The 144,179-nt window shown below is 41.7% G+C and overlaps 1 protein-coding gene across 1 annotated transcript; it reads right to left on the bottom strand.

Moving 5' to 3' along the window:
* Positions 1 to 864: 864 nt before the first annotated feature.
* Positions 865 to 115,791, bottom strand: LOC131592409 (fatty acyl-CoA reductase 1-like). Its single transcript, XM_058863900.1, has 12 exons — positions 115,706 to 115,791; positions 59,632 to 59,857; positions 25,111 to 25,286; positions 22,059 to 22,238; positions 17,285 to 17,462; positions 16,120 to 16,164; positions 12,094 to 12,212; positions 10,981 to 11,048; positions 7,527 to 7,698; positions 3,464 to 3,593; positions 2,500 to 2,627; positions 865 to 1,498 (listed from the first exon to the last, which is right to left on the bottom strand). Exons 2-12 carry the CDS (start codon positions 59,818 to 59,820, stop codon positions 1,336 to 1,338), a joined length of 1,548 nt encoding a protein of 515 aa, XP_058719883.1. The 5' UTR covers positions 59,821 to 59,857; positions 115,706 to 115,791; the 3' UTR covers positions 865 to 1,335.
* Between the last annotated feature and the right edge of the window lie 28,388 nt (positions 115,792 to 144,179).

Raw genomic sequence — 144,179 nt, forward strand, 5'->3', positions numbered from 1 at the left:
CTGCCCCCACAGGAATTTACAATTCACTACAAGAAATAAGGATCTCCAACAGCCATGAGCATTGGGAAGGTCCTTGGTGTCCTTTCTAAATTACAATTTAATTCTAAAACTCTGAAAAATCAAATTCTGAAAATTGTAAACTCCAGGACAAAGTACATTACCTTCACAGTTGCATGACTGTTCTTATAGAGAAGTCAAAGAATCAAAGAGCTGCTTAGGTCAGAAAAGACCTTTAAGATCATTAAATCCAACATTTAAACTATTCTCAAAAAAAACAAGTTTCAGACTTTTAATGCCTCCTGACAGGAGTGGCAGCAGAACAGGCCCAATGATGTTTCCTCCATGTGTGTCTTTACATTTCTTTGCCAGTGGAAATGATCAACTGCAAAGTTATTTAGCTGTAATGAAAGCCTAGTATCAGGCTGGTTTTGAGCTGCAGGGAGAGAGGTTTCCTGCAGAGGAAAAAAAGACCTATACTTCAAAAATAATGATGGGTTTCTGTATTCTTCTGATTTTAATGAAGTCTTCTCTTCATTCTCAGGGTTAATAAAGCATTTTTCAAGACCCCAAAAATGTTCCAAGCAAATGTGATAGATGCAAGACCAGGAATTTTTTAATACCTTAACTACAGGGAGAAAAGAACACCTTCCTGTAAGAAAGCAGCTTATGAGTTAACACAGGTGCATGAATTTTATGTGTGTCTTCAGGTATGGCTTGAAAGCATCAGTCCTCAGCAGCAATAAAAGACAAGATCTGAAAATTGCTCCCTGTGTTCACTGGCCTCATATGACTGATCTTTCCCCTTCCTAAAGTTTAGAAGAACTGAGAAGGTGCAATTTTTTTTTTTTTTCAATAAGATAGTATTTCACTGAATGAGAATGAAGGAACAGCTGCTTTAGGAAGACCTCTTACAGGTTAACTTCCTTGGCTGGGTCTTCTCTGGTGGCATCCTTGTCTTCCAAGGTCATGCTTTACATTTGATTCTTTTGAGGAAGATAGAATTAAGATAGCCTAGGGAGTAGTACATGGGAAGACAATGACTTTGGTTAATCCTTACTCTTGCACATCAGATTCTAGATGAAGGGTCCCAGCTTGACCTGTTCCTAAAGCTTCAGTTATGGCTTTAAAAATTGGCCTGGTCCTATGGAAGAAAGACCACCATGTATTAAAGCATTAGTTAAAATTAAAAAGGTGAGCATGTAACAGTGCACAATAAATGCCAGCTGCTGTTCGACGGAGTGGATTTTTCTGCTACTTTCAGACCCCGATGCCCACAGTTTCTGATTAGAGGAGATGGAGGTCCTTCTGGAAGAGGCTGGTTGCTGATGGATGGCTTCAGTGCCTGAGGGTGCTGGATGCCCTGAAGTAGGACAGGAACTTGTAGCAGAGGCTCACCACAAAGTACCAGATGTTTCGAGCCATCTGTGACCTTGCAATGAAGATGCGCCAGATGATCACAAGGAGGGTGGTGTTGAATGCGTATCGAATGTTCCTCAGCCTGGGAAAGAGGCATCTTATCAAGAACCACACAACAACAAGAAGCTCACCAGCCCCCTGCATTTTCTATAGGTAATTCAGGAATAGATCCTATTTACAAGTGGGCCTCGGGCTTTTTGCCGTTCCTGTTCTATTGGAGATGCTGTGCTGGAGTCCTTGGTCTTTCCAAGGACTATGCTGAAGCTGGAGCACAGTGAATAGTTCATGGTGTAGGTGGAATGGCTGTAGTGGAATTCTCTCTTGTTCTGTAATCTCATTTCAAACCAGAGCAGCCATATAGAGAGGTTTTTCTTTAGGACAGTCTGTGTCCAATACTTTCTGCATCGGTTTCATATATTGGCTGTCTCTCACTTTGCAGGGTTTGGGGCAGGCTAGAGAACCTTCACAGGAGTTGACAAGCAAAGTTTTCTTAATTGGGTGAAACCCCATCTTTAGAATTGTGAAATTATGTAATGATCATAAATGGTCTTCACTGTTGCAATACTGCAGCACTGGGATTTTTTATTTTTGGGGGGAGTGGGTTAGTTTACAGCATCAGTTTCAATGTTATTGAATTTACAGATCTAATGATCCTGTCTTCTTTCTGTCAAGCAAAAGTTTCTACAGTTCTAATTCTCAATTTCCCAGTGCTTGATCAAAGGAAAAAAACCACCTAAAGACCTCAAGACTTGTTTCGTTTTTATAAGAGCCCTTTTATTTTAAGGTAAACTTTATCACTGCACCACAGCCCATGGTCTGAGGCAGTCAGTAGTCCATTCCTGAGGTCCTTAAAAAACCTCCTAAAAACAATCCATGAGTGATGAACTTGTTTAGGATTCCTAGCTATGGCGAACTATTCCCTTATTCTATGTTTGTAAATACTGACAAACCACTGTGATAAGTGGTAAGTTATTTATCTCCATTTTAATAAATAATATTTTTTTTTTTTTTTGCATCATAGCTAGGCTTATTTTCCCCAAAGGTAGTCAGGAGCTTTTATCTTTGTCCCTGGGTGTGACTTACTTGCGTAGATGCTGCTTTGCTGCTGGAATGCCAGCCATGTCCTCATTTAGCAAATACTTCTTAGCACCTATGCAGTAGCTCTCGATGTACTCTGACCAGTGCAGCTGGCGAACATCAAAGTTGTATAACTGGGATTTAAAGACAAAGTGTGAAAGCTAAACACCAGAGTTCAAAACCAGTTCACTTGAAGCATCAACTTCTCATTGATCTCTGTTCCTGAGAAGGTCCTGTCTCTGAAATTGTCAAAGCCACCAAGCAGTGCCAGACTGTGTTTCACAGGTACTGATTAATGTCCCACCCAGCTGGGAATCTGGGAAAAGCAAGCAGAAGTGTAGTGCTAGCTGGCAGAAAATAAAGGTGTTTATCTTTCAGGTGGCAACTTTTCCATAAATACATGTTTTGTACACACACACACACACACAATCATGGAAGAAAAATGACATTCCACACAGGCAAACAGATTCAAATGAAAACCTCCACGCAGTTTTAATGTGTCACTAGAATTATGTGTAAATAAACGGGACATTGAGTCAACAGGTGCCTCTGCATCAGTGTTACTCTCAGCTGTGCTGCATTCTCTTTTGGCAGCTAGATCAACAGAAGTCCTGGAAATGGGTCACTTTGGTGTTTGGCATAAACAAGATCTCATTGCAGAGCCAACTACCCCAGTTCATTCTAGGTGCTCATACCAGACAAACTGTTAGTAAGTTCTCAGGCAGCTGTCTGTCTCTTAGAGCAAAGAAAGGCTTTGTAGAGAGGAAGAAGTTTTCACAAAATAGGTTGGGTTGTAAAGGACCTGAAAACATTCTCCAGTAATAAATGGAAAGCTCCTGAAATAAATATTTCAAACTGAAATAAATTTCAATCATCTAGATATCATTTAAAAACTCAAGAACACACCAAAACTAATTGCTGCAGATGAACAGAATCTGAGATTAGCAACCCATATTCAAGACATATTTACCTTTTTGTCCTCTGTGTTAAGGTGACTCATTAACATATTCATATTATCCGAAGACCAGTTCCAGGACTGGGTGGAGAAATACTGCAGGAGTGTCATAGACTTGTGCAGCCGATTGATGATCTTCATCATTCTGAAACAAAGGGGGAGTATCAGAGGTGAGCAGGAAGTCTGACCTTATGTAGAAGCTGCTGGTTTGTGTTTCCACCAATCCAGGTGAATAAACATTGCAATTCCTCCTGAGCACTGCCCTGCTACTCACTAGGCTGAGAACTTGCTCAACAAGTCCAAACTGTTCCAGCTGAGCTCTTGAGCCTAGAGCTACTCAGCTTTTACTGTTGGCTCAAACATGGCAGCAAATGTGTTTGCCACTGATGTCCAACTCACTGGTCTGGCCTAAGCAAGGGTTGGAAGCTGCATCTACCTAATGAACCACTGTGTAGGGAAGAGTCCATCTGAGCCAGCATGAAGTCTGCACCACAAAGGTACAGTGCTTCTGTTCCCAAGGCAGATACTTCTTTTTCTGCTACAGGAATTCTCTTCTGCTCCTAAGCCTGAATTGTGTACTGAAGCAAGGCTCTGATTTTTGGCATTAGCTCCAGTATTTGGTGACCACATCTGCAGTATGGACACTGAGCTCAGAAGTCATTTGCTCAACTTCAGTTTTCAGACAGAACCAAAGAATCAGAGTGGTTCGAGTTGGAAGGGACCTTAAAGATCATCTTGTTCCAACCCTCTGCCATGTGCAGGGCCACCTTCCACTATCCCAGGTTGCTCCAAGCCCTATCGAACTTGGCCTTGGACACTGCCAGGGATGGGGCAGCCACAGCTTCTCTGGGCAACCTGTGCCAGGGCCTCACCACCCTCACAGGGAAGATTTCCTCCTATGTAGTCTAAATGTACCTTCTTTCTGTTTGAAACCATTGCCCCCATCCTATGATTATGCTCCACGGTAAGAGTCCCTCACCTTCTTTCCCACTGGTTTGCTTAAAGTATTGAAAAACTGTTACCAGGTTTCCCATGTGCCTTCTCCAGCCTCAACAGTCCTGGCTCTCTCAACCTGTCCTCATAGGAGAGGTGCTCCAGCCCTCTGACAATCTGTACGGCCCTCCTCTGGACCCACTCCAACAGCTCCATGTCATTGTCGTCTTGCTTCAGAGGCATAACTGCTTAAGGACTTGGGAAATGTAGGTTCAGGTCCTCTCGTGTGTCTTGGCCTTTTCTTACTAATTCTTTTAATATAAAAGTGGATGACAATAATGCTGTCCCCTACCCTGAAGGATTATTTTAATTGTCCCAGTCATGAGTGAAAAAGGCCTCTGGCAGTTGTTTTGAAGTGTGATGTACAGGGCTTGATCAATTCCGAGAGGACACCACGTCCTCTCAGACTGGATAAGGGCAAAAGAAAGTATTAAAAGGCTGATTTTCGTGGAAAACAGAGCTATTTTCATGCAAAATATTGAGCTGCCCCAGAGGGAAACACAGTTCCTGTGACAAATAAAAGGTGGCAGTCTGGAGGAGAATGGTGCCAGGCTGGCCTCTCCCCATACAGACATGACTGCCACGACGATAAGCACTCAGCACAGTACAGAAAGACACACAATGAATCCATCAGCTCAGACCAGAACTGTGCAGCTCACCCAAACCAACTAGAAAGAGCACTAAAACCTTAGACAGGCACTCCTTCTTAAAGTGGCTTTCATTTTAGAGGCAAAGCAGACTATCAGATTAAAGGAACCTTCATTCTGAATAATTATGTGCACGTTGACTGAATGCAGTTTATCTGAACTGCTTTACAATTCTTTCAGATTAATCTTCTTGTGTAGGGCAAGCACCATGGGGCAAAGCTTTGTGAATATTTTAATACATTTTGGGAACTTGGGAAAAAAAAAAAGAAGTATGCAGTTAGATTGGAAAGATCTGAAGCTGCCCCTCAAACTGACTCCCCAACATCTTTAAAGTGCTTAGGACTAATGGAAACTGCCAGAAAAAAAAAGAAAGGATAAAAGAATCAACTCTTTAGTATATGGAAAAAATTCTTCCCTTTGAGAAGAGTGTGAGAAAGAACCTGGCACAGGTTGCCCAGAGAAGCTGTGGCTGCCCCATCCCTGGAAGTATCCAAGGCCAGGCTGGACAGGGCTCTGAGCAACCTTAGTGGAAAGTGTCCCTGCCCACGGAAAGGGTAGAACTGAATGATGTTTAAGGTCCCTTTCAACCTAAACCAGTCTGATTCTATGATCTGAAGAGATATGTGTGAAAACTGTGCTTCATGTCAACTGCCTGAGCTCAATTGTTGTGATCACATTCAAAACACTGACTAATAATTTGTATGAAGGAAAGGTCTTCTGAAAAACATCAACTGAGTAGAAACATGCAAAGATTTCTTGCAGGAAGTCTCATCTTCCACTGGGGAGGAATTGACGGGAATAAATCAAGTATTAGCTCTCACTGTAGCCACACTTCAGACATGCTTTTTGTCTTCTAGAAAACTGTTTCCAGCAATGATAAAGATTCTTTAATTGCTCCCACACAGAGCCTTGCACGAGCAGATGCTCAACTGAGACAGGACTGCCCCAAGAGACTGCTAAGGGTATAGCACATTATGCCCTCAGTCATGGATGGATGTGCAGCACTCACAGGAAACTATTTACGGCATGATAATTCCAGATGATATCTGGAAGTTTATGTGAAATAAGCTTACACCTAAAAAGGCTTTTTTTAAAAAAAAAAAGATTATTTTATTTTATTTATTTATTTATTTGAATTGGTTTACTGCCCTTAGACCATAAAGGTCTGATATTCAGGTAGCTGGAAAAGAAGAAACAATGAGCTGCTACCTACAAGAAACAATGAATGCTTTCTACCATACTGCAGCAATACCTGGATGTGGTAGCTGAAGGAGTGTGTCAAAAGAAAAGGAGTATTAAAAAAAACCAAAAACAAACAAACAAAAAAGACTTGGAAAACTCCCAACTTCATTGGTGAGCTGTCTTTGCTGTGGCTGCAAATCTTAAAGTTCAGAAGATCAGGCTGAGGTCTGTCCGACATTTAACTACAGCATTGCAGGCAGTGTCCACTGGTTAATTATGCCAATCAGTTTCATAAAAAGAAATGTCAATTGTAATGGCAGTGCCAAGATCCTACTGCTGCACATTTCAACAAAGCTTAAAAATTCCATCCTCATTTTCAGTTTGCCTGTATTTCCACGGTAATTCTTTCCTCCTGGATAACTGGAAGTCTTTACAGACCAATCTGCCTCTGAAGCAGAATGTCAGGGTGTAGTCATTTTAAAGCACTAGCTAAAATCTATCACACAGGGATAAATCAAAGCAATGCCAGTGATTTCCTTGGAAACATCTGAAGCCAGCTTTCTCACTAGCAGAGGAGAACAAGAGCAGCTGAGATCAACACAACACTGTCATCCTGTTCTCACATTGCACAGTAAATCCTCCTCTGTGGTGGCAGGGAGTAAAGGAGGACAATGTCTGGAGTAACGTTACTTACAAGAGGATTCCTTCCACATGGGACATGCATATTGCTGTTCCTCCAAGCCATACCACTGCCAGGGCTCAAATACCACCTGAAATGGTGAACAGCCCTCCTAAACACAATTAGAATTTAATCATACTCAGAGATAACTACTTCCTAGATTTTAGGCCAGTGCTGCAACCAGCTACTTAGGCATCTGATTTATGGGGAAAAAAAATGTATTAGCTGGTATGTTCTAAACCTTGGCTGTCTCAGGTCCTTATGCAAGCTCATGTCAGACAGAGGTGATCCCATTGGAAAGTTGAAGTGGTAGAGATCTGGATATAGAGAAGACAGAAGACTACCAGTCCTCCTCTGCCTTGGGAAACTCTGAAGTGTGTAAAACTGAGTTCAAGAGATGTGCTGTTCTCCAGGTGCTGGGAAGGGTGCAAGCCCTAGGCAGTGCCTAGCTATGTATTTTCCTCATTTTCCTCAAGAGAAGGAAACAGGAAGAAGCTCAAGGGCTCCAGTTCTCCAGTTCTCATCAGTGGCTTGAGCTCTGCCTTCTACAGGAGTGACTGAGAGCACCATTCCTTACCTGGGCTTTCTCCCTGTGAGCCTCATGTACAGGTCATAGAGGATGGCAGGTGCCTTGTGGCTGACAGTGATCCAGTACTGGTTTATCAAGTAGCTGGAGGTCATGTGAGCATTGGGTGTTCGAAAGGCCTGCTCCAGGGGGTTCCTTTTGAACGTGGACATGACGTACTGCCCTGCAACGGAAGAGGCATTTTTAACTGGCAATCACTCACTTCCAGCTGGGCTGGAACCACAGTGCAGCACAGCCCAAGTTATTATGCTTCTCACCTCCAGCCCACAGCTCTCTGAACTGTGTCACAAGAGCTTGGACCAGGTTGTCCCTTCTGCCATGAAAATTGATGACTCCATCTATTGCCCATTTGAAACCTAATCCTGCCTGACACTGACAGACTGGCAGACAAAAACCTCCTTGTCAAAGCACCAAAACATAAAGGAGGAAAAGCAGGCAGCCCTAAGAGCTTCAAGAAGCTACAGCTCTGCTTTCACCTACAGCAAATGTGAAAGAAATTGGTAAGTCCTGTCATTTCTTTAGATCACTGAAAGCAAACTTTGATCTGCTAGCATAAAATAAAAATTACATTTCTAATTTTCAATCAGATTTTCCAAAGGGCTGATGTCCAAGTTAGTCTGTTCCTTACACAGGATGATAGCTTTAAAAAGACTTCATTATATGCTTTCAAACCACATCTGACCCACACCACCAAATGTCTGCCTGTTTTCAGACCTCTGCTGCTCTAAGGCAGCAAACTCTCTTGCATTCTTAACTTCAAAACAAATGATAGCATGGGAATATTCCCTTTCCTTCCCTTTGTACGTTAAGGCATAAAATAGGCTGGGTCTGATTCTGAGCTCTGGCAATGGCACAGTGCCACAAAGTGGCATCTAGATGTGCATATCTGGGACATTTGCATATTGCAGAGGCTTAATACAACAGCAGTAGTTGAGTGTAAGACTATCATCCTAGGGACTGATAAACAGATGGTGCTCCTATTCCTGAGCACCAGCAAGCTCAAGAAAGAAGAATATGTGGGCTTTTTTCACTTTCTAAAAAACTGATTTGAAAGTTAACAACATCAGTCTGTGCTTATATTATAGTTTAGTCTCTAAGCTTATGTTACAAATAGAAAATCAGATGAGAATTTGCAAGCCACAAGAAACATCCAGATCATCCTCAGATAAGCAGATTCCAGTCATAACATTCAGACAGAACTCTCCAGTGTCTGTGGTCAGCTCATTACTGCACTTCAAGTAGTGACTTTTGCTGTACTTCTTCTAAGAACCCCAAACCACCTTTTTGTCACCTCTAGGAGCTACTGCAATGACTCGTAGGTTGGTGGTCCTTCCCCCCCAACCTGAAGACAAAAATGCAGCAGCAAATCCTACAGCTCAAAGGCAAGTTCTGCAGAAGGAGAATCAGACAAAGGTCTCACCCTGGTAGACTATCAAGAATAAACTGAACTTAATTTATGCCTTGCTGAACATAATTTTCCAGCCTGTTTTAAGGTTTAGTTTTGAGGAGAAACTGCTAAATGTATGTCACAAAGTCAGACTAACCAGATTCACACTGCAGCAAAGCCCAGTATGCTTCTTCAGATAAAAATTTAGTTATTTAACCACATCTTTGTAAGAGCATGAAAAGTAATGAGAAAGTAAAAGGGAAAAGAAAAAACCCCAAGGCATAGCATTATTTGGAAAAGAAAGAAATCAGTTAAGGTGCCTTTTAACACTAAGAGGTTTTGTCTATGTCTGAGGAGCTTCAAAATGAACTGCTTTGCAATGAATGTTTAAGCATAAACTCTCTTCTAGATCTCTTTCTCCTCCCTCCCTCCCTCCAAGCTCATCACTCAAAGCGTACTCAAAGTGTCAGTCACCATCTCAGTCACTTCTGTTCCCAACCCTCAGTTTCCTCAGCCTAATCCAGCCTCAATTTCTCTATTTGATCTTTCTCCCCTTGAAAAATCCATACTCCATTGTGTCCACCTGTCACTCCTACAGCAGGTCCTGGTGTCATCTGACCTAACCAGGTAGTCCAGGCCCTCTCCTCTGCAAACTCCACGTTTTGCTTTGCACTGAAATGTTCAGTCCCATGCCAGGTGACTCCCATTCCCCTCCCCGGTTCTTCAGCAGCTTCCAGACACTCAGAACCCTCCACTCTGATGACCAGTCACACACCCTGACTCCTTGAACAGAATTATGTCTATTTCCTAAAATTAAATTGGTAGGAGACTGAATTGAGGATTCAGACTGGATGCAGTTTTAACACTGTGATGCAATGAATCTTTCCCAAACTCATTTATTTAGCCATGCAACATCTTTAAAGACAAAATTTTGCACTTTAATACTCCATCCTAATTCTCTGCAGTATGCTGCTCTCAGGAAAACTGTGGCTGCAACATGTGGTAGAAAAAGCTTTCATAGTGTCACCCAAGGAGAAAACTTTGCCTTCAGTACCACCACACAGCTAAGCTGCTGCTGCTACACCCAGATGATTTCATGGCTATATCCACAGCTATAAGCAGAGGAACAGAATAAAATCAATGATAATGCACTAATACATTGCTGTTTTCTGAAAAAGGGTTAAGAAAGGCAAACCTCAGAAAGTGGTGCTATGGTGGCTTTTGCTGAAGCAGCAGCCTGTGAAGAGCTTTGCACTCACTCCTATGAAAAAGTCACAAAAGATTTGTGACTGAAAAGCCAATTGCTGGAACCTCTTCTCTTCCCTGCTAGGCCACATGATCAAGTATCATGGTTAAGACATTTATTCTGTAAATGCAATTGTCTCATTCTCTGTAAATGTCTCATTCTCTGCTGACTTAATTTGCCATGTAAATAATGGAAGGAGAAAAGCAAAGCAAAGAGATGAGAGATGGAGTAGCCAGCCTCCTGTATTTAAAGCACGAAGATATGAATGCAGGGGTAACAGAAAGTAAACCAGGCACATCTGTCCATGAATGTACTAACTGTACACAGTATTTCACAGTACACAGCTGAGACAAATTCTGCTTCTTGGCTTCAGCATATATTTTTCTCAGTAAGGGTGTCAGGATCTGTCTCCCTTTCTTTCACCCCTGCCTTGGAAGTACATTCACTTGAAGAAAAATCAGCCATGAAAATAATTTGATTTTTTTTTTCCCACAAAACTCATGATCAAAATACAAACTCTTCTTGAAGCTCATGTGTCATCTCAATGTTCTCCTCCTCAAGTGCACACCTGTTATTTCTGTTCAGAATTTTCTGATGGGCAAGAAAGACCACTTCACTTCCATAATGTCACAGAATCCTACAATGGTTTGGTTTGGAAGTACCCTTTGCCTCACAGGACCTTCACCTACTGCAGCTGGGTCCCCAAAATGCAGTATGAATGGCAGACAATGAATGCCACCTAAATTGAGGAAATGAACTCTTCAAAGTGTAAGGAACACTAATGGATGTTCTCCATTTAAATGAGACCTTACCCATTTCTCCCCAGAAGAAAGGGTTAATTCCCCCTGTTGTACAGTTGTACACCAACAAGTTTTTTGGCCTGGAAAACAGAAAGAAGTATTATTTTGTGATGTGAAGAAAAACTACATTTTTTAGGGAAGGGATTACAAAATCAATCAATTTCAAGAAAATTCCTGGTTTAAAACCAAATAAATTTTGCATTTGCTGTTGTGGAACTAAACATGGATCACACTGGTTTTATTTCTTCCTTCAGCATAAGTCAAGAATTAATGGAAAAGTTTTCTTAACCTAAGCCTGCCTTGCCAAGGGTGTCAAGTGATGTCATCAATACAGATTTCGTCTTACTGCATACTTGAAAACTGGACAGTTTTAATTTGGTGGATTTCTTAAAAATGCTTTGAGGGGAAAGCTGGCGAGCTGCTCTTCAAGGTCCTTTTAGGCTGTTTATTTAGCTTACTGGATGTAGCTCTACCCTCAGCTCAGAGGGCTTATTCTGTCTTTCAAAGTAAAACACCTCTTTTATTTGCCTGGGTTTGATTTCTCAGAGTTGCATAAACCTCCAGAATAGTTCATGTAGTTTATTCTTTGTACTCCTACCTAATGATTAAAGGCCAGGCCAGAGGTTCACAGGAAAAGACCTTAAATCTTTAATATCACTTCTACATACTCTTCTCAGCAATGCAAAGAAGGGAGATTTTTTAGATCATATAATATATAAGCCCATAATATATTTACATTGTGCAGTGTTTCGCAATGAAAACTCGCAGGGCTTTTTTACCAAGAAAACTCCGGAAGACACTTGAAAAGCAACTCAATCAAAAGGAGGCTCAAAAAACCACTGCTGTAAAGCTCTTGGCCTTCAGAAGAGTGACTTCTGAGAGGCAAGAAACAGGTCTCACCTGCAGCTGTAGAGATTTCCTAACTCTAAACCCTGCCTTTATTGCGTCTACACTTTCAGTCCTTGCCCACCCACAGGGAGAAAACACCAACCAGAAAATCCATCAGCCAGCCTCTTGCACTGGTTTTTAATCAGCTTCTCATTCCCTTTAAAGTGCTGGTGCAGGAAGCAAATATTCCAGGTGTGTGGCCAAAGAGGAATGCTACGAACAGGGATGTCCTCCCACCTGTGCACAGCTGTGTACCACCCAGCTGCCAGAGTCAGGTTGATGGCAACGTCAACAGGAATCATGTCTGCCACCGCTTCGTTGTTGGCAATGACGGTCCGCAGGATCCCTTTGCCTGCCTGTGGGACACAGGGAGACAGGGAAACAGTCACCCACTTCAGACTGGGCTGAAATTTAACTGGCAGGACTCCAGCAGCGTGCACTGGGCACAGGCCAGCACCAAAGCGAATTTTTTCTGCTGCAGATTATTTGGTTTCTGTGACAGCAAAGATGCATCTCCTGTGGAGCCCACTATCCTGCATTTTCAGAGGATGCCTGCAAACATGATGATGTCTGTGCTGTGTACAAGAAAAGCTGGGACTCTTAATTTAACTCAAAATGAAAGAAAGACCTGAGGAAAGAAATGTATCTGAATTTGCTGCTGTAAAATTCCCAGTGATGGCTGGAAGTTACATTTTTCTTAAATGACACAGGCAGACACAGGTCTGAGTGTCCCTCAGAGACTGCCGTCACTTTGCACATGACACCAGTAGGATTTTTGAAAAGTTGACTACATTTCCTTTGGATGTATTCACACTCTCCTCTTTTCCAAAGCTGTCTGTTAAGCACAAAGATATAAAGGATGGTCCCTGCCTTGAAAAACACATCACCCACCAAAACTCAGTAAAAGGAATCAGTACAAATATGAAATACTGACAACCAAATAGAAGAAATAGGCAAGAACAAAAAATGTTCACCTTGCTTTGGTTGGAAGTGCATTCTCAGGGGATCAGGCACCGCAAATTATATACATGTAACCTGAATGTTTATCAAAGGATTTCCATGATGACCAATCAGGCTTTGGAGGTTCCACAGGAGAGACATGGCAACAGCATGGCAGACTTCATCAGAGAGGACAAGGCAAAATGCAGAAACGTGGGGGTGAAATGGGGTGAAGGCACTTTACTTGGTGCATCAAACGTGAGAGCTGAACAGAGCACATAAGAGAAGAAGCCCCACACGGCAGAATCAAGGTTGTATTCAAGTTATTTCTCATGTGGGAAACAATGAAGTGAAGCTGAGGAGCCAGGGTAAACGCTGAGAGGATAAAAGTGAAGCAAGGAAGGATAAAAGCTCTTGTAATCTAGATCTGTGCAAAAGCAGAGGGAAGGATTTAGTGAAGGAGCAAAAGAACATCTGCTACAGATCCATCAATATTTAAAAGTTAGGGCAAAGGAAACATTATAGCTTTTCTTATTTGATTTTCATACAATCTGTAACTCCAATTTCATTATAAAATAGATTAATATTTTCTACAGCAACTAAACAGGAAGTGCCTAGTTGTGGAAAACCCCTTGCCTGAAGTCTGAGAAGAGAAAAAAAATCATTAAAGAAGCATTTAAGACTTGCAAAGCACATGCCATTGTCTAATGGTCACTGGTGGATTTTAAGGGACACTGTATTCCCTCTCTGGGAGGTATTTATCTTTTGGGGTCTTTTTGGTGGCTGTTCTCATACTCCTTTCCCCTTCTGCAATGAGATGTGTTTGTTGCATTTCACAGCTTGCAAGTAAGGGAATACCACTTCTGACTGATTTAATTTTCAGGAACTAGGACTTCTGAGCAGTCCTATCTCATCCTCGGTGCATCTGGCAGAGGGATCACATACTCTGCCATAGACAAGAGTGCAAGATTCCCCACATGGCTCACTCCATCCTCCTCAAACCTGTGTCACACATCGAATTCTGCTGCCCTAAGCTGAACTATGGTTAGGCTCAGACACTAAAACTACAACTTTAAACACCACTATGATTTTCTTTGGGTTCTTACTACTGGCTTTATTCAACGGGAAAAAAAGGCAGAAAGAAACAAAGGAAGCAACCAAGCTCAGCTCTGAATTTTCCACTGCTATGAACATGTGCCCACTAGAGACCACTGTGTGATCAACTATCACATCTTCACACTAAAGACCTTTCTGAGCTCTTCAAAATAAGGATGTTTGACGGGTCTGCTGCAAAATGTGTTCAGAGCAGCATGTGATGGTCATACACACATGAATGATTTCAAGATTTCTTACATTTTGTATTTAACAAAGGTTGGGGTTTAAGTGTTTTAGGTTACTTTTTACACTGAAAATGGTTCAGTGGTACTTCCATCAGGTATGGCTTGGTTTCTACTTATACATGCTGACATTCTTCTCTTTAGTGAAATAGAAGCTACTGCAAAGTGATGCCTCCAAAATAATTTCCTGGTCAGACTCTGATGTTTCTGGACAGCCTCTCAGCTGAGGTGCTTGGGGGCCAGCCACTGTCCAGACCACAAATTAAACCAGTTGTGCCCTACAGCTTCACTGCCTTGCAGGGAGGAAGGTCACTGCATGTAATAGGGAACAGTGAGACAAAATGCCTTAATTACACTCCAGCAGAAATGTAATTAATTTAATTTTGTTCCTCAATCAACAAACACAGCTCCCCACAACAGCTGGAGCAACTGTAGGCGAAAGGAACATAATTAGATTATCAAAAATATCTTGGACTCCCATATTTCATGAATATTTAAAATAAATGTGTCTATTTATGGAATGAAATGATCAGACTCAAACACTGCAACTGAGGAAAAAAGTCTTTGCAAGATTTGGAGTGCAGATTCTGCCCAAGTGACATCAAAGATCATCTGAACCAAATCTGAATCTGGGAGATGTTCTCCCTATAAGATGAGTTTGCCTTGAAGTTGAAAGTGAGTATTTTGATACTTCAAATTCACAAAACCAAACCACCAACACCACCTCCCTTTTGCTTTTTTCAACACTTCATTAAAGCAAATAAAGCTACTCATCTAATAATCCCAGGTTAAAATACATTTGGCCAGGAGAGCTGGTTGTACTGACACAACTTTCAGGTAATCAAAAACACTCAGATGTTTAAGGGTTCATTTTCAAACAACTCACCACATTCAAGCACATTAATTAATGTAATTATTAATTCCCCTCCTTCCGAAGGAAAAAGTCAGTAATTTGTGAACAAAAATTGAATGCCTCTGAAATGCATAGATGGGGTTCAGATGAAAGCATTATTTGTCCTGTGCATTCCCTAACTGTAACAGTTTCTATTTATGCTCTGCTTCAGATATAAATGAGTTTTTTTTACAAGATCATATCTGAATTTTATTCTGCTCTCCTATGATTGCAGACCACTAATCCTTTTATACACTGCACCAGGCTGATTAGAACATAGTTTTGACAAAGTAATGAAGTTGGACAACTCATACATAAACATACATATCTGCCAAGAGCTATACAGTGTTATGGACTGACAGAGAGACCTAAGGCAGTGATTTTAGCTCAGAAAAAAAAGAAATTGTAAGGCAGGAGAAAAGGTATGCAACTTTACTCTTTTCAGGTATTAATAGTAATGATTATTTTCATCTTACAGGGAATATTTTATCAAGTTAGGAAAAAATATAATGAATCATCAATGTGACTGGCAGAGTCTGAATCAATCATACTATAGGTGTAGTCTGTACAGGGAAAAATCTTGCACAAAGCAGTGGGAGCCAGAATCTTTGGTATTGTGGAGGGATAACAAGGTATAGCAGTGGATTTGGAAACAATACACATAGAGACAAATGGAACTGCTGCCTTGTATTGACACTGTGGTAACCTGTCCTAGAAAATAAAGTTGTGTTAAAAGACTCAAGCTGTGATACCCATGCATTACCCTCATGTCAAGGATACATCTTTTGCCTTTTCTTTGAAAATCTGGCTAAATGTGACCAAACCTTTAGATTTTTTGGAGTTTTTAGGAACTGCAATTCACATTTTAGTGAACCAGCAACATGAATAGTCTCTCAATGTCCTTTTTTTGACCTCAACACAAACAGACCATCCTCCGGCTGACAAACCCGTGGCAAGTGTGGGACATCTTTCTCCCAGACTCAGAAAACTCCTGTGGTCCTTGACTGCACACAGTTTCTAAGTGAATAGCAATCAGAATTTCTATTTTAGTAACAAACTCTGCTTTAAGGGAGATAAAATAGTAACCAGACATACCGCAATAAATATTCCACTGGTCCCATTGAAGTTGTCAATCCAACCCTGTGGAAAAGGAGAATGATTAGTGTTCCCTTCAATGATATGTTGCTTACACAGGCTTCTAAATGATGACAGTAGTATGGTGTAGACAAAGAAGCAAGAAGACACCAGTTTAGATGGATGCCAGCTCATCTGGGACAGCTGCCAGCATGCCAACCAGTACCAGGGGATGCATTGCCTGCAATTTACACATCAACAGAATCTAAGTTTATTCTTAGAAACCACTTCTTTCCTACTCCCTGGCCTCAGGAATAAAATCTGGCTTTAAACACCACAGTGTCTTGGTGCTGCCACATTTGCTGAAAACAGCTGGAGTGATATTTACCTTTGACAAATAACATGAAGCTGTCACCAAGAGTGATTTGGTCACAGCAGCTAATTTCTAAAGCAAGGAAATAAAAAACCCCCAAAACCAAACCAAACCATACCACTCATTTTGAAACCCATCCTACTTCAGGTCAGGTAAGCTGCCACCTGTGGGAGCTGGAGATCAGAGCAGTGATGAGCTGTTTGACCTGGAACAGGTTGTGACAGCAAACAGAACTCTCTGTCTCTCCAAGATGGGGAGCTTGGCCCAGAGCCTTGGCTGTATCTCAGCCATCTCTGGCACACTTCAGGCTGCATGAAAGTCAAAGGTGACTTTGTGCTGCCTTTCCAATTTGGCTGCAATGTTAGGGCACATAATTCCTATCAGTATATTCAGCTTAATGAATTATCTCATTCCAAAGTACAGCTGCATTTAATTACTGAGTGTCTGGCATTTGTACCTCAACCAGAATGCACCAGGAGTACAACCAACCCTCAGATCCTATGTTTTGAGCACAGAAACCCCTGGTGTGCCTGAATGGACAATCCAGTTGCAAGCCCAGCATTCTGCACCATAACTATCCCAGCTCTTGTTATTGTTTAAATGTGGTCTTCTCACAGGAGTTCTTCCTCAAGATGCTGAAGAAGGCTTGCTGTTCTACTCCAGCACAGGATCTTCACCTTTTCCATACATTTCCCTATGAACTTGACACCTGTTTCTCAAGACACTGCTACAAGGAGAGACAGATTCCTGACAGTACCACAGTTCCAGCTGCATCCAAAGACTCTCAGTAGGGAATTGGATATTCAGGCTTACTGGGAAAGGCTCATGCCAGCTGGCTCCCACAATGGACGGCCTGATGATAGCAACGTTCAAGTTTCCTTTCTCTTGCTGAATCAGGTACTCTGACAAGGCTTTGGTGTAGGTGTAAGTGTTGGGCCACTCCCCAAGGAGCTTGGGTGTGATGTCTTGAATGATAGATTCATCCAGCCACCTACAGGAAACAAGGAGAACACCATCATCCACCGTGCAGGGAGAGAAAAATATTTGGGCAAAGCAGACCAGTGAGACAGGAATCCTCACGTGAAACAGAGGACAAAACAGCCAAAGCTATTTAAGGTTTGGATTTAAAATAGTTCTGTGGGAGAAGGCTACTTTCTTCATGATGCAAAATAAACCCTGAGCTTCATGCTACAGTGTCCAGCTCCAATAAAGGTACCTCTACAAACTTCCTTCAGAGCAATCTCTTGCTTAATTAATGTTTCACTGGAATCTGTAACATAAATATTGCCAGGGTCTACAGCCTGATGGAGCTTTCCAGCCTAGGAATTCAGCAGTGTTCATCCTTAGCCAACACAGTCCCTGTACACTCCCAAATATATTTCTGGATATTCCGGGTAACCTAGAGTTAAGGCAAGTTGTGTAACAAGACAAAGGTCTCAAAAGCTGGAACAATGTCCTACAGAGATATTATTCCAACAGTGGATTTCCACCATTAGCAGTGTTAGATGTTCCTTCTACCAGGCTTTCCACAGGTTTGTTCACACAGGAAACTGCTGGTGCTTAAAAAAAAACAACCAAAACCAAATCACCAGAAAAACCCAAAAGAACTCTTCCAAGTTGTTTTTTTATTTTTTGAAGATATTCAAGTACCTAATCCATCAGAAGCAGTTCTGCAGATAGCTTTTAAAAAGCAGCCCTTATCACAATGGAGCTGCAGGAAGGGCCTAATGCCCAAAGGCTCTTCCCTGGCATAGCACCAGGACCTCACAGGTCCTGCCAGCACCTGGGTCTAAAGGACAAGAACTGGCTGTGCTTCCAAAGCCCTCACTGCCAGTCCCTGACAGGCTCCCAGCAGCCTGGTGTTACACCACAGAATCAAGGATTAGCTCCTATAATCCAATTTGTAATTAAGTCAACGGACTTAGAGTTCAGTCTGAAGAGGTGGACTCTTCCCAGGGGCACTGCAAGGATACTGCTTCCGGCAGATCCTCACTTCACCCCTCCTTGTCTTGAATTTCAGAAAAAGGCAGAGGTCAAGGGGAGAGAAATACAATGCTGGCTGTCACACCTGAAAAACTCCTTGATTCTGTCAACCCTTCAAAGACATGGTGGCTCAGGTGGCCCAGCACTTTTCAGATGGCTCTAATTTGGCACAGATGGGAAATTGCTGTATGAGAGAGCACTGATTCACAGGGGAGCGCTGGATGCAGCAAATCTCTAAGTTTTGGAATGTGTTAAAAATCTGAAAAATTTTAGTATATAGGATTTTTTCTTTAAATAAAAAAGCCCTATAGCGGCATAAATGCCTTCCTTTGCAAGCCTGGCCCTGCGCTGCAGAAACAAGGCAGAAGAAAGCATTTAAACGTAAAATATGAACTACACAGAGGTTACAAGAAGCACATAATATTGACATGATTTGCAAAGCCGCTTAGGCAGCCATTGAACCTCAGGCTCTCAGCTAAACTGCTATTGTTTGAATCAGTGGAGTAGCTAATTACCAACCTACCAAACGGAGATGGCTATTTTTGCAGAGCCTGGAGGAACACTAAGTTCATTTGGGAATTCATTAAGCTGTGTGCAAGTCTTTTTCCCCTTTTCTTTTTTTCTTAATTTTCATAATAGAGGGTTGCAGGATTGCATTCTCACAAAGCAGACAGGTGCAGAAGTACAAGCAGAAGCAATTTCCCTTCACCCTCATCCTTCCAGAGAGCTACTGCATCACCTGAGGCCCTGTCCCAAGGGTACCAGCTTGCCGGGTGATTTGATTGACCAAAATTCCCATAAGGGAAGCTGAGCTGACACTTCAGCAAGGAGAACTGCTCTGTGACCTACTTGGAAGATTCTGGAATGCTCACTCACAAAAGCTGCTGCTTCGGCTCACTGATGCATTTGTCCCTTCCTAGCAAATGATGCAAATTAAACTATTAATAACTTCTCCATTATATGCACCAAATTACTCTGCCACAGGAAAACACAACTTTCTGTGTTGATGGCTTTGCATTAATAAGACTCTTTCTTGTAAGCAATGATGGATTTATATTTTCTGCAATAACCAACCCACATCTTCAGCCGAGACTTTGCTGTGTTCCTTACCTCAGCACACCCTTCAGCACAAAGCTGATTTCCCTCAGCTTTAGATTAAGGCAAACCATGCTTGATCCAGCAGATTATATGTTTCCCCCATTGGCCTGGCAGCACTTAGAAGTGTGACTTTTGGTTTACACAGCTTAAGCCTCAGGGTTTACGTGCAGGTTAAATATCAGAATACTGAAACAGCAAGATGTAACAGGAAGATAAAAGCTGAAAAATAAACAACTGGGAGTCCTCCTTGAGATTTCAAGTGAATAAGCATCTATCAAGTGCATGGCCAAAAGCACTGTTAAATGGATCTCTTATTGCATCCAGTTGTTCAATTATCCCTCTCAAAGCACTTGCAGAGCAGCACCTTAAGACAAGGCTTGTGATTGGAATCATCCACAGCTGGCTGATGCAAAACATAATCTGTATTTCTCCCCATTTTTGAAGGTAGTTTATATTTCTTTGTCTACTTTCCCTCCCTCCCTTTTGAAGGTAAAATTCTGATACTTGTTACTCCCCTCTCTGAAACCTTCTGCACCCAGATATCCACACACTACTTCTTTCACTTAAATGGCAAATATTAAAGGCGCATCTCAAACATCATCCTCTCTGCAGTATTTTCAAGCTAAGATACTTAAATTCTTAGTGTTTTATATGAAGCAGATCAAGTAAGAACCTCTGAGGTAGCCATGCCCTTCTCCACACTTCTGACTATCAGTCAGACCTGTGCTGCAGTCTTTTTTTGAATCTGAGCCATCAACACTAATTGTTTTCAGAGCTGCAAGTGATGGTAAGCTTTTTGGGACTATGAAATAGAGTACTAACAGTGATGAACATCAAAGGACAAAAAACTGAGTCAGTGGGCAAAAAGATGACAGAGCAGCTTCACTTTTACGGAAAAGCAGTCTATCAGAACTGGTGTTAGAGGTGGCTGAGCTCAGAACTGGCAACTGTAGCTCAGCAAAGGCTTTTGAATCACAGCTGACAGCTCTGAAACCTCCATGTCAGTAAGCCGAAGCAGACAAAAAATCAGTGAAATGCTGGCCATCATCAGAGAATCATGAGAATGAGATCAATGATGTGATTTTGAAGCTGAGTGACCACACCTTGACTGCATGAAGTTCTGTCTGACCCCCACACCTCAGGGAGGGAGTAGAGTTAAAGAACAGGTAGAGAGGAAGGACAACTAACATCAGCACAAAGACAGAGCCATCAGCACATGAGGAGACATTAAAAAGGTTGAGACTCTTCTGTGAGTGGAACAGAAAAGAGTATTCAGGCTGGTGTAGTTACCCTAAATAGCATCTCTCAGTGACACTCCTGAGGTAAAGACACTGAGCCAGGGAGCCCCATTGCTCTAAAGCACTAAGACATTTCTCAAGTTTTTATCATGCTCCACTTACTGAATAAATGATAAATGATTGATGACTACTAGCTGGAAGTAAACATATCCAAGAATATGGGCTACTAGAGAAATTCAAATAGGAAAAATAGTTTGTACTAACTTTCCTGGAGTAATGCTTAGACAGTTAAAGTATTTCTTAAGTCAAACTTTTTTTATAAAAAAAAAAATATATTTAAAAAAGGCAGCAGTTCTCTTAGTGGTCATTAATCAATTTCATCTTCCATTACCCTAAATCAAGAAGAATAAAGATTTTATACCAGCTCTTTGGGTTAATAGATGACAGATCAGCTGCTTATATCACCCCTAAAAAATTAATGAAAACACAATAACAGTTGTGGGAAAATTATTTTAAGGAGAATGTCTCCTGGGACCGTTATCATCTGATTTTGTTATTCTTTCTAATTATTCTTTATTTTGGTAAATTCAGCTAATCAAGCTTTTTTTGTTGTTTCATCAAAGCCCTGTATTCCTGTCCAGGTTGAGAGGACATAGCCTCATGCTATGCCAGGAGAGGTGGAAATCAGGAAGATTTTCTTCACTGAAAGGGTGGCCAGGCATCGGAAGGGGTTGCCCAAGGACGTGGTGGAGTCACCAATCCTGTAAATGTTCAAAACCCCACTGTATGTTGCGTTCTGTGCTCTGTTTTTGTTGACAAGGTGATGATCAGTCAAACCTTGTACTTGGTGATCTTAGAGGTCTTTTCCAACCTAAATGATTCACACTGAACTGTCTAAAATAGCCTATTTCTTACTCATCCCCACATAACTCCAGTTAAATACCACAGGATTTCTGAAAGAAGTGGAAACAACACTGGGAAGCTGAAAAGATAAAAGAAATAAGGTTTACGAAAAAAATCAGTTCTTACTAAGGCAGCAGCAGAGCTGAGTGTTACAGAAAGCAGCAACTTCACTCCTGGCAGAAAATACCTTCCTGCAGAACTTAATACTGGACGCTCATAAAATCACAGTCTTTAAATAAACACAAAGAAACAGCAGTAACAGCACCTCTGAACAGAAATCCCACCCAATTCTGTGAACAGCTTCCAGGTCTGCTGCAGGATGAAGGGAAGCCAGCACTGGAAGGGGCAATGCAACTCCTACTTACTCTACTAAATCAAAGAGCTTCTGGGGCTCGGCTGGGGGTGGGTAAATGATCTCCTCGATGCACTTCCGGACGCAGTTTGCATAGGCAGTGGAGATGTGGATGAAGGCCTCGAGATTCTGCATCTGCCGGGCCAGCTCGAGGAGCCGCTGTGTGCCCATCACGTTCAGCTGCAGGGCATGTCTAACGAACACAGGGGAAACAAGCAAAAGGCATTTCACTGCAAAGAACGTATGAAGGCTGAGCCTTACCCAAACCTCATCACGGAAAGGGAAGTCAGGGAGGAGCAGGGGACATGGTGGAGCAGAAAATGTCAGTGAAATGCAAGTGTGAAACCAGCTTTGAAAGCAATGCTGTTGGATTCGCTGTTCTGAACACTGAATGTCTCTCAAGTATTTTTACTCAATTTGAAAGGGTGACAAGTAAGACTTTACTAACATCTCTAAATGTGACATGTTGGCCACCTGTCCCTGGAACATGTATTTCTAACCCCTATTGGTTAGAAATGGCACTACGGTTCCTATGGCACACATTCAGTGCTCTCTGGAGGGACCACTGCTAAACCAGATGAACACATGGTTTCAGAAAGCAGAAAAGGGTCCTTGGGCCCAAAAAAGCCCAGATTCATAGCATTATAGATATAGAATGACCTGGCTTGGAAGGGACTTCAAAGATCATCCAGTTCCACTCCCTGCCATGGGCAGGGACACCTTCCACTATCCCAGTTTGCTCAGAGCCCCATCCAGCCTGGCCTTGGACACTTCCAAGGGTGGGGCACCCACAACTGCTCTGGGAAACCTGTGCCAAGGCCTCAGGACCCTTACAGCAAGGAATCTCCTCCTAATATCTAATATAAACACACTCTCATTTAGTTTAAAGCTACTCATAATCAAAGAAGACAGAATTAGAAATAACAGCTTAAGTTCCTAAGCAATGGAGACAAGAACTGATAAGCGTAAGAGAAAGAATGTCCTGGTTAGCAAGGCTGACCTTCAAGCACTCAGCATAGCTAGAAGTTGTCCTAGAGACAATCTGCAACAGACCAGCCAGCAGACTCTGTTGCATGCTTTGTACTGGAATAGAGACACTTTGCCTCCCAGAAGGGAGAAACCTCAGGAATATGCAATCTGCTCAGCCCAGGAGTAGAAGCTTTCAAAGACATATACAATGTTAGGAATTATGCCATCAAGCACAGTGTATGCTAAAAAAACTTAATTATGTTGAAGAGAAAATGTGAATAGTCCAAAGGAATGAAAACATCAGCTGAAGAGTACAATCAATATTTGGACCACTGTATCTAAAGCTAGAGATACTTTTCCTTTTACACACTGTTATTAAAGGAAAGCATTTTCTGTAGATTTCTATTTTCTCCTGCCCTTCTAGCAGGACCAATATTTCTACTTGAATAACCCTTCAGACAAAAGTTACTTTTCCATGCACATTTCTGTTTGACTGCATCCCTTCAGAGGAGAACAGAACTGTGCTCATAATATGGGCCTAGGACAGATTACTGCTGAATTGTTCAGAGCTCCTTTAGCCTTCAAAGGGAGTATCATCTAACCCTAGTGATTTGCTATTTGTTTTGTCATTATTTTTGTCATTATGTCTTTATTTTTTTTTCTATTTCTGTTAAAACAGCATCTATTAATATTTTAATATAGCACAATTTCTGAGATTTCTGCCCTCAAGAATTCCATCTGGAGAATTCCCTAAATATACTGCATGTTGATGCCAATAATTAATTTAGTGTCTCCACTGCTACTTTTCCAGTATTTTCACAGCAATGCTTTTGCTCCTTCCTTATCTAGTGATTTTATATATTCTGTTGTAATCTTGGAGCTTATGCCATGTTGAAAAAATAATTTTATTTGTGTCATCATCAAGTTGCTGCTTGAAATTCTTAACTGAGCAGCAATATTGTACTTTCATACTTGCTAAAACTTTTATCCATCTGATATATTTTATTATTCAGTCAGGAATAATTTGAGCTGAAGAACTTCTTATACTTTGCCTTCTAATCATCATTTTCCTTGTTAGAGAGGTTTTGACAGATCACATACAAGCAGTCTTTAAATAGTATCTACACTGCCTGCAAGCTGATGACCTTTTAAACTTTTAACTTCTTTCTAGCTATCCTCCCTATTAAAAATATGGTTTCCTTGTGATGTTTCACGCCACTAACACTTATTTTTAAAGTGGGTTTATTTGTCCATTGATTTAAATACATTTATGGCTACCTACATACTGGCTCAAGATTACGTCAAGAGCTGCTTCCTTTCTGGTGTTTCTCCAATCAGTTGTTCTAAAACGCAAATATTTATGGTGGACACAGTAGATATCTCCTTAGCCCATGTGCAAATAAAGATTGATATTACAAATTGTGTTTTCTACTATCACAGCTTTAGTGTTTTTCAAAAGAAATATGAGGATCTGGCAACGCAGATCATCCATCTCTGCTTAACTGGACAATGGGCACTTACACATTTAAGCTTGTTTCAGTGGCATATTTCTGCTGTTTTTTCTCAATGGAAAAGCCTGCCTGGACAGGCACTCCCAAGGGAACTCCTTCAGAAACCTAGAAACCTAGCACTTATTGTAAACAGTTAATCACTGTGAGAGCTGGGTATTTTAAAGGTTGTGATGGGCTGTTTTTTCAAACCAGCTCATTTCCCTCTCCATCTACTCAATGACAAAGAAAGGCCATTAACAACACCAGCTTTAGAGATAGACAAAACACCATTTCACTTCAAGCTGTCTCCAGCTCTGGCAAAACATCTCCCTGATGGCCTAAACCACCTATTTCCCCACTCCAGTTTTAGGTCATACTTAACTCCCTTACAGTATTACAACCCAATCCTGTAGTTCTTCCTTCTGTTCCCATGGGACTGTGCCAAGACAGCTCCCAGAGCACACCCCCTGTATATTCAGCACAGAACCACAGGGAGCACGAACATGGAAGTGGGGAATTAGCAGTGCAGCCATGCAAGGGATGCTCTGGACAGTGCCATGGTGCACCCTGGATCACACTCAGCAAACACAGAAAAGCAGGACGTACTTGAGGGGTTCGTCAAAGCGAACTGTGGCTGCACAGTGGAAGACAACATTGACCCGGGTCAGAAGCTCCTCCTCGTCTTCAGCACTGATGGCCAGCTTGGGCTGAGTGAGTTCAGCATTAATAGGCTTAATCTTCTCATGGAAATTAGGGCAATCTTCTCGGACCCTGTCAAAGACCTTGAAGCACAAACAGAGAGAGATCAGGTACAGAATTAGGCTGCTGAGATCACTTTGATTAGCAGCCAGTCCAATTACATCAATCAATGCAACTGGCACAAAAGAGAATTCCTGTTTGGGGGGACACAGGTGAGATGATAAAATAGTCCATTCACTTGTTCCCTCCCAAGGGAAACAGAACAAAAATATGGGGGTAATGCACTGCTCTGAAGAGATTAATGAATCTTCTCTGCCACCACTCATTTCCTCAGACAGCCACCAAAATTCCTCTACATCCACATCTCCTGCAACCACTTGCTACTTGACCTCAAGGGCTGCCCATAGGGCCAAAACAGGAGCTGAAGAGCAGGAGGGCAGAGTATGGAGTGGGAAAACCTGTGCAGCTTTAGACTCAGGCTAGATGGTTCTACAAAGGACTTGCAGAGAGGAGAGGAACTGGGCACAGTCCTGATCCTCCTCCTCCTCTCTTCCTTTGCTGCTCCTTGTCTACTGTCACTCTTCGTTCATGTCAGAGGAGTCCAGGATCTGCTTTTTGGGATGGATGGGGCATCTTAATAATCCCCACTGCTGAAGCTGCTGAGTGCCACCAGCACTTTTGCAAAACTGAACATGTGTGCAGCTGTTTGGCCTCTCAAGCTGTCTTCCAGCCCTTTTTTTCCTACAAGTATAATCCATAGATCATATGACTCCAAGACACATTTCTGCATAATTATATTTGAGCCATTTCAACTGAATTAATAGAAACTGTTAAGTACAAAAAGATTCTTCCTTTTTTCTTTTTTTTTGGGGGGGGGGGGGGGGTGGGGAGAGATCTGGGGGTTTGAGTGAAGTGGCATGTCATTTCTACCAAGAAAGGTAGAAAGAATCAGTATAATGGAACGGCTGTGGGATCTGAAGCAGTATAATCTAGATTCTAAAGGATAATCACACCTCCAAGGTAACAAGTCTACTGACAGGAACACCTAATACTGAGAGAGATTACTGAGGGATGCAAAGGACAAATCACACCACCTCTGGACACCTTTAAGAGCTGTCTAGGTAAGTAGTGCCAGGAAAGGGAGGGAACAGCTGAACCTGCCTTGGGGCAGGAGGATGGACCAGCTGACTTTTCAGTAGCTCTGTGTTTTAGGGCTGTCTCCCCTTCTCTGTAGCCTACACACCAGTAACACCGAGTTTGGAAATATCTTCACTACCATGGCCTCTATTTTTCTTAGAGTTTCTTCTACCTTTGATATGCCCAGTGCTTATGTATGAGCAGAAATTGTGTGACATAAATTAAACATACTAAGAGACATGTGAAATATTAAATTGATCCTAATAGCAGTATTTTTTTGTCTGTTTGTTTGACTAAAGGATTATCATCTTTCTGCTTATCTGACAAGCAAATCTAGGTAAACCTTGAGGTTCCTACGGATAAAGAGGTGATAAAAGAATCATTAGCCTTCCCCATTATGCACTACACTCTGTACTTATTTTAAATTCCCACACAGCTGCACATCCTTTATAAACACGAAACTTTAGCCCAAGTTAGGACAATACAAAGCCATTTCACTGTTCTCAGCTGCACTTGAGTGCACACATCTTTCATCAGTGTGGCTAGGCCAGAAAATAGATCTCTAGAGAGAGTTATTCATGGGCAAAGGTGTTGGTGAGAGCTGGCTGGACTGTAGGAACTGAATTCCCAGGCACCAACAGTCCTAATGTCTGCATGTTCTCTAATACGGTGCTACGCTGGCTCTCCAAATATGCATCATCTCCTGAGAGATGCCAGCAAACCCTGATGGGACACAAAATGCAAAGGTTTCTCAGAGAACACACACGAGACCAAGTCTATCTTGTGTGACTATCAGGAATATTATTTTTAATTTGTTTGTTCTGTTGCAAAGAGGGTGCAAAACACTACAAAATCAGAGTTATTTTCCACTTGTTTAGCATAAATAATGCAAAGGCAGAGAAAGAATGAATCAGCCCTTTCTCCATTTCAGTCACGGCATATAAAGTAAGAGTAATATTTCTGCAGTGCCAACCACTGACAGCTAAATTCTTCTTACATCTCCTCCTGACATTCCTGCTGCAGATAATCTCCCCTGCGGCTTCTGTGCCTGCTGCTACCACGTGCCACTCAGCTGCTGCAGTTTTTCATCCCCTCCAATGATTCACTGCATTCCTCTGAAGGATGAAGGCAATTTCCAAATGCAAGCATACAAGTCAGCACACTGCTTTGGAAACCTTCTGCACCACAGGAACATTCAGTACATTGTCACCATTAAATCAGATAATGGGAGCAGATGTTTATTCAAAGTCTCCTGCTTCTTTTATGGAAGCTGAAGGGTTCAGACTTGTCAGTGCTTTACAGGGAAATGAGGGAAGATTTAACGGCAAAACAAATGCAGCTTATTTTATACTGCTTCCTGAAGTTCAAGGAGTACTTAACATAAAGATGATGCTTAGTCTGAAGGTAAACTGTAATTGCATCTCTAAATTCTGATGAACTCACAAAGAACATAAATAATAAATCCCCAGTAACTGTGTGAGGCCTAAGGATTGTTCTGTCTTTCCTTTTTAGAAGCCATCAGGCAATATAAAATAGTCAGTGGACTGGCTTGATGTACTGTTGAAATTACATGAAAAGACTGGCCAGGTCAGCAGCACTTCTGAAGGGATACAGAAATTGCCACAAAATTACAGTGAAGAGAAAGGAAAGGCCTTTGACTTCAAGTTGTCCAATATGAATGAAACTGAGAGTGAAATGAGTTATAACTTTACCCTGATTTCATTGTCTTTTTGAGCATCCTAATGCTGCTGTCCTCATTTTTAACCTCAAAACAGGATGTAAGTTCAGCATGGGCTGTGCTGCCCCTCAACAGAAGGGAAAATTTCTTATTTCTGATTTTGTAATCAGGCAATTCCCCTTTATAGTACTAATCAGATCTCTGTGTTTTCACTGTACATTGTCAAAAATGTGGAAACAGGACATCAGGAATTTCTCCCAACATTCTAGCTGAGTGTGTCTGATGGACACTTTCCCTATTCCTGCCCTCCTAAGCTCTGACCTCCCATTCCAAAGGATATCCGCAGTTCTTGGTGTTCTCTGCTCTTGCCTTAAAGCATGTAATAATTCAGAAAAGTTTCTGCCTACCAATCCTTCAACCAGAATTTTTTCCATGCCACAAAGATACAAAAACGTCAAAGAAAGGGCAAATTGCACATCTCTGGAACAGCTGAAAAATAAAGGAATCACTGAACACTGCAAAATGCCAAAGGCTTCACATCTTAAGAGGCATTTTCAGTGAAGCAAATACAAACTAATGAAAAGTAGAGTGCCTAAGCCATGGTCCACTTTAAAAAAAGAGCTTGCATGAGTTTAGCCTTTTCAAAGCCTTCTCAAAGGCTTGGGTAGTCCTTTCTTTTTTGTACAGCACTCCTGGATCTCCCTCTACCCCATCAGGCACTGGTGACTGACCCAGAAAGCATCAAGTTTTTAAGTGTGGCCAAGATAGGCAACCTTTTTTCCTCAGGTGTGTTTAATAGGTGCCAGGAAATCAGGCTTCTTTTGGAGGATTGGTAACTTACATTACAACATGAACATTTCAAGGCATTACTGTAAGACAACCTTTAAAATGGAGAAAATCCAGAGAATTTCCACAAAATGGAACTCATATACAATGAACCAAGAGAACACTAAGATTGATAGAGCTCAATTAAAAAAAAAAAAAAGAGAAAAGAGAAAAAAAACCCCAAAACAGGTAAAAAGCTTCCATCTCTCAGATAAAGAAATGGAAGGGATTGCTTAGCATGATGCAGGAAAATATAGGCAAGACTTGCTCCTTGTAAAGGAAATATATAATTTATCCTAAGAGAGACACAGACCAAGGGCAAGAATGAGGGCAAAGAATTTCTTCAAAGAAAAAGGTGTCCACTGGGTATGTGGAACAATTTTAAACCCAGGGTGTTTGAAATCCCTCTTATGAAAAGAGCATTGGTGCACAAATGCAGGGGAACAGCCTATATATAAATACACAAAATAACATCCCCCAGGGTGTGCATCCATCCTTCGGTGATTTCAATGACAGCATCATAAATACACAAGTGATCATCAGAAATTTAAACTACTGAAAGTCATGGAAAAAACTCTTAAAAAAAACACCGAATGCCTGCAGTTTAGTCTTGCTGAAAGAGTTTATCACTTGTGTTTGCTATTGATAAAATCCTCCAATACATTTAAGGAAGGAAGGTACACAACTATTTCTGAATTGCCATTGTAACAAATTTGAGATAGAACTTGTCAGCTTCAAAGTAATTATCCAGCAATTAATCTTTCGCCTGGTAGATTTCCAGCAATAAACACCAGGATTATTCAGTCAAGAAATGTGTGAAAATGCAGATCAGGAAGCTTTAATTGGGATAGAGCCTTTTTTTCTCCCCCTTTTTGCACTCTCTGCCTCATTTCCTCTTCAGAAAATTGCTTTTAAGTACAGTGCTTCTCAAGGCAAATAAAGCATAATTCATCTCTTCAGCTGGAAAGCAGGCAGCAAAGCATTCCTCATTACAGAAAAACAATTGGCTTATGCTTCAATCCAGAGCTATTATTCTCCCCTGAGTAGAGCTAATGTAGTGGAAATACAGGACTCACAACCAAAATCTAGTAAACAAAACAGCTGATTATTTAAAGATGAAGACTACAGAAAGAAAGAGAGGGACAGAAAGTTCCAATAAAGGTCAGCTAAGTATATATATATGTATATCCAGCTATTTGGGATGAGGTTTTGAATAGCCAGTTTCCTTGAAAATTGGCTGCTGACCAAGCCTGATGTTTTCTAGAAAGAATACTTGAATTACACAGCAGTGAATCTGGAACACTTTCCAAGTCAGATGCTGTGGACAGGAGCGTGAGGGATTTGAGACACATGGAAAAGCTTTCCATTGTCTCTAGTGACATCTTATAGGTGTGTGTGGACAAGTCATGGATAGAACAAGAAGTTTTCTGATGTTTATCACAGATCTTCCCGGTGCCCCTAGGTGATACTTTGAGATCAGCATCAATGTTTGATGGGGGAGAATGTAAGTGCAGGGAAGGAGAATGGCAACACTTGGAGCTTTTCCTACAGGAACCACTGAAAACGTTTCTTCCCACACATTTCCTAGGACTGTTTTCTTTCTCAACCTTCTCTGTAACTATGCCCCAATGAGGCCATGGGTCAACAGGAGTCAATTGCCAAAGGATGTCAGCAGTCACAACTGGAGTCAGATCCCTGTGCCCTTCCTCAGTTCCTGCCTTGCAGAATTGATTACCACAGGGTTTCAGAATCACTGTATGGACTTGGAAATACCAGTAAATATAAAGGTATCCAGACACAGGATCTTTATCTCCTTTTCCATACACATTGCCTTTAATCACAGATCTTCCAAGCTCCACTGTCAGATTTGCTTGGACACCAGGGAACTTCAGGAGTGTTTGCTGAGTTCCTGAGGACAACCAGCTGGGACTAAGGACTGTGTCAAACTTCTTGGGGATGTCAGAAATTACCAAAAAATACTTGGAAAGATATTTAAAGACATTACAAAAATTACTTTCCCATTTGAGAGCATATTGGCTGTCACACAGACACACAGAGGAGGCAGCACTGTACAAAACAGTTCTGGGATGCAATTTCAAATTTTGCTTCAAGGACAAAAACATCTGGGCCATTGAGCTCCTAGGAGTGTATCTGGGCAAGTCTTGAGATGCAGTCTTCTGAACTTTGGTCCTTCCAAAAAGCTCTTCCAAAGGAATGGCAGCCTAGGGTGGGTGTCCTGCACTTCCTCACCCTGCCCTCCTTCTGAGCCAGAAAACAGAGAACATCACCATGAAGAGGATCAGGGGTAATGTGGGCACCAAACTGCACCTTAACTGAAATGGTAAATGGAGGTAAAAATCCTTTGATGTCACACACAGCAGAAGCTGAACAGATCAAGGCAAATGCATCAAATATTTAAAGCTACTCAAATCAGAGCCAGAGATTCTTCAAGCATTGCAGTGAGAGGGCACTCAAGTGTAGAGAGCTGAACAGCTGGGAAATGAGTACAGTAGAACAGTAATTCACTCTTCTAGAATGAACTCTGCTAGAAGATTACCGGAAAAAAGAACAAGTCACTGGTCACAAGTGAGGAGTTAGCCCGGTCAGGAGCTAGCCCAGAACCAGGGCTTTTCCCAAACAGATATCCTACCTGTGGCCGTGATGTCTTGGAAGGTACAAAAGGTTTCTGGCATGAGTGCGAGCCATTTCTTGCCAGGTGGTCTCAATGACTGAAAGTCATGCCAAGACTACTGAATTTATAGATGTGTCAAACGGTACAATTGATTAAAGATGGAAGTTTTGCAGGAGGTTCCTGGAATGCATTGATGAAAACTTCCTTCTCCAAGTGATAGAGGAGTCAGTGAGGAGAGGTGCTGTGCAGGACCTCTTGCTCTCATCAACAGGTTCAGATGGGATATTCTTGGAAATTCCCCCCTGTGAGGGTGGGAGGCCCTGGCACAAGTTGTACAGAGCAGCTGTGGCTGCCCCATGCCTGGAAATGTTCCAGGCTAGGTTGGACAGTGCTTGGAGTAACCTGGTATATTGGAAGGTGTCCCTGCCTATGGCCACCTACTGGGATGATTTTTATAGTCCCTTCCAACCAAAACCATTGGATGATTTTGTGATTTACCTAGAATAATTTCTCATTTCAGCATTTTTCTTTAGTGCTCACATCTGACACAAATATTTTGGCTGCCTTATGTCATCCCACATATATTTTTGTTAGCTTCATCATGAAAACAGAATTTCTTGAGTGGTGCTTAAGAGAAAATCCCTAAGTTGGGGTACCCCAGCCTGTTAAATACCTGTCTTTTTTCTTTCCTATCACTTAACTAGGACCATATTCCAACAGTCAGGCTACAGGCAGCACACACAGTGAGAAAACAAATGGGGAAATCCCTGAGAGATTATTGGAAGCTAATGCAATTTAGAAGACTGATAGGAAGAACAGGGACACTACTAGAAGTGAGGGCCTTTGTGAAAAAGAGATCAACCCAGTGAAGAAGAAAACAGTTGATATTCTAAGAAAACATCTAAGAAAGGATCTCTTAATCATCATAAACCGATTTTCTGTAGTGTCACTATTCCAAGCAAGCAAGGAAGTAAAAGAGTTACAAGTAATCCTTGATTTCCACCCAAGGAGCCTTCAGCTTAAGGAAATTAAAACTTCTTTAAGAAGATAGAACCATCTGTCCAAATAGAGTCAGCTACTTACAGCACAGTCTGGCTCTGCAAGTACCCCTGCTACTGGAGACAAGCTGTAACCTATGCCTCTGATTGTGGCCAGTTCTCTCAAGAATCCATAGAAACCTTTTGGATATGGTTGCAGAAGCCCCTCTGGAAACACAGCTCAAACCTTCTCTCTGAATCCAGCCTCTTTGTTTGCTATTCAAAAGATGGACTTCTTTTTAATAACGTTTGGCTCAATTAGTTCTACCCATAGTGAACATTCTTAAAATTCACCAATTCCTGGCCATGGGTTGAAACAAAACCAAAAAAAAGTTATTAAAAAATCAATTCCACTGAACTTTGTCAAGTTATCTGGATGTAAGGAAAAGGCAGAATTGCCCCGGGAAGTCTGTAGCAGCCTTTTGGCATGCAGACTCCCTTTTCCAATTGCTCGGGTCTCATCAAGCAGGAGGTGTTGTCTTGTTTCACAACAAAGATACCTGTTGTCAGGAGGGCCATTTCCCGTCAGCCTGCAATAGTAACACGTCTGCCAGGAGCAGATGTCGCTCACTTCCCCATACAAAGATCAGAGCGTTGCCACAGATGGCTCAGCTACACCCTCTGAAGTGTTTCTCCCTCTCCTGCCATTGCAGTTGCAACCCACTAGAATGTTCTGACAGGCCTGATGGTAAAAGACAAGTCAGATGATGTTTTACACACCCAGCAAGATTGTTCCTCTTTAAGGCAGAGAAAGATGAGTTTTGTCTGCAGTCAGGTAGGACTTAGTCTGTGTTTTGTTGTTTTGTTTTGGTTGGGTGTTTTTTTGTTTGTTTTTTTTTCTTGTTTTTGGTTTGTTTTGTTTTTGTTTTTGTTTTTGCTTGGTTTGGGGTTTTTTTTAACAGTAGAGAAATCCAAATATTTTAGTATGGAAAGAAACACATACACATTTTAAACAGGATTGAGAAAGCCATATCAAGTGTCCTTAAACCAGGATCAGGTTTTAGCTTGCTCTGGCACCTCAGAGACTACTGAATCAATAAGCCAAACTTATCATCTCTGGCACTCTACTAATTTTTCCAGCTAAAGCCAGAATGTTAAAACTTTCTGAGCACAGGACTTCTGGCTTGAGACATCCTTCACACTGACATGCACTTTTCAATACATTTATCAAGTGAAATGTTACTTTTCTCTGCAAGTTTATTTTCAACTCATACTGCTTCCAAGGGAGGCCAAAGAGGATAATCCATGTAAACTGAACTGGAATTCATGCTCGCTGCCTTTAGCTTCCAGCTCTAGATTGCACATGGATTTTATGTTAGCCAGTCCATACAAGGCAGAAAAGTGAACACTCAGGCTAATTATGCTTCAGGTGTAACAAATCACTTGACCACGTATCACCAGAATGAGCAACATTTCCAACCAGGTTGAACTGTGCAGGGCCAGGAGTTAAATTTGATGATCCTTGCAGGCCCTTTCCATCTTGGGGTATTCTATGAACAACAAAAAGCTGTTTGTACACAAAGCTTCCCCATCCGTCTGAGCAGGGATTACCAGTAATGAGCCTGTGTCCTTGGCTGTGGTCCCACGAGGTTATAAATTCCTTTAATGCTTTAATCTACCAGTGAAAAAAATATTGATGTACAAAACACTCGCTCACGGTGAGAGACTTCTCCTGGGTCAAACTGTTCAGGTATAAGCAATTTATTATAAGGGTAAAGAGAGGGAGAGACCCGTGTCCGCCGCCAGCCTCGGCGTCCACGTGGTCCCAGGGGGAGGGGAGAGAGAGCAGGGAGAGCAGGAGAGGTGAGGTTAAAGATGGGGAGGGAAGAAACAAGAGCAACAGAGGGAGAGCAGGGAGAACCAGGGAGGCTTAGGAGAGAGGGGGAGAACAAAAGAGGGGTAAGAGGGAAAAACTAAGAGGGTAAGATAGGGAGAGAGGGAGAAAGAAGAGGCAAGAGAGCAGGGAAAACCAGAGGGTAAGAGTAGGGAAAAACTAAGAGAGCGAAGTTCCTGTTACAATCCACTATATGCTTTCCTATAGTGAATATTCTAATTCCCAGTAACCAATCACTACGAGATACACCCACTAAAGAATTTACATACAGCCTATGAGAATTAATACATTAACATACAGTGTTGCATTTCAAACTCTAAAAGCTTTACAAATTCTTCCCTTGCTTCTTGACCTTTGGATTCTCTATCAGCAGAAGGACATTGTTTCATCATCAGGGACTCTCCTTTAGCTGGCTAGGCTATTGTTCTTTGGTCACATAGTAACTAGTACTCAGTATCTTATGACTCAAAGCAGGCTTTCATTTCTACTTCGATTCTAGGCTACACATTTTCAGAATCTTCTGCCAAATAATCACATTCATAAGGTTTCCCTGTTTCATTCTCCCCAACAAAAAACCCTGGTGGAAGGAGTGGAGGAGAAACAAACAGAACATGCCCCATCCAACCATCCTGAGGTACTGAAATGCACCTGCCACCCCACACAAGTAAGAAATACACAATGTTTGCAAATACTACTTGCATGAGGCTATACTATATATCCTAATGACGTATTTAACTGAGAGTACAGGTCATTTCTCCACCAGTCCTGCTGCAGTTGGTAGAGGCAGCCTATTGGTTTTCCAGTTTCCTGGGGAGAAAAAAACCCAACCCAATACTGAAAGATCTGCCCCGAAATATGTGGTTCTAAAGTTAGGATCTCTAGGGCATACAGTACAACTAACTACCACAGTATGATAAGGTGTATGCAGGAGGTCGTGATGGAGCACCAAGAAATGCATCTCCTGAGAATGAGCAAAGTGATTAAAACAGCTCAAGGACAAGCTGCAGGAGCACAAAACCAGAGTGTGACAAATTGGTTACTCTGGTGCTGTGTTATGCAGGCTATACACAAGAGGAGAAACTGCTTGTGCTTAATTAGACCTGGGTAGAAGAGTCAAGACTAAAATAAAATTGTCTTAGTGAGTAAATATGGTAAACAATATGATGCCAGCATGAACTGGATGCTGGCAGGGGAGTTTTGTGGTGCAAAGACTTCAAAGTCACCTGTACCCAGGCAAGCATGTAAGTAAAACTATACAAATCAAGACTGCCTGAATAAAAGCACTGAAAAAATCCACCAAACTTGAGTATGAATACAGCAGTAATGGGACCAACTAGGAGAAGTAACTGGGGACAGACTGTCTGTTTCAAAGGAGTTTGAACAGAGAAAGGGAAATGCAAGTGTGGTCCAAAAACCAAACACCCAAAAATAGAAAACAGGAAATAGGAATATGTAAAATCAGGGACAAAATAAAAGAGGACGGGGAGCTTTTTTTTTTTTCTGGAGTGGGGGCACCTACAAATGGTGATGAATCCCAGCCCACAGTGATGTTGAAAAGACCCATACTGGATAAGCTGCTGGAGCTTCCATCATGTCTTCATCTGAAAAGACCTGGTGTGAGACAGTGGAGAAAGGGGGGGAGAGACTTGAAGGGGTTAGGGAAGTAGAGTTATAACTCAACAGAAGTTGGATGTAATTCATAATAATTATAATGATAATTAGTAGCTTTACAGTTGTGTGTGCTTTTAGATTAGTTATCATTTAATAGCTTTATTACTCTCTCAGCAGTGTATTGCTTAATTTAATATTATCATAATCTCTTAATTCAGGTTATGTCTCAAGCCTGGACCCTGAAGGGGAGAGCCAGGCTCGTAAGGTAACCTATGGCTATCAGCTTTGGCTCACCAGCCTGAAAGACCAGCTCTATCCTTCAATCAACAGGGACAGCCTTTAACCCACCTCCAGCTGGATGCTCAGCCTCACACCCAACCAGGCTCTGTCTCCATCTTTCCACCAAATCACACCTGTAATTCCAAAGCATTTGTAACAGAATGAGAAAACACTAATCTTGGTGTTCTTGGATTTTCTGTGCTCAGCTCACGACATTTCTGCTTCTCACACGTGTACCAGAAAATGACAAGCCCACTGGTGTGTTTTGATCTAAGAGAGATTCTGTAATCGTTTCATGGTGTCAGCCCTGTCAGCCTGAGGGAACCACAACAGCACAAAAAGATCTTCACCACTTAAGTTTTAATTGTGATGGGGGGACTTCTGTACTCTACTGGCACTCCACCTTCCTCTGTGCTTTTGCAGAACCCTTTTTTGGTGCTGCCATACCACTGAATCTCCACCTGTCTGGGACCCTTTGTACCACCCACAAGTCAGGGTCTCCTGAGCAGCTGTACAGGGTGCCCAAGCAGGAAAGGAGAAATACTGCTGTGGTGCAGCTGCAGAAAATGACCTCTGAAGAGGCACGTGCCCCAGTGGTAAATGTGTGCTTTGTATTCTCCAGAAGTATTCGAGTTAATGGCCAAGTATCTCACGTAGATTGTTCTAACTGCAGAGATATGCTGCTTTCAGACTTATTTTCAGAGCAAAAAGGTTTTAGCTCACCAGATCAGCAGAACTATGAGGAAAGGACAAGAAAAATCCTAGTCCATGCAATTTTCCTTATGTGGAATGTTTTATGGCAACTCATCCCTTTCAAACGAAAGGCATTCCGTTTTGGCATCTTCTCTCCGGGGATAATAGCACAGCTATTATCTCCCCATCATTTGCCCAATTCATCACTCAGAGCATTTCAATTTTGTCTAATTCAGAGAGTAAAAATGTACTAAACCAAGAATATCTTCTTCCCTTTTACACTGGAAGAGATGACTCTCCAAAACACTCTGTTTCCTTCCCTCCCACATGCCTAAAAGCATCTCCTGAAAAGGTTCAATTTATATAATAATACCTGCTCATAACTCTGAATCAAGAGAAATAACTAATATACAACACTGACAATTCTGAAGTTATTTGTGTCCTATAGGGTATGAAGATCAGTGATGCACCACCACAGGAACAGCAGCTCAGGAGATTATCTCCAAGATTAAAGTCCGATTCCAAAAGGATGCTAATCTCCATTCAGCACTGCAGTCATGGAAATCTGCATTTCCTTGCATGTTGCTCAAAAGACCTTGCCAGTTTAGGTATGATTTTACTAGGACAGATTCCATTTCTGAAACACTACTTCGCCCTGAAGTTTAATATCAGTTATTGTAGCTAAGAATGGTTTAGAGCATGCACAGTCATTTATTTTAAAAATGGACATTTTTACTGTAATGCCGAGGGGAAGGAGAATTTAAGTCTCAGATTGCTTAGCACTGCTTCTATGAAACTCAAGTGAAACTCTGCCTTGTCTGCTACATTTTTAGTAGCAGCAGCAGAGTATCCCAGACTACTAGTTAACATAAGAGGTTGGGAATTCCCTGCAACATTGCAGTCAGTCCTAAACTGAGAAGTGTCCCATAGATATGGACTTCTAAATAATCTCTGCTGTGCTGGGTCTGCAGGCCAAACAGGCCTAAAATTGTATTTCAATCAATATAGCAACCAAAGAAGTCCTGAAAAAATAGTGCCATATCAGAAAGGGCTTTGAACCACTTTCAGATGTCATGCTGGTAAAATTGAGATGCTAACTCCCAGTTGGTGGGATTGCTAAACACCCTGAAAATGAAACATCAGCATATCAAATGGCTGACAAAGAGCTCTTAAGAGATTATTTAGGACTAGCCCACAGTCCTGGATACTTCTTTTGTAAAGGAAAACCTGTTTCATGGGGAGAGACTTTAATCCACCCACTCAAAAATTTTTCAGTGTTGGCCACGAAAGTCATTATCAGTGCCAATAATTAAACCATGACCTTTAAGGGATAAGTCTGTTTTTATCAACACAGGTGGACTGAAATGAGCTTAAGTGAAGAATTTGTCCTTTCCAACTGTACGCTTTGGTGGCTCTTCCATCCTTAATGGTTTCCACCTTCAAGTAGGCAGACACAAACGTGTGGATGCAAAGTTTCTCCAAGTGCAGAATTCTTTTTTTTCATTCTGAGTTTTGAGTGCCTGGTTTTCTGCCCTCTTGTGCTCAATGATAAATACATTAGCATTTGAAGAAGAAACAGCTTAGAGAATCCCTTCCATAAGAAAGCTATTAAAAAGCAATTTCTTTACCAGGGAGAAATACCACTGTCAAACATACAAAAGGCAGCCTTGCTTCATTGTTCGTTTTTTCATTTGCATTATGGTTATTTTTCCTATTTCTGTTCATCAGAAAATCAGCTTGATAGATTAATTCTTTTTTGAGAGTCAGTCTTAGTCACTAGAGTCTGTTCACCAAGAACCATCTGTTCCCCAAGATTTCCCTCCCACACACCATGGCAGAATTACGCCTACAACCAGTTTCTTGTATTAGGAAAGAAACAACTGTAACAAGCTGGGTGACATGAGTCCCCAGGGAGACTACACAAGAACTCATAACTTTGTTCATCATTATTATAAAGCAATACCTATTGCTTAAGGACTGACCCTGGAGGGTAACTGAACCTATCTACACCTTCCCTCCCACTCTCTTGCTACAGTACCAAAAGGTCAAGACCTGTCCAAGAAGTGGGAATGGGGAACAAGTGGATGATGCCATGGCAGCCTTTCTTCTCCTCCCACAGCCTGGGCCCCGACTTCATGGAGTGCGTTTATGTGTGACTTAGGGGTGATGCTCCTCAAATTCCTTCCTCTGCCTCCAACCTTTTCATGATCATGCAGAAGTCTCCTAATCTTTCTGACTCCGACTCATCCCATCTACCTTACCTAAGTAGGTGACGGGGAGAGTTTAATCAGATTAAACTGAACAAGCTGACAGATCAATTATAAAGGTATCACCTCAAATCAAATCCATGACATCTGCCAAATAACAGCAATGAAGTAGGAGCCTCATCCAAGTGCAGGACACAGACAGGCAGAAACTGGACAGCAGCCCATGCCAGGCATTCCAAGACCAGGATCAAGTGCACCCTGGGTAGCTGTCACCTCCACCTCTGTCACTCAAGCAAGAAGCCAAATTGCCAAATTGCAGTGGAGAGAGCGAGTAAATACATGCCTTGCCTTCCACAGGAACGACTCTCATGGGAAGGACTGAGAAAGGGAATTGCTGATTTCAGGTTAAAGACAGCTTCCCTTTCACAACATTTCCCCTCAGTCCCTAAAGTGACCTGCTGAACCAACTCCCTGGAGGTGTGCTGCTGGCCTCAGAAAATCTCGTCGCTTTTTACAAAACATCAATTTTTTCAGAACAGAAATGGCATTTCTTGACATTTCCTCTTTTCAGTGTTGCAGCTCAAAAGTCCTGGCATCTTCCCAGTGCATGGGCTTGGCTGTTCCTTTGGAGCTGGAATCTATCTAGCCTTGCTGGCAGAATAAAGACTAACAAAAAGAAGGGGAAAGGACTGGTCATTTAATTAACTGCAGCTCCTGTCAGAAGATGGGAGCACAAAAGCAGGTGTAGGCAGAGAAATTATCCAGGGGCATAAGAACTACCATGCAGGAGCAGAGCAAAGATGTATTTGATTTGAGCCACCATCTGACAAGAGCTACAAGAAATGTTTCACAGAAGGACGTAATTCAGCAAATTACATCCTCCCAGTCAGGTCTCATTATGGTTTATAGAAGGAAGGGAGTAGTTTAAGTGTTTCATTTATAACATTATCTTCAATATATATTAAAATATGTATTTTTAGCCAAACAAATGTTTAGTACAGCTCAAAGCCTCATTTCATTGACTAAATACCATACATAATTAATTTTAAAATCTAGCTATTATTTAGCAAAATACTCTTTCCTTCTTCAGTGCTGAATTACTTTCACTGAACATTGCCTTTACTGGACACTGAGCTTCTCTTACTTCAGGTTTATCTATTTTTAGCACAGATGTCTCTCACCACATTGGTTTCATGTTCCTCTGATTCCCCTGATACCAGGGATTTGAAAATCTATTAGTACCTAAACAATCTGCAGACAAGCACATAAAGCTGACTGCTTTCCTAGAGTACCTGTACTCCAAGGAACTCAGTGCTTCCATGGGTGCACACAAAGAGGATGGTCTCAAAGTTGTATCAAGTGACCAGGGAATGACACTGATTAAATGACCCTCAACCTCCAGATCAGATATTAGGTAGAAGGAAGAGAAGGATAAATAAAGGTCTCCAGACATGTATTTTGGATTTCAAATAGCTTTTCTATTATATATTCCATTAATACCTATTACATAGTCTTCTTTATCACTAAGTTTTTTATAAAGAAGAGCCACATAATTTTTCACAGGTAGAAACAGACACATATATTGGAAGTGACTTACCCAAGGTCACACAAGTTATTTTAAAGCCCTTTAGGAGGCAATATACCTTCCTTAACCAAGTGCTTCTTTCCTGAGAGCTGCCTTTTGAGGGTCAAATTAACATCAAAATTTTGGCAGTAACTCAAAGCCTGATTTACGCTTAAAAATAAAAACATGCAGCACATGTACTGGGAATATTATCTCTCTGTAAATGGATAATAAGAATTTTTGTTTGAGTAAAGCAATATTCATTGAAGTGAATAGTAGAAAACTTGGGTAACAGGCTTGTGGAAAAATCTGCTCGTTTTGTAGGTTCCACGTGCTCTCCTCTAACATTATTCATTGTTTTTCAGTCCTGTGATGGGAAAGAACAGGCCCCCAGGGAGAGCCAAGAGAGAAGCACATGGGTGAGGCAGAGGAATGCCAGCCCCAGAGAATACCTACCAACCCTGGGTAAAGATTAAGTTAACTGTGGAATGCCTCTTGCATCCAAGCAGGCTGGGAACATCACTCCAGCTCCAGGCTTACTAAGAGGATACAAGTAACTGCTTCACTCTCCATGCCTTTCCAACCCATCATAAACTGCTTTTGACCCGTTCTAATCAGGAGCTAACTTTTATCTGGAGGAAAAGTGCCCAGAGGGAGAAATCCTGATGTGTCTGCAGAGTTAACATGGATAGGGAACACAGTAATTGACATTTGGTGATCCAGGGGTTTCATCTAAACTAAGGAAAGCAGTAAAACTTGTACTCAGAGAACACATCTGAGAGGGACCAAGGAGTGAGTGACGTGTGCCAAAGCAGACACTGGTAAATGGAAAAAAATTGATGGATAGCAACTAAGGTAGAAAATCAAATCTTCTCTGCAATGCACAGATGAGCACAGAGGCGGCTGTATCAACTTTTGTTTGAGAGAGATCCCAAATCAGAGCTGAAATGGTCCATGAAAAACACTGACAGAAAGAGTCACAGCTCTCAAAAGCACCTATTCCAAGGCTTTTCATAGAGTCCATTTTGTGCAGATGGATGGGTAACACACAACTGGATGAGGTTAAATGTCTACCACTGCCATAAACAACAGCAGGGAAGCGATGCCCCAGGATTGTTGGTGCTTGTTTTTCCACGTCCACTTCAACAGGAAGTTAATTTTTATCACAGACATAAGCAAAGCTTCAGTTTAGCCACACCTTTGGGCTCTAGCACAAAAAATGTTTGATCTTACAACAGTTCAGTCATCCCCCGCTCTTATTCCAAATAAGGAATCCAACACATTCTCTAAAATCTGGATCCTCCCAGGAAAAGTAACGTTTCATTTTGACAAATTACATACCAGTGCTTTTCTTCTGCAACTGATTCTGTACAGCACAAAGGGTAATTTCACAGCATGTATTTCTGTGTAGAAGCTGGGACTTCTACCAGAATTATTTGTTTTCTCCTACTGTTACTGGAGAAATATCCACCTTTGAATAAAAACTAATGTACAGATTCACAGGAACACAGAAACATATCCCATGTGCACCTACTTCAGGTTATGTGCTGCTATTTAAAATACACAATGGCACACATGGAGAGATAATATCACAATATACAATTGGCTTCTCAGTTAAATGGAAAATTTAACATGAGAGAATTTGGTTTTCAGCCTGGTTTCCTAGGAAACACTTCCAGCTACTATTGGTGAAGGCTACAGGTTGACTGTCAAGCCCACGATTTCCTTTGTTCCCGGTCCATCTTTTTGATTTCTTTTATCTGGTCTTCCCTACAGAAATACATCTAATATAGGGGGAAGGGTTCCTTAATACATGCAAAGTAATCAGTATTTCCCAAACAGCCTCCCCAGAAGAGAGACACAAACTGATTAAAGAAGAATAAATGAAATTAAGTTATTTGAATTAATTTAAAACGTGATATCCAGATTTGTATATGTTTGAGTCTGCACAATGTTGATAAATATCTGCTAGAGATAATCTAAACTTTTACTATTTACCCCTAACAAACAGATGGGTTTTTGCATTGCCATTTACAAGAGTATAAACACATTCTGAAAACAAAAATGAAACAAGGAAGAATTTAGGAATATGTGGACAAGTTTTTAACTGAATGTGTTACTTAGGGGAGATTTTACAACCCTTTAGAACACCTACATTTTCGAAAATTAAAGCATTACAGACAACAAGGACTGCAGAAAATCTATCCCCAATGCTCTTTGAAGACAAGAGGCAAAACACACTGGAGTATATCTACAGAAGAGAAAGCAGATCCCAGCCCCACAGACAGGCTTTGACCTGGGTAGAGTGCCTTAGTCTGGAACCTTCCTAGCTTTATTTCTTAACAAAATAAGTGACTGCTCTAAAGAAAGAGAGGGCAGCTGGATGTTTTCATGAACACAGTAATGAAACCTTGCTTGCAGTGCTTAATGAAGTTATGTGGACTCAAAGATATATCGCTGCTTCTGTTTCTACTTCTTTTGTCACTTGTGTTTCTCTGCTTGCTCTTTGTGATTTGGCGTGGAAAAATACAGGCAACTGTGGTGGTGGTTCCCTTCTTCTTCCCTGATGGAAGTTGATTGGACCCATCCCTTCTGCCTAGGACATTCACCTGAACTCAGACTGTAGTATTTTTGCAGTTCTTCTATCTATTCCAAATCTACCGCGGGTATTCTACCACTAATGGCAGAAGGCGGGTACGGCTATTTTTAAGGACACTACATCCTTCAGACATTAGAGAAAATTTCTAGGACCTTTTCCCTTTATGCCCATTAAATACCCAGTCTCTTTCCTCAGCTGTTTCACTTATAAAAAATGGGCATGCAAGTGGGTATTGTTTTTATGGGTTTTTTTTTGTTTAGCAGACAACATTTCCAGTGTCTTTCCATTATACTTTACAGGACTCCTTCAGCTCATGCACCCAGTAACAATTAAGGCAACCAGGAGCAGAGGTTAAAGATTGTGCTTTATGTTAATAACTGGGTGATGACCCAGGCCTAATAACCTCAAAACTGGAGCAAGACCCGTTCTGCTTGTGTAGAAAGCACAAACACCAACGCTGCTAGGAGCTGAATCTGCCCTTGTGAAATGGCCTCCTTGATTCCCACAGAGCAACACTTACTCTGTGAATTTTCCCTTTAGACATCCATAATTTTGGATTACAGGGGTAAAGGTGAAACTTTTCCAATTATGTGATTGAAACAGGAATGCCAGAACACTGTAAGGGCTCACCTTTCTCTCCTGAGCTAAACTACCTGGAGTTATTGCATTATTATGAAAAATCTGTGGGTAGCACAAGAGCGGTATAATTTTTTGGTACTAATCAACACTGAAATTGTTGGAGAAGCAAAATGCTGTAATTTCACTTAGAGCCTGCAGCAAGATTCACCCAGTTGATACTGAACATTACAAAAGTTTGTTTATTTTATGCATTTCCGTTCTCAGCACGACGCACCTTCTGTCCAGGGATGTGAATGCATTACTAGTACTTTCAGGAGATGGAATATGTCCATCGACAAATTCCACTGTTTATTTATGGTTAATATTTCACAGCAATCAACATTAAATATGTTCCTATTTGATAACAATCTGAGGCCAACACCTTCCCTTTTGAGGCTCCCAGTAAAATGATAACCTTTGAGACACATCAGCTGCCTGACGTAAAAGCTGAGAATTGTCTCCATCGAACAACTCAATAACTGATCTACATCTTTATGACTACAACTTCTCATTATGGAGCTATAGATACCACCTAAACCACTTCAGTAAGACACAAGCAATGTGGGCTTAGCTCAGCATATCAAGACACTGATATAAATTCTACTGGGAAGTCTTCCCAGCTGGACAAATCCCAAACCACAGAGCATTTTTCTGGTTGGTATCTGTGGGGCTGCATGGCTAATATTCCTGCAGTGCACTTCAGTTATGAACTGGAAGAAAGACACACAGAAAACTTAAGAAAAGGCGACTAAGTAGTTAACCCCATTTGGAAAAAGGACAGACATTCAGGAGTTAAGAGGTTTGTATTATGCTGAGAGGCAGCAAAGATAAACAGAGGGGTATGGTATAAAGGGCTCTGCTTCCTAAAGGGAGGCAGCCTTTAAGATCACCTGGTTTAGTGAAAGGTGCACCAGCATGGCAGAGGGCTGGAACAAGATGTGCTTGAAGGTCCCTTCCAAACCAAACCATTCCATTTTGTGAAGACGGGACCAAGCAGATCATGGTTGTAAGGATCTGCAGATCATTAAAGAGATATGAGTACTAGAGCTTGCACATTGGATTTGGGGCAGAGCTGACTTGGAAAAGGTGCAGATAGAATTGCAGATGATTGAGTGATGTTCTGACCAAAACCATCCCCGGAGATTTCTGGGGTTATTGGAAAGTGGGGAAATGGGTTGCTAGGCCCCAAGGCAGCAAATCTTGTCTGTCAGAAAGAAATGGAAGAAGTGATAGTGAAAGGGCAGAAAGAATGATCATCTTCCAAGCATCAAAAGGAAGGGCTGAAGGGCAGAATTTTGGAAGGCTGACAAAATGATTTACTGCTTCCATGCCCTATGGAAGCTCAGGGTCTCCATGCTGCTAAGAATGGTTACTGTCCTCTCACTCAATGTACTGTGCACATAAAAAAATCTGACAGGGAAGAATCTAATTACCATTCCCTAAAGGCTCAGAGACTCTCCATTGATAAAACTCCATCAGAATAGTACAGGCACTATATTAACAATTCTGAACTGCTGCAAACGTGATTTATTCTGTATTCCTTTCCTGTTCAGGCTGCAGTGCAGAGTCCTGATGCCCTTTGGACATCCCAATAGAATCCAGCCCATTGCCTTTGATCAGTTTGTATTTCTGCTCACCATGAAACAGAAACAAGCAAAATCAGTATTCAGGATTTGTGGAGACATTAATATTTTAAAGGATCAGGTTTAATGGGTTAAAATTATTAGAATGAGACTCATACCTACATGTCACAATGTACTTTTAGCACATACACACATTCTTCCCCCCTCTGAAATTCCATACCTTGATCTCTTGTGCATTCTTTCTTAGTGTAAATCCTTTAAATAGATTATATTTAAAGAACCACTTATTTGATGCTAGGAAGAGATGCTAAAGCAATATTTTGACAGGTGTTTATGAAGTGATTAAGATATTCTATTTATTCTACACAGATACAAAAAAGGATGGTCATTTATTTTGCTAACTGATATGAAATGGTAAGGACCAGACCTTTAAATTGATGGAAAGACAGAAATCAGAGCCTGTTGTCCTTTCTTCATTGGACAAAGCAAGAGCCCCATGAAGAGAAAATCCTGTCCTTGAGGAACCTGTATGATGACAACATGAAGGAGATGGATGAATCAAACAGGATGGAGAAGAAGAAGAAAGTCTTATGTCTCAGTCCTTTGAGCAAGCCTGTATTTTCCCTGCTTATCTTTCTGGATACAGCCAGTGATGTTACAGTGGTCTCCCACTACAAATTCCTATCTACAATACAGGTTTTCTCTGCAGGCTATTTCTATGGTTCATCACAATCTTTATGACATGAATAGCTACATGTACATTTATTTATTTATTGTTCTCTGCTCTTTCTGGAAAATAAAACAAAACAAAACCCCAAATAAACGAACACATACCCCCCAAAACAAACCAACCAAACAAAATACCCTGAACAAACCAACCAACCAAAAAACCCCAAACCTATCTCAGCTTTCCTACTACCTTGACAACAATAATATAGCAAATGCTGTTTCCACAGAGAAAACCCCTGGGTATCTCAGAGAAGGTATGTTGTGGATTTAGGCCTTACCTCTCAAAAAGATGCATCACTTTCCTGATACCACAATGTGGAGAGAATGTGACATGCCAAGTGACAATAACATTTTACAGGAAGAAGTTACAAGCCCCACCTCCACGTTCTTAGAAACTTGGGTAACTTGGATAGTGTACCTGGAAACCTGAGTTGCACCTTGAGCATTAAGTTCAGTAGAGAAACCAGCTGGCAAGAGCATATTTGAACAAGCAGCCACATGAATGAGCTCTCAAACACATTCTGGGTACCTCCGGTAGCGTAGTGTGGAATTCTGTTTTATCCCACATTAAGAGGAAAAACAATTTTCATTTATTTGACAGAAGGAGTAACTGATTAATCTAGATACTTAAACAGTTGTCCTGAAGGAAGAATATGAAGTTTTGATGTATCTCATATCTTCTCAAGTCCTTCTTCAGCTTTTTCATGGGCCTCCTTTAGGCATTGGAAGGGCTTTGTCCTTCCTAACCTGCTCCCTGTGGTTGAAATCCCCCATGAGGACCAGGGACAGTGAACGTGAATATTAAGTGCTGTTAATGGCACTGCCTCTGTTTTAATCCCTTTGCTGCCAGCCACTCACTTGCTTCACTATCACCAAGTGCAGTAATTAAACTTAAAACTCAAGTGATTTAAAACACCCCACCAGGACATGCTGAGGTAGCTGGAAGGACTTATCTAAGGTTTGTTTAGGGAGTGACCTCTGGAACACGGAGACCTCCTTGTAATGAACACCGCCCAGCAGAGGCAGAAAAGTAAAAGCCAAGGAAGTATAAAAAGACTAGGAAAGCTACCAGCACCCAGGAGCTCAGAGATCCAGACCCTGTTTCCCTTCTCCAGCTTCCTAAGTTATATATTACTTATGACAGCACTTCCAGTTACCAGTAGGGCCTGTGGCATAAAGAATGCACTACAAGCTAGAGATTTTTTTCTTTTTTTAAGGTACTAAACAGGGTAAGTTCACAGCCAAATCCTTAGGGAATTTTGCTTATAAGTAACCTCCAGGCAAAGCATGAGACATTAAATTATTGCAGTCTGAATGTCCAGCCAGGTTTCTTTTCCCCACCTTGACTATAACATCCTTATCTGCATTTTGGCAATCTGATGGAGACAATGCTGAAAGCTTCGCTATTCACAAAGTAGATGATACTCATGGCTTTCCCCTCATCCACAGATTCAGTCATTTTATCACAGGACCAGATGGGTCCAGCTAAGTGTACCAAGGGTAAATCATAAAATCATGGAAGAGTTTAGGTTGGAAGTGACTTAAAAAGATCAGGGATCCAGGGGCAGCCACAGCTTCTCTGGACAACCTGTGCCAGGGCCTCACAACTCTAAGAGGGACGAATTTCTTTCCAACATCCAATCTAAATTTATTTCATTTCAATTTGAAACTGTTTCCCCTTGTCCTGCCACTCCAGGCCCTTGTCAACAGAGTCTCTTCATCTTTCTTGCAGGCTCCCTTCAGGTACTGGAAGGCTGCAATTAGGTCACCTCTTTTCCAAATCCATGCTGACCTTCAAGTCACCTCCTTTTCCAGAAATACGTCAAGAAAATTCACACCATGATTTTCTTTTTCAGGGACAGAAGTGAAACTGCCTTGTTAGCATTTGCCTGGATTGTCCCTCTTGCCCCTTCTGACAAAGGGTGAAGCATTTACCCTTTTTTCCAGCCATAAGTGTTCTCTAGAATGTAGAAATCCTGAAGGCTTCTGAAATAAATTGAATACAGTTTTTCATGCTCTCTTTACCCCTCTGGCAAAGAAATTTGCTGCAAAACATACCCACACACCGAGTTCTAGCTTCCTGGAGATCAAAGCAAGGGCAGCAGCTTGGGAACTGCCCACATCCAACAGGGAGTCAACCATCAGGGAGACAGCATGCCTCCAGGCATGGATACGGCACAACAAGGAACACATCAGCTTTCTGAACAGGTTATTGCCTTTCTCCAGGCAACCTCCCCGGGCAGAAATCTACCCATAAGAATGTTTTTCCCTCCTCCACCATTGAGAATTTTGTCACTCTTTGTATGAAAATGCCCTTCCCAATGCTGAAATTATTTGTGGGTAGATAGTTCAGGTGGTTAATTCCCCAGGTGTGGACACACATACAATGCCAGAAGTGGCACAGTTATATTCATGTGGTCTTTTGAAACACAAGCTTATCCCTTGAAGAATGATAAACCCTTTTCTTACCCTCCTGCATCCCTATTGTGCTCTCACAACCTGCTTTATACCTGAACACTGAATAATGAGTGTGGTACTTCTAGAAAAGGTTTAAAGAAGTCAGACTAAGAGCTGTTACAGAAAGTATCATGAAACTTTTGAGTGAAGGTGTAACTACCCATATTTACAATGTGTGTGTGTTAGAAAATTTCAATACATCCTTAATAAATAAAACAATATAAACTTCAGACAAGTACAAAGCCCTCTGGACACCATAATTTTTCAAGACGCATTCACTAAAAAAAAGAGAACCTAAATAACTTATTCTTGCTTCATCCAAAGGGGAAATTTTCAATGTAATGGAAAAATATGACTGACTAAAAATTTCACTACAATTTAGACCTCTAGTCCTGCAATTATGAAACCAAAAAATAGTTTAAAATAGTTTAAAAAGTAAATTGTTACTTTGGAAGGGTATCTTGGGTTTTGGGAATTTTTTTCCCCCTCTTTTTAGGGCCCTGGGGCTGGGGATCTACCAAAGCAATCAAGGTAATTCTAGGAAAAAGTTCTTTTTGATTGTCCTTACCCATATTTTCTTTGTCAAAAAAACATGTAGGAGGCATTTTTTTCTCCCTCCCAACTAGGAAGATACTGAATGTTCACTGTAAACATTTATATAATATACAGATGAAGTACTTGTAGTATTATACACAACTCTGCCCAGCTTGGAGCCAGATCCAGGCTCTTGTTTTGCTGAACTCAGCAGTAGATTGGAGGCTGAAAAACACATTTTGATATTTTGCAGATAAAAAAATCAAAATAAGAGACCTTTTTTCTTAAACTAAGCTGTGAAATCCCACTTTTAAGATGAGATGGCAACATAAGGAGACAGCCAGCAGAAAAGACAAGAAAAATGAGACGACACAAAATAATGAAGATCAAAAGTACACACACAGTTAGCTAGTATCAAAGGTTTGTTTGGTTTAGAAACAAGCCACAAGTCAGTGCTTGTTTTTATTATCCATATTTGCTATTTCTACTGCAGCAGTGCCCAGAAGTCCCATCCAGACATCCCACGCTTGGTCCCTGCTTCTAAATCTTGATGTAATCAGACACTGACTACCGCAAAAGCTTCATGTATGAGGAGATCACTCTAAATTTTCTCTCTCATCTAAATCATATAAATAGTAAGACACACACTTGGCAAAATTCACCCAATTCAGATTGTAACAACACAAGGCAAATTTCTGTTAACTCTTCAGTGGCACTCACTTTGACACAATCTCCTTGAATTTAGGATAAAACAGACCCAAACTGCAGCACAAGACTGATGCACCACTGAAGACACACCAACCTTCTTCAATGAAAACAAGTAAAAACTTTTAGTAACTGAACATATATAGGATCAAAAATCAGCCTAATGAAAATTTTCAATAGAGTGAATAAAGTATGCCTTTATTTTAAAAATATTTAGCTAGACTAGCAACCCTTTCCCTTTGCCAGCTCCAGATTAAACACAAATTAGGCCAGAACAGCAGGCTCTGGACAGCCACCTCCACATTCCAGAGTGCAGCAGTGAATTATCCCTGTTCCCAGAATTAATAGGGTTTTCTTCTGCAGAGTCAGACCAGCTCATTCTGGTAGTCTGGCTGCAGTCAGTTTGTGCTGCTCACAGTCACACCATCGTTCACATTTAACTATGAATGGAAGAGCTGTTTCGCTTCAAGAAGCAAAATTAATTTACAACACTAATAATACTCTCGCTCCCATCTCCCCTTAAAAGAAAGCAAAAGGCCTAATACAAGCCCCCAGAAAATTACCAAAGCCCAATTTTCAGGCTTGGGCTCCTTGGCACAATTCACACATTTTGATTTGTGTTTTCAATGACGCAAGTCAGAACCTCACTGTTTTTTAAAGCAATCTCCCTAATATATTTGGCAGTTCTTACAGGTCTGGTAAATGTAATAAGAACAGCAGGTTGGGTTTGCCAGAGTAAACTACAGTCAAAGGTGACCTCCATACAACTTTCAAGTTGTGTGATCCTCTGGAGGATGGATTTTAGGACCACTTGTGGGACACCCAGAAGATCAAAAGCTCTGGATTGTGAATATCAAGATGCACCCCTGCGTCACAAGTGGGAGCTTTCTCAGAGGCCCCAAGGACCAGAGTACTGCTCCCCCCCTTCTCCCCAGTATTTCAACAACTTTATCCATGTACTAGCCAGGGATCAGGGTTTGAGAGGGAAGTAAAAACAGAAGTTTAAAGATTCTGCCCCACTATCTTTTGGATTTCTTCTTAAAAGAAGAAATGTGTTTTGTTCACAACAAAATTTGTTTCTTTGCAGAGTGTCCCACTCAACTCACTACACGGGGTCTTCTGACAAAATTGGTCTTAGCCTTCATCATTCAGCCACAGTCTGCTGCCAGAGGAAAAAAAATACTAGCAAGGAAGGCCAGAGTTCAATTTAGGAAAACAGAAAAGCTTTCTTTAAGAAAAAAAGGGAAGAAAGAGCTGAGGATACAATGGAATAAAATCAAACACAAAGGATAAAACATGAGTTAACTTTACATTGTGTTGAATGACCAAATAGGCAGTTCTGGTCTCTGGGTACTGACTGATGGCTCCATTGCCAACTCACTCCAGAAAAAGATGAGCCTGTATTCTTAAGTACAATTTGAAGGCCCTCAGAGGTTGTCTGAGGTCAGCTGTCCTCATTCAGCCCCAATTCCAAGCAGAGAACCCACGCCTGCAGATGACCTGCGGTACAAGAGCCGCCCCGCCAGTGTCCAGAGAGGTTCTGAAGTACAACAGCCCAAAAAGGAATTGTGCCAACTCGCACACATCAAGAGCCAAGTCCTGGGCTCCAGCAAAATGACAAACATTGTTTAAAAACATGTTTGCTGAAGGCCTTGTTGGTGAACGGGTCACTTGGCAAAACTGAACACAAGGCATGCTGTGCAGCTGCCTAAAAAGCTCAGCTCTCCTGTGTGCCTCAGCAAAACCAGGATCCAGGAGAAATTAGTGGCCTACAAAGGATGCCCAACAGGACTTCTCTAATGATGTTGCTCCATGGCCTTGCTGCTGGGAAATGGCTCTGATTTCTGCTACTGATGTAAAACTCTCAAGCCTGCATAGGAGAGCTTTTCTCTTCAATGCTCTTTGTTCTTTTCCCATCCTCTTTGAAAATGCCATGCTGAACTCCTCCATCCCCCTCATGCACACTCTCCCACTTCCTTGATTTTTTCCTTCAGGATATGTAGACAGCAGTGGTGCTGATACTGAAGGTTTTCTCCTAGGAAAGAGACCTGGATGGAGAGATCTCCGACTGGCATAAAAGTAAATCTTGTGGATTAGAGAATCTAAGGCCTCCCTTCAGTCACATGAAAAAAATTCTAACATTAGGATACTATGTCCATCTCCAACTTGACACACAGTTCAGATGCAATCACATGAGAAAAGAGGTGGATGAAAGCAGTACCAATAAAGGTGGATGATCAGCAGTGCCAGTAAAACAATGATTTCTTGGGTTTTGTCGTCTGCAAACTCAGAAACTGCCTAGCCTGCTTATGCTCCAAGGCTGGAATCAGACAGTGTTGGTTACCTAGATTTCAAAGAGTGATTAACTGCATTTTCATCTCTGTACCAAACACTCTGTGTTTTCTCCTGTGTTTAAATTGCTATCATCTAAAGTTGAAATACTGGCAGGGAAATCAAACTCATACATGTAATTATCCTGAACAAAATGAAAATCCACCAGAATGCCAAAGAATTAAAAGGACAACTTGTAAACTACTTACTTGGGTCCATCACCTCTTCGAAATCTACCTTTCACAAGATACTCAAGCAAAGCTAAATGAAGGCACCAAGTGAAATTCTACTGATTCCAGGAACCGGGCCTTGGCTGCACACCAGAAAGTACGCAGGCATAAATGCAAATTCAAGCAATGTTATGAAGATACTTTAAAGCTGTGACTCAACTGCAATCTTAGTTTGCTAACTCCCTTATGAGATTCGCACTTTCTTCTGTATGACACCCTTGCACATTAAAGAAAAAATATTGTGAAGTTACAGGCTGTAAGTGTCCCAAAATATCACTGCTTATGGAGCACTAAAAATGCATTTCATTTTACAGATGGCAGCAAATGCAGCTTAACTGCAACCTCTACACTGTTACTGACAAGAGAAAATCTTATTGTTGATGTTTTTTAATTGCTTCACTCTCAAGGTACTGCCTGCTCATTTGCTTCAAGGGCTGAACTTTCATCAGCTAGCAGAATCTTCACTGCAGAATCTTCACTAACACACAAATCCCTTGGGATACCCAAAACTAACTAAAACTAACTAAAAATTACTAATTTGAAAGAGAGTGCCTTTATGCACATATGTGCATTTGTGTCTGTACAAATATGTATGTATTAATTGGGCTGCAGAGCCCAATTTTTTGCTGGGTGCATAAAAAGCTCATCCAAAACATTCCTTGTACAAAATGAGGTCTCTTATATCAGAGTTCTCAGAGAGCAGCACACAATTAACCACAATATCTTTACAGATTTAGTAGAATAACTGAATATTATTATTTTAACATATACACATCTCTTGTTAGATATCTTTATGTAAAACAGAAAATTCTCCTTTGTTTCCAGGGATTTTTAAACTTTACTGCATGAGCAGCACATGGATTAGCATACAATTGGCTATAGGAATTTTTCTGGAATGCTTCTATTTGAGGCTCTGTATTCTCTCCTGGAGGTGCTGCTGTTTAGGTCATGATCTACTTGACATCATGAAGTGATTCTAAGGGGAAAAAACCCCAGAAAAACAAAAACAAAAAATCCCTTCTGAAATCTGATGAATTATTGTGGTTCCAGTCCTGGCCACAGGAAATTTGCATGAAGCAGGAAGTAAAGATAAAATTGAGGGGCAGCTTTTACAGATTGCTCTGCAAGTGGTGGGTATGTGTGTAGAATGACATGAAGACAGAAACTATTAATCTCCTTACTGTTGCAGCTGAGCAGGTAGGCATGGAGAAAGCTGAGGTGCACAAAAAGATCTTGTTTTACCCTTCATACAAGGCAAATTTTCTGCACACACACCCTGCAAGGATCAAGACTGCTGAGCTGGCAGCTGCTGCCAGGCAGGTAGCCCCTGGTTGATGCTGGACTACCCTGATTAATTCTGGGTTTCTCTTTCCAGTGGAAGAAGAGGAAACTGATGTGTCAGGTTTTGACTCCAAAATATTTTTCTTCACCGAATGATGAGCTCACTTAAAATGAACTGAGAAGCATCTTTGCTTTCAATGACTTACTAATTTCAGAGTAATCCACCTTGTTTCTACAGTTTCATACCGTACTGTGTTTTTGTTTTTCATTTAGAACCTTATGTCATTTAAACATTCTTAATTCCTTTGTGATTTACTGTGTACCTTTGTATAACTGGAGGAAACTGAAAACTGCAGTCTATTTTTTGAGCACTTTTTCTGGGTTAAGTAACGGTGGCCCACCCACCGGCGTCACAATCAGTAAATTGCGCCAAATGGAGGTGTTACACTGACAACGTCACGATCACAGCACGCTGTGTGCAGATTTGAGATGGCCCACTGGGGGTCCACTTCGTCAGGGACCCTGGTGGAACTGTGCACTACCAGTGATGTGGCCCTGCACAGCATGAAAGCTGCAGCCCTTCGGGACTGGCCAGAACCGAAGGCAAGTACACCGTGGGGTCTGGTACCCTACCACGAGTCTCCAGCACTCGATGCCACAGGGTTGTATCCAGCGCGGAGCCTTAGGTGGCAGTGCATGGCACTAGTCCAGGCCTGCTCCCACTTGGAGAGATGTACTGCAACCACAGCACAGTTTCATCGAGGGATCTACAGCCCTGCCACAGTTACCTGCTTGACGTATATTCCCCTCCAAACACAGAGGTCAACCAGGCTGGCACTAGTGAATGCACGGCACACTTCGTTCAGGTTGGAATGGGGGGGTCCTGAGAGCCAAGCACCACTACCTCCCAAGCACTGCCCACCCTACCCAATGTCACCACCCTGTGGGTAAAGGTGACCCATGTCTCACGACCCTGGCTCACAATCATGAGTCGCATGGGATTTACCATCGACTCAAGCTTTTGCATCGAGAAAGGTACAACTGAGTGGGTGATGAATCAAAAGAGTTGATTTTACTACTGTGAATATCCACAGGAGCAGAAGGACTGAAGATGATTAGCAAAGATGGAGCATTACGCTGTGACCTGTGACTGAGGTTTGAATTCTGTACCATCTGGCAGAACTTGTGACCTGGAGACAAATGGCATCCCCAAGGCTTGTCTGGGTTTCAGCAGCACTGCCTCTTTCTTATGACAATGTATCCCACCATTAGATCATAATCCTTCTGAGAGGTTCCAGTACTGCAAGTTCTGCTTTTAAGGGGCAAGATCAACAGGAACCATGCAGATACCACCACAGAACTGCATCTCTAAGTGATCAGAGACTGATGTCTCAGGGAGAGAGTCATACAGGAGTACAAGGAGAAGCCACGTAATATAAGGGAAACACCTTCCTGCAGTCAGAAATACCTTCAGGAAGGGGCCAGAGCACAAGTCTTAGGAGGAGTGGCTTAGAGAGTTGGGGTTGTTTAGCCTGGAGAAAAGAAGGCTCAGGGGGTACCCCACAGCTCTCTACAACTACCTGAAAGAAGGTTTTAACATAGAAGCTGGTCTCTTCTTCCAGGTAAGAAGTGATAGAATGGAAAGGAGACGGTCTCAAGTTGTGTCAGGGAAGGGTTACACTGGATATCAGGAAATATTTTTTTCACCAAAAGGGTTACCAAGGATTGAAACAGGTCTGGAGTGGCTGAGTCACCATTCCTGGAGGTATTTAAAAGATGTGAAGATGTGATGCTTAAAGACATGGTTTAGTGGTAGACTTGGCAGTGCTGGGTTAACAGCTGGACTCTGATCGTAAGAGTTTTTTCCCAAGATAACTGATTCTACGACTCTATGATTCTATAACTCATTCGTTCTTCAAACACTCAAAGACAGGAAAAATATTATTTCAGTCTTGGCCTTGAACACTTTGAGGGACAGGGCACATACAGAATCAGAGAATCAGTTAGGTTGGAAAAGACCTTAGAGATCATCAAGTCCAACCTATGACTTAACACCACCATGTTCCATCAACCTAAAAACCTCATTAACCCTAATCCAAGGACAGGCCTCTCTACAGTGGTCACAGCAGATTTCAGGGATGCTGTTCCAGATGGAGTGACTCTGCACCAGTTTGGCATGGAGAGAAGCCAAGAACAATCATAGGAGGTGGGGAAAGATAAATCTGGAGTGATTTTCTGAAATTTATAGGGCCTTGCTGGATGTTTGCTGATAAACACAGCACACTTCACAAAGGAAATACTGAAGAGACAAAGATGTCTGATAGCATTGCCCGTCTCATTGTGCAGCTCTAGACAAAGCTTTGCATGGAAGAGAAGGTCTGTCTGTAGCATCTGCTGTAACTAGAAGGGTTAACTGTGGTTGGACAACAGTAAAAAGCAGCAGCATTTCACAGTCACACCCAATTCCCCCTTTTCAGCAGCCTCTTTCACAGCCTCCGTATTTTCTCTCTGAATTATCAGAGACATTAATAAGAGCCTTTTCCACTCTCCACTTTGTCTGATCTTCCTAATTAGGAACACTGAACAAACATATCTGAGAAACAGCCTGGCAGCAGCAAGGCCTTGGTTCACTGCATGCAGGGCATGGAAAATGCTCTGCTCTCCCAGGGACAGCAGGAAAGCTACCATCAGTGACTCAGCATTAGCCCAGTAACTGCTCTCCAAGGAATCCAAGACAACCCTTCCAAGCATTCCTGCCTATTTCTGAGCACAGAGGGATCAGACAGCAAAAAAATGCTCCTTGAAACAATTCCCTACCCCTGATAAACACACATCTTCCAACAACTAAAGATTATACAGCCCTGTCAAGCTTTGCCTCATGATCCACATCTCCGAACACATCCAGGCAGCAGCCAATACTGAAATCTGGGGATTTTTTGTGAAGTAGCTGTGCTCTGTGCAAGGCAAACGTGGCACTTCATTAAGCACAGGGTAATAGTTTGATTCCCTTAGGGACTTGCTGCTGGAAAATAGAACACCTCGTTTCATAAATAGGCAAGGTCACCATGCTTGTTTTGGATTTGATGCTGAGATAATTGAGTGTCTGTTCATTATACATTGAATATTAATGCTTTAATGCACCTGCATGTAAAATTAATTTTACTAGACCTAAGGAAAACAGCCTTATATTAAATATCAATGCATACTCAGCTACAGAAGTAAAAGAATTCTGATTTATGCCCAAACTATTTTCTGTATTTTACCTTCCATGTTGGATTCAGAAGCTGAAATATTCCAAGTAACCAACTGTTGAAAAGCACAAACTAAGTTATTTTGCCCGTTGACACTGTATCACCCTTTTGTAACCCACAGCTGCTCTTCTATTTAACCAGAGTCATCTTCCAGCATATTCACATGCACACACTGTGAACAAGACAGTGCACAAGTGTGACACCTCGGTGTCTAAACTCCTGTAGACAGATAAAAGCCAGTAAATTTCACAGAGATATATCAAAAGGAATCAAAATTCTAAATGAATTATTTTAAAATATTTCTAAGCACTACCAAAATCAGGAGTCCTCAGAGGACCTTACTTGAAGAACCTAAACATTATGCAACTAATTCTAACCAGTCTGCTTCACTTTGATCTCACTTCTTCTCAAATACTCATTTTATCTCTTTGTTTAGAATATTTAGAAGTTGGCAGCCTGCATTTCTCCGTTCCTTTGGTTCCTGGAATACTTCCTTTCTGGATGTGCAATCAAGAAAATTCAGAGGACAATACTAGGTCAAAGGTAAATGCAAAAGAAGAGTTACTTGCAAAGTGAATGTCATGGGTCAGTAGAGAAGATTACGTAAGGTAGGATATGAAAGAAGAAATAAAGTATGTTTTCCCAAACCCAGATACAAATACTATTTTGCGTTAAATCAGTAGTTTGTGAGGAAAAGGAATAATTATTCATTAGAGTTTAGAAATTATAAAGGTACACAAAAATAGCACACATAAATAAGAGAAAGGATTTTATTCTGAAGTTTCCTGTGCTTACTTCAATGTATCTCATCAGAGATTATGATCAGAAATTTCAAATGCAAATGTTGTCTCAAGATCTGGAACAAAGTTTTGCTGCATTTTTATTTGTTAAATACCTCAGGGGTTTCCCAAACTGGAGGATGCAAACCACAACTGTAAATGAAAGGGCAGTCTCTAGAGTGTGATCAACTAGAAAAGATCTGCAAAAATGTTATGAATAATGCTTCCTGTCCTCCTCATCTGTCATTAAATTAACATCTAGTGGAATTAACAGCTTCATTTCTAGAAAAAAAAATCTCCAAGGGTATAAGCATTTGTACACAGCAAACACCTTCGAGGTGCCTTAGGCAGGGATTTTTGAGTAATTTTAAAATTATCAGCATCAGAATGACACCTTCTTCCTTGAGAGGACCTGGATGACTTGTGGGAGCTTTTTTTCTTCCCAAGACTGCAGCAGCCTAACTTAGAGCTCTGCCTTCTCCTTTTGTTCATTTGAAACAAGTTGGAGCAGGTTGCCAAAGGTTCAAGGAGAGGTTATCAGGTCCTGTTTGCTGTTGGCATGTCTAAAACTGCTGACTCATGCTAGGAAGAAAAATGGGTACATCTAATACAGCTGTAACAATAAAACAGCTATTAGGGAACCTCACCTAGAGCTAACAACACCTCCAAGCTGTGCTGCCCAACTGAAGAGATAAGCCAGTAGTATTTATACATAAAATGCAAACAGAGTTTACAGAAGGCTTGATAAGTACCTACGTTTATAATTTCCCGCGTTTTAAAACACAAAAGGCAAAAACACACCCCATTCGGGATTTTGTTAGTTGGTGACAAAAAGCATTATCCACTGTGATGAAAACTGAGGGTCTTGGACTTGGCAGCATGAGATTAAGGGTTGGACTCAAAGACCTTGTGGATCTTTTCCAACCTAAATCATTCTATAACAGACTTGCAAAAATCAACCAATGTGATTGTTTCCTTTCATATCACTCAAAAATTTTCCTGAATATGAAAATAATCTACCCTCTGTTATAAACAAACAAAACCAAACAAACTCTGTTTTTGGACATACGTAAGATTTTCCTAGCTTAATGCCTCAAAACATTAAAAGGGAAAAATATGTTTTCTGCCAGACCTACTTGTCTCAAAATCACCACCTATTTTACTTCTAACTTCTGCAGCAGGAGAAGGATTCTTCCAGTTAAATCTTGTTCAAACTTTTAGACCAATACTCTATAAAGATATGCTGACATTTCTCAGATTAATTCCAAGTAATTCCTTGCCTGCTAGGGCCAAATTTGTCTCTTCCTCTCATTTCACATCAGTTATGTACAAATTCACGCTAGCATTAGGCATGAGCTTGAACTGTGGCATTTATCATAGCTGGAAGAGTCTTTGCAAGTTCACAACCTCACCACTGGCTTAAGATATGGAGAATCTTGAGGGCCTCAGGCCAAGTCAGTGTCTCCTTACAAATGTTTACATTAAATACAGCAAAGGGAAAGGGCTTTGACATCCTTCTTGCCACTAGAGATTTCCTCACTGGGATGGCAAATGAAACAGGATCAAGACACATGGGTGGAAGTCATGCAGAGAGGGAAGTAAAAAGATTACATTGTTACAGTGTAAAATGCTGTGGCACCCATCAAAATCAAACATATACAGCTTTGTTCATGTACAATTCTTTTGGCTGTTTGTCTTAGACATAGCAAAAAGACAGTTGTTACAGCAGAAGTCAGCATTCTGATCTTCATGAACTGAGTAGAACAGCAGCCCTTTGCATCACCCAGCTAAACAGATTTCAGATTGGATTCCAGAATAAATCATATGAACTTACCTTACATTTCAACATGTTGGCCACTCTCTCTTGCATTGACTGTCCAGCCTTTGGCCTGACAAGAATATAAACTGCTTTCACTTCAGGGCTGGAGCGCAGAAGTTTTTCCACCAGTACTTTGCCCATGAAACCTGTAGCTCCTGTGATAAGTACAGTCTTTCCATTGTAATAAGCTGAGACTGAAGACATGGTGCTTTCTTGTTCTGTCCCTTCCTGCAGCAGGTACCTGAGAAGATGCAGAAATAAAGCTTTAAAGGCTTTGGGGATAACTTTTTTAGTCACCTACATCAACTCAAATTAGTTCAGTCAATGGCAATTTAAAAAATTATTTTAAAAAAAGTCTTCATTGCAAAAATAAACCACAAAAATCTGAGAAGCTTAAAAAAATCAAGCTCAGCCTTAACCTCCACATGACACCACAGCTGTACACAGAGGTCAAACACAGCTCATGCTGTCCAAGGCTCCCAGCAGGAGATGCTCACTGCAGTGCTGAACAGTGTTTATCTGCTACTGTGAAGTGGCAGCCATGAAGATACGCAGCTATCTCTACAATACAAAGGAGAATGAGATTTCCTCGCAAACACTGCTGTGTTTTCCACTTCAATTCCACTGTGCCTATGGCATTCCTTGTCAGCCATCACTCTTCTACATGCTCAGTCTTTTCCTGTTGCCTTAGCTTGGAGTAACACCATGAAGAAAGCTCTTCTTCAAGAAGATACAGTGCAGTGACATTGCTCTGCACAACTGCAACACCATATGCAGGTCACCACCCTTTATGAGCTGTTATGACCAGAACTCATTCCAGCTCACTCTCAGGAGTGTAGACATGGTAGGCTCCCCTTTGCAGATCCACTGACACAGACCAGGCTCCCACATGACGTGTCCCAGTTAAATATTTGAATTAGATGTAATGGTTTCAGGCCTGAATGTTCCCAGCCATCCTAATTCAAACTCTTAAGTTGATTAAATGCAAACAAGGCTGGACTGAATCCCCTTAGAAAAGCCCCTCTCTTTCCCTTGTTAGCCAAACAGAAGCAAAACAATCATCTTTGAAGTGGGGCAGACCACAGCAAGTACAAAACACAAACTGCAAGGAAAAGGCTCATGAAAAATATCAGTAAGTGTTTTGAAAAAAGCCTACTGAATTTGAAACAAAAAGAAACAAAAATAGTAGGATACTGTCAATCATGTATTCAAGAACCAGAGCCATGATCTTCCATTATCCCAGAAAAACTGCTCTTCCTCCAGCAGAGGCTTCAGAGACACAAACTAGGGAGTCAAGCCTAACAAAATATTTCTGTTCTTTCCCAGTGCTGCCTGGGACCACAGTACTCAGCATCAAACCAATGAAAACCCACAGATTTCTTTATCCATGACACATCGAGGTGTAGAATCCAGTGTGGAAAGTGGGTCAAGCAGAATAACCTCTCAGGGACACTATTTTATAAGCTAATAGCTGTGGGTATTCTAGCTCAGTGAATTTGGTTATTAGCCTATCTTCAGATGTCATCTAGATTATAACTTAGATGAATGCAGAAGGCTCATCTAAGCCTATTAAAAACTTGTTCTTATTAAAGAGCTGGCCACTTGGGAAGTTAAACCAACAGGTTAAAACTAATGGATAATTAACTTATTTATAACAAAATATCCCATCTTGTTCCGGTTTGGAAAAACTGATTCATACTGGAAGACAGGAACCTGCAGAGCCTGGAAGCATGTGAAAGGTGTGTAGGGCCAGAAGAAGGGCAAGTAGTTTAGCCAGATGAAGACAAAAGACCTCAGAAATTTGGCAACACACATGCGCTGCTGTGTAGAAAGATGAAGGAGAGAAGTCCTTAGACACTAGAGACCATACCAATTCCACTGAACAAAAAGGTTTTGTTTCCCACAGGAAACAAAAAGATAAAATATAAGGACCACTTCCAGCCACTGGATACTTGCTTTGAATTTGTATGCAGAAGATCATATCTGCACAAACAGTGGTACATTTGTAGAGTACTTTGCACCACAAACAAGATTACCAGAAGAGTTACTCTCCTTCCCACACTTCGGGAATAGAGAGCATTTCCAGCCTGCATCACTAAGCATTGCTGCTTTGACTTAAGAGCTGTAGACTACTGAACAAATAACCGTGAAAGGCTTCTACATGTGGACATCAATTTATTATGTTGTTTCATTTGGCTTCCCTGCTTCAGTTACCTAAAAAGGGCTTCATTTGTTTTGGCCAGATGTTCAGTGCTGGCTAGAATAGTAAAGTAAATAAATCACACTACTTTGAAGTGTCCCTATAACTAACCATGCAGCTATGTTTCATTAAGTATTTCTGACAAGGACTACATGCACGTAACTGAGAATTCTTCTCCCTCTAGTGTGACACCATTTTGAATGATTCCAAAAAACCCCAAAAATTTAATCTCCCAAGCCATTCTGGTCTGATGAAAATGGAAGTACCAAATGTAGCCACTGAAAAATCAAACTTTCAAGGCAGTCTGCTGTTACTCTTGATTACTGGCTTATCCTCCTAGGATTAAATGAAAAGGGAAGAAAAATCCCATCCTTTCTGTTTTCCCTAATAAAGCTGTCCAAGTTATACAGCCTAGAGTTCATAGGGACAATTTCAGAGTTGGATCCAGTTGTTCAGGGCCTCATCCACAATAAAAAGCCACAAAGAACGAGATGGTGTTTGCCTGCTATGGAAGCAGATTCGTGTCTCTTTGCAGTACATTTATTTTTCTATTTTCTAAGTGAGATTCAGAAGAAATTATAAAAATATTGTACTCATCCAATGACATGTTAATTATCAGGAAGGAAAATTTGTGAATTTGTTTAATGCACGCAAACAAAGTCATGTTTTGAAATCTTAACACAAAAATCAGAATGCTGCAATGTGGAATGTTAAGACAGATCCCTGAATCTCCACTGTTCAAGCAAATTTAAAGAGGCTTTTATTACATTCCACATTCAAAGGCAGATTCCAGTTTATATTCAGGATTGCTAAGATACTTTCAAGTTAGTCTTGAAATTTTAGTTTTGTACAACTATCTTTGTTTTTTTATATTTTTAAGAGTATGATGGATTTTTCTCTGTTTTTACTGATTTTGCTTGGTCTTTGTAAAGAAAGCACTAAAGAATGTATGGAGATTTTAAGGAACCAGAGGATTTCTGAGGTCAAAATGTATGGCCCAAGTAATGCCTGCTGACTTGACCCTTTGGAGGTCTACTTCAAACCGGGGAGAACTATATGCATGCCTTTTTAGCTTTTTACACTCAAACTGTTTCCTGGAGAAGGTTATACTTAGCCTTTAATTTTAAGGAACAAATAGTCAACACTGAGCACTGACTATTTTCCAGTCAATTAAACTACAAAGAATTAAGAGCCTGATAGAAATATTTGAACTATGGTCAATAGTTGCAGTGAGGTGACCCTTAGGGAGGCAGATAAAGACCATTTCATAGGCTGAAGTTCCTGGCTCTTCCAAATCTGACTGAAGGTGAGAAAGCCACTGAATTGTGGAGAGAAGCACATGTAAGGCTTTCCTGAAGCCCAGTTCAAGTGAGTATATATAGGCAACCCAGATGTTTTAGACACTAAATGGAGCAGCAAAGGAATCACTGATGCCACCTGAATTACTGAGTGCAGAATCTTTGCAGTAGCACAGATCTCCCTGACACTGACTTCAGCCAGAACATGAAAAAACCACGAGCCAGGAATCCCACTGAGCATCTCTGCAGACACAAGTGCACAAGCTGCTCTGAGGGTACTGCAGCCTCTCACAGTCTCCTCTGGATCAAACGGAAAGGACGGGCTACAGCACTGTGTTACAAAGCCACGATCCTGTGCCAAAGGACAAGCAAAGGGAAAAGTGGGAATCCTAATCTTACCAACCTAGTACTTCCCTCCTGCAAAAGACAACCCTTGTATCCTCAGCTGAATAGCACAGGAGAACTTACCCCACACCAAGAGCAGGTATGACTGGACTGGTATTCAACAGAACAACTACTCCACTGTCCTCATCTTTCACATACTTTGGTGATGCCAGATTGCAATGGTGTAATGCAGAGAGTTGGCCTCTATCAGAACCAGAGTGGTGGAAAGGGAAATGTGGACTTGAATGCTGCCACTGCCCACGGCAGCCTCATGACTGCAGGGTGTCAAGGAGGGACAGCAAAAGGGAGGATGAGCAATGGAGATGGACTGGAAGAGGTGATTATTTCAGTATGGTTTGGAGCACTGCCCTATTCAAACAAGACAGCAGCCATTTCAGAAGCTTATCTGTTGAGATATTTGTCTTTTCAATTCAGCTGTATAAAATGGAAAAAAAAATTAGTTTTGTGCAAGAGCAAAGGATCATATGCCTATAAACGGTCTCTTTGGGATTTCCTTACACTAGTTTTGATAAGCTCTTTCTTATACAACTTTATGCAGGGCTGTAATTTCCATACACAAGGGGGTCAGCCTGTTCAGATGAGTCTTCCAGAAATCATATTAAACGTAATGAACCAGCTTCAACCAAAATTACACTTAATGACAAGCAATAATTTTTGAAAGAAAGCTACAGAGAGCAAGAGTCCTTTAAGACAAAGTAATTCTTGGCCACTTTCGGAAAATATTTAGTCTTGGGTGAAAATATCCAATCATACATAAGACAGTTTTCTTTAATCAGGATTCTGGAAGAGTTATAATTAACCTGGAACATACAGAGAAAGAAAAATTCCTCTGTTTCTTCAGAGAACTTGTACAGCTGAGGTCAGAAAAAGCAATATAAAGTGGTCACAGACTATTTCTGTCTCATCAATTTACTTCTTCAGTCTATTAATTATTTTATGAGTTTAAAATGGACTGAACATTGGGGATGGCTGAACAATACATCTTCATATAATTATTTTCTCTTTTACATTTTGTCGCAGGATGCATTACAGAGCCTCTCTAAAGTAGACAAGTAATTATAATACATAAAAGCAATTATTTCTCATACGTGCTTTTTGCCTGAAAGCATTCATTGTTTGTTTAATCATCAGAAAATACAAACCATGCATGCTAGAAATAGCTGAAATAGTGACTTGTTTTACATCATACCGACTTGACTCCTGGCTCCTCAGTAACACCATGAGAAGGCCACTCAGCTTCTTTGATTTCATTTTCTGGGCCAAACTCACAACCAGGGAAGTTCCACTGCAATGACCAACGTTTCAACGAGGATTAACATGAATTATTTTAGATTTGAGCCTTTGGATTTAAAATAACTCCTGCATTTTCAGTAATAAGCAATCATGAATCAGAGCAGAAAATGGCTGTAATTCAACACCGAACACCATTTGTGACAACAGCACTGCTGACACAAACAAGCAGAAAGTACCAGCACAGAGGCACTGGAGTTACATAACACATTTCCAAAGGTCTTTAGGCACAGAAAGATTTGTGTAGTCTGTGAAGTCAGGGAGATTTTACAGATGACAGAAAATGAAGCAAAGAGGATGATAAAATGGCTGTTCTATAGAAAAATTAAAAGTTCCTTATGGTTTGTTGAATTTCCACAGTTTTTTAATGTCACCTAACAGCAACAACAAAGATAAAGCTCCTCTCATTTAGCTACAGTTAAAAGGAAGGTCATAACCCATCCTTTGTACAGGCACTATTGAAGCTAATGCAGCATGAAGAAATAAAATCCTGTGATTCAAAGATGGGCACATTTACAGCCAGACTGAACTCCTGATGATAATCCTCTTTGCAAAAGAGATTTCGCTCCAAGCAATTTACACCAAATATGAATGTTGTTGTTAGAAGACTGAAGGTTAAATCACTTCTCTCCAGCTAATACATTTCAAATCATTTTTTGTTTGCCAACAGTAGCAATTCAAATCCATAACACCATCCCCAAGTAGCAACACACAAAGAGAAACTCATTGCTCCCAGAAACCCTTCATGCCTTGAAAAACCCCACCAGTTTTGCAATCCATTTTAATTTATAGCAGTTAAATCTAAAGAGACAAGGAAGTGTGACAGCATAATAAAGAGCTGGAGACAAGAAGCAGCATGCACAGCTGGATCCTGCAAACTGCTGAACTCTACATTACAGGCAGGCAGACACAGAAACCTCAGGGAATTGTGGCTGCTTGGCCAAAGACCTGCCCCCAGGACAGATGTGGGAAAAAGCTGGAACTTCTGGATTACTTAATCATCACCTACTCAGCTTCACAGATGTTCTGACTCTCCCTTGCAGTACAAACTGTTTGGCCACCAAGAAGAAATAGAGAAAAAAGAAGGAAACAGAAGGACCACCGATGCAATACAATACAGGAGGAGCCTCTTGATTTTTTAGTGAAACCTGTTAATCTTGCTCAGTCTCACTATGTTTTCTCTCCAAAATTAAGGAAAACAAGCCTGTAAACATTTTAGAGCTGATACAATATACCTATGTGTGTCATGTAGCATCTTAAAGAAATATTTCTCAGTAGCTCAAATATCAATGTAGTCTGCCTCAACCCTTTTTAATTATCCACCTGGTAAGAACAGCAGCTACCAGAAACTTCAAAGGTGCAGCTTCTGCAGGCTCCTTTCTGCATCACATAGTCCAGTATATGTATCCACTATTTTCTTCTTTAAAGCTAGTTGTTGTAAAGCCACTGAGCAGGTAATGGGATCAAAGCATAGATCAGGACTGAAAGGGAATTTTTGTTTTGCCTTACCATAATTAAATGCAGACATCCTACATCAGAGCTTTTCTGCAGGTATTCCTTCCCCTTACCATTCCCTCAATTCACACTTCACAGCCCTTCTCGTATTGCTATTTCTCCTAGGATCTTTACAACCATCAGTCCTCTCCCAAAACCCTAAATCAAAACCTCTGCCACACCCACTGCACACCAATCACTCAGCACCCCATCACTGACAAGGGATGTCTCAATGAAGTCAAGAGTTAACTCTGTGGGATAACAGGCTTGACTGGCACATTTATTTTAGACATCTCAGTTGATAACTTCTTATTAGCATCCAGCAGATAATTATTAACAAAGATTTACTGTCCTTTTCCTCTACTCATCTTTGTCCCACATCGAAAAGAGTGGCACGAGCATTTATAACATTTGTAATTTTGGTTTTTTTATTCCCTGAAATGGTTATCAAGCATTGGAATAGGCTCTCTGGGGAAGTGGTGGAGTCACCAACCCTGGAGGTACTCAAAGATGTGTAGAAGTGGCACTTGGGGACATGGTTAAGTTGTGGATTTGGCAATGTCACAAGCACAGACCCACAGAATGGTCTGGGTTGGAAGGCACCTCATAGATCATCTCATTCCAACCCTCTGCCATTGGCAGGGACACATTCCACTATCCCAGCTTGATTAGAGCCCTGTCCAACCTGGTCTGGACCACTTCCAGGGATGGGGCAGCCACAGCTTCTCTGGCCAATCTCTCCCAGGACCTCAGGATGCTCAAAAGGAACAATTTCTTCCTAATATACAAACTAAACCTACTCTCTTGTCAGCCTAAGGCCATTTACCCTTGTCACTATCTATCCATGTGAAAAGTCCCTCTCCAGGCATCTTATAGGCCCCCTTCACATACTGAAAAGCAGCTTTAAGGTCACTCCAGAGCCTTCTCTTCTCCAGGCTGCACAATCCAAATTCCCTCACCCTTTCCTCCTGGCAGAGCTGCTCCATCTCTCTGATCCCCTTGGTGCCTGTTCTGGACTGGCCCCAGCAGCTCCCTGTCCTTAGTGTGCTGGGATCCCAGGGCCGGAGGCAGCTCTGCAGGGTGGGGCAGGGTTGGGTAGGGTGGGGTGGGAGGGTCTCACCTGAGCAGGTCATAGGGGCACAATCCCCCACTCCCCTCCCCTGCTGCCCACACTGGCGGCTCAGCCCAGCACAGGGGTGGGGTCACTGCCCACTCACACATTGCAGAGCCATGTTGAGCTCTGCAGCCACCAACACCTTCCAGTCTCTCTCCCCAAGGATCTTTAAGGTCTTTTTCAACCTAGACGATTCTGTGGCTGAGCCAGTTTAAGAATACTCACGTACAAATTCAGAGTAACCAGTGGCTGAGGTGTTTTAGTGTCTTTTTTCAAGGCCCACTTTTGCAGAAGTCCAACTAGCACAGCTGCTCTGAATGACAGGAGGATTGCTACCTCGCCAGCAATTTCCACATCCCAACACTCAGGGAAAACTATCCCATAGTGGCCCCAATAAGAACTGGGCACCTAAAAACTGCCTACATTTCTGTAACAATTGGAAATGGTGATTTGACAGCAGCAGTGCAAATACTTATGTGATTACAGCAACCACATTCTTCACAAAGGCACTGTCATGACATGAAGAATGGTCTTCACTCAAGATTTAGAGTCAACAGCAATATTGATCCAAGTAAATCAATATCATTGATCATTATCTAGTAAGTAAATTTATACCATGGAATGATGGAGAGACTGCCTTCCTTTTTTCTATGGTTACTTCCTCCAGCACTCCTGTCAGGTAAATACCTAAGCATGACACTCCAAAGTCTTAATGAAATCAAATGAAACTGAATTTCTATGCTTTTGTAAGAAAAGCTGCAGAAAACAACAAAAAAAGAAACTGAGGACAATGTACAGGAACATGGTCAAAATTATGACCTTCCTAATGACCACACTTTTAAGAACTATTATCTAAGCCACACTACCTATCTTTACAACAATTTTCCTATAGCTATGCCCAGTGGAAGATGTAAATAGAAAATACAAGTAGTTTTGTATTCCTGTGCAGATTTATCACTATAAATGTGTATTTTTGTCTGTATTAAGCTTCAAAATAATTAACAATTGGCTGAATAACACAAGCTGAAGAAAAGCAAGACAGCTGTAGGGATTCAAATATACATATATGTACTTACCATTCCCAATTTCTGATGGCCATAGAGTCCCCCCATTCTGTCTGTCTGGATTTCCCAGAGCAAAAACGCTTTCACTGGAGTCTTTTCTTTAGGAATATGTGTGTAGTTGTGCAGTACATGCATAGAAAACCATTTTAAAGGTTGTAAACTGCTTTTTAGCTCGAGTCTCATCCATATTTGGGTCATCAAGACCATGATGGCAGTGGCCACAGAATACCTCACACTGTGAATTTTTATAAGTTGTAACAGGGCAAATATTCCTTTTCCTCTGTCCCTTCATGACATCTGAATTTGTTCATACCTTCCTTATAAGACAGAGGAAACCACTTATCACCTGAGAAGCTCCTGACATATTGTCAGGGATATATCTTGATGAGTTCAGATAATACAGCAGCTGTGGTGACTACACTAAGAAATTCAGCAGTCCTGTGACAGCAAGATAAAATGACATTTCACACTTTAGATCTCAGATTATCTGCTGTGTTCAGACAAAGATTTAAGGTTAATTAAGTAACTGCAATTATTTTTCTTTCCAATAGGAAGTCAAGCTCAGCAGTCTGAGTAGTTTTATATTGGGGTTTCATTAAGAAGTGCAGTCTAGAACCCTACAACTGTCTTGGTTGGAGCTGAAAGACGAAAATACTTGTAATATTTCCCACCAAGAAGAGTCTTAAAAGGATAACCATATGAATGTGAGAGACTATATATACTATTAATTTAATAGCAAAGCATATATATTGACACAAATTTTCAAACCCAAAGATTTAATATACCCACAGGTTGAGTTTTTTAAAATTGAAACCTAAAAGATAACATTATCAATTGAAAGACCACAGCTTTGCCTTTTTCCTCATCATTGACTCAAACCTCAGGCCAAATACAAACAACAAACATGTATTTTTTTTCACTTTCCCCACATATCTCTATCTTTCAGGCTTAGAGCATTTGATGGCACTTGGCAAAGTTGTTCTGGCCAGAGCAGGATTGAACCCTTCAGGAGCAGGGAAGAAGCATGACCAAAGCTTATTTAATTCCAGGAAGTCCACAGGGAATTTTACACTGGTTACTGCACACTGCTAGCTGGCTTATTCTGCAGCAAGCTGGGAAATCAGCACCTGTGACCAGCTCTCCAGTAATTCCCTGCATCCTCTGTTTTGTTAAAGACAATTCTGGCACTACTGGAATCAGAATCACTGACAGATTTGCTGTTGGAGTCTTTGGCATTGGAATAACAAGGCGTTACAAGTTGTAGAGACAACGACAGCTCCAGCAGCAGACCGGAGGCAGGTCCAGCCTGCTTGTTGCCTTGTCACTGTGCAGATGTGATGGACTGACAAACACCTTGCTCCCCCTTTGGAAAAGCAAGAAACCACAGTCAATCTAGGAGAATCTAAGAGGCTGCTTCCTTCAATATGGGTCCAGAGTTGGAGCGCTGGGGAAGGGCAACGGAAACACTGTTATAGGCCTTGTGGGCTTCTGGAGAGAGGGTGAGGAAAAGGCAGCAGTAAAAAATTAAACTTTATATGTATAATGTAGAAAAATTATAAAAGTGTACAAGTTCTTAAGATATGCACCAGTGAGACACAAGGCACTTCCCAGGTTCCACATATTTCTGCCTCCCATTACACCTCACCACTCTGGGTAGACTTTTCCCACTGCTTTGTCTGACTGGCTCTGTCTGGATGCACTCCCAACCTCTTTAACCCTTGATCTAGTGCTCCTAAGCAAGAGAAACATGGAGTAACATGCACACCTGATCCCTGTTGCTCCTCCTGAGGGTGTGGGATAGCTCAGGGCAGGGAATGAAAGCTTAAGAGATGACACACACACAGAGACTACTGGCTTCACCTCTGCCCTTTCAACAGCAAACATTATCCTAAGAGTTTGCAAGTTTTATTTTTCATTGGGATCTCAAGCACAGCATGCAGTCCTTCTTTTCTGGAAATTCTGACAGGGAATACAGAAGCATCCCAACTAAGCCAGAACCTTCACTGGCCATATGAAAGTAAGCCAAGTATTAAAGGAAAGCTCCAAGGTAGCTCCTAGGATTTTCAAAGTAAAGACAGAGTAAGGCACTGTTTGATCAAAGTGGAAAACTGAAGGAAACCCACTGAGCACAGACAAGGTGATCATGTCTTGGAGATGCAATTGCAAAACGTACCTTTAAAAAATAAAATTAGAAAACAAGGGAGCAGCAAAGAGGAGAATTTGTAGGACTCCCTGTATACACATTAGTATCTCAGTCAGTGTGCTTGCGGAGGACTTTCCATTCAGCTTCTACCAGGAGGCACCTCACAGTGAACTGTGAGCACCAATCCAAGAGATCTCACCATGCTATGCCCAGGATTACCCACAGCAGCCTCAAACTTCAAGCAGTTCTGAGATCTCTAAACACACAAAGAAAAACTACTCCTAGGAGATATCCTGGCAATCTGCAGCATGGATAAAGTAGAAAAGGATCTTTTCCAGAAAACAATTTCCTCAACACCGAGACCAACAGATTAAAGAAATTAAAAACCACCTCTAAGGGTCTCTTCACATGTTTTGTTAAATTCATCCTTCTCATGGAATTTGTCAACTGGTCTGCTGTGGATAGCTGGCAACACAGTCTGCTAACACGGGTGCTGATCAAAGCAGGCTTTGGTCAAACAGGACACAGTTCACTAGGAAATGGGAAACGGACTCAGAGCCCCTCATTTCTTGGCATCTGACAACCACTGCCATAATATTTTGGGACATATTTTAAAGGTGCAGTTTGCAAGAAGGTATCAACAAAACACCATGAAACCATGGTGTTATTTGCACTTATAAATGTAATAACACTTCTTTTTCTACCATCATCAGTTCTTCCCTTATTTGAAACTCAGCTGCAAGTATGCAGAACTCACTCTACTGAGAACATTTTCACAAAATCTTTCACCAGTAACACAGCAACGTTTATCCCTCCCTCCTGCTGCAAAAAATGCTTTTTTTAATGCCATACTGTATTTGTACAATCCTTGTTTTATACACCTTAATTAATGAGCTCTGAAATAGCCCAGAGAAACAATGTAAATATGTATTTTATTATTCCCATTATCTGAAACACGGACATTTAAGGGGAGGTTAATGAATTAATGATGCAGTGCCAACCAAACACCACCTTGGTGTTTTGGAGAGTTGTGTTTAATTTCTTGAGATCGTTTAGGCCACACTACAACAGGGATCAGAAACAACATCCATTTCACAAGCCAAAGAGCACAACAGCAAGAAAGAGCATATATGCTGTAAGATACATTGATTTCATCAAAGCTGTTGTTCCAGTATTACAATTTCATCATTAACAGTTGCGTATGTTAATTATAAGAAGCATTCTGCTGCTGTTCTTGTTTTGATTCTTGGTGGGTTCTGGTTAGTTGCTAGATTTTTTTTGCCATACAGTTCAGTTACTCCTCTCTAGAGCAAAAAGACAAAATTGTGGATTCAGGAGGGGAATGATAATTATATGTGGAAGAAGCCAGACTAGAAGATCAAAATGATACCCTTCCAAATTAGATTTTCTCATGAGCTGCAAGAAAAACACTCCCCTAAAATGTCCTTGGTTTCTGTGGAAAACAGGCAGCACAGCCTGCAGATTTTTCTGCCCTAAGCTCTCCAAGAAACACAAACATTTACTCTTCAGATAAAGGGAAAAGAGCAGGAAGAGGAAACTAAGAGAATTCCCTGGAGTTAGTGAAAGTTGCATTAAGGAATGTTCCTCTTCATATCAGCAGCTCTAAATAATGAGGCAGCAGAGAGCTCTGCAGCACTGGGAGCCTTTGAAACATACTTCTCCAGAAAGAAGAGACAATAAAATGTCAATAGAAAATGCCTCTTGACTGGCACACACTGACACAGTGAAAACTTTTCCTCCTTTTGCACATAAAGGGATCAATTCTTTTCTTCCCCTCTTCTCCAATATTTGAGAGATGACAAGGCACATTTACAGAAATTCAAAAAAAACCCAGCACTGAATAAAACGTAAGTACAGCATCAGAAAAGGATGGTCAGACTTGGTACCATCCACTGGTACCAGAGGGTACCAATGCCATCTAATACATTCTCTGTGCACCGACATGCAGAGAATGGAAAGAAGAAATTCAATGATGATTTGGTTCTAAACATCTGAGAAAAATCTGAATTAAGTTTAAAGTACTTGAATAATCCTGTTGTAATCAGTGCCAGATTCAAGTTAAGTGTACAGGTCTGCCTTAATCACAAACTTCCTTCTCACCCTTAAGAAGCTCTGCATTCAAAATTTCCATGCTCTTATAGAGAATAAAGGTTTTAATTACTTTTTGATATATTAAACACTATCTTAATTATCTGATAAAGAAAAATACCCACAAAGTTTGCAATTCTGTGTCCCCCACCCCATATCTCATCCTAGCATGATCTATAAAATAAAGAATAAAATAAATAAATCCTTCTTATTTCTAGGGAATCCCATACGGTCCTATTAAGTCAACTCAGTTGAAATTCTGAAATAATTTTAAACTGGAAAATTAGGTGTGTGCTGACTTCACAGGCCTCAGGAGGCCAAATCCTATGGAACATTCCAGGGTCAATCCCTGCGGCCTAGCTGGTGGTAGTGCTTCTGGAAGGACTAGTATTTGCATGCCCTGAAAACTCAAAGGACCGCACAAAGTTGCATAGCTTCATGGACCACAGACAGGTACAGAAATAAATATGCCTCCTGATTATTCTCTTTTTTAAGCCTTTTCCATTCTTGGATCATGCTGTGAATTAAACAGATACACTGGACTGGTTTATGATGTGGCTTGAGAAAGAGCTGTGTCAGAACTGCTGAGGTTGTTGTGAAGCAGCAGTGGGATGAGGCAGGGGCAGGAAAGAGCAAGAATTTGCTGGTTCTGTATCACTGCCAAAACTTTCCCACAGTGAAACACTGGCCTCTCAGCAGGAACATTTCATCCACCTTTTTTCAGCAAGGACTCCAGTTCTACTATTTAACAATCCTAACAGTTACAGCAACTTTCCCCAGGATTTGCATGATGCGTCAAATAATTTCAGGCTATCTCTCCATCTCCTTGTGTATGTTTTGCCAATACTCTGCTAATTCTCCTTCAAAGACTTTCTTTTCTTTCCCCTTATTTATAGAAGCATAGCTTTGCTTAGAATAGAAAAGACCTTTAAATCCAGCCTGCAGTTTTGTCTTCTGAACTGAGAAAATCTACAAAACTTATAGCAGGAACCTTTATGGCCACAAAGCAAGAAGGAATAAAGAAACTCCTGATAGCCACCATCAACCTTAATCCATCCCTTCTATGAGAGAGTCACAGCTGGTAGTAGAGAAGTGAGGACCAAGGATCACTTGAAAGGGAAAATCCCAGCCCAACATTGAAGAGGAAGTCCAATACCACTTAAGGGCAAGGATTTAGGAATGTGACCCACCTGAAAAAAATCAGCTGTTACCAAGGTTTATCTGCAAGCAGTTAGTTTGGTCCAGAAAGTCAGCCAAACTCTCAGGTAACATGGGAACATTTATTGCATAGTGTGGGGATCAGCTAGACACTCCTTCCTGTTTGTCATGAGGGAGGTACTGTGAGGTTTCCAGTAGAAGCCATTAGTTATTAGGAAATAAAATGTCTCTAAGGACACATGCAATCATGGCACTCCACGAAACACACAAAAAGAATTGCAACATCTACAGATAAGTGGACATTATAGCGCAGGTGAGCTTTGTGTTTGACAGCTATTTCTAGAAGACATATCCTGCTCTTTCCACTATGGGTTTAGCATTTTTCATTTTCAACTGAAATGAAAGTTAAGTCACTTTATCGCAGAACAACTCCAGCATAGCTCAGGTTTCAGCCTGCAAGAGCAGAACTACTGCGCACATAGTATAATCTATTAAAACTATTTGACACTCTTTTCCAAGTGCCTAGGAAGAATAGCCCCTTTATTCCAGAGTTTACTGTATCTTTGTTCTCACTGAAATAGCCTAATATAATGCTTCCATGTTCTTCTCCACACATCAGAGTAAACAGATCTTTCCTGTAAGTCTTCCCTGTGCCCTATCTTAGGGCAAAATCATTCAGTTCAGCAAGGAAGCAGAAGAAACACAGGATAAAAATAAAAATCACTTTCTTTCCCTATAGAGAATATACTTAGCTATATCCAATATAATTTCTTGAAAACCATTGTAAAGTCCAAGTGAAAAGCTCTATGTTTAACTCATGCAACCTGCCCTCCCACTAACCAAGGACAATATTGACATAGCCAAGATATACAAGAAGAGCTTGCTGCTGTTACTGTAAGGACCTTACACCGCAGTCCTAAGAAGAAGGACTGAGCAGCTTCTAACCTCCTACTGAAACCAGCCTCCCCTGACTCCCAGGGCATTCATTGTTGCAGGGAGGAAGGTGGAAGAGAAGGGCATGAAACACCTTGAAAAGAAAGATCAGTGATTTAAATCCGCCGTGTGTCTCTTGTCTGCTGGCATCAGTACAGGGAACCTCCTCGCTCCAAGACCCAGGAAAGGGCCCTCGTTTCCAAGGAGGCTTCAGAGATCTGATGGAATGCTGGACCACTCAAACTCAGCTGTGGATCAAGGGACCAGCTCCAAGCTGCCTGCACTTCATTACTCCCAACCCAGTGTAATTTCCATTTTCCTTGCAGGAGTTGCTGTAGCCCACAGACTAAAAACTAATCAAGTAACAGTTTGATTATCTCTGTAGCATGACACCTAAATGAGCCAATTGGGTTTTTTCCCCCCTGCTATTGTGACTCCTAGAGCAGGTGTTTTCAAGACTCACAACAAAGTTTCGTTACTTTACTTTGTTATTTATTACACAACAAATATTTGTGCTTCTATGGAGGCCTTTTCTCCCTAAAGAAATTACACAAAGCGCATCCAAATCAAATCCTATTCCACATGCATAAATACTCCTTTCACAGAAGTATGTGCTGCACAATAACAGCTGATGGCTGTTGCACAGCCAATGGATGAAGCACACCTGCTGATCTGGAGATCTTCGTGGCAAAGCCGAATTAAACATACACTGTATGAAGGGTTGCATAAATGTCCTGCTTTCCTCCCTCATTATAAAACCTACTTGTCATCTCAATAAGCTTCCAGAAAAGATGTATTTTATTTTCCCTTTTCTACCTAGAATACCACACGTCATGGCATTCCTTTGAGAGAGTACCACCTTCCTCCATTTCTTAAACACAACATGACAATGTTCCCCATTTGTCACAACCTACAATCCATTATCACTATCAGTTGTGCCTCCTGACAGGCTGTATCTCCCAACAGGGACACCCTCACAAAAAATCCTGCCATGCCAGAGCTCTCTGGATGCAGAGCAGGAGGTGCATCGATATCACTCACCAGGGTAAAATGCTTGGTCAATGACCCCAGCTCGCAGTGATCAATGGAGATGTCTCTGAATTGCCATTCCCAAGACTCATCTGAAGTGGTGGGGGAAGACAAAACGTCAAATTGGTCCTAAAAAAAAATCCCACACCATCCTTCTGAAAACCAAGATTTTTCATAACCCTCCATTCTAGCACAGAAATTAGGGGTTTTTTTATTATTATTATTTCTATCCAACATAAAAATAAACGCTGAAGTTAGGAGAATTCCCTGAGGAAAGGAAACACCAAGTTTTAAATCAGCTTTAGTTATTCCTCCTCCTCATTTCCTCTCCATCAGTGCTTGCTATGTCTTCCACTATTAAACTGTTTCTCATTTATCTTTCCCAGTCAAATCTTTTTGTTTAAGCTGTTCTTTAAAAACTCTCTTTGATTTGCTGACTGTTATCAGAGCGAGATGAGGCACAGAATTACAGTCCTCCCTCACAGGGAAGCATCACGGTGCCTAAACATGAAACTATATTGGGTTCATCACCATTTTGTATTTCAGCAGCTTGGGGGCTTCTCCTGTCTGTTTACCACAGAGCAGCATCTGCCTTTTTCTCAGCCTTCCCCCCTCCTCATCAGCATACCACAAAGGTGGATTTTATTTTATTACCTTCTGTGAACCCTTAATTTCTTTGGACTGCCTGTGTAAAAAGTAAAAACTTTCTTAGGTTGCTCATAAAATCCATTCTGTCAGAGTGGGGCATCACCAGTTACAACAGTTACAGAGGCTGGAGAATCACAGGGCAGGACATGCTCCAGGCACTGCACTTCCTGGCACTGCACAATCACAGAAGGAAAAGTAGTCAGAATTGAAAAGAGGTTAAGGTAAAAGTTTTCACCTTGGGAGTAAAAAAAAAAACCAAAACCAACCAACCAAACCTTCACAACCTTTTTAAAACCACTTCAGGTTTCCCACAATTTGAAGGTCAAATGAAACTCCATTTTTCAAGCTGCTTTAGATCAGCTCCACACTTCCATCAGATGGAAGTCTCTATATTTAAAATACAACATTTTAAATTGTATATTTTTATATAGTATGTGAAAGTACTTGAAATAGGTCTTCTTTTTCTAATTATCACTCTTGTGGTTTTTCTCCATTTTGCCTTTTCATTCCCTTTGTTCATGCACTGTGGCAAATCAGATCTCATACTCCAGTATAATAAAACTTTTGAAAAAAATCTGATGAAGTAACAGCTGGTTTTGCCCAGTTTGAGGGGAATAAGTCATTATTTGCAAAAATGCCAAAAACCGAAGCATGAGATGTGAGAAAACCAGGGTTCCATCAGTTCCTTTTTTTTCTGCTGCTAAATTACCTAAATCCTCATGTCCATTCACAGGTATTTTGATAGAAACTGTAACTTCAGTAGAGGAAATTCTCTTAATTTCTGCTACATCTGTGTAGAAAATATGAAACTGTAAATCTGTGCTCTAGACTTCTCAGGTGCTTGTGTCTCATAGAGGAATCTGAGGGAGAAAAACGTTACCCCTGGCTACAGGAAGATGGAGTGTGGCACTGGATAGAAAGCATCCAAGGGGCCTGAATGAATTTGTTAATGCCATTGGAAGTAAACAATCTGGTATTCTGGGAGTGCCATGGAGATTGAGAACAGACCCATGGACAATAGCAGGCAAATGTCAAGACTATCTTCAGGATGGGCAAGAAGAAAGAAACTTCCAGAGGTGAAAGATGTATTCTGTATTTCTGTAATTCTATGTTTCATATTACTCTGATTGTAACCATATTTCATAGCAGTTTTCCTTCAAAAAAGACAAGGAAGAAGAAAAATACATAAAAGGGGAAAGGGGAGCTTAAGTTTAGTTTCTTTCCTGGGCTGGCATTCAGTTTTGCTTGCTGTAAATGGTATGCTGTCTTCTGGTAAGTATCTCCAAACAAAGGCCTTAAAAACAGCCTTCATTAGCACTAATGAAAATGATGAAAAAAAAACCAACCCCAAAACTCAATACAAATAATCCTGTAGCTTAGGCAAGAACAACTCAAGACATTATAGACAGACATAAATACAGCTATATTTTCCATGTAGCTAATTCTTCCAAGCTAAATAAAGAACTCTATCCAGAAAGAAATAAAAATACTTACAAAACCACTGAATTTCACAGTTATGCAAATTTTTTATAGCTTGGTTTTTTTTTTAGTGTACTATTCAAACACCTAGATTCTGAGATGACAATTCCCGGTTTTGAACAATAGATTATCATGGAGCCCAATAATTATATTGGCCAGAAAGGCTTTCCTGAGATGTCTCCTGCCTCAACCTGCTCCCAAGAAAACAAACCCTTTTCATGGAGGGAACACTGCCTGATTAATGACAACCAAAACCAAATCCTGCATTGGGAAAGCTTCCAAATAGCTACTGAATGACTAAAACCAGAGAGTGTCCAAGCAGGCAGACTGATTCAGAAAAAAAGGCTTTGTCTCTGTTCTCTGGAAGCCACAGCCTGTGAGCTGGCTTATTCTATTCCTTCTCAACAGAATTCAACAGAATGACTTGGAGCAGATTTTGACATCTTTCTGAAGTGTTGTTTTATCAGAATGAAAATCCCAAATGTAATCTTACTACTCCAGTGATATTTCCATGAAGGTTTCTGTGGGAAGCTGGGATGAACACAGGCTCTGTTCCATGCACAGGCAAGTGCTCTTCCTTCTGGCTGCTGCTGTCACTCAAGGTCAGTAATGTGGACAGCCCAAAATACAGAAAAAAAAAAAAAAAAAAAAAGTTAAAATAACTGGAAAGAGAGTCTGACTCTCCTTGTTGGACACTCCTCTTTCTGCCCACTGAAAATATGAGGAGCAAGAAGTATTTGGCCCCTAACTTTGAGGTCCCATATGCAAGAGCAGAGTGACTGCATAATACTACTTTACTGTTACTGACACTAGCCCCACAAAGGGCCAAAAGGTGAACAGAAAAGAGTACAAAAAGTAAGAAATAAATCAGCACTTACAGCAGAGAAGTTATTAGAGATGAATGAGTATTTCAGATACCATATAAATAAAATAATATGTTTAACTGAAGATGCTCTGGTGTGTCAACAAAACAAAAGTAAAAAAGTATTGATCAGGAAGTTGGTTTTGGACAGGGTGTTTTAAGAAATTCTTTAACGAAAAATATTTTCCTGACCACCAAAAGATAAATATGTTTTGTCTTTGTTTTGTGAAAAATTTATTACTTGTCTTGAGAATTCTCTGTCTTTCCATGATGCTTGTGCTGCTCTGGGCTTTTTTCTCCTTTTTTGCAGATCTCTTTCCTTCTCCCCTGAGTGCTTTTTCCCTTAGCTCTGAAATATTTCCCTTTTAAAATAAATATAGAGGAACTGCTGCTTCCCTAGAGCACTCCCAGAGGCAGCTGTAAAGGACTTTCAATGTAATGCTGCTTCCTGGGTCATCTGCCTGACCTTTTCTACGTTTCTTCATTAAGTCAAACCAGAAAAGATGCAACATTTAAAAGCCCTGTAAAGTGGGAAACCTGTATGACTAAAACTTAGAATTCTTGTATTCTCTGTAAAAGACTGCAGAGAAATGGTACCATAATATAGCTGCCTGAATAGCTATGGTAGATTTGAATTAATTTACTTTAAAATGCACTAAATGCATCTTTGCTGCTAAGAAAGTTATTTCATACCACCTTGCAGCTTTTGATTTTCACCCTCTGACTTTCCCACATAAAAGCACACTTCACAAATAAGGGAAGGTATGCCTATCTACTTTCAGAACTCTTAAAGGTGCAGGACAGCTGGTAGTATTTATTACAATATGCACAGCAATAATGACTTTAACTTCTTGATAGGGCTTTTGGTTCAAGAATGTCCTCTGGAAGACTAGATTCAGCAATAGCTGGACTGTATTTCTAGTCACTGCACTCCTTCTGGATAACCTTTCACGAAGTCAAATCCAAAAAAGCTTCATGATGTTTACTAACTTCTCCTGCATATTATTCTCTTCTAATCTAAGCCATACATAGCAGTTTCCAGCTCACTGCATCACTGTAAAGTAGAGAAATAGTGCTGTATTTAATTCAGATTTCTTAACCTAATAAAAGAATAAGGAATCTCACCAAAGGAGACAGAAATCACTCTGTGATTTCCCCATCAATCAATGGGGAAAAAAGGAGCAGGAAAGATCTACTCTGGTGGATTTCATTCTTCTGTAGACTTCACTCAGTGCCTAGTAATTAAGGCTGGAATGTGGATGGCACCTAGGTTTGGGTGCATTCCCTCTGATGTAATAGGAACACTGTAAAGCAAGAAACTTCTAACAAACCATATGCAAAACAATTTCAGTTGCTGCCCAGCTATGAGAAAAACCTTGCTCTTACCTGCTCAAATAGAGAAACTGAAAACAGCTATTGGAGTTGCTGAAGATGTTGGGCAACTGTTGGGTGAAGTTGTCATGGCAATTGACAAAATCAGACTGCATCCTGCAGGCTGAAGCTGTGGCAGGGAGGTTTAGGCTGGATATCAGGGAAAGGTTCTTTACCCAGAGGGTGCTGGGGCACTGAACAGGCTCCCCAGGGAATGGTCTCAGCCCCAAGGCTGCCTGAGCTCCAGGAGTGTTTGGACAATGCTCTCAGGTAGGATTGTTGGGGTGTCTGTGCAGGGCCAGGAGCTGAACTGGAAGTCCTTGTGGGTCCCTTTCAACTCTGTATATTCTACAATTCTATGGTTCTAAGGAGGGATTCCAGAGAGAACTGAAGGAGGAACAAATCTGGAGTGAGAAGCAGAGGACAAGGCATTGTTGACCGAACAGTTTAACACACCAGCTGTGTCCTCCAGGGAGCTGTGAACAGAGTGTGCACAAGGCCACATGGTGAGAGGAGAGGAAAGGAAAGGGTGAGCTTCCTGAGGACTAAAAGAAACTCATGGGTTAAGGGAGGACAAGTAAAGGCAATGACCCCTGAGAAGTCCTCAGAAAAGAAAAGCTTTTTCCTGTGCACTTGAAATACTGATTTTCTAATTGTACCAGAATGACCAGTTAAAGAGCCTGTCCTGCAAAGTTAATAACCTCAAAGCATATCATTAAGCACCCAGATTCTAAGTGTTAGATCTCTTTGGAGGCAGGAAAATGGAACAGGGTGATAATATGACTCATGACTTTCCACTATTAGGTATGACAATTCTGTAGATGTAGAGGCTGAGACTTGTGAAACCTCCTTCTTCCAGCTTCAAAACTGAAACAGCCAGAATTGCCAGTGCAGCTGCACACAATGTGAACTTGGTTCATCCATCATTTCCCCAAAAGCAGAGTTAGTTTAGAAAGGCAACAACAAAAATTGCTGTTCAAGTGCAACCTACTCTTCACCATCGTCTGATACAGGATTTCCTTGCCTGTCTGGGTTAACACACCACAGACAGAATCATGCTTAATGCCATCTAAAAAAATACCCTTATCTGTAGCTCTTCTTACCCAGAGAAGCTCTTGGTACTCCCAGAGAGCTGGTGCACAAATAAATTTCATCTAACTTAAGAGTGGCAACAGAAAAATCTGTAGGTCTTAAAAGTAATATTAGAGCATATATCAGAGTGTTTCCTTCAAATCACTCAAACAGCATCAAATCTGTTCTTCGGCTGCCTCTCTCCTCAGTGAGGGATGATGGGATGAATTTGGCTGAGTGTTGGGAAGGAAAGCTTGCTGTGCTGTGCAGAATTAAGCACTGATGCTGCATTAAGGCCAGGGAGGGGGCAGGAAGCATGGAAGAGTGAGGAACATAGGATACATGCTGGGGGGACACATAACAGATACAAAATAAGTGGTTAACAGCATTCACCTGGAAATTCAGTAAGATTGAAAAGCTTGACATTTACTGCCAGTGAAGCTGCTCTGGAGGCACCAAACTCTTCCCAGAGCTAAGCTACAGGCAGGCCTAGGAACACTTGAGTCAATCAGTCCATCTAATCCAAGCCTAGACTTAGAGTTTTTCTAATTCACAAGTCAGAAAGCATCTAGTTAGAAATAGATTTTGCTGGATAACCACTTCCAGAACCTGTGCAAGCCTCAGACTGTCCTCACATGCACTGAAGAACCAGGCTTTTTCTCTGTCACCCCGCATATACTAAAAATACTGGTTTTACTCTTTTGGCACTGTTAAGGGAACATTTTTCCTTTAAGGCCAGGTTTGTTTGTGGTTTTATATGGGAACAGTTAAGTAGGGAATTCTTTGAAAATCCTGATACTATATAAATGTTTAACCCTTGAGTAAATCCATTGGACCTTGCCCCTCTGTTCTCAAGCTTAGAATCTACCAAAGGTAGCAATAGAAACAACAAAGTTCTGTTGTAATTCATAAGAAAAAGAAGGAACTCTTCCACAGGTCAGCAAGAACATTTGAAGACAGCAAGACACAGTCACATGAGCTGAGGTTACACCCACACACAGACATCTGCAGGACACAAGGGATGAGAGCTGGAGTCAGAATTCACTACAAAGGTTTGGGTGGCAGCAGCATGTTTAAGTCACCGAGGCATTGCTTTCACAACTACTTTCAGACACACACACAAAAAAAGTCAGCTTTTAAAGAAATACTTCAAATGCTGGAAAGCTTAAAAATTTACTTATTTCATAATGGTGCAATATTTACCATTTCAATGTCACCTGAAATCATCATGAGCATATATTCTCAATCTTTCATGGAACTTTTCTACTCCAAACATCACTACAAAGTAAAATACTCATTACTTCATTAAAATAATCTTCTTGCTATGTCTAGAAAGGGATAGAAATAGGATAAAATCCTATGACAGGCTGTCACTTTTAATTATTTCATAGCTGGGTGCTTTTTGTATTTCTCATTGATTAAATTAGAACAACAGTAAAAGAAACTTTATGAAGTTTTCCATTCTCAAAATTATTGATTTCTCTGACAGGAAAGTCAGAGCTATTAAACACTCTAATCTGGTTGTACTTTTCATTCAGAGGTGCTTTCCAAACTTGTCTGTGCTAAGGAACATCTGTTCAGGCAGGGCAGCTTTCCAAATGTGCTCATCTATCTGGCTGCCCTAACAGCTATGTTGCCATCCATCACCTGCCACAAAGGCTGCAAATAACCAGAAAGTTTATGAGGGAAAATTGTTCTTATCTTACAGCCGTTCGTGGACAATTCTCAATTGTAACTGCAAATATTAGCGATGCTTTCCCAGTCCTCTCACAAGGTAAACAGATGGTAAAAGACACAACACTCGAAAAATCCTGCCTCTGATGCAGGCATTGGTCAAGAACTGCTCCTTCCAACAGAGCCAAGGATTCAGGCCCTATCTCCAAGCCACCTGACCATACTGTCATCATCAGAAAAGCCTCCTCATTTTTTCACAACAACCTGGAAAAAAAAAAGGCGTGGATTTGCCTGTTTTCAACTGCAACAGTCACCTAATTGGGAGAGGACTTGAAATCTTTGTTGCCCAAGACATCTTATGTGGCACGGAAGGTGTCACCTCCTTCTCTTCATGAAGAGAACGAGGTAACGCCTTCATCTCCCCCATCTTGGTCCAGGGGCCTTCCCTCCACGCACGTCTTTGACTCTTCCTGTCAGAGGACGCACTTGTTTTGCCAAGCACCAGCTGCGCTCTTCAGAAATCTGATGTCACCAAAAGGGACTGAATTACTGCCATTCTCTGCTGTGAATCTCTGCAGTCCCACCCAGAGAAGGGTAAGGCAAGTCCCATGTCACTGCATGGGAGTGACCATTGTGTTGACCATACGGTCACTGGCCAGTTTTAAAATTTTTCACACAAATACAAATAAACTCAATCTGTCCCCTTGCTGCTGGCAGCCCTGCCTCTTCTGGCTGGATACCTGTAACCTTCCTCCTTCTCTCCCAACTATTAGGCCTCTTTTACCTGCTTCAGCTCAAAACGCGGTGGGGTGTGGAGCAGAAGTAGCAGGAAGCACCCAGAAGTCCTGGGTGACTGCAGAGCTAAGAAGGAAAGCACAAAGCTCTCTGGCAGTGAACAATGAATATTCTAAAATATTTCTAGACTGCAGGAAGAAAGAAAAAAAGAGAGATGAAAGCTGACCTTGATTCTTCAACTGAATCAGCAGATTGCAGCTAGAGATGAGGGGCATGTTTGTTTTCAAAACAAAAAAATGCAACAAGCACACATCATTCTGCAGCTACCATTCTTAATAGCACTCTTCACACAATGCTCTTCTGTCACACACTAAAACCAGATCCTTTGTTTTTACTAATAAAAAACCAAAATACCAGTGTAAGAAAACAACAAACCAACCCAAAAAAACCAATCCCTTCTTCCCACAACAAAACAAAAATGCTCAAAGGCAATCCCAACACTGTCAGTGTTCTAAAGACATGATACACTCACCAAAGCAAAACAGATAGAGATGTGTTTACTAAACCCTTTCATTTGTAGCATCCATACCACCAAAGGGAGAACATTCTGAAATGACCCTGAAGCAGCAGAGGACTGCAGGGATAACCTGGTCTAGCTGTGATCAAGCTGCTTCCAGCACCAGGAGTGCTAAAATCCCCTCCAGACAGCACTGCTTCTCAATTAATTAACACTGCTCTTTAAACCCACATGCCAGCTGACACTTTGGGTGTCCCTTTGAAGCTCTCAGCTCACACCGTGCCACGTGTTTGTGGTCTGTGCTGCCAGATTAAGGTGCAGCACAGACGTGCCCTTAGCTGACACTACCTCTTAGCCCTCTTTTTTTAAACATCTCCATCTATCAGCAATCTCCTTGCAAAAGGGAAATGCAGCACCTCAGCCAGCCAAGTAACAGACTTGGAGTAAACTCATCCTGCTGCTTACCCCAAGCCAAGCAGAGCAGTGGATTTGAATGCTGGGGCCGTCATTGTGGATCTGCATGAAGAAGAACCCCAGGTGGCAAGCAAGCAGATGTGATTTGAAATAGAGAACACAAATATGAATATGTGCAACATTTAGGGCTGCAAAAGACTTAGAGCTGTGGGCAGTACCTTCCTATTTTGGCTATTTTACACATCCAGGGAAATGGGTCTTTGCAACACAGAGACAATTCCTCTTCCTCACCAGGAAGATTCTTATTTAGTCAAACCATATTTTGACTAGATGAAGCTATTATAGGATGAAAGTTTCAAATCAGAATTCATGACTTGGCCATTTCTGGTGCCCACCTGTTGGCTGTCAGCTTGCCCTATTCACCAGAAACACCAGAGTTCTGTAAAGACAACTTAAAGAAACCACTAAGACACACACCAAAAAACCACTCCAAAACCTGTCAGATTCTCCCAGGAACTCGTCAAGCCAAGAAGGTGGGGGGTGAGGAGGTAGGTGTGTGGATGTTTCCTTCTCTTTGCATTGTCAGAACAGATTTTGTCAGCAATTCAGAGAAAGTTTCAGTAACAAAACTTCTTTTTGCTTTGTTGCAACTTAATTTGAATCAACGCTCTGATGAGGAAGAGCGTGTGACTGACTACAGGAGTAAATTCTGCCTACTGGAAGTCTTTCCACATGGGTACCATGGCAATGAGACAGGAACGCAAGATTCTCCCAAGGAGAACAAATGCATCTTGGCTAGGAGAAATGCAATTAGAAGAAAATATCAAATTCATAGCATTAATATTATAAGAAATTGCCAAAAATTGAGTTTTACTCAGTGCTGGTACATAAAGGGTTTTGAAAAGCCTGTCATTCGCTTTCCCAAAGTCTATGATATTTTTAGATAAATCTATTAGAATTTTGGTGGTATTCTCGTAACAAAATGAAAGGTAGAAGGCTTGTTAAATTTCTGGAATATATATTTAGGGGGAGTTTTCCTGTGCTAAAGGCTGCATTCCAGTTGGCAGCAGTGTGAGCAGTGTTAGTGTGCTAAGCCTAAGATAATGTCTTATCAAAGGCATGATGACAAGAGGCAGTAGAGCTTGTCATTAGAGGTCAGCCCTCATCCAGAGCTCTGTTCCCAGCTTGATCCACCTGGAAACAGGTATTTCAGCTATTGTGTCTAATCTAGATGACAAAATCTATAGACAAAATCTAATTTTGTCTATAGAGATTAAAGTGGTTTGTACCATCTGCAAACTGATACTTCACCAAAACTGACTAGGACCTTCTTCCTAGATGGGTTCCTTTAATAGGAACCAGCGCTCTTCTGACAAGAGAGCAGGAGGAATACCAGGCAACAGTGAGAGGGAGATGAGGTTTTGCAAGAAAAAAGGGTGTAGGAGTAGGAAGGCATCTTTGATGCACTCTGTAACGAAACATCACTGAGGTGCAAGAAGTGAGACATATGCTCTGATTCCCAGCTGGCTGACAAACATAGTCCTAGCCCTTAGGCTTAGGACTGCTTCAAAAGCAGCTGGCTGGTGATATAGGAAGCTCTCCTAAGGTAAGAAGGATTTTTCCAGGACTGACCAAAGAATAGATCTGATGCTTCTTATTACCTGCTGGGAAGGGTCAGGTCTACAGCTTGATTTAATGCAAAACCTGGGTGATGTGTTTACTAGAGCAGCCACAGCATTGTCCTGATGTGGAAGGAAAACAGCCCAACACATGATGCTCCCACAAGACTTGGTATCTGCTCTTTAAGGAGAAATTGAGAGGCAAACCAGAGAAAATCTTAGTCACATTCTCACTTGCAAAGCCAAGACAGACAAGCAACTGAACTGTCACTGCTGTCTGAGTAAAATGAACAGGTGTCCTCAAAACTATGTTAATTATATGTCATAGATTTAGTATTTCAGGGTGATGAGCAGACTTTCAAAATGATAGAGAACTGTAACTGTTGTATTTCAAAATTTAAAAAGTGAAACAGCTTTGCTTTAAGTATTACCACTTTGGTTGACAACCAGGACAGTTTAACCAGAACGGTTTTCCTCTTCAAAGTCACAGGCCAGTAATATTTCCTCTCTGATTTTTCAGATAGCACTGAATTCTAATAGCATATAATCCTTATCCAACAACTGCACCTTCACCTGTGTACTCTGCCCAGAGACAGTTTGTTTTCTCTCATGTTTCAAAATACCAACCAACTAATCCTTGCTTAGGAAAGGAAAAGAGAAAGAGAACTTGTAGAAGGAGCTTCTTTTTGTTCTGCCCAGCTCCCACCTGCACCTGCAGACAAAATTCAGGAGCAGAACTGGGGAAGCTGGCCCAGAATGAGGGATAGAAATGTTTCCAGCTATCCACATCTGAATTGCAATGTGCTCCCCTCCTCCTCCTCACCAGATGGGTGTGAAAAATCAAAATGTGGAGTAACTGTTCGGGTTCTAGCTTCTTCCTCCCAACCTACAAAGGAATGCAGCCTCTTCATTTATCTCCAGGCTTTTCTTACCTGCCAGTGCATGTGTTGTGATGTAGCAAAGTGCAGGACACTTAACAGATGCTCTATTATCTGCAAGCTTTGCAAAATACCATCAAGAGCAGGACTCTTCCTTTCTGTACCTCCTCTGTTAATTAAACATTACTTTAACCAATGGAAAATTTAGAAACTATACTATTGCTTGTGCTATTTTAGCTTCTTGGAATAACAAGCTTATAATATGTCCCTTTAACTCTAGTTTAAGACCACACAGACTCCAAATATGTAATAATTTTAATAATAATTTTAAAAATCCTCTTGACTCTAACAATATTCTTAAGTATCATTAATATAGCCTCAGTGACATTTCCTGTAGGACATAAACAACCAGAGAAAAAAGGACAAGACTTCCCTCCACTGGAACAAGATGAAGTGTTACAGGTACCTATCTACAGACACTTTGCCTTTACACTGCGGCCCATGACTGCACAAACCACAGAAGAAACTCGTTTTTCATGTATCTTTCACTGACAGGGATGTTGAAAGATGGATTATCTGCTCCCAGCTGTTAGATTATTCAAATTCTCAGACTCCTAAGAGAAAAGGCTGGGAGAATTGGCATTGCTCAGCATGGAGCAGGGAAGGCTTTGGGGTGACCTCACTGGAGCTTTCTGGCACCTGAAGGAGCCAGCAGGAAAGATGGAGAGAGACTACTGGTAAGTGCCTGGACTGACAGGATGAGGGGGAATGGATTCAAAATGACAAAGAGTTGGTTTAGATTGGATAGTAAGAAAAAATTCTCCCCTGTGAGGGTGGTGAGGCCCCAGAAGAGTTTATCAAGAGAAGACGAGGCTGCCCTGTCCCTGGAAATGTTCAAGACCAGGTTGGTGGGGCTCGGAGAACCTGGTCTACCCTCCTATGGCAGGGGATTGGAACAAGATGATTGTTAAGGTTTGTTTCAACCAAAACCATTCTGTGATTCTGTGATTCCATATCCAGTATCTGGGAAGCATCTGCTGAGCAAAGCAGATTGCTGGCTAGAGAACCTCAGAATAATACAACAGCTCTCCCAATAGTGTTTTCCTCACTTGGCATACAGGACACCACAAGCTAGATTTAGTAGTAAGAGCAGCATTTCCCCAGAAGGCTGCAGGAAGAAAGGGCTGCTGGAAGCAGGTTCCCTGGTTGCATTGCTTCTCCATGCCATCACACCTCCAACACAAACCTGGCTGAACCCTTCACCTTTTACATGAGCAAGAGAATGATTGTGACATTGCCCTCAAAAGCCCCAGAGAGGCACAGAGTATTCCAGAGCTCACCTGCAGTTCATGCAACTTGACTGGTCTGCACATATCTTGCAGTCTTTGTTAACATCCTCCAGTGTTTCACAGGCACCTCAAACTACATTATGAACTTTGCACACATGGGTGTGTGCTGCTACACCCACAGGATAGACAGACAGAAAGGCAATTTTTTTTCCCAAGCAGTGCCAAGGTGGACTAAATCCATGCATCAGCCTCTTCGTAATGCAGTTTATAGTGCCCTGCCCAGTGAAGACATCCTTGTCCTGCTGGTGTGCAAGGATGAGCAGCTTCTTTCTGACAGCTACATCTAGATCACTTTCTCTCTTCATGGAAAAGCAGGGTAACAAACCCCTGCACCACACAAGGATTGTGGTTCCTATTCAAGGGTTGTCTTGGGGCTCTAGACTCAAGGAACAGCTGTTACCTTCACCTACTCTAGCAGGCCCCTGCAGAATTCACTTGGCAGAAGGAAGGCACTGTGTTATGGAAAATGTAAGCAAACCAGTACAACATCAAAGCTGCAGATTACCCTTTTGAGGCTGATACAATGGCTGTGATGACAGGAGCTGATAAAGCAACAGACTAGTAAGACCATTCATAGCAACCAGTGATTCTTATGGAAGGGCGGAAGATGATGAGATGAAGTGTTTATCACTTTGTTATTGCTGTTGCCTGACATCAGGAGGAAAAAAAAGAATATATTACCTGCATCTGATACAAAATGCACAGCCATTCCCACTTTACAGCTCCTACAAACTTAATTTTTAACTAGAGTCTTACTACTAGATTGATCAGGAAAGGAAGAAGAAAAAAGAGATGGCAGGCAGAGGTTTTTATACTAACACATATCTAATGATATTTTAAGAGAAAGGGACAAAGAAAACAACAGGAAAAATATCAACTAAGTGCACACAGTGTTCATTAAGCATAAATGTGCTTTTTCTCAGTGAGGATCTTAAACCTGTAGCCCCTCTCAGAAGAAAAAGAAACAACTTACAACTCCAGTTCTTAGCTCCAACTTTGGTGCTATTAATTTTTCCAGTGATTTAAGAAATTCCCCTTGGTATTCCTACAGTTTGGTATTTTGTAGGCATTTGGGCTTCAGTGCCTAACAAATGGAGATAACTGTGAATCAGGTAATTTCTTTTGTGTGATTTAAGACTGCAATTTCTTTATAGGTACATTTATAGGAGTGAAACTATCCCTTCCAGGGGTGAAAAGATGTAAAGGGGTAAACTCTTAGTCTAAGAATCCATACAAACCTAAAAAAACAAGGAGGTGATATCACAGCTGGCAGAAAACAACAACCTGCTTTTTATCAGCGAAACTGTTTTTCATTCTGTTAATCTATTTCAGAAAGTTTTCCTGCTTGGTTCTGAAAGCTACAAAAAACCCTGTTTTCCAATTCACATCACTAAATTGCAGCCATGAGCACAGAACTAATTATTTTATGTCTGCCTCAACATAAAGCAGTGAAACAGTTCTTAACCAAAAAAAGTCAAGTTAGGCAAAAAGCCTAACTGTCTAAAGCAGTACCTGGAAGGAAGGAAGTTTTGACAGTGAAAGTATGCATATCTGGAAGAAAATATATTACAATTAGTTCTACTTAACACATTATGGCAGGAACAATAATTTATGTATGGCAGTTTTGTAATTAATTATGTGTACCTATCTGACACACCCAGTGTGACACAGTATCACATGAGCTTGTGTAATAAGCTACTTGGGGAAAAAAAAAAAGCATACCTCTAAATATCATACACGTATTTGTAATCTTCTTTTGCTAATAGGAAAACACTGAAAATGAAAATGTAAATGAAAAATCTGTTTTAATATTTGCTATTCAAAAATTTAAAAAGAGGCACAAGCTAGCAATCTACAATATATCAATTCTGCTTACTTTAGGATATTGGAGTGGCGGGAGGAGCAAAAAAAAAACTGTCTGTAGATCTTATTTATGGAAAATGTGCCATTACATAAAAAGCCAATCACAGCAGGATCCCTTCCATTTCTTGGATGCCTTGAAATGCTTCTAGGAAGCCACATTAAGAGTTATTTTTTAAAAAAATTTATGACTTGTTAAGAACTTCTCATTAAGCTTCCCCCTTCCATGGTATTTCTATGAAACATCTTTAAACCGCATTGAGCAAAGGCCTCCAGCTATCCCTGTCTGGTTGCTTTTTAATTTTCATCTTTCCAGTTACTGTGGAAAAGGAACTTAGTTTATCTCCCTAGTTTAAAAAGCCATCTCTCCTTTTTCCTTCCCACAGGTGGATAGGTGATGGAAGCAGTTAAATTCTTAGCATCTCCAGCAAGTGGATTTGTTAGGTGAACATACTGCACGTGAATGACAATAAAACTCCAGGTAGTAGCATTTGATCTGAAAAATCAGTGGCTTTGAAGCAAGGAGAGCCAGGAAAGGAGCAGCTGCTCAGTTTTCTCTGCTGGAAATCACTCTTTGCATAGTTTACAGTGAAGATGTTCTCAGCCTGACACTATCAAATTACCAGGCAACAAACACTATTATTTCTTGACATGTCTCTTTTGGTTTCCTTCCACTGGTTGAGGCCCCTGACTGTGGCCACAGACACAGAGACTCCTGTGGAGATCTATGAATCATTGCCAAAATCTGCAGGTAAAAGGGACAGAGAGAAATATAGTGCAATATAGGTAATATATTGGGATTTCCACAAAGTTATTGTAATTTCCACTCCACAAAAATGGTTCAGAAACTCTGCTTATGCCAATTCCACCAATTTACTGTTTGGGAAAGGAAGGGATTAATACTGCGCACCACACCAGGTGCTGAGACTCTAAGGCAGTAACTGTAAGGAGTGTAACATCAGATCCCAAGCAGAAGATTTTATAGATGCTGGTACCTTCTGCTGTTTTTCATGTCATACTAGCTTGGGGCAGTATGAAACACATGAAACAGTAAGTTGAGTAGATGACAATTCTTGGTACTTATCTGAATTTTCCATGTTTTTGCCCTTAGGTTTGATGCTGTAAGTCAAGAATGCTCTCATCACTCCTACATACTCTTATCTAAACCTAGCCTCACCCCTTAAAGCTTTCACACCAGCATTTATTAATAAATAGAAAATAATTTTTCTACACTGGTAGATACACAGCTTAAAAAAAATATAAAATAAAACAGAGTTAAACTTGAAAGAAAACCCCCCAGAAAGCCAAACAAACAGGTACTATTAAATATAAAGAGTTATCTTTTTAGGCTCTCTGAGAGAGAGGTCACAACCTTGATGTATTAGCACCACTGAGACACAAGATGAAGTTCCTGTGGTGTCCCTGTTGTCACATGTGGTCTACTTCTCTTTGAGCCTGTCATGCTGGGATGCTGTATCCACATCCATGCTTTTCACCAAAAAGATAAAATACCATGTCTGCTAGAAGCTAAGGCAGTTATTACTGCATCAATGCAGTAATAATCAATGTTTGATTAAAAAAAATAATAATTAAGATATTCCTTCTTTCTTTTTCCTTTCTGCAGTGAAAATTCTTCAAAAGATGGTAAAAGAAAGCATTCTTGGCCATCTTTTCTTATGCTTACCAGTACAAAAAAGCTTATCCCTTAGTAAATAAATAAAATGTTTCAGGAAACACATGACATACAAAAAATATGGAACAAACCCAAATGAAAAGATGTGTATACACCTTTTCTAGTTTATCCACCTTTGACTTTGTAGCAAGTACATTTCCATCTCTGAGATCTGCTAAACGGCAGAATATGAGGGAGGACAGTAGGACAATTAGTTTTATCAGGATTTTAGAAAAGAGAGACAAAGGAGTATGCATGAAAGAAGACAAAAGTAGTAAGTTAGCCTGAACACAGAGTCATGATGGCACTGTGGTTACAAGGTACATTTATCACTAATTCCAAAGACCATTAATTTTCACAATCGTTCAACTGAGTCAAAAACCTTTAGAGTTCAGAAAAGGATTAGTGCCTTGGCAGGGAGATAAAGAAGTCCCACCTTCCATCCTCTTACAGGTGTTTGACAAATCAGAAAATGGGTGTTTACCTTATATTCAGGGCACATACACACTGTAGTCATGAACTCACAGAATGGTTTGGGTTGGAAGAAACCTTAAAGCGCATCCTGTTCCAACCCCTGCCATGGGCAGAGACACCTTCCACTATCCCAGGTTGCTCAGAGTCCCATCCAACCTGGCCTTGGACACTGTCAGGGATGGGGCAGCCACATCTTCTCTGGGCAACCTGTGCCAGGGCCTCACCACCCTCACAGGGAAGAATTTCTTCCTGATATCCAATCTAACCCTGCTCTCTGTCAGTGTGAAGCCATTGCCCCTTGTCCTGTCACTCCAGGCCCCTGTCGAGAGTCCCTCTCCATCTTTCCTGTGGGTTCCCTTCAGGCACTGCAAGGCCACAATGAGGTCACCCCAAAGCCTTCTCTTCCCCAGGCTGAACAATCCCAATTCCCTCAGCCTTTCCTCCCAGCAGAGCTGCTCCATCCCTCTGGTCACTGTGGTCCCTCCTCTGGACTCACACCAATAGGTCCATGTCCTTCCTATGTTGGGGACCTCAGATTCTCTGTTCAAGTCTGCAGCACTACTATGCTCCTGAAGGTGGATAGTCATTCCTAAGGAATTTCTTAATTATTTATAATTACTATTTTTATCAGTATTGGTATTCAAAGACGCTACTGTATATTCACAGTAAGATGTAAGAAACACCCAGCATCTCTCGGCTGCAGTGCCCTTCCAGGAAGATTAACACAATTCCAGGAGTAAAACAACCCCCATAACCGTTTTAAATAATTTGAAAAAGAACATCAATAACCAAAGAAAATTTCTTAAAATATGCCAAAGCCTGTAATTTCAGCTTTTGACACCATGCCCTTCCCATGAAAAAAACCCACAAATATCATTAATACACAGTTCAAAGATCCTCAGGAATGACCCTCACAACTCTCTGCTCCAGAGAGCCTTGAGGGCTGAGGTCACAGCCTCCCAGGAGCTGAGGCTCCCAGGGCTTCATTGCTTTCCCTCTCCATGACAAGCACCTTATTGTCCTGGGCCAGGCACTGCCCACAGAACAGCAGTGTTCAGGCACTGTGGATCCTTCAGAAGCAGGCAGAAATGTGCCAGAGCACAACATTTGCAAAAGTTGTTTTATTGGAGTTTTTCCAACTAGATCTGATTATCAGATCCCCTTCTGCCATATATGTAAATGGCTTGGCTGAAGCTGTAAAACACAGCGCCTGGGTGCCTGGCCAAGTGTCAAAACAGTTTCAAAGGTACAATTTTGAATAACAGTGACAAGGTGGTTGTTTTGATTCTTCCTGGCACTTTCGGGGAGCAGGTCTTGGTAAAGTGAAATGCTCGACAAAAAAATTGTCCAATGTTCATAAATTCAGAAACAGTCCAGTTAAAAACCAGAAAGACAGCATGACAAACCAAGTTAATACATTCTTAAGCCAGCCTGAAAATTTGCTTTCCTAAGGAATTTTTCCTTCTGCACAGTTCCACTCAGAATTAGCAAAATACAAATCCCTAACTTTTCCATCTCTATTCTGAGCCCGACTTGTGAAATGAATTTTGAACAGTAGCTTAAAAAAACTTTTGAGTTGTCTGAAAGGAAGCCTGTTAGAGAGATGACTATGCTCCGTAATGTCATTAAGTTTTAGCTGCTCCCATGAATCAAATAAATGATACTGGGAGTGCTTGGCTCCAAAGCCAGTTAGGAATTACGGAGATGGTGTTGACCTTTCCTATTTTCAAATGCACATTTATCAGGTCTTGTGGGCCTTTTACAGTCTAGTGAAGCTTTAATTCTAAAAGATACAGACATACAGCTTAGTGGAAGTGGCATCTCCAGTCTCTGTTTTCTTATCTTCTCAAAAACAGCTTTGAAAGTTAAGCACATGGATCTTGCAGAGTGCTGCATTCTCATCCCCCATTTTTATCAGCTGTTCAGCTTTGAATAGCAGTTCAGTATTCACCGTGTCAGCAGTACTGCCCTCCAGGAGCTGCATCCCCAGCCAAACCTCAAAAGAAAGAATCACTTCTTGGCATAGGCAGCTCCTCACAAGCTGCTCCACCTCCTGCCAACCACTTTGGGTCGAGGCTCAGTTTCCAGCACCCAGACACAGAAGATGCTAACAACAGGAGCACAACTGATTCTCTTGACCCTCCCCAGTTCCACTCATCTCAGAGAAGTATCCAGAAATAGCTGCAAATATCCGCAGTGGCTCAGGAGAAGAGCCACTTTTGCTCTGGTAGGATTTTTAGGGCACATTTGGAAGGCATCTTCTCATAGTGAGAACATCCGTCTTGGAGGGAAATGCTCAATGGAAGCTGGTTGCTTTTAACACTATTCCATGGTGTGGTCTGTGGCACCTGAAGTTTAGCAGCTCCACAAGCATGGAGCAGAAATTCCTCTTGGTTGTCAAGCATTTGTTTGACTCAGATCACATTGAAGCACTTTTAGCATGACTCGGATAAAAGAGGTTTTACTTTAATGTACTGCTTAGCAAGAGGAAAAAAACCCTATGAACAACCAAAAAGCCAACCACATCCAAAACAAGATTTAATTACAAATTAGGAAGGACAATTGAGTAGCACTTAATGCAGCCACAAATCAAGAGAGGAGATTCAATGGTTGACCAGAGACTCCCCAAGATACATAATTTTTTAATTAACCATAATGTTTTCTGTACTTTATGGTAGAATGTGTATCATTCCTCGAGTGAAACACAGGTTTTGCTTTGTGGTTTTATTTAAGTACGCTGTTGACCGCAGTTACAGGAAAATAAAATAATGCATTTATATGTCATCTAAATTAATGGTTTTTTGAGAAGTCTTTCAAATTGCCCAATTACCAAATCAAGTCTCGTAAAGTAATTCAAGCACGCTATAGTCCATACCCTAAATAACGACATGCCATTTCTTTGAGTGAAACCAAACCAGAAAAACCTCATCATCAGGTTAAATAACTCTGTTTCCACTGGAAGATTGCCTCAGAAGCAAAAGAGTGAGCAGGAGCAAGCTTCTCCCAGAAGGCTATGAAGGCCTTGGGGCATGAAGTGCAAAGATTTTTCCAAGTGCATCATGAAGCTGTAAGCTCAGCAGTAATAAAAGCTCACACAAGTAGAAGATGAAGAAATAAGGAAATTCATATGGGGATAAAGCCCTCAGTGATCTACATTTTGAGTAGTATTGAATTCCCACAGCTGCTGCACCAAAACTGTAGCATCCCTCAGCCAGCTTGGCCATACTTTTTTTTCTCCTAGGAGTGCATGTCCTTTAATTATTTTTGGGCAGACTCCAATAATCTGTAAGTCAGGTGATGTTATACACAGGTGCTGTAAATGATCCTTAACTGTCAGGATGGCTTTTCACTTCAAGTACTATTTTCTGAACTGATTTATTTTAAAAGAAAGAGTAAAACCAAATTTCTTACATCTAGAATTCATGCTAGAGCATGGTTTTCTAAGCTTTCTATGAGCACAAAGAGTTTTTTTTAAAAAACATTACAGAAATTACTCTGTTGTTAGGAAACCTCTTCAAAACAATTACGAAGAAATTTCGTAACTCATTTTTAAAACGTACTCTGCTTGCTTGACTACATTTCACAAACTACAAATGGATTTAATTTTATTGGCATCATTTGAAAAATCATTGTTAAGAGTTTAATAATGAATGAGCTAGTAAGAGAATTACAAGGACATTATGCATGCCATAACATAGTAAAGAATAAGACAGGCTGACCTCATGAAATCTATGAATTTAGGAATTGTTCCTGTTCAGGACAGCATCTGAAGCACTTCTTTCAACTGGACACAAATTACAATGTTCTAAAAGGTTACCACCTCAAAGAGATTTAGGACTATAAGTACCTGTTTAGATAATAGGACTTTACCTGAATATGAATCACAGAAGACACAAAATACTCAAAAGCCCAAGATGTTTACATGCAAAATATTAATAAATAAAACACTGTCTTAAACTCTTACGATAATCCACACCTAAAGCAGACTTCAGATCTTTGCACTTCACTATCAGATACAGACTTCAAGTACCTGCACAAGTCTGCATGAAAAGAACAGACACTCATTGGGTTGCTGTTGTTGTTAAGCATGCCATACTTCCTTTCCCTTCCTGATGAACACCCATCTGCTTTCACTTAGAGGAAACTTGTCAGACAGCAAAATTAAGATGTTCCAAAATATTTAATTTCACTTGGCCTGTGGCCAATAGTCAAAAGAAAGATTACAGTACTACATGCCCGTCCAAATTTACAACTAAAAAACATAAAACTCTGTGATAGTTTTAATGAAAATTAAAATGCAAGTGAATTGTTTTGTAAATCAAAATGCTACATATTAGATGTGGAAGTCCTTGGAACGGAGACAATAAACATTCCCTACTCGAGAGAACAAAAACCAACAAAACAAACCCCTTAGGAGATGCTTATGCATAGGACTGCTAGATCTTAATTTAAAGTTCACCATGACTGCGTTGAAACATAATTCCAGGAGCTGTAACATTAATTTTATAATGTTATTAATGTTAATGTTATAATATTTTAATATAAATTAAGATTAAATCACCAGCAGCTAAATTGTGTTTATTTGGTAATAAAACTGCACAATGCCCACAGTCACACACATAAAGCCACATAATCTGGTTTGAAATGGTAACTACCCAGACCACATTTGCTAAAAGATGTTTAGTCATATACTACTAAAATCTGAAGTTTACACATGAGACTGGGGAAGAACTTGTTTTAGCTCTCTTTCTATCTTCAGCTATATCAAAAGACAGCCTTAAAATGAAAACTGAGGAAAACAAAGAGTTCTAAGACGACTGATAAATTCAAATTTTTGCTCATGCATGAACCAGTTGGTTCTCTTCTCACCCCTTTCCACTTCTAAAATACAAGCACCCAAAGTCTAGGGAGCAAAAGAATACCTGACTGCATATCACCAAAATTTGGTATTCTAATGAAAGCTTTGAGCAGACATCATGGACACAAAGCACACTGGGCCCAGAGGAAACAAGGTGCTTAAATGTCCCTAAACCAAATAAACCAGAAACATCAAAATTAAAACTATACAGAGTTCAGCCAGACCTTATCATGATCTTTTGGGGTGAGCTGTGATTGTACTTCGCATCAAGAAGGATAGAGAAGTTTCAAACAGTTACATTTTCTGGCAAGTTTTTTACCCATAGCACAATTTTTGCAGTAAGTAAACCCCTATATGATTTTACTGGCTTCTTCCTTCAATTAAGTAAAAGAAAGAAACATTGCCCTACTTGTAAACAAATTGAATTGACAGCTTATGTATGGATAAAGTTGAATCTAGAAGAACCAGTAGACATCATCCAACACATCATGTACTGGTTTTAGCTGTAGCTAAAGTCTGTTATAGACTATGCCCATATTACAGTATTCCCATCCTTAGCAAAACCAGAACAATACTTGCAGTAATATTTTTGTTGAACAGCAAGCTCCTGGACTTCCTGATTACATATGAATTTTGCTCTTCTAGCCTCAATTACTGCAGTGAGAAGACTAAAGCTCAGGAATTCAAACAGATTTGCTCATTTGTCTGATTGTTTTCTCATTCAGCGCTTTCTCAGGGTTTTTGAGGATATGATTTATGCTCCCTGAATAACCAAGTTTGGCATAACTAGTGCCATTTAAGGATAACAGAATCTAAGGAGAATCAACCCTGAAGCTAAATCAAAATGTCTGTGAGTCAGGCAGAGAGGAAGGGTTCCAAGTTTTCACACTCCCAACTCATCTGCTCAGTTTATAGGCTTCATTAAACAAAACTAAATTTATAGCAGGCAAATTTAAAAAGAAAAGTGACAGTTCTCTGTGCAGTTGTATTTGCACAGCATTTGTAACACTTTCTGGCAAAAAACATGAAGCATTTTTAACAACTTTTAAAAAATCTAAACTAATACAATTGAAGCCTCATACCTGAATGAAAACCATTTACTTGAGTCATTTAATAAACTTACATTCAGCATGATAATGCATTTCCCTTTCAGTCTGCAGTATACAGGAACTAATACCCCTGGCATTTGGAGGATACACAAGGCAGTTTTGAGGCCTTAGATCTACCCAAGTAACTACCATGTAGGACAGTATACTCCCTTTACAGAGCCTTTGAATTACTCAGGTTCATAAAAACACACCTTCACAATTAGGAGATTTAGTAAGAGAGTATAACACTCAGAAAACCAAAGAAAGCTTTGCCTTCAAACTTGGCCAAACTGCATTTCTGCAATCTGTAGCACTTGCAGCATGCAGACTGACTCCATCCCATGGCAGGAGGCCACAGAAATGCAGACTGCTGCTCTGGTAATGCCTTGTGGTCTGGGTTTCTGCTGTTGTTTAGCACTTACGAAAACAATCAACTTGACAGTCAGAATTCATGAACAGGAAGTGTGGCAAGCAGAGTAAAACTTATATAGAGAGCCCTATCGCTTGAAGTACTAGCTAAGGCCTTAAAAAGAAAGCTGCTGTAGTCATGATATTAAGGTTACCAATAATGCATTGTCTAGTCAGAAATAAGAAGAAACTTTGACACTTTTTTGTTCCCCTAAGTTATCCCCCACAAAAAAAGATTTCTGCTGATAACCAAGTTCTCTCCAATTCTAGTTTACTTAAACAGCTTTTTTAACTATGAAAAAAAGTAAACCAAAAAGCTTCAGTGACCATAAACCAATTCACATCAGTCATTCTGATGGAATTCCATTGCAGGTAAAATCTATAATAATAATAGTAATAACAGTAATAATAATAATCTGAAAATAACAGCAAAACATTAAATTACACCATCCAGGTTATTCCAGCACCAATGGGAAAGACAGACTCCACACTAGCATAGTGGAAAGAAGTAACAGATCAGGGTCCTGAGGGCACATGTTAAGCTTTCAGGTCATTAAGAAAGTGAGCATTCCATGCCAAACATCTCACAGGTGGGCTTGGCTGGGAGGCAAAACCTGGCTTACAGCACAGTCCCATATAACACTGCCTCTCCAACTCTACCAACTCACCATCAGCAGTAGCCTGGAGCTAGAAAGAAGCTATCCACAAAGACAGAATTTTAGAGAAGAGATGAACTAAGCCAATGAACTAAGTCTTACATGTGAAGCATGAGACTCAACAGGCTTGTGTCAGAAGTGGCTCACAGCCTTTGGGACCCACATTCGCACATAAAAAGTTTTGCCTACAAATGTTGTCTTATACTTGGTAATCTCATGCTGGTGTTCATATAAAGTTTCCACTAGGAACAGCATTCCAAAATAAAAACAGACTGTATGTTCGTCATATGTATAAAGTTCATGCTGATTCCTGGGTTAAGTGACTTGTAACCAGCTTAACTACAAGATTTAGAGGCACTGGTGTGTTTCCAATAACGCTCAGGTGGCCACACAGTTGCACATCAACCAGTGTTGTTTTAAACATGTTTGGGCTCAAAAAATCATCTGTGCAATGTGATGCTCCCTGATGATAAAGCTTCAGCCATATGCTTCACTCCCTCTCCTACTCTCCAGCAACACGTGTGATTTTACCTCTACCCTACGTGTTTTTTATGGCAAAACAATAATCTCGTCATTCCTTTCAGTTTAGGGCACCAAGCACCCAGAGAGAGGTATTAGCAGGGCCCTTCTGCAGGGGCAGTTTTAGGAGAGGGGCAACTAAGTTACAGCCTGAGGTAGAGATGAGTCTGTTCTCAGAACTCACTGAAAAATAAAGAGAAGGGGTGGGATCATATTAAAACCATGACCTTGGTACAAGGAGCCCAAAATCACTTTTCACCTATTCTATGGAGACAAATGCCTTTCAGTGAACTGTATTTATATCACACCTCACGAGCCCTGAATCTCTGAAATAAAATCCAGCCTAAAGTCTAAGCACAAAGTGGAATTTAAAATGACTAAGCCACTTTACAAGACAAACAGAGCCAAGAAATCCAGGTAAAGCTAAAATTTCTTTCAAAGCTATATGACTGCAAACTCAGCTCAGAATTCCCAGCTGGCTGCTCAGACAAGAGCAAGCAGATCACATCCAAGAAATTAAAACTGATTTATGCTTTTGTTTTCATGACACTAACCCCTCAGCCTCATGAGCAAAATGTGATTATACATGATTGATTGCACTCTCACCTTAGCTGCTGTCACTCTGTAGTTTTTAAGTTAATTTCATAAATGCTCTTGCATAATGTACAGGGTTGAACCAGAATCACGTTTGAACATTCTAATTCCTATGTGCATGTAGTCTAACAAGGAGATTTGCTGGCTGCAGTCACACAGTGCACTTTCAGGCAGCACACCCAAGAAGACAGATACTGACCTTCCCATGCATCTTCTTAGATATCCCTTGGGCATACCCTACTTCTGAGTGCTGCTCCTAATTCTAGACTGAAAACAGAAATATGAACACAGACATATTCCTGTTACATGAATAATGTGATTTACAGAAGAAATGTTTACCAGGAACATTTTCTCTTTGAAATATATTTTCAAGATGTTCCACATATAAGTAATTTCCTTTTCTTGTACGCCTCCTCTGAGATTGATACAAGGTCATAATTGACCCCCCAATACATCCAGCAGAGGCAGAGATATTCCTAACAAGAACCTTTCCAGTGAAATTGCAACAGTGAACATTGATGCTTAAATTAAGCTACACTAAACATATTAAATCCAGAGACTGAAAAACTGTGTTCACATCTAAGAACAACTTGTTGAAAAACTAAATTCCTAAAAATAAATTTTAAAGTAAATTTTAATCGTATAGACATAAGTCTGGAAAAGTATTTCACAGAAATATCCTGAAAGAGGAAATGATGACCACACATCAAGTAAGGTTTTGGTTGGTTTAGTACTTTCATTCAGTTTATGTCAATTAAAGCCAAGAGTTTAAATCCAGGCTTTCCTAAGCCAACTCCTCCTGGATTCAGAAGACAAAATATTTAGGGGTTGGCTGGGTGTTTTCCCCTTGTTCTCTACATAATCCCAAGCAACCTAAATGAGAACTGATCCTCCTTCAACTGGCATGACTTAGGTCTGCAGGGTTTCTTGGCTCAGGCAGTAAGTGAAAGAAATAAAACTGATTTGGAACTGGGATCAGCTCTGATGTGAATACAGGCACATCTCCATGTTCCTACCCGGGATGCAGCTGGCATCAGTGTTTATCTGAGAGTCAGATAAAACAAAAAGGATGACCAACATACCATTGCAACATCTTTTCCTGCCTCAAGGAGGGAATTCCCACCCACAGGTTTCTGGCAATGGGACTTGGGCTGTGGGTTTGGAGAACCAGGACTTTGGGTGTTTCTTTCTAGCTTGTCAAAGGTTGACCCCATTCTGTCTGTCTTCGCTCATACCCTAGATAACTGATAAAACCATGCTCCCAATTATCCTGGCTTTTAGCTGACTACTTTTTCACCTTTCCATGAGTTGGCCTCTTCAATTAAATCTTGCAGCACTCGCAATCAACCACAATCTGATTTAAAACAATGATCAACTCAATTGAAAACAATCATCAACACCGATCTGTGAAAACAGATCTATTATGATTCTGACAGCAGATTTTCTCATATCTCTTTCTCTCTTACTTTTGACAAATTAAGTTTCAAAAGCAGATTTCTATACATTTCTACAGTTCCTAGAACACATACAAAGAGAGAAACAATGACTACAGTAGATGTAATGCTCAATAAATAATTCAAATGAAATAATTCTGATGAAATACAAATTACCTGGCTTCCTATGGTCATGTGAACGTTGTGGTGTTTATTCCCAAGGCATGTCAAAAGAACAGAAAATTTAAAAATGGCTAGGCAATATAAACCCACATCTCATACAGAGTTAAGGACTCTTAGTACATGGATATATTTCAAGCTGACAGTAAGGAGGAAATCTTTATAGAATGATTTCCATTGTCCACCATTTCACATTCACCCTTGTGGACACAGCAATGTCACAGCTGTACAAAATTCTTTTTCTACATTGCTCAGCCCTGAAGTCCTGGGCAGAATCACAGAAAAACACAAAAATCCCAGTTGTGATTCTTGGAAGATTAGCAGTTCAATTCTCTGCTTGGAGAAGAGGACTCATCAGTGCCAGATGAGGTCTGCCACAGCTTGGTCCAGCTGAGTCTCGAAAACACCCAAGGAAAGATTCCACCACCTCTCTGGTTGGCATGTTAAAACTCTTGTGCTACTCTAGTAATGAAAAACATTCTCCTAATGACCAGTCTGAATTTCTCCTAATGGCCAGTCTGAGCTGCAATTTGCGACAGTTGTTCCTTGTTTTCATGATCTGCCCTAAACAAGAGTTCATCTCCATAGTCATCAGAACTTGTCTTCAAGAAGCTACTGGCTTCTTCAATAGGATAGCCCCCTTTGCCTCTTTTTTTTGCCGGACTAAACAGCCCAAGGACCCTAATCTCTCCTCATTACTTATGGTTCCCATGGCTAAGAATCACCTTGGTAGCCCACTCTCCATTTTCTAAACATTGTGCTTTTCATTTGAGGAACCTCAGGACTGACTGAAGAAACAGAGTACGCAGCAATGCTGAGAAGGACAATGACTTCCCCTGATCTGTTGGCCATGGAGACCACTATGCTGTTTGCCTTATTTGCAATGAAAACGCATCACTAACTCATTTCCAACTTGGCAGCAATCATCGTATCCCATAGATTTCCCACAAATGTTCTGTTCAGCCAGCTGCTTCCCAGACTACGTTCCTGCATGAAGTTGATCTGCATGGGCACAGAACTTCATGTTTGTTCTCAATGAACCTCAAGAGCTTTCTGTTAGACAAATCTCAGCCTTCCTAAGATCCAGCTGAATTGAATTTCTACCACTTGATGCACTGAACTCTCGTGCCAATTTAATGTGATCTGTAACTTTTCTCTGGGTGCATTCCATCTCACCATCTAAGTAATTAACAGAAAGGTGACATCACTGGCCCAATCCCTCACAGGCCACTTGTTATTTGTGTCCCGTGAGACACAGAGCCATGGAAGACTACACTTTGAACTCCAACATCCACACAATTTTCAATTAATCTAACAATCCATATACTTCCTCAGTGAGAGATGATAACAAAAATTGGAGTCAGAGAGTCACAGAATGGCTTGGGGCGGCAAGTACTTAAAGATCAGCCAGTTCCAACCTCCAGGGACACCTTCTACTAGACCAGGTTGCTAAAAGTTCCATCCCTGGGATGGGACATCCACAACTCTGGACAACCTGTGCCAGTGCCTCACAATCCTCACAGCAAAGAATTTATCCACCAATATGCCCACATCTACATATATGGTCATTTAATTAAAAAAGACATTCAGGTTCATCAAATACTTCTTGCCCCTGATACATTTGGGTCAACTATTCTTGATTATCTTCTCATTCTTCTCAACTTTGGAAACAAATTCCCTGGAGACATGATACATAATATTTCTCGGGATTGCAGAAGGCTAACTAGCCCTGAATTACCCTTCTTTCCCTTCTTTAAAAGATAGGTGTAATAAATAAAGCCTTTCCCTAGTTTTCAGGAACCTCTCTTTTATTTTCATAGAAAATTGCAACTGCAGAATTACAATTTCATCACCTATGTCTTTCATCATCCTAGCATCAATCCCATCCAGCTGGATGGATTTGAACACAGCCAGCTTTTAAAAATAGTTCTCAGTAGTAAAATACTCTGTTTCCTGTGCTGCACTGGTTATTTAAGTTCCGCTAGGCAATCTTTTTTTGCTTTTGTACAAAACTTTATTTGGAACAAGAATGTATCATGCCTCTTGCTTGGTGGGACAAATTGCAAGAGAGGCCACCTCTTGCCTGTGCACTCAATCCCACACTTGGGCTCTGAGGACACAGCATTTATCCCCACCCCATCCCTATAAAACAGGAAAGGGCTCTACTCTCAAGCTCAATGACCAGCTATCTACCAAAAAGTGCTCCTCACAACTAGCCAGTGATATTAAAAATAAGAGATCTCAAATATTCAGAGCACTAGCCTCAAAATACTGATTAAGGGAGAAGAACAGTCAGGAAATACCCACAGCACAAAGAAAACTTCCAACCCTTCCCTTAATAGTATCTCTGAAGTAACTGAAGGAATGAAGAAAAATAATAATTCGCTTTTCTGATATATGACCTTAAACTTACTTAACAGGACTAAAATTACTAGATTCCGCATGGATTCTGTTAGGATGTGGCTGCTCCAGGGGACCAGCCCCAGCTCCCTCAGCCTTTCCCTGTCAGAGATGCTCCAGGCCCTAAATCATCTCTGCAGCCTCTGCTGGCCCCGCTCCAGGAGCTCCCTGTCCCTCCTGTGCTGAGGAGCCCAGGGCTGGACACAGCTCTCCAGATGTGCCTGGCAGGGCTGGGCAGAGTTAATCTCATGTTCTTTGTTAACAGTGAAGTGGGAAACACAAGTGCAAAGCACTGCCTTGCTCCTCTTCATTCAGCCTGTGTCCCTTTGGCAGACCTCTGCATTTGATTTCAAATCTACCATGTTCACCTAATTTTCATATAATTTGTACCACTTGTTATCACTCGTGCTTTGCTGTATTCCCTTTGCTTTCAGTACTAACACCACACTCTAACAAAGAAAATGCACATCTCCAATGAGTGTGCGAGTAAACACAAAGTGCACACTTAAGAGGACCATTAAAATCAACATTTTCTGGCAAAAAACATTCTCTAAAGGATAGAGACCACACTACCTGTGGCCCAGAATATCTTTTTCTTGTAGCATGCAGTCTCGGTGGGGAAATACTAGTAGAATTTCCTTGTTTATGTTAAAACATCAGAACATATGTTCCCCCGCTAATGCTATACCAGATACTTATTTGCAGTATATTAAAGAAATTATTTAATCAAGGAAGAAACACACAAACCAAAATAAAACAAAAGAGTTCTACAGTTGTAGGCTTACAGCAGAAAATTTATATATTTTACCAAACAGTGCACTCAGATCAGAATTTGCTTTTTAAAGGAATGAAGGTAAATTTCCATAAAGTATGAAAAAACATGGCATTTTAAAAAGCTAAGGCAATGAAATATGACCTTTTCATCACAGAAATAGTTATCCTTACTGTATTTTTCTGGCCTTAATCTTCCTAAAATTTCAAAACAATTATCAAATAGAAGCAATATCTCTATTAGTGCAAGTGGAACTTTCTTGTTCGCTGAGACTTTTGCACAGCACTGTAGAGAATAAAAACCCATCTACCTATGAGACACACCAGTGAAAAGCCTGTAAATGATTTAAAGGAAGCTGCTACTAGCAACTATAAGCATTTTAGATAAAAAGCATCTCACACAGGATATTTTGGGCACTATACTTTGCATGGAAAGGTTGCATATAGCAGGTAGGATTTTTGAAGTCTGAAAGAGAGAAAAAAAGGAAAAGTAAGTGCAAGGATATGCCCATTTTATTTTATAAATGAGTCAGCAGTACTGGGTGATATTTTTACAAAGCTGCATGGAGCAAAGCATCAAATGCTGCCAATGCTACTCTAAAGTGATAATATAGACAACACACTGAAAATTATACGTTAAAATCCATATGAGGATTTGCATGCATTTAACAAAACTAAATCCTACTGTCTTAATTCCAACAATAAGATATAATAAATTATTCTCCTTACCCAGGCAACAAGGTACAAGGTTCCTGCTCTGCATCTAGGAATGCTATGAGACTTACTTCTAGAATTCCACTTTTTATTTAAGGGCTCACAGTCACAATCACGTTAGTCACACTCAGTGTAGGTGTATGTAGAAACTAAGAGAACTACTCTCTTTGAAGGCACCCTGCCATTTAATGAAAGACTTACAGAAGTGTGACTATTTTAACATTTTGAACACATGAACCTCAGATCAGAAACAAGCTCCTACAAAGGGCTCCAGATCACCTTACTTCATCTCCCAGAACAAGGCTTGTCTAGGCTGCCAGGGAAATTAAATGTTAGTGCCAAGCAGAGGAGTTGGGTTTGGATTAATGCAGATTATGGCACTTCAGAAAGGCAAGAGCTTCCCCATCTTCAAGGATGCAATCTATGGTCAGCAATGGAATCTCTGGCACTGTGTATTATTTTTTTCAACACGCTTATCTCATTTTTAAGGTTACATACCAACAGCTAGATGTGCCAACCTATAAGACTGGAAGTTTAAAATCATATTGAATGTCCAGAGCAAAACAACATGATATATGTATATCAGCATCCTGGGCTGGGGGAATTCTGGCCTTCCAGAAAAGGTGACAAGTGTGTTCAGTATTAATGCAACTTCAGCCTATTGATGATTCACCAGCAGAGGGCTGGCTACTGAAACACAAATATTCATTATTTGAAATCCAATGCTGCAGTAAATGTAGCATTGACAGGCAAAAGTTTCCAAGAACCTGAAAATTAATACACACACCCCCTGTCCAAGTGGAATAGTATGAGCAGCTAATGCATCTGTAGGCTGTGACTGACTTGCTGTCAGATCACAGTTTAGTTTTGCATATGCGATTGGTTCAACAGTATTACCGTGTTGGCAGAGTTGAGTCCAGACATCTCGTCCTTAAAACATGGGTGGGTTGTCAATCACATCATTTTGGAAGTATACAGGTCCACCTTCTTCTTGATCTGCTTGCTGGGAACTCTTTGTGGACAAGTTTACCAGCTGTAAGCTATGTCTTACCAGCTCTTGAAAAACTACGAGCCAGCCAAAGCAATAGCCTTTCCCTTCAGAGGAAAATTCAGCGTTCCCAACGGCAGGAAAACAATCTCAGCTGTATATGGGCCAACAGAAACATCCAGCAGAAGAAAATGCTGGGCCAAAAGACCTGAGGCCCCATGTACAGAGCATTCCAGCACCAGGAACTGATACTTCTCCACAGATCAGCGGATTTGGATCTTGTAGCAGATTGCCAGATTTGAGGCAGGTGCCTGTAAAGCACTGATTTTAGTGTGAATACAGACAGCTTTAGAACATGGTGGAGATGGGTTCAGTTCTGCTTTGAGACAAAGAGATAAATACACAGCTAGGAGTCTTCCTGACACTACAGAGGAATGAGGGGTCGGGAATAGGCCAAAACAAAGGTGAACTTCCAGCGGGAAATGAGTCTGTGTCTGTGGACACAGCCTGAGCTCTCTCAGCTTAGCAAAGTGACAGCAGAACTAGGCAAAGGAACAAACCAAAATGCCAGGGAAAGGACACAGATATTAGAGGAAATGGAAAAAATATTAACTGAGAAATTAATCAAGGATCCAGCACTTCTTATCAAAACACTATGTTGTTTAGGGTACCCTGAAACCTTAAATTCAAGCATAGCAGAAACCCACTGGCTGCTTTGAGAATGCACGGGACAAGGCAGTAGCCACTGAACATAAACTTAAAAATAAAGAAAAATGAAAACCATAGCTAGACAGTAGCATGACAAATGTTACTGGTTATCTGCAGAACTACAAAGGTTTTCCACTGAGATGGCAGGTTTGAGTACTGCATTTAGGTGCAAGATTTGATGGTTACTTTGCTACACACAAAACACATCATGGCATAAACACCCTGGTACCCTGTGGGCTCCTCACCCTCTCCTTTCTAAAAGTGTCATCAACTTTACTTCAGATACAAAGAAAGGCAGGAAGAAGTGCCGAGGGGATCACTGACATTTTGTTCCATAGTAGGAATGTATTGCTGTGGAGTACCTAATGAAGACAGAAGCAATGAGGACTCAAAGGAGGTCACTGGTGGGAATTACTATCATTCAATGTCTCTAACATCTTGACCTGGGATTTCAGTTCTTCCTGCAGCAGGGCTGCCCAGGGAAGTAGAAACCGAAACATATCAGAGCAGTAATGTACATTACTGGAGAAAGGATCACAGGGCATGTAAAGACCTAGGTTGAGAAGTTCCAGCTGCAGTCACAGGAATAAAGAAGAATGTACTGCACACACTGCATGACTCTCAGAGCTCCAAGGCTGCATAAACAGATCTTTTATCTCAAAAGCAAGCAGGTTGTTTCTTTGAAGTCTGCAGGGTCATAAGTAGAGCAGCAAGGATGCAGTTATATGAGCTGAGGGTAAACTAAGGGTGTAATTCTGTCTGTCACATTCAATTTAGGAATGTGAATACATTTCACATGAGTTTGGGTGTCACATTAATGGCCTGGGGACCAACAGCCTCAGCCTCTTCAAAAATTTTTTGTCCAACAAAGGAGTTAGGTCCTTTACCGCAATGACATTTAATTCAATAGCCAGAGGAAATCTCGAAGCAGTCCTGAACTGTGATGTTTCCCTTGACTTAAAGCTAGAAGCAATGAATAAGTTGATATCAGTATATGCAATAGTTTTGCTAAGGGCTCCTTCTGTAACAAAATTTCACCCTCAAAATTGTCCTTAAAATTAGGTTTAAACAGAATCATGCCATGCATTTCAGACCAACAGATAACAAAAATAAAAGAGCTCTGTGAGCATGTACTACATCAGAAAGTGCTTTGTGTCAGGGAGGCAAGTCCTTTTATCTCTCTCTCCACCCCCACCCCCCGACTCTCCCTCAAAACAGAGCATTTCTGAAACTCCTCCATTATATACCCACAGCTCAAGCATGGGACTGTAGAAGAAACCTATTCATTTCTGTACTTACAGAGAAACATTTTTAAAATTAATGCCCAACAAGCCCCCATGTTAGTGAATAAGCAGTGACAGGTGGTAAAAGCAGATGGTTTTGAAAAGATTTGCGGCAGTCCCTGGCTCCACCATCCTAGAAGCTCCACAGGGTACTGGCAGAAGAAGTGGTTCGTTTTCTTTTCTTTCCTTTCCTTACTCTAGAAAGCAGCTGATCTCGCTGGTTGCCACAAAGCCAGGAAAGGACAGGCAAAACTCACTCATGTTCTTCATCCCACCTTCAAACTGCTTTTTCCTCTCTGCAGAAGCCCAGCTGAACGCAAGCCATCGCTCTAGGCTGAGCAGCCGGGAGGCCACCTAACACATGACACAAACCCACCCCCGTGTTTGCTGGTCCCAGCCAGGATCAGAGTGGGCAGAGCTCCTGGGTTTGGCAACCATTTATCACAGACCAGGACCACTTTGCTTCTGACCACACCATGGGATGGTGCCCAAGAGAGAGCATCGCAGCACGCTCCAGCACTGAGCCCTGGCACACACACCTGCCCACAGGCCAGAGCTCTGCTCAAAGCACCAGCACTTCCTTCTGAAGGCCCTAGTAATGAAGGAGGCATCTCAGATGCTGCAACCCTGCATAGCCAAACTTTGACAAATGGTGAATAACTTCATGTCAATTAATCCTAGAGAAATATTGCAATGGGAGCAAAGTGCACTAAAACACAGCTATTCACATTACATCCCAAAAAAGAGAAAACAGGTAAAAAAACATTATTTCATGTGTAAACTACAGCAGTGCCAGAAAAATGCATTTCCAATGAGTGTTGTGTGCTTGGCCAAAGCCATGTTGATTGCTACAGATGCAGCCTTCTCCAAGTTACTGCTATTTATGCTCAGGGAACAAGGACCCACTAATGACAAAGAGACAGCATGAGCATCACGCTGTCGTTTTGGGCACGCTGCCTTAGCTGGAGCACAACACCAGTCAGCTGTAACTCTTCTCTGAGCTATTACTGCACACCTAAAAAGATGACTCAGACAATTTCTCATTCTATCAATGAATCATTACATAGTGCCACCTCTGTCTACTATCAAAACCACCTGTAACCATCTCAGCCATAACCTCCACAGTACAACCTATTCCAAAGAACCTTTTAGAACACTGCTCTGCTAATACCCATACATTTTGTGAGTAAATTAAGAATCTCTCTTTCAATATTTATGAAAGTGTAGGGCAGGAACTACACTCCTGAAAAGGCCTGGTACTTTTCTTACACAGCATTTCCATTTTTCAGGTTTTCCTCAGAAACCGGAGTGATTGGCTTAATATCAACGTAACACTTATTCTTGCTTTACATTTCTTTAAACAATACAACTGCGTAGCTTTGTAAGAACCTTTTTCTTGTTTATCTATTGCACTGTTCCCAAAATTGCAGTCAATTAACATTTTCATAATTTTACCCACAGTATCAAGGTACTTTACGAAGGAATATTCTAGAAAGGGTTGCAACACCACAGTGTAATTGTATTCAGCAGCCTCCAAATAAGAAGAGGCCTTTTTGAACCATCTACAGCAAAATAAATCCCCCTTCTTTACATTAAATCAGGGAACATTTCTTTCCTTCAAACAATTAGGTTTATGGCTTCTTTCAGGAAGATAAAACAGAAAACAAACAAACCAAAAAAAGGAGCTGTCAGTCCAGCCAGTCCAAATTTTACACAGCACTGCAGAAACAGTACTGAAAACTGAGTCTGCTACAAAGGTAAACATAAGCCATTTAAAACTGGTATCAAAACCTTGTATTTGTTTCCAGAGAACACCCCATGGTAAAATTGCCTCTTACCATTGGACAGAATAAAACATGGACCTGGGCTTGGACAAACGCAAGGCTGAAAGATGTCTTTAGAAATTACATTGTAAGCACCCTGGTTTGTGACCAGTCCCGCCATTCTTGAATGCATTAATCAGTCATCGTGTTTTGTATTTTTTCTGTTAACCTCACAAGATAATCACCTGCTACTCAAAGCATATATGGAAGACGGATACCAGTATAGAGAGTAATTAATTATGAGGAAAATCTATTATAACCATATTTTATGGGCACAGCTGCACCACAATTACATTGTGGAAGGAGAAAAAATAATTGGGAAGGAGAAAACTTTAGAGTCAAACACAACAGTGTATTTTTCAGGCACAAGAGATCTTTTTCTGTGAGCATGGGTGGAAGAACAGAGCCCCATGCAATTTCCAGATACTTGAAACTGCCTATGCAGAGGTACATACAAAGAGAAACACATTCAAGCAACTCTTGCAAAACACAGATAATATAAGCTTAGAACATAACATGATCATAACTAAATTACAAGTATTTTTGCCAAACCTTCAATACGCCTCATGCTTTAGCAACAAATGTAGCCACAGATCTGAGGGAGAAAGGGTTTCCAGTTTTCAACAGAACATTAATTACATGTCTGCTATTATCATTTCACATCATTAAAGATCTAGTTGGCTGTAATTTTAATGCTTCATGTCACTCACAGACAGCTCCATTTTCTAAAGAAAGCCTTAAAGCACTATAAAAATAAGAATAAAAATAAAAAAAAAAATACAAAAAACACCACAGACAAAATGTCTGCCTAAGATGGCATTAAGAAATGGGAAATATAGGCTTACCGTTCAAAAACTGAATGGAAAAGAACAGTAATAAAAGAAAAAGCATCTGCTGTAGTTTTACCTTGAAGGACAGAAAGTTTCCTTTTGGACTCAGTTCATCAGACCCTTGAAGGGTATGTCTACACAGGTGACTGGAGACAGGCAGGCACCTCTCCTCCCTCTCCAAATTGGCCAGATAGGAGCCAAATTAAATCTGGAGGCCGTGCAGAAGCATCAGTGCTGCACCAAGCAAGCTCATGAGATTGAAGGTCCCCTGCTGCAAGGGGGAGCAGCCCGCTCTTCCCCCAAGCGCACGATCTCGGCTGATTCCTCAGAGTGTTTTAGTCAGGCGTTGAGTCACACCCAGGAATTCATCCAACTGAAAACCAGGCCAAAAGCAACAAGAGCAGATTTGCGTTTGGCCAGGAGTAATAGTCCCATCCCAAGCAGGAGGTCGGGAATGCGTAGCCAGAGGTCAGGCAGGCAGGCAGGCTGACCCCCTGGTCAGGCAGGAGCCCACATTTAGGGAGCAAGGTTTGGGGAGTGCCAGCACAGCTCCACATGGGCACAGGTGAAGAGCTCCCCAACAAGGACTGTCTTTGTGAAATAGCTGCCTGAGTCAGGGAAGTGAACATTTACAGACACAATTGGATGACTGACTCTTTCCACAACTCACTCCTACTAATTTAGATAATTTTAATCTTGCTGGACAATATTCAAACTTCCATTTCTTAAGCCTCCTTTGTGGACTCAGGACCCTTAGGGAAACAGAATGCTATAATTTTTCACAGTGATAATGCAAAATAATGCAACTATAGGAGAAAGCTAACATTATCCCCCTGCAGCTGTTATTCCCAACATTTTCTTCCAAACACAGCAACACCACAAAACACAGTAAGATAAGCAACAGTCCCCAGATGAGTCAGGTACTCATCAGTACATTTTTATCCACCCTAGTGAGTTGCTCACATGATCTGTCCCTTGTACAGGTCAAAATAACTTGCTATTGGGGAAAAACCTGGCAAACTCTTCAGAACTACAAGCTTTCTATGTGAAATGTATAGAAAAAGAACCAAAGTGGTTTTTTTTTTCCAATGACAGTCTAATTCTGCACACTGCTCCTCTGGAACAAAGATCTACGCCCTGCCACAGGACTTGAAATCATCAGTATCCAGAAGACCTCCAAAGTCAATGACCACTTGTTCGTGTTCTCTACTTGCACCATGCAGACAGATGCAGTTTCTGTGCCTTTGGTCCTATTGCCAACAGTCCCTGTCACAAACCTTCTGCCCCACCACCATCCATGTTCTCCCTGCCAGACTCCCACACATTCCCAACTCACCCACCTCCCCAAGATTCAGGTTTATCACATCTGAACTGACTTTGGGGAAGATACAAAAAACTTATCAGTAAAAGTTGCCTAAAGTAACAGCCACAAACTTTATGCCTTTGTTAACAGGCCATCTCCTATGACTTTTCTAGCAGTTGATCTCTAGATATTTTTTTCCCAGCTGACGTGCTATGGGTTCTATTTACTCAGCCTTTTCTCACATGATCTTCAAGATGTTTTAAAACTACATTTCCTCACCACTAATTTAAACAAGCCTTGATGGGAATTAGACTCGAATCCTGAATTGGAAGAACTGAAGAATTTGCAGCATTATTACAATATCAGATGCATCCTCAAACATACTCTAAATATAGTAGAAGGCTGGCCTAAATCTGCTATTGATTCATGTTTAATTCAGATACCTTTGAGTGATAGATAGCATCCCCATCCCCTCAATTTTCTCATCCCCAATTCTCATCACCTATGTACTGAAATTTATGGTGAATTTAACTTAGACAAAAACCCCAAATCACCGAGGAAATGTTTTAAAACACTATAGTTATGCAGAAACAAGTTGTCAGAACAACATAAAAGATCTAGAGGTTAAAGCACTACATTGCAGCAGGGATTCTACAACTTCACTAAAGCAACTATCAGTGCGATTTTTAAACTGTGTAGCTCCTTCAAACAGAAGATCAGTACCTAACTCAGTAATGAACAGAACTTGCAAAAACATTGTAGGTAAGCAGGAAGTGATGATGCTTTTGATATAGCAGTGCAAATCAAAACAAACTCCTGTAGCGTATCTCTGTGCCACCAACTTCTTAAGTGGGGATGAAGGCTCCCAGAATGCCAGCACCCACAGAAAGTTACACTCTAAACTAACAAGCTAAAATAATGTGAGCTTTGGTATTGAAAGTTTCTGAAAGCCTTTGTATTTTGTTCTGTTTCTGGGATCATCTAATAATTCTACTGTACACTTGTTTTAATACAAATTCAAGTGAACCAGGATTAGAGCTGATATGGATTTTGGAACACATTTTTCTAGCCCAATAATGACCTTCAGAGATAGCAAACTCTCCAAATAAATAGTCTAAATAAAGATGCAAAACTAGTCTTTTGATTGAATTTATAGCTCAATATTTCTGGGTGAATTCCCATTTAATTTTACTGCTTCCCCCACAAGATAATGGTCTGTCATTAGTTGTTTCCCTAGCTATGCCCTCAAAGGGTTCCAAGGCAAACACATAAAAAACAAATTGTTCTGAGTAACAACGTTACAGTACAGAACTGTATATAAGACAAGACAAGGTCACATGTTTCTAGTTTCCAGAGAACTGAGAATATCCTCACCGGCTCCTGTACCAAAATTTGCATTTGTGGTGCCCTGAGGGTGGGGGGGTAAGCAGGGATATTCAGTCATTTCCCAAGCAAGACACAGAGAACAGCATCAAGGCTCTGAGTAAGGCACTTCCCTCTCACGATTAAAACTCTAGGGCTAATACCACACTTCTATTACGAAAAAACAAAAACAACGTCCGGGCCTAACAGCAGGAAAAGAAAAACGCAACCCTCCCCCAAAATTAGATCAGATCTTCCTTTATTTTTAACAGCATCGCACTGATGATTTACCCCCACCCAGAGCCAACCCTGCGGCGAGGCAGGGCGGGAGCCGCTCGCCACATCTCTCCTCTTCCACAGGGTCGCATCCCGGCTTCAACTCACCCAAGGAAGAGCCGAAACGCCGGCGGGGCCGGGGCCGCCGCTGCTCCCGGGGCACCGCCCGGTGCCAAGGGCCCGACCCAGCCGCTCCCGGCTCCCCGGCCGCGGTACCTGCCCGGCTCGGCCCTGCCGGAGCCTCCCAGCCCCGCCGCCGGCCCGGCCCCGCCGCCTCCCGGGCATCCTCCGTCTCCAGCGTCGCCTCCTCCTCTCCCTCGCCCCCACACCGCCTCCTTGGTGCTTTTGGCTTTTTTCCTTTGCCTCCCTCCGCCGTGCCCCAGCGGGTTGTTACCTTCAATTGCCGGTTTTCCGACCAATTCCTGTTTCCAAAGCGCTGCCCCCCACCTTCACCAGCACGCAAGCAACTCCCGGCAAAGAAGAGAAGGAGGAAAACAGAAAATGCAAGCAAGCAAAAAGCAAACAAACAAACAAAAAATCCACAAAAAACACAACCCACCCCAAATAAAATTAACAAACCTCCGGTGGCGCTCCCGGTGTGACAGTGTGTATCCGGCCGGGGGAGGGAAGCGGGGAGCAGCAGTGCTTGCCCCGCTGCTCCGAACCCGGACGAGGGGGAGGATGCGCGCCCGCCCGGGGTGCGGACCTGGGCCAGCCGGCTCCTCGCCGCGGGCTCTGCAGCAGGAGCCGCCGGGCACCGCCGGGGCGGGAGAGCGGGGCCACCTCCGGCAGCGCTCGGCCCCGCGTGTGCTCGTGAACCCCCGCCTGAGGCCGCCCCTTCCTCCGCGGCCGCCGCCGGCGTCGCCCCTCAGCTGTGGGGCACAGGAGCGTTCGGCGGCCCGGCCGCTCCCCGCCGCGGCCGTGCCGCAGGGGTGCGGGCACGCCGCGCCAGCCGTGCAGGAACCAGTAGGGCAGGCAAGAAAAGGCTCTCTCTCGCCTTTCCCTTCATCCCTCCCGGAGGGCTCCCCTCCTTACCGGGCTGCCGGGGCTCCTCTGCCGCCTCCGGGCTCGCTGGGGCTGGAGCAGAGCGAGTGGCGGCGGCGGCTCCTCCTCAGCGCCTCCCCAAGCCCCTTCCCCACCCTCGTCCTCCCCCGCTCCGCCTGCGCCGGCGTGAGCCGGCGGCCGGGAATGCGGGAAGCGCGGCCGGGCTGCGCTGGAGCCCCGCAGGCATCCAGAGGAGGGCGGGGGAGTCCCGAAAGCTCCTAAATCCATGGTGAAGGTGCAGGGCGAGTGGTCCCTTGGGTGTCCTCCAAGGTTATTACACCTCCTTACTCTCTTCAGCTTACAGCAGAATTTACGGCTGCGATTAAAATGGTTGAGAAGAATGCTGCGCACAGAAACAGAGTTATAAAATAGGCATATTACGTTAATTACCCAATTTGTCTTATAAGCGCTAGGGAGAAACTGAGATACGCTGCATACCTACTCAGCCCGGAATACCTGCTTTTGCCACCAGCATTAATTTTCTCGCTTCGGTAATATAAGATACAGCCTCAGATCTTTTCAACTCAGCATCAGAATCAGCAATATGTGACGTTTTTATAACCTCTTATTACACTTAGAGCATGTATGAGCATTAATTAATTTTACAAGGTTGTGTTTAATTCCATTATTTCCTTCAGTTTATTAGTGCTGGGAAAAAGCCAGCCCGAGAGGTTAGGTAAGCTGCTCACTGATGACTGAATCGGTATGAGAGCTGTCAGCAGAACACCCCACACAAAGGAATTAGGTACTGCACCCACAGCTGCAGCTCTCCCACCTCTAGCTCCTTGCTTGGGGAGCTTATAGGCTACGGGTGCCTGCCACTTCCACATGAGACCTACCAGTGCCTGTTGGTACATGTGGGCACGATCTAAGACTAGGTGGAGTCTCCAGAGCCTTCCCATTTTCTCCTCATTCTGCCGGGTGTCCTTACGGTATGCGTGCCACGTGTACCTTCATGTGACACAGGACATAGGGCTTTTAAGAGCCAGGCGGACCATAAAAATCCAAGCAGGACACAAGGTCTGTGTCACCTGCTCTCTACATTACACCTATGGATTGGAGTAGGGTCATACAGAGTGTACAGGCAATTCGTCCCACAGAAATGGGTGAGATGTTGAACATCAAAATTGCCTTCATAATTCATACTGATGGATGAAAAGCTTCTGCCTTCTCCAATACCCAGGTGCTGTCACATTGGTTTGGAGCACTCAACAGGAGAGTGGAAGCCCTGTTTCAATTTAATTTTTGCATTTACAAGGAAAAACAACCTACAGCTTCTTTTACGGTTGGACTCTGTGATCTTAAGGGTCTTTTCCAACCTCAGTGATTCTGTCATTCCAGCAAATGAGTTTCAGATTTCATTCACTGAAAATGTAGCAGGAGGAAACTGGCAAGGAAAGAAACCACAGGAAGTGGTTCTACCAGAGGAGGCCCCAGCTGTCTGCAGAAAGTTACTGATGGTTGCTGGGAAGGTTCTGAGTAAAAAGAGTTTTGGTTGTCTGCATCACAGGCATATTCTTTAACATAAATATCTGCCTTCACAGGTTGGCCAGGCCTCTGTCAAGACTGAAAAGGCCATACCTGAACTGATGGTGACTGTTTGACACCAAAATGAGGAACAAGTAGAAAGAGAAGTGAATTAAAAGAATAGTCAGTGAGGGGTGGCTGTGTTCAAAGACTGTGATCTTGGAGTTTGAAAACTAACCAGAAGAGAAGTTTTTGGGAAGCCCAGAATGAGAGAGAACTATTGCAAGTATTATCTTTCAGGACACCGAATAGAGAGCTTGATAAGTATCAGCTCCTGCAGAAACTCTTCCAAGAGACATTGTATAGGAGACATACAAATCTGCAAACTTAGCAAAATTCCTTTGGGAAATTTCCGAAAAGCAGGCAGGTTAGAGGAACAGTTCCCAACTAAGAACCAGTTAGGACATTAAACTGCTCGTGTGTCAGAGTCTGTTCATGACAGCTTCCCAGAAATCTCAAGAAAAAAAATGCTGAGAGCATGATTTGATTAAGGAGGTGAAGAAACAACAGGGAATTGTGCCAGCCTGAGGAAGCTGCCCTTTGAACCCAGGAAATGAAGATAGCAGTGAAGCTTTCAAATGTGTCAAGGGCTGGGGAGAATGTGGAGGCTTCAGCTCGAGATGCAGTAATAATCTGTCTGAAGTCTTGTGGGAGTTCGTAGGAAAAAAGTGTTACATGCTTTTTTTGGAGTGAGATGGACAAGGATGAACTGTGTGAGAAGAGCACGGAGTCAAAACATCTGCAGTTTCCTCTAAAGAGGACTGCAAGTAGTTTTATACACTGGGAAATATGCTACAGGTCCTCAAAACTCACTCTGGAGCATCTATTTTTTTGTTGTTTTTTATTTCATTTAATTAAAGGATAAGCTTTCCTTGGCTTTCCCAGATTTCAGTTTTTCTCTGAATTCTTGCCAATGCAAGCAATTCAATCTTGGTGAGGTACTCACTCTGAGCAAAGCAATAATTTTTCCATTAAGCATCCAGAGGGGAAAAAAATATAATACAAAACATGCAAAAGTAATTAACCTTGGTTTTTCTCCCAGACATTTCTACCTGTAGCTTTACAAAGTAGCAGCTTTACCTATGAGATTTGTGTTGCTTAGAGGCTGGAAAAAAAAAAAAAGTCAAATGCTGTAAGTATTAAGTTTATTCTAAGCAGAAGATCATGTCTCTATTAAAATTATTTTTACCTCCTACTACTCACTCCTACTTATGGCCACCCAGCTTCAATTATCTGAGGGGCTGAATTGAAATATTTTTTACATAATGCTTATTTAGCAACAAAATGTTAAATGGACCCTTGTTATCTCTATGGCTCCCAATACCTACTTCTTATATTTCTGATAGCAAGTCAGCTTGCCCTCTAACGTTTTCTTCAATTTGGTTCTTCCTCTGGATTTGGAAAGGGTCTGTCTTCTGTACTTTTAGATACCCCAGACTAAATTATTCCATGATTCTATAATACAGACCAAGTGAAGCAAACTGAAACAGAATGGAAGATGTTGATGATTTTTGAATCATCTAGTAGACAAATACTAAAATTCTGATTAATGGAGTAACATATATTGTTACAAATATAACGTAGTTACTTTATAAAGGAGTTAAAAAGGAGTCAAACTCCAAACAGAATATTAATTGGCACATAACTGCAAACGTGTTTTAAAAAATCCTTTTGCTACTGATATTTATTTTCTCTTGTGAGACAGAGGGAATTAATTAAGCAATGTTGCTTTTATTTTCTTAATACAAGGAATTCACATTTCACAGTTTCACTTTTTTCCCAATGATATGTTTGCCTTCAGCCAAGGTACAGGTGAAGATTAGGGACTCTGAGAAGAAAACTTAAAAATTAAGCCTACATTTAAATGCAATTAATATTTTAAAGTAAGAAGATGTTATTAACAGATCTTGTCATCTGTCAGCCTGATCAAGTTGTATCAAACCTGGTGTTTATGATGAAGGAAGATCATAGCTATGCATGGAAAGTCGCCAAAAGGACTTTGGACAGGCTGATTTCTTAAGTAACAGTAATTGAACAGCTTCCTCATGTGGACATAATACCTGAAGAGAAAGAGAAAGTGGTAAATGTTGAGTGCAAATAAAAAAAAGAAAAAAAAAAGACAAATGTTAATTTTTTTAAAAGGATCCTACTAGTGCAAGTACTGCAGTGCTCAGAGGGGTCTAGGCTCTGGTCCCAGGGAACAAGACACAAGCAAGAGGAAACAGCCTCAAATTGCATCAGGGAAGGTTTAGATTGGATAATAGGGAAAATTTCCTCACTGAAATGTTTATCAAACATTGGTACAAGCTGCCCAGGGCTGTGGTGGGGTCCCCATCCCTGGAAGTGTTAAAAAACATGTAGATGTGGCACTTGAGGATGTGGGTTAAGGTGTGGGTTATGAGTGGTGGACTTGGCAGTGCTGGGTTGAGGGTTGAACTTGATGATCTTTACAGGTCCTTCCTGTAAAGCAATCCAAAACTATTCCATAATTCTGTGATTTGAAATTTGTTGTTGCTTTTCACTGATTTAGTGGCAGCACTGAGTACTGAATAACCAGCAGTGAAATGTCATAGTGTTGCAAATAATTAGTTAAATATCTCATGTTTTCAGGTCAAATTATGCCTAAACAAATAACAGTCTGTGCAAGTCTGAAGTGCCTCACATCACAAAATGCCTAGCCACTTTGCATTAAGTGATTGATGCCAGACACAAACAGGCTCCATGTTACATGAGCCTTAATCTTGATTTTTTAACCATAGACCTTAGAATGTTTGTACTGTAATCTTTCAACTCTAATGGGAATCCAAAAGTAGATTGGTGATTTCCTGATTAGCTGATCTCTAAACCTGTAAATCTACACTTCTGACCAGTTTTCTAGTTTTCTCCTACAGCAAGTATTTTATTATTTTGATTTGCATCCAAAACAGTTCAATCTGGAATTCAGGACAGAAATGTGAGCTGACAACATCCCAGTATTTCCTGTGTTTCAGAAATGAAACTGAGCTTCCAAAACCGTACAGAACTCAGGACAAAACCCAGTTATGGGGTATGCATTTACAAGACTTTTTCATTTTACTGGATTCTCCCATGCCGGAATACAATTAGAAAAATATTACCATGAGAGAATACCTAGTAGTATTTTGCAGAAAGTCAGAAATGTACACTACATTTTCTCAAGGCACTCAATTTATATATATATATTTATATATCTATGAGATCATGCTATCCATTATTCCCTACTGATATCTGGTCTGTGATATTCCAGATATTCCTCAAGGATACTAGAGGAAGTGCAGACACCTTGTCAACCGTTCTAAAAGAGGGGTTTCTAAAACAAAGCACAAACCTAGTTTATTCATAAAATTACTACAGAATACTGTGTCATCATAATAATCAAATACAATATTCAGGTTGTTATTTCTACATCTCATTTGGTAGCATTAATTTTTTACAAGCACAGATGTTTTGTCTTTTTTGCAGTTGGGTAGCACAGTCTCTTCCTTTGGCTATTTTCAATTTCTTACTGACATGTCTTTTCATGAGTAGGGAGTATCAGCATTGCAGCAAGATATTCACAGTGTGGCAGACTCTTACTAGACCAGACTTAAACACCAAACAGCAGGTAAATATTATTACTAAATTATTAAATGTTGGACTATAAAACACTTAAAAAGTTCCAGAACAAATGACTGTGCCATGATCTACTGTACAGGAGTTCATCTATCCTTGACCACTGCCTGCCTTCTAGAAGCACAGGCTGTGTGATCTCAGCAAACTTTGAAAGAAGATTTTTCTTTTTTGCTGAATTTTTTTCATGTCTCGTGCAATGTAAAAAAAGATTGAGGTGAAATTGAGGCAGCAACAACGAGAAAAAAAGAGAATCAAGAGAAAAAATAACATGGGAAATAACCTTAAGCTGTAATATTGTAAACTCAGAAGTGAACTCAGCAAGAATTAGGATGATCCTGTTTAAATAGTACAGGGCAATAGTTTCCCACTGGATTGCCAGCTGCCTGGTGAGCAGGCCCAACATCTGTGTGCATGGGCATGGTAGGCTTTTAGGAAAGGCAGGACCTCTGGGGTAGCCTTCTCAAGGGATTTATAGAATTTCTTTGCCTCTGGAGATCTCTATTCCCAGCATTTGCCCAATCTAATTCATCAGGAAGAAGAAAAATGGGAACATGTTTGAGCAGATCACCATCCTTTTTATTAAAATGTAATGTAAATGATTGAAAGGATGTGTGTATTTTATGAAAGCTGCTCTTCCTGACATCCTCAGGTTGTGTGGAGAACTTAACAAAATAGAACCCTTTAACAGCAAATGATTTGACCTAAGGAATCAAATTTTCAGGCAGCCTAAATTTCCCTGATGAGCTTCCTTCATGCTTTGTTTTAAATGCAGGAAGATATTCAGATCACAGTAAAATCAGCTGAAATTAGTTAGCCATAGTTTAACAAAAAGGAGCCTTAAATTACTAATTATGCAGGAATGCAGAAATGAGTTGTCAGAAGAAATCAGGATCAAAGATTTTTCAGTTTTCAATTTTTTCAGAATTCAGAACACTCAGCTCTTGTAGCTATTCCTCTTTCACAGGGCTCTGATTGTGAAATGGTAAAAATAAAAATGAAGACCACAACAAAAAAGAATGCACAGAGACATGCAACAGAGACAAAGATGAGAGAGCTGAAGTACCCGTGGTAATATGGATGGTTGGACTAAGATGTTAAAAGATGACTGGATGGTTTTGTTTTCTGCTTTTAACTACTACATAACAGGAACTCTGTGAAAAAAAACAACCATCTGAATACAAAGATATAATAACTAGATATTAATATTTATTTCTCACATGTGACTCAGGATCTGTTTTCTTTTAGTCTGGTTGGAATACTTTTATCATATCAACAAATCATTATTTTGCCTTCAGAAAATCTCACTGATAGCTTACAGTGATAGTTCATTTCAAGCAGGCTGCTTCATTCTCTTCTATGTATTTAGTTACTACAGCATGGCATTACCTGTGGTAGCCAATACTGCATTTGGAATAAACAATAACAGTTTATTGAAGCACAAGGTGATGTTTTTCATTTTTGTCTTGGGCCTCCATGTGCACACATGAAGTAACAGAGCACTGAGCGCAAAATACCTCTGAAGATCATGTACACGTGTGTGTAGATTATCAGCAATCCATTGCCTACAAAATGCTTCCACCTCTTCAGCTTCCAGTGATGTGATCAGATCTGTGATGAGCTTTGTTGCTCAAGCCTCGTTTCTGTCATGTTTCTCATGACAGAAGTGTTCTGCCACAACAGAAGCTGATAGGATGGCACATCCAGTCAAACCTTGGCGCAGTACAGCAAGGTACTTTCATAAAGCCATTTTCATAAGGCAAGAAGAGAGAAATGCATCAACCTCCTCTATGCATAAATACTCTCTCAGCAAGTGCTTTTTGGGCAATCACAATGTTTGACTCTTTCACTGGAAACACGTTCACTGATAATTGTGGTGATTGTCAGGCTCTACCATTTTGACTCTGCAAGCATGGCCCTCAGGAGCTTCCTGAGTAGGTAAACCTGGATGGAGTATTAGCTTGTAAAAAAAAATAAAATTTCAAAGCAAAATAAAACAAAAAGGAACCGCAAGCTGCCTGTGTGATTTTGTGACGAAGAATGCTCATTTTTCTCACATGAAAAGTTATTTGTTCGTGTGAAAAACCAAAGAAAGCTTGAGAGAATGGTAAATTTGCTTGTCTATCATTGTACTAGACAGAGAAAGGAAATTAGCTTTCAGAAATTAAAAATAGCAAGTACAGAAAGCAATGAAATCAACCAAGCCATCAGCTTCCACTGATTTCACTACTCATGTGGTAAAAAAATTATAAAGAAAAATTATATTTGAAATTAAACTTTAATAGGATTTGTCGTTGTTGTTTGTAGCTCTTTTTGAGTTTGGAAGTCATTATATAATGGATTCTAGACAGCAGAGGAATTTCAGCAATCTGGACTTTTTGAAGGATTACTTTTCCTGCTTCTGAATTAGCTCAATTAAAAAGATAAAATTTCATAGCAAAGATGAATATATGTACAAATTTTTGGGAGGAGAGACAGCTGGAGCTGAATTATTCTATCATGTCCAAGAGGATGCTTGGAGAAAAAATAAAAGTCACCAACACCTTCAGGAAACACTGTGTGCAGAGTAGGAGAGGCGACAGCTTAGTTTAATGAAAAGATTGAATGGGGGGGGAGGTTGAAGAGGAGACCCATAGAAGATGTTAGGCAGCACCAGGGATGCCTCGTGGATTTCTGGATTATCTGACATGGACAGAGCATCCAATCTCTATTGTGAGAAATGATCCCTTACTTTTAAAATTTTAGCAGGTTTTTCAAACCTTAACAAATACAACAAAAGACAGAATAAGGAAAAATGACAGTACTGGGAGTTTTGTGACCATCTGCCACGTGTTCCTCTACAAAATGGCTTCTCCACCTTTTATGCCTCTGGGATTGCATCAGGCAACCCTGGCCCCTCTCAAAGTTCGTCAGTCAACTCTTCTTTGCCGTTTTTTGGTGGAGACTTTCTTGCAGCTTCATTGGAGGTCAGGTCAGCCTCAGTTGTCAAGGCTCCCCAGCAACAAGCCTGCCCTCCTCCCAGCTGCCCCATGCAAGGGGCACAGGTACACGCCCTCCTTCCACATGCCCGACTACCAAGGCCGTCCCTTGGCAAGCACACAGGGGATGGGAAGGGGATTAGAGGGAGAACAGAGGCCATCCAAACAACGACCCACAATAACATAACTGTACATCAGTAAAACTTCTCCTAATTGTACACATAATATTCATCCCTTAATTGCCAGAGCCAATCATCCCATCACTCATCTATAACACTATCCACTCCTTTTTCAAACAACACCTAGGCTAAGCTTTGCAATACATGGCTTAGAATTTGCCCCCCTTGAAAACTGCAGTGCAGAAGGCTGAGTGCTCTCCTTGCCAAAGTTATGAGGTCTGATGCAAAAATGAGTGATTTATCATCCAGTTTTGAAAGAAGTTGGAGAAATCAATTCTCTCCCCTTGAGATGGAAAATGCATTGCATGATTCACCCTCCCTCTTTCGAGCAGTTTGTATCTGAAGGCAGCAACGTTGAAGAAAAGACAAATGGGTGTTGAGTGACCTCACAGGTGTCATTGAAACCCTTCTTGTAGCAGCAAGTTCTGAGTCTTCAGGACAAATGCAAATGTCTGACATTTCTTGGACCTGCAAAGTTGTTTAAAAAGCATGGAGGGAAGGGAAGGGAAGGGAAGGGAAGGGAAGGGAAGGGAAGGGAAGGGAAGGGAAGGGAAGGGAAGGGAAGGGAAGGGAAGGGAAGGGAAGGGAAGGGAAGGGAAGGGAAGGGAAGGGAAGGGAAGGGAAGGGAAGGGAAGGGAAGGGAAGGGAAGGGAAGGGAAGGGAAGGGAAGGGAAGGGAAGGGAAGGGAAGGGAAGGGAAGGGAAGGGAAGGGAAGGGAAGGGAAGGGAAGGGAAGGGAAGGGAAGGGAAGGGAAGGGAAGGGAAGGGAAGGGAAGGGAAGGGAAGGGAAGGGAAAGGAAGGGAAGGGAAAGGAAGGGAAGGGAAGGGAAGGGAAGGGAAGGGAAGGGAAGGGAAGGGAAGGGAAGGGAAGGGAAGGGAAGGGAAGGGAAGGGAAGGGAAGGGAAGGGAAGGGAAGGGAAGGGAAGGGAAGGGAAGGGAAGGGAAGGGAAGGGAAGGGAAAGGAAGGGAAGGGAAGGGAAGGGAAGGGACAGCTTTTCACCCTGAGGGGGAGATTTACTTGGCAACAGGACCCTCTCTTTTCCTGAACTCCTTGCAATCCCCATCCATACCAGTTATCTGACTTTGAAACCTCCAGTCATCATTATTCACTCTGTTCCTAGCATGACATTTTCTTCAGCAGAATTTTATATGGCTTCTGTGGCATGTTATTGTTTCTTTTAAGAATTTGATAAGATTTTCCTGAAGGGAACTGGGGAAAATAAAAATAAAATTTAAAAAATAATAAATTAAAAATAAAAATTTTAAAAAATGGAACAATTGAACTCCTGAGGAAAACAGAAAGGAATAAAACAAACAAAATTAATTAATAAAAGCAGCTCTAGATTTTTAATAAAGAAGTTTTCTTCATCTACTTAACGAAATGATTATCCCAGTCTCTTGAAATGTTAATATGGAGGGGTAGAGAATTAATATCATATTGACATGGAAGAAATGGCATTTGTCTTTCTTCATTCATACTACTCTCAAGGTTGAATTTGCATGCAAGAAACAATCCTACTGCTAAACACCTACTATTGCCATTGCTTCAGTAAAAATGTGAGAGTTCAAGGGACATAGGTGGAATATTGTAATCCAGGGAGGAAAGGAAGGAAAAAATAACATAATGCTCTCAGGACTTCTGAGGAAAAAGCAAGAGCACTCCTGCCATGACTTTAAACTGCAGTGAAAATATATGCTGTCTATTAGGCTCTGCAAAGTTCCAAGATGTTTGAAAAAGAGATCTAAAACCTTCTGCATATAAAACAGCGTTATTCATTGTTCTACAGAAAAGCAAAAATGAATGTACACAGCACTGGCTTATAATTCTGCATCAGGTGGTGCAGCATTAACTCTGTTTAGTAAGGATTCTGCCAGAATCAGTTCCCTGGGGGAGATGTACCTCTCAAGCCTTCTGCTGTTTCCAAAGCAGCACTTCTTACAGGGGATGGAGCTTTTCTTCCTCAGGCGATGTGCTGCCAGTGTTTGGGGCTGCAAAGTGACGCTGATCGTGCTGTGATGAAAATATACCCTTGTATTTGTGTGCTGACATAAGGGACTGCTCCTAATATATGTTGTCTGACTATTACCCAAAGCTTTGATCATTCTTGAGCACAGAAGTACCTTTGACCTGGTGAATGATGAGGTGAAGTACTCAGTTGTTTATTTTTGACTCTTGTACATTAACTATGATCTCTCTTCACTTTGTTTTATTCAAACCTCAGCTTCTCCCAAGACAAAATGGATATATTAAAACCTGTCAGCCTCATAAATATGGCAGGAGGACTAATCAATCTGCTTTTACAAGAATCCTGAGAGACTTAGAATTTCTGAAACTGTTTGTTTCCAGAAACTTTTTTCTTCTTCAGCTGCCTACCATTTTTCAAATATGTTGCTCCAGCTTTTCAGAAACATTTTCTTTTTAAGCTGCAAATCATTTAAAGCAGAGGAAAATTCTAAAATTACTCTCAATGTGTGAATGTGGTCCCTCAAAGTTTGTTTTCTTAGCTGTGTTTACTAAAGCCATAGCACTTCGGGAATGATGTAAAAATATACATGAAGACTTGCAGACATTTTTCTGACATGCACTTTTCCTGACAAATAAAAACTGTGAGCCTTTACTGGTGTATTAGCTAAAACTGTACACCTGGGTACAGTTTAAATCATGAGGATTTAGAGGTCTGTTGGATCAAGGTCCACAAGGTCTTTTTGAAAACAGATGTTGTATAAATAAGATTCCCTCCATTTTGAAAGAAGTAAATCTGAATATACACAAGCAAGCAGGTTTTCAGCATTTTGCAGGAAGTGTGAAATATCTTATTTACATCATTTTTTCTGAAATGCCAAGGAATTTCCCCAGGAGACAGTATACCTTTGTGGACATGCACATCCCAGCAGGGCCCTAAGGAAAGATAGGTAAAAAATCGTTTTATGATTTCAGTGGAAATATTAACCAAAGCTAAATCTTGAACATGACTTTTAGAATTAGGACTTTGAAATCTCTGCTTAGTGGTAGCTTTGGCAGCTTGAAAAAGGAGACAGCTCATAAAAACTGCTTCAAACTTATTATTAAATGGATCAAGGAAAAATATGTACATCAATTAAATACATTTTTAAACAGAGGCTTGAAAAACCATCATTGGGCACAAGATGCCCAAATATCTTGATAACAGCCCCCCAATAAAGATGCTTTTGAAATCTTGCTGTGAGTTCAAGGGAACAGGTAGCAAAGCAAATTAAACACACTACTTGAGGGATGATGTTGAGGGATACACTTTGGCAACTTCCCACTACCACAAACTGCATCACGTTCTCAGAATCTAATTTCATATTTTGGGCTGGGGCATCTTCTGCCCTTGGAGTCCCATTCTTCTGGATTCTGTAAGAAAGACACTTTCCTTCTTGCTTGGGGAGCTTATAGATACACTTTCCTTCTCTAGATTAATATTTTAATGTGTTTTTTTCTAATTGTTCTGCTTGTTGCTGTGAGTTAGATTGCCTGGAAGCAAATTTTGACTCAATCATTTGTATATTCTAAACAGATATGGAGAGAGGAGAAGGAAGTAGCATGAATAAAATATAAAAATAAAATGCATTGCTTTGTCTGACCTGCTTTAAATGCCAGATTAATGTCTGCTTGATTTAGTTGGTTTTTTTTTTCCCTTGTTCATCTAACAAATGGTTTCATAGCACTGTGTTGAACCCAGTTTATTTTTACCACTAAAGCCCTGGATCCCAGTAGGGGTTATTAGTACTACAACATGAGCTCTAAAAGCTCAATACCATGAACACAAATCTTTTTCAAAGAGAAAAGATTTCATGTGCTTCTCTCCTGATTCAGTTTTATTCTAAAGCACCTTCTCTAAATTGGAATATGTTTCCTATTCATTTCTTGAGCTATTGTGTTTCAATAAAAGCTTCCTTATGATCCATTTAGTTTTACTACCTGTACTTTAACCACTGGACTAAGGAACACAAAGACCTGGAAATCATGATGCCTACTCTCTGTACCCAACTCTGTCATTCTCCTAGCACTCCCTGCTGTTTCAATTTCCCCAGCAGAGAGAGAAGAGGTGATAAAATTTTCAAATATTTAAAGCAATTTATACCAACTCTGTGGCTGTTATTAAATTCCAAAAGGTTGGTTTGTTCTTTATCTTTTATCATAATAAATTCCACTGCAGGAACCTTTTGCAAATGATAAAGTTATTGCAGCCCTTCTTTTAGAAAAAAACCCAGAAGGGATCCCATCCTGTCAGCTTCTTTTGCCCAGAGCAGCTGTGGCTGCCCCATCTCTGGCAGTGTCCAGGGCCAGGTTGGATAGCGCTTGGAGCAACCTGGGATAGTGGAAGGTGTCCCTGCCCATGGCAAGGGTTGGAACTGGATGGGCTTTAAGGTCCCATCCAATAGAATATGGTTCTGTTATATAATTCAGCTATAAAATAGAGCATTCTGCAGAGATTCATTAGTAGAACTGATTGAAATTTGAGTTTCTATTTTTTGGTCAATTTTTGAAATTTGTCTTTGTTTAAATGACAAATGAAAATCAGTTTGTGGAACCAGTTTTCCTTCGGTTTTGTTTTTAAGTGCTCAGAAAATGTCATTGAAGAAAAATTGCTTTAGGGAATTTGCCATTTTTAAATTGCACATTGAAATATGAAGTGTCAACCAGAACATGGCATAAAAAAAAGTTGATTTTTAGTGATTTTTTCACTACTAACAATAACAACATTAGAATAATAGTGCTGCCAGTAGTCTAGTTTAGTATGAAGTAAAACATTTGAGGGTTTTTTAAGTATTATGGACAGTTGTCTCTTAATGAGAACTGAGATATCTTCTTTAGTAAATTAGACTGGCTGTTACTTGTATTACTACAGCATAAATATTCAAGTTTTTGAGGGGGGATATTTCACCTAGTACAAATTAGCTACTGTATTTAATAATCTTGTGAAGAAAAGGTATATTTCAGTACTGTAAGAAGACACTGAAACCAGGCAATATATCATGAAGTTACAAATCATGTGAAAAATAAAACCCCATGCATAAGCACCAAACCTATTTGTAGACAACTCTTGAATAAACACTTTTCCCCTTTATCTGATCTTCCCAATCCTCTTGAACCACTCTGATAATTCATCCCTTTCACTCCTTGTTTAGACAGTTTCTTTAGCTGGGGTGCATGGCATTGTCACCCAGATTCACACATGAGATTGTCAGATGTGTCTAAATAGGAAAGCAGTAACACAAGTTGGAGTCCTGGCCTCCATCTGCAGCCACCTGATCTCATCTCCAAATTTCCCTTCAGCTCCTCCTGATGCTTCTTAACACATCCTCACTTTGTAGGGAAAAAAAAAAATTTGTCACTTACAGAACACTGAGGAAACAGCAAGGTCGCCTTAACTACACATATTTCAGAGAGTGCACAGGTACTTAAAATGTGTTGTAAAAGATGACAAGTCAAGAGAACAGCTCATCCAAGTGATTAGGGTGTCCTGTGTCTGATCTGAGTAAGGCCAGATGAAAGAGAACAAACAAATGAGAAAAACAGTAGGATAACCCTCATCTCTGCCATCATTAATTAGATAAATAAGAATTTGCACTGAGATAATCTGTGAGCATGTTGTTCATTCTCAGGAATGGAAAAGGATGGGGGCCATATGGGTGTTGTGTGTGTACTAAATTTCTGTGAAGTGCACATTTTGATTAGAGTGCATGATTAGGACAGTAATTAATATAGTTAGGTTTCCTCTTCCTCCAATGGGCAGATTCATCCAGATCAAACCTGTCTTCACAGAGCCCTTCTGCAGCCCTGCAAAGAGGGAGGCTTGTCCAGAGTCTGACACAGCACATCCCTTCAGTCCTGAAAGGCACACTGGGACAACTTCTCCATTTTTCCTCAACCTTAAAGCAATAATACTATCCTGTATTCCACCTCTAAGGGTGCTGCAAGGTGTACCTCAGAGCAGCAAACCTTTTCACAGTGTATTTGAATTCAGCTTACAGGATTTTTCACCTGCAGTAAGAAACTCTTAAAGACTGCAACAAACAGAAATTAAAAATCCAGGAATTCAGGAATTGAAAATCACTGCTCTAGATGTAGATAAGTTTGTCCTTGTGAATCTAAAGTCAGTTGCTGTGAAGAAGCCTTATATGCTGTTTTCCATTCTCAAAGCTGTGCAAATGTGAGATTTAATCCACTGAATGAGCTCTGTGAAAGCTTAGATCTTCCTGCAGCATTGCGCTGCATGCTCTGACACACTTACATAGCAGTTCTAGGATGCACCCAATTACCAATGCCTTACTCTGTACTCTGATTTCAGCTTATTGCCCTACCTTGCTTTGGCACATTTTCTCTCTCCGTTTATTTTTCCTTTCAAAAGGATTCTTTGCTGCCATCTATTTGGCACAGTCAATTACAGCAGCACAAAATGCTACTGAAACAGAACAGTAACATCCAACCTTCACTTGAATAAGGTGCAAAGCAACTGTGCAAGTATTCCCCTGTGTTCTTTTTCTTTTCTTTCCTTGAACACCTTTTAAGGACAGTCAAATTCTTTTTGCAGAACACTGAGGTGACCATACTGCTGCTGCACAGTTCATTGAAAGCAGTTTTGGAAAGTGCTGGAGCAGAGCACAGCTCCTTTGAAATCTATGAAAATTTATAATGGCATTGTGCAGTTGGGTTTGGGGAGATTGATTTTTCCATTTTGCTTTGTTGTGTGTTCAAATTTTTTTTTGTTGATAATGCAGTAGAACATCCGTTCACATCCAGATCTCTATTTCTTCTTGAAGCTAAGGAAAATATACCAGAGGGGTTAATTCACCTTATTCACCAGCAGGGAGGAGTGCAGACACAGTGCAGACAAGTGAACTGCTTTTTCCATCTCGAGGACCTGAAGGTGTAGCCAGGAAATGCAATGAGAGATGAGGAGAGTGTAACAACTCCCTGACTCTGGGTAACGCAGTCCCAGCCCAGGCAGATCAGTAACCTTCCAACCCACTAATCCATCAACAGCTCAGCTGGCTCTGCCAGTTTTTGCCATGAGCTCTGATTAAGCTGGATGTAACAAAATACATCAGTCGAGGAAACAAAGGCACCTTTCCTCTTGCTGGATCTGTGTTTGCAGAACACCAAGCATGTCAGAACAGCCCTAGATGGTGGCTGTGGCTTGTTCTGTGGAAACAAGAGGATGAATGGAAGGCAGTGTTTCAGGGTATGGCCGCTTTGGAAACCATCCATCCAACCAACCAAAAACCAGCCCCAAGGAGAAACTAGAGTTGGTCACGCTACATGGCTTCTTAGCCAGGTCATGTTAAATGACAGTGATCAGGCAACCCCTGTTTTTTCAGGGTTCAAAGCTTGAGCTGTCACAATTAATTTGATATGGTTGATGGGTGGAGAGAGAAAAAGTTGTGCCTCATATCTAAAATTATATTCAGGAGATTGTAGGGGTTCTTTTTCAACAATAACTCCCAGCCTAAAGAACAGGAATAGGAAGAGAGCTGCATCACATGTGCTGGCTCTATTACCTGTTGTATGATTACCAGGAATGGATTTGATGCATACTATCACTAAGCAGCACCAGTGATGAGCAACTGGTTTTGCAATGTTTTGGCTGACAAAGACCTTGAAGAGTTAAAAAATTATTTTAGCAAGGGATGTAAAGGGGGCACTGTCTCTTCCAACCATTATTTCTTTATTTATGTATTTATTTACTTAAATCAGTAGTTTCCATTTGTCTGGTCTGTTCCTTTCTTAGCAGGGACGTTCTGTGCAAAGAGGATGCTTGTCATCATCTAGACCTGTTCTATCACCCAGGTTGGTGATATCCCACAATAAACTCCAGAGGGTGTTCCAGAAAGAAAGCTCTCAGACATCTCAGTAGGCTACTGAACTTTTTTACTTTCCTGATTTGAACTTTGTACCTGCAGCATGACAGAAGACAGACATGATGTGATAGATTGACATTTAAGAAACAAAGAGAAACACCTGAGGAAGTTAAAACTGCTGGAGGCTGCTGGGAGTTTTTCTCCTGGCCAATAACTGGTCATTTCTGAGAACTGACAGTAGTTTTGACCATTGAAAAGTGAACCTGTGAACACCACCTTAAGACCTAAGCCCGGGAATTTCTTGCTCTCTTTGGTTTCTGGCTTTGAAGAGGTAACAGAGCTCCAGTTCAGCCTCCTCCCCCCTCCCCAGGCCGGACAAGGCCGCGGGGGGAACGGGGCTGGCCGGAGTTCTGTGGTTCCCGGGGAGGATGGAGACTGTGAAGTGACAGGAGCCCCTTCCCAGAGGGGCTGAACCCCTCGGAGGGCTCGCTGGGCCTTGTACAGTGGGGCTGCCGAGTAAGGGGAGGGAAAGCCATTGACCTGTAGCGGGCTGAGACAGTGGCCACACTCCCCCAAAGCAGCCACCGAAAATCCTCCACCACAGACAGCTCCAGCTGCTGCCCTGGCAGAGATCACAGGACCATTCACAAGGCCTGGGCAAGATTTTAACCCTTTTACTACCCAGATGAGACTTGCAGATTAATCTTTTTTCTCAGAGAGAGGGGAAGAGAGAGATCAACATGTAAAGAGACAACATAAACTATCAAAGACAGTGAAGAAGGGAATTAAGCTTCAGATGGGGGAGAGAAATAAGGAGATGCCTTAATAAGCTGAAACATTCTTTTGTTAAAGCTACGGAGATGGATAATAATGTTCTGATAAAGCTCCTTTAATTCATGAAAGAGTATTTTGGGGGGAATGGAGTATTCAAAGTGTGGATCTGAGCGAAATTCATTCATAGAGCTAAATAAATGGTGAAGTAGTTGTGATCCTGAGATGCTGGAACAGAAACGGAGAAGTGAGAGTTGTTGAAGATTTGTGGCCCTTAAGAGGCAAAGAGAAAACTTCTGTTTCCAGAGATGATCACAGAGACAAATGAAGAGAACTTTTGCCTTTGAATAACTCATCCTTAAAATGACGCCCCTTGAACCATGGCCCATGAACACACCTCAGAGTGGGGTGAAATGGGAGGAAAGGACTGATGGCAGTGTTGGGAGGCAAATTTAGGAGGAAAACTCCACATGGGGGTTTCTTCAGGGAAAAAAAATTCAAATGACCCCTCCCCCAAACTGATGCAGTTTTGGGACCGGAGCAATAGAGTATGCTACTGACCAAAGAAATTATCACCCAGTGAGGCACTGCAAGAAGAATGAGCACTATGGCACTTCTAGTTCAGGAACAACCTAGAGTCAGAAAGAAGCCCTGGAAGAGGGATTGCACAGAAGGTGGAGGCAGGAGAAAAACCAGACTTTCTGCTGAGGGAACCTTGACATTCAGGACCTGCTTGACCTTATATCTGGGTGAAATTACAATGAGGAGTAAGTCTCAAAAAAAGCCATCTTGTACTCCAGAATAACTCACACTTCCTCTGCACAGCCTCAGTGCAGTGATTGAAATAAAACCATGCTTGCAGAACTCAGGTAATGTTTTTAACTGCAAACCTGGAGAATGCCAGGTCTGCTCTCTTGGAACAGGTGTCTAATACAGACAGACAGGTGTCTAAAACTTCCAGATCTGTGGAGATACATACGGGACCTTGCTTTTACAAGGAGACTTCTAAAATTGCCTATGGAACAACAATAAAATAAAGATTTTTTTTCTTTTTTTTTAATGGAAATTAGTAGCATCATGTACTGTAGTATCTTCTCCAGTTTAGTTTATAGATATACAGAAGATAAAATCAAATCTTATGCTACCAAATAGTATGGAAAGAAACTGTTGGAGTCAGAGGCACTGAGTGTGTGCCCTTATCTATGATACTTGGCTCTGACATCCAAGAAAGCACTGAATTTCATGTAACACCATGGAGACAGCTGCTAAAGTTAGTTAGAAAAACTGGGAGTGTGTGTAGGTTAGAGAGTTTTCTTAAGTCGCTAGGTGAAGAAGTTAGAATTTAAGGTTTCAGCTCTTTTTTAAAAAAAAAAGACAAGATGGAGGATTTAGGGTGTTGTCTCTTCTTCCTTCTTCTTCCTTCTTCATCTTCTTCTAGGGATTTTTGGGTAGTAATAAGTGATTGGATGGAGGATGCCACAGTGCAGCACACAGGTGTCAGGTCATTGGGTCACTAAGAAAAAGAATTTACTTGGCATTTGTTAATTGGATAAATTGGCATATAAAAGACCTTAAAGAAGTTCTTTGTTACCCATTGTGATCCTTTCTATCTTAGTGTATATAGCTCCTTGTACCCTGTGTATATGTAATATAGATAAGAGTAAGCAACCAAGTCTGAACAAGAGAAAACTGCCTCTCATCAATCTCAGTCCAAGGGGGAAAAGAACCCAGCCACCAGTGTGGCATCCTGACAAGAAACATATCAGAGCATGAAAGTGAGTTTTGTGCTCATTAGTCTGATAATTAGAAGACTATTCTTTATCTTCATACTTCTGAGAATATTAGAAAAAATAATCTAAGCCAATACAGTAGAAATAAACAGTAGGCTTCTGTTTATGTAAAACAAAAGGTGCACATTAAAGACAGACATTGCTTTTACCATTTGTATAAAAAGGCCAAGCTTTTAACAGAAACTGGACAAGTAATGAAATTTCAGTGACAGATCTATCTCTGCTTTTAATAAGTGTCTCACACCCACCCCTACCCTACCATATAATGAGTGACTGACACATCTTACAATAATCACTTGTAAAAGTTCTGGAAGTGAAACCAACACAATTACATCAGGGATGATTTGCACGTCCCTGGTGGATGCCGACAAACAAGGCCTGACAGACCCCAAAGCTAAAAAGTGCCAACTGCTCTCAGAATAGCTTCAGCATGAGCTTCCTTGGAAAGGTACCCAGGAACAAACTTCTTGCAAGGGATAAGTGGCTCTGAAATGCAAATGCCAGGGCAAGCACAACAGAGTCATGGTGAAGATTGGATGAACTCCCTTGTCAGCAAAAAGGGAGGGAAAAAAGAACAAGGAGGTGTGAGAAACAAAAAGCTCCTAAATGATCAAAATGTGAGATATATACTTTTCTGCTTCAAGTATCCTTGTTTCTGCAAAATCGTCTCAGTCCTCTGCCAATGACAGAATCAATTTAATTAAATAATAATCTTATAAATGGAAATGGAAAATTAAATCCATGATAACTGTAAATAGCTAGGGTGCTGCCTGCTGAAACATATGAAACACTAAGCAAAACACTTTCCTTTTCTGGAAAAAAAATTATAGAAATTCTAATTTGAGCATGAAATTATTCCTTTTAGAATTGTTTACAATGTAATCATTGGGTGAGATACGATTCCTTAAACTCGTTTGTAAGTGAAAGAAGAGTCTTGACCCTGATGCCTCGAAGAGCTATAAAAATAATAAACAGTAAATAATAGTCAGAATCTGCAAAACCAAGTACATGTGTCATTAATTCATAGCCTATAAATGGTACTTAAAAAAAAAAAACAAAGAAAGAGAAAAAGACAGACATGAAATGAGAAGCCACATAATCTGATGAGATCCATGTATTCAGCCGGAGAACTTTAGTCTATTCATGTCACTCAACCTGGCATTGTGTTGGATAAGCTAACACAACAGCAGTTCTGTCAGCTACCAAAAACAATGTAACTCCTGGCATCTGTATTTATTTTGAGTGTTTAAGTGTCTCTCTTTCTCAGAGACCTTGTTCTTCTGCAATTGTCTTTCATTTCTGGATCCATCAAGGTGGAGGTGTGCATCCAGCTCAGGGGAGGCACTCTTTAGCCAGCATGAGCAGAGACTCAACTCTGACTGATAGCACTCCACGGGGCACCCAATTTGCCAAAGAAAACTGGAGCTTTTATGATGGATTGTACTGGGTTTATGTGGCCAGGTTTTGGTAGCAGTGTGTTGCCCAGCAAGGCAGACACCCTGGTTCAAGAGCAGCACAGTGGCCACGCTCAGGCCACTCGGTCCATACTGCACACAGGCATCAATCTGATGGATGGCAGAAATGGCATTTATTGCTGGAGAATTTGACATTTTATAACCTAGGTTCACAGTGTTACTCCCATCTCCTTTCATCACAACTAGGTGCTATTGGCTAATTACGGGGGTCATTACCATACACTAAAGAGGAGGGGGGTGACTATCTTTCCGTTACATCCCGATATCTTGCGAGCCACCAGACCCTAGCTTCTACATTTCCCCCCTCTTTATGCCTAACTAAATTTGCTAGAATATAAGGTATATTAGTCTTAAAAGTTCTAACGTTATTTTATGTATATCTATCTCTAAACATTTTATCTAACTTATCTATATTATAAAAAGTTTTAAAATTAGATATTATAAACTTGGGTAAAATATAAGGTACACTATACTTAACTAAAAGGCTTAAAACTTATAAAATAGACACTGCAGTTTTTCATTAACAAACATAAGGCACACACGGTAACCAAGTGTATTCTTAGAGCATCTGTTGTCTTTCTACAAACAGGATGTTGACTTTTTCTAGTTGGCTCTTAACAAAAGACACAAGCTTATTTAAAATACATGGTTTTTCGATTATCTGCAAGTCTTCATCAATTGTCATTTGTAGCTGAGACAGTCTCTGTTGTTGGGTCACGATGACAGAGACACCTGTGGCAGCACCAGTTGCTCCTAGGTTAAGCAGCATTGCTATGGTCACACCTGTCACCAGTTCTCTTTTCTGAAGTCAGATGAGTCTCTCCACTTGCAGGCTCAACTCTTCATCTGGGTGGTACAGGACCCTGGGAACAATCACAACTTGTACACGAAAATCATTAGAAACACTGAAGTTATAAACTGATAGGCATAGGGTAATCATTGTTGAGTCTGTGTTCATCAGCCGCTGCAGGCTGGAGCCTTGCAGTTTAGGATTTATTGGTGAGTGAACTCTGTCTCCTCTCTGTCACCTGGACTGGGAACGCTAATGCAGCTGAAGGGATCCAGCTGGCACATGCTGCTTTTATTCTCCCCAGTCTGTGAGAGGAGTATCCTCTCTCAGTTCTTTTTTAATGTGGAGGGGGGTATTCTTGTTTATCTTTGTTGTTTCCTCCTCTAAGGAGTCAGTCTCCGACCGTTCGCCTTCGCTAGCATCTTGGTCAGAGTCGGAGCTCAACTGGCTCATTATTTCCAGTTTCCCGTACCTTTTTGTTGGGCTCCAGCCCTAGCCTACAACCCCTGTGGGTGGGCCGTTCCCGCCCTCCTGGTTCTCTCCGCCTTTCACTCCGCCTTTCACTCCGCCTTTCACTCTGCCCTTCACTCCGCCTTTCACTCCGCCTTTCACTCCGCCTTTCACTCTGCCCTTCACTCCGCCTTTCACTCTGCCCTTCACTCCGCCTTTCACTCCGCCTTTCACTCTGCCCTCTGTTCCACCCCCTTCTCCTTTCCCCCTCTCTTACATTCCTTTCCCTCTCCCCTTGAGCACCTTCCCCGAATCTTATCTCTTTCGCTTCAGTTTCTCTTTCTTCCTCACATACCTTATCTTTCCCCGACTATGTTCATCCATCAATGCCAGTGCTTGTTCTTTGTTCTCACTGAGGACATTCCTTTCCCGCCCTATGTCTTTTTGCTCAGCACCATGTTGGGGTACATGGGGCAGTGGTTCCACCCGGGCTTTTCGTGCAGCACCCCTAGCTTCTTCCGTTAACTTTCTCTAAAAAACTTCTCTGCTCTCTGTTGTCTCTCTGAGACCAGATAAGGATTCAGGGATTGAGGGGACTTGTCGCCCTCTTGGGCCCCTTTTGGCTCAGCCCAGCCGCTCTCATCTGGGGGCTGTAATGTCTGGGTGGCCTCTCTGACCACAAATTTTGGGGTGGCCTACAGACAGTTTTTTGCCGCCCTCCAGGTCTCTTCGGCAAGGGTTTTAGTACATCTGTCCCACACCTTAGGGTGGATAATCTTTACTAGCTGATTTATGACCCCAATATACAAAAGCCTTGCAATAGCAAGAGTAAAAGAATTAGATTTACAATCTCTACTACATTGTTTATGTAATTGCAATCCAACCTTTTTCAGCGCTTCCATCTTCGTTCTGGGCCCAGGAATGTCTCTCACGCCAGGACTGGTCCAGCCATCCTGACCGCTGCTCCCGTTTTCTAGGCGATCCTTGCTTTCTGGATTTGAATCCTGCTTTTCAAATTTGATTCCCGGGTTTCGGCACCAAATTGTTGCCCAGCAAGGCAGACACCCTGGTTCAAGAGCAGCACGGTGGCCACGCTCAGGCCACTTGGTCCAAACTGCACACAGGCATCAATGTGATGGATGGCAGAATGGCATTTATTGCTGGAGAATTTGACATTTCATAACCTAGGTCCCATCTGCTTTCATCACAGCTAGGTGCTATTGGCTATTTACGGGGGTCATTACCATACACTATAGAGGAGGGGGTGACTATCTTTCCGTTACATCCTGATATCTTCCGAGCTGCCGGGCCCTAGCTTCTACACAGTGAGACTGCAGCAGTGGCTTTTGTGGGAGCTGATGAAGCTTCTCCCATGTCCAGCACAGTCAATTTCAGTTGGCTTTGTGCTGGACCCATCACTGGCCAAGGCTGAGCCTATCAGGGATGTTGGGATGATGCAATTAGCAGGAGAAAAAAGTTGCTGAGCAACATTGGTTGCAGCCAGAAAGAGGAGAACATGTGAGAGGAACAGCCCTGCAGACACCCAGGTCAGGGCAGAAGGAGGGGCAGGAGGTGCTCCAGGTACTGCAGCTGAGGGTCTCCTGCAGCCCATGGAGGAGCCCATGCCGGAGCAGGGGCATGCCTGAAGGATGCTGTGACCCTGTGGGAAGCTCACACTGCAGCAGACTCTTGTGGAAAGAGGAGCCCAGGCTGGAGCAGGTTTGCTGGCAGGACTTGTGAGCCCATGAGGGACCCAATCTGGAGCAGTCTGTTCCTGAAGTGGAAGGGACCCACTCTGGGACGGTTTGCGTAGCACTGCAGCCATTGGGAAGGATTCACATTGGGGAAGTTCCTGGAGGACTGTCTCCCTTGGCAGGGACCTTGCACTGGAGCAGGAGGAGAGTGTAAGATCTCTTTCCCCTGAGGAGAGAGGAGTGGCAGAGACAAGGTGTGATGGACTGACCACAATGTTCTTTCCTCATCTCCCTATACAGCTGCAGCCAGGGAACTAGAGAAGATCAGGAGTGAAGCTGAGCCAGGGAAGAAGGGAGGGGTGGGAGTAAGGTGTTTATAAAATTTGTTTTTGTCATTATCCTAATCTGATTTGATTGGTAATAAGTTCAGGAGAAATAGATTTCAGGGAGAACTCTCTCCTGTGGGAGGGACCCCACAGCACAGCAGGGGAAGGACTCCTCTCCCTGAGCAGCAAAAGATCTCATGTGGTCAACTGACCAAACCCCCAGGCCCTGCACTGTTGGTGGGAAGGAGGGAGGGATTGAATAAAAAAAGGTGGTTTTATGGGCTTATTTTACTTCTCATTATCCTCCTTTGGTTTTTTAGTGATACATTCACTTTGTACTTCTAAGCTGCGTCTGTTTTGCCTTTGGAGTGTTTTTCTCACAGTCCTTATCTCAACTAAGGAAGCCTTCATTAAATTTTTCTCTCGTCTTCCCTGTGCTGTGGCAGGGGAGGGTGAGGGAGTGACTTTCATGGGTGCCTGACATTTGGCCAGCATCAAACCACGACAGCCTGAGATTATGTTTAAGGCTAAACGTGGAATTTGCCTTAGGCCTGGGTTTGGGATGGCCCACATCGCTCTGCCACACAGAAATCAGAGGGGGATTTCAATAAGGCGTGCCCTGCTCAGAAAGGTACATTGATTTACTCTTTTTGCCACATAATTCTGGTTTTATCTCCTTGCTTCCAAGGATTTTTTTTTAAGTTATTTGTTTCAAAGTGAAGACAAATGAGCCACTAAGTTTCAGTTAATTTACTAAATATTGAGTGGAGCTGAGAAGCTGTTTGGTGATGATTGCTATAATGAGCTCTTGATGCCGCCACATCAGAATGGCTATAAATGAACTCCACACTTTTCCATCTCTTGCATAAACTTTACCTACCAGCAAGTAAACCTAAATAACATAATCAGAGAACTACTAACACTGTGATGTACCTCTGGAGACTGCCTCGTCCAAAGCCCTGCTCAAAGCAGCTAGGCCAGTTTGCCAGGAAGATGTTGAATCCTGTTTCAAATACCCCCAAGGAAGGAGACTCCATGACCTCTCTGGGAAATCTGTGCCTGTGCTCAATCACTCTTGGAGTAAAGGCACTTTTGTCTTCTGCTGAAATGCATTTTCTTTTATTCTTTCTCTTTGAATTTGTGCTGATTTTCTGCTGCCCATGACTGGACAGCCCTGATAAGAGCCTGGTTCTCAGCTGCCTTGCCCTGACAAAATTCCCCATAATGCAGCCCAGGGAATCTTTGCACTGCACAGCTGCAAGTGCCTATCGCTGTGTGACGTTGATCTTGTCAACTGTGACCCCCAATGGTTTTCTGGAAAGCTGCTGTTCTTGTGAGCAGCCCACAGCCTGAAGTGGTGCATGGGGGAAGGGAGGGGGACACAGGAGCTTCTCTGTCCTCCTCTGCCCTTTGGGGTGGCCAGGGAGTTTCCATGGTCCTCCCTTTTGGGGCCGCCAGGGGTTGTCCACCCTTCTCTCCCCTTTGGGGTGCCTGGGGTTTCTCCGTGCTTCTCCCTTCTGAAGGGGATCCATGGGGTCTCCCTCCTCTTCTTCCCTATGAGGGACCAGGGAACTTTTGTCCACTCTCTCCTTTTGGGTGGCTTGGGGGGTCTCCGTTCTCCTCCCCTTTTGGGGGAGGGATGGAGGGGGACTGTGTTTGTCCTTAACTTTGGTCGGGAGAGAGGTTCTCCGTCCTCCTCTATTTTGGGGGGGGGTGAGGGCTTCCCCATCCTCAGCTCGCCTTTGCGGTTGCCAGGAGGTCTCATCCTCCTCTTGCCCAGGGGAAGGGCTCATGGGTCTCTCTGCTCCTTTCCCCTATGGGGGACCGGGGCTCCTCTCTCCTCCACGTCCCTGTGGGGTGGCCGGGGTTGTCTCCGTCCTCTTTTCCCATGGGGAGAGCCGGGGCTTTGCGATTTGTTTGCATTTTCATCAGCGGTGACTCTTTAGGAGAGCTAGTATCAGTCAGAGCATTTGATGTGTTGTTAAGTTGCATTTCTGCCAATTTTATTTTGTCTGGTCCTCGGGGATCCCCCGATCCCCCGATCTCTGTCCCTCGCGCCCCGAGGGATGCTTGGGAGTGACTGGGGTGGGGGAGGGAAGAGGGGTGACGGGAGTGTGACGGGAGTGTCCCTTTCCCTCTCATCCTGCAGAACGATTGGGAGTTTCTCCATCCTCCTTTTGCTGCGCCAGGGGTTGTCTCGGTCCCCCTCTGCTTTCGGGGGACCCTCTGTGTCTGTCGCCCTCCAATATGGGGGGAGGTGGCGGTGTGTCTATGCCCCTTCTGAGGTAGGGGGACAGGGAATAGTCACTGTCCCCTTTCTGCTTTAGGGGGGCTGGCAAGGGCTCCGTCCCCCTGTGATTTGGAGGGACCAGCTCTGGCTCCATCCCCCTCTGATTTGGGGCGGGGAGGGGGGGAGGGGGGGTGAGGCGGCTCTGGCTCCATCCCCCTCCGATTTTGGGGGGCCCGGCTCTGGCTCCATCCCCCTCCGATGTGGGGGCCGGCACCCCACTGCAGGTGCCCGGTAGCGGTGGGGCACGAAGTGGGGCACCGGCGGCTCCCAGGTCCCTCCCAAGCAGCCCCACACACCCCCAGTCCAGGGCCGCAGGCTCGCGGCCCTGGGAGGCGGAGGCAGCCCCGAGGCTCCAGCGTGGCGGGGCCGAAGGTGCGGAGCTTCGCTGCTCCTCGCCTGCACCGCTCACCCCTGTCCGCGCCACTCTCTCGCCAGCACTGAGCCCGCACTGAGCCAAGGCCCCCGGCGGGCACCGGGAGCAGCGGGGCAGGAGCCTCCTGCAAGTGACAGGCGCTTTCTGGCTTCTCTCCCCAGAGTGCCAGCATCTGATCCGCTGCTGTTTGTCCAAGCATCCCACCGACAGGCCAGCGCTGGAGGAGATCTTGTGCCACCCTTGGGTGCGGGGCAGGCATCTTTGATGCCGGAGCGTCTGCAGCACCCAGCCACCGTGTCCCACACAGGACTGAGGACCCGAGAAATAAAACAACAAAAAGCCCATTCCGGTTTCAAGACTGGTCCTTGTTAGCAACTTCAGCTGAAGAAACCTCATGGGAAAAGGGGTCATGATAGTGTTCCCTTCGGCCTTTGTCAAGCTTTCAATGCCTTTCCTCCAGGATGGTAGTTTTGTGTCTTCAAGCACAGGCTGTGGTACAGGTAGGAGGGACTTTAGTAAGCCAAGAACTGCAACAACAGTGAAGCAGCAGCTGCTCTTTCACACTGAAGCGGCCACTTGGGGTCACCTGAAGTGATACACGGGCCCACATGTGCATTCCAAGAGCGAGCGGGTGGCAGGGACTTCACTGCCAAAACTGTGACAAGAACCAGAAGCACCAAAACATCATTTCAGGTCGAGCCCTGATGAACTCTTCCTCTTTCTCCCCCTCAAATTTGCAGCAGGCAAATGCAGTCCAGTCTGTGTTGATTCAGGGGACGGTAGCATCCAAAGGAGAGCTGTGCAGGGATGCACAGGTGCCAAAAGGGGCTCTAGGACAGATGGACACACTCCAGTGGGCTCAGCCTCCTGTGCTGGGGCAGGGAAAGTGCGTGAGGAGAGCCCCACTGCAGAGGATGGAGCCCCAGAGAAAGTCATCCCTAGGGACTCCAAGGGAAACCCCCAGAGCCTTTAATCCTGTCTCACACTCAGCAGTTGTGTTTTGCAATGGAGGGATTCTTGGTGACTTTGTTACACCTTGTAGCCCAGAGCTTTAGAACACTGGGTGGAAGGAATGGCATTTCTACCCAGCTCCCTTCTGGAGACTTCGCTGTTCTAACACAGAACCAATGAATGCCCCTAGCACCTCCTGACCAGCAAGGGACAGTTCTCCCTGTCGTTGTGCACTCCAATATGATATATTTTTGTCAGCTCTGAATTTCCCCTTCTCCACAGTCAGGATGAGACAAAAACCTCACCCTGTCTCTTGGGTTTCCTGCTCATTTATAGAGGAATGGCTAGAGAGCAAAGGTCACGTTCCCATGCAGCAGTTAGCTGGGAAAGAAATAGACAATGGAGTACAGTTGGTGTGAGATGTTGCAAAAGTCAGGAAGGCCTTGATGATAATTGTTAACTGAGAACAGGACGCTGTGATCAGAAGATTGTGAATTCAGCATAGATAAGCGATCACAGTAATGTAGAATTAGGTGGAGTTGACCTTAAATTAAATAACCAATAATGAGCTTGCTTTTGCACTATGTATGAGCCTAATTATTGATGCTATATAAGTGGTTTTAGAGTTACCAATAAATGAGACTTGCTGATCATTCGTATTGAGTGCTGCGTTTCTCCTGCCGAACTCGACAAATGGCGCCCAAACAGCAGGGACATTTGGGACCTTTGGGACCCTAGGAACCTTTGGGACACTTGGAATATTTGGAACCCTCAGGACCTTTGGAACCTTTGGAAACTTTTGGGACCCTGAAAAGGGATTGGAGTTGGCCACGGGAGTCGGCGACTGACGCTGCCTGGTCCTCACGGCCTTTTACGCTCTAGCTAGCTCAGGACCCTCTGGCCGATGGCAATGCAAGGAGTGGGGAACCGTGCGAGTATGATTTGTCTCAGCATGGAATCTCCAGAGCTCCACGCAGTCAGGCTCTGTGAATCCCAGTGGTCGTAGGTCGTGGCGAAAGGAGAGAGAGGACTCAGTCTCTTCCAAATTCCCAGGAACGAGTTTATTACAAGGGCAAGGGAGCGATGACAAGGGACAGGGCTGGGACTGCAAAGAAGAGGTCTGAGCTGAGACCCTGAGCACCTCTGTGCGTCGGGTTTTAAAGGCAAGGGGGCGGTGAAAGCCTTGACATCAACAATGGGGAGACATCAGAGGAGTGGTAATAGGAGGGGATTACAATGTTCAGGACCAATGATAAGGACACGGGGGAGGGACAGCAGCTAGACAATCAATGGGGCTTCGAGGAAGGGATAATGGCAGGGAAAGAGCTAGAACAAAGGGTTGGGTTTACATAGACAGACAGGGGTTGAGGGCAGGGTGAAGGTGATGGATGGGGAATTCTCTGGAAATAAGGGATGGG

The sequence above is a fragment of the Poecile atricapillus genome, chromosome W (genome assembly GCF_030490865.1).
Source record: "Poecile atricapillus isolate bPoeAtr1 chromosome W, bPoeAtr1.hap1, whole genome shotgun sequence".
Lineage (NCBI taxonomy): Eukaryota > Metazoa > Chordata > Aves > Passeriformes > Paridae > Poecile > Poecile atricapillus.

Excerpts from the sequence above, each read along its gene's own strand:
- LOC131592409 (XM_058863900.1), bottom strand. The coding sequence starts at position 59,820 with ATGTCTTCAGTCTCAGCTTATTACAATGGAAAGACTGTACTTATCACA. Across the intron at positions 12,213-16,119 it reads CCAGTGGAATATTTATTGCG|GCAGGCAAAGGGATCCTGCG; the intron begins GTATGTCTGGTT and ends TGTGTCCCACAG. Across the intron at positions 11,049-12,093 it reads TGGTACACAGCTGTGCACAG|GCCAAAAAACTTGTTGGTGT; the intron begins GTGGGAGGACAT and ends TCTGTTTTCCAG.